At 39.3% G+C, this 129,104-nt stretch overlaps 1 protein-coding gene and 2 pseudogenes across 1 annotated transcript; all 3 read left to right on the plus strand.

The window, feature by feature from the left end:
• Positions 1-6,756: 6,756 nt before the first annotated feature.
• On the plus strand, positions 6,757-46,314 carry LOC128068014 (cytochrome P450 2C18-like; annotated as a pseudogene).
• Positions 46,315-61,674: 15,360 nt separating this feature from the next.
• LOC128067935 (cytochrome P450 2C19-like) lies at positions 61,675-97,511 on the plus strand. The gene is made up of 9 exons (XM_052661066.1): positions 61,675-61,842; positions 63,011-63,173; positions 63,344-63,493; positions 73,894-74,054; positions 75,389-75,565; positions 83,666-83,807; positions 87,987-88,174; positions 96,295-96,436; positions 97,330-97,511. The coding sequence occupies exons 1-9, from the start codon at positions 61,675-61,677 to the stop codon at positions 97,509-97,511; spliced, it is 1,473 nt and encodes a 490-aa protein (XP_052517026.1).
• A 6,024-nt stretch (positions 97,512-103,535) lies between these two features.
• On the plus strand, positions 103,536-119,861 carry LOC128068069 (cytochrome P450 2C9-like; annotated as a pseudogene).
• Positions 119,862-129,104: the final 9,243 nt, after the last annotated feature.

Here is a 129,104-nt window from a genome sequence, read left to right on the forward strand (position 1 = left end):
CAAGCCATGAAAAGAACCCTGAGCACATTACTAAGTGAAAGAAACCAATTTGAATGCTACATATTGTGTGATTCTAACTCTGTAACATTATAGAAATTATGGAGACAATACAAGATCAGTGGTTTCCAGGGGCTTGGGAAGGAGGGACAGAGAGATGGAGCACAGAGAACTTTCAGGTGAAATCATTTTGTATAATACTTTAGTGGTGGATACATGCTCATGCTACATTTGTCAAAATCCATAGAATGTACAAAATTAAGAGTGAATCCTAATATAATCTGTGAACTTTGATTTAACATGTGTTGGTGTTATATCATTAATAGTAATAAGTGTACCACACTGGTGTGGGTTGCTGGTGGTGGGATAGGCTGTGTGTGTGTGAGTATGTGTGACCACTGTGTACTTTCTGCATAGTTTTACTGTGAACCTAAAACTGCTGTTAAAAAATAAATTCTATTCTTTAAAAAGAAAACCCCTAACCCTCAACTTCAGCCAACCTGAAGTCTGCATTACTCTGTGACAGTGGAGGACTTAATATTTATGCTCTTCTAATCATTTGGACAACAGGAATGCTATTTGATGTGAGATGTCATTGAACTGGGAGTTGAAAAACAGAATCTAACCGAAGGCCTTGTAAGAATGTAGTGAGGACACTTTATCCACTGTCATTAATTGCTCATTAAAATAAAGGCTAGATTAACTGATCTCAGAGATACTTTCAGCCTTTAAGTTATCTTTGACTCTTTCACTCTATAAAAAGAAATGACTTTAACAGAAGGAATGTTAAGCAGAGCAAGCACACTGATTTCTCAAGGAATAAAATTTCTCTAAAGAAAGTGACTGAATTTATTTCATCCAAAATTAGGTAGAGTTTAAACCTCTGTAAGTTAGGCAGCAAGTTACTACTTCTCCTTCTTTTCTAGCTGAATGGTACACCGTGTCTTGTACTCATTCAAGTTTATAGGTTACAAAACTAAACTTTCCTGACCCCCACTTTAATCAGCTGGTGCAGTCTTTATTAACTCAATTAACATATTTGAAAATTCATTGACTAGGATGAGTCACAGAATATTGAATCATGGTACATATGCAGTAAGTGTGGTGACCCTGGTGAACTGAGTGTTTGCTTGGAGATGTGGGTCCCAGTCTCAACTCGACCACCTGTAGGTGCCGTGTCCTTAGCACAGGAACTGAATCTCCAAGGCCCATCCACGAATTGGAAATAATTTTACCTTTGGGAAAGGTAATTGAGATACTCATAAGAGATAGTATGGTGTGAAAATTCTCTATTTAATGTGAATAAGATATGAATGCATGTAAACATGAGGAATAACACATTTTGTAATTAGCTCTTGGTTTAGTTGCTAAGTCGTGTTTGACTCTTGAGACCTCATGGACTGCAGCCCACCAGGCTTCTCTGTCCATGGGACATCCCAGGCAAGCATACTGGAGTGAGTTGCCATTTCCTTCTCTAGGGGATCTTAGTGACCCAGGGATCAAACCTGGGTCTCCTGCATTGCAGGCAGATTCTTTATCGGCTGAGCTCCCAGGGAATTTCCAGGTATTAGCTCTTAACAAAAACTTGTTTTTCCTTACTAAAAGAGCTTAGGAATAACTTCACTAATCAATTTTGAACAAATATAATGGTATGTTGTAGAACACGTTTGTAAAGCATTGTCATTGTGATCTAGTGATGTTTACCTTTCCAGTGATATTTAGATCTTCATGACAACTGTTGTCTCCTGTTCTGGTCTGCATGTTATAGTGGTTCCATGCTGTAGGTCTGTTTAATGAAGTCCTTCCCTCCCATCCTCCACTGAATCCATATGTGTTGTTCTGTGTAAAATCTCCCTTCCTTGCTGTTGATGATAAATTGAAATTATAATGGAGTAATCACAGGATTCCCAGGTGACTTAGTGGTAAAGAATCCACCTGCCAATGCAGGAAATGCAGGAGACACAGGTTCAATCCCTGGATCAGGAAGACCCCCTGGAGGAGGAAATGGCAACCCATTCCAGTATTTTTGCCTGGGAAATCCCATGGACAGAGGAGCCTGGTGGGCTGCAGTCCATGGGGTCACAAAAGAGTTAGACATGACTGAGCGACTGAACATAATCACAGTTCAGGCATACAAAAATAGGAGGCAATTGAGGATTTGGTCTCCAACATGTCTCTGCACCTCTGAGAACTTGAAATCCCTTTGACCTGTACCAGACCCAAGGACAGGATCAGCCCTGTTCATAGCAACACCTGCCAGCTGCACCCTTATGTTCTAAAGGTCTTCCCTTGTAATTGTGCAACTGTTTCTGAGCCCAACCAAGGTTTATGTAACAGAAACTTTTACCCATTGCCATATCCAATTATGATTCTTGATAAGTAACTCATGTGTCTAACCATACTCTTGGAATCTTCCCCTTTATAAGTCTCCACCATTTCATAGTCCAGTGGAACACAATTCAAGTGCTTCTTGAGCCTGTGTCTTCTGGGCTACAGTCCTAGCAAACCCTCAGTGGACACCTTTTTATTTCAATTAGGTTTTTTCTAAAATTTTGGTTAGCGCTGTGCAAACTTCATTCTGTTGCTTCTCACAAAGACAGACTTCAAAAGGCAACAGAAGCAATTGTGTCTGAAAGCAGCTGGGAGGCTGGAGTCATAGTTTCTCAAGCTTTCCCTACTAAATTCTTGAGATTGGCTCTTCCCTCAGTTACTTGAGTAAGTTTTACCTCTGCAATGATGGAGAGGGGAGAATACCTATTTTTGATTCTTGTTTTGAGAATCTGTGACCCTTTTTTCCTTGGACTCAAGTAGGAGACATCTGTTTAATGTGAAGCCTGTTATTTTGTGGTCAGTGGGGTATATATTCAGAGTAATATATCTGGGGATAGTGGAAGAAACTTTCACATATTCAGGTATGGGGAAGTCATTCTGGCTTATACATGGTTTGACATGAACTTTATGATAACTAGAACAGCCTGTCTTATGGTCTGTTTTTATACCTTGTATATCTGCTTTAATTCTTAAAGAGTGCATTATCCAGAGGTAAAGAATGTCCACTTTGAAGATAGGGATACAATGCCTCCCTTCAAATGCCATCAAAGTTAAGGCTCTCTTCCCAGATGCCAAAGTCATACTAACTCTCTGGGCATGTGCTGACCTGTCTCTTTTGAAACTTTGAAAGAATGTTCCCATGTCATGTTTGATGTGTATTCTTTTTTCTGACAAGTTGTAAAACAGTGCTGAAAACCATGCTTCTTTAGAGCTATTTTTCAGAGCTACTGAGAGGCTCTCTCTGTGGTGTAGACCTCAGTTTTGCTTGAATAAAACTCCCTTCTGTTCCTTATTATAAACTGCTTATTGATTATTTGTGTCCACAGGGTTTTAGTTGTCCTGCTAAATTTGTTCTTGAAGCAACTATAGTGTGATGGACATCTGATGGACATCAGAAGATGTTAAAAAACTAAGATCTTAAATTAAATCTTAGTTTTATTAATTATGAGCCTCGTGACACAGGACACACAGGACAGGCTTCCTGTTCTCCCAGAATCTCTCTTTCCCCCATTTGAAAAAAATACAAAATAATAATCCCTATTTCCAGTATATTTCTTTTCTTTCTTCCTTTCTTTCTTTTTTTTTTTGTGGGCAGGGGAGGGAGGCTGAAGATATCAAGGTAAAAGACATGTAAATTTGCTTAGCTAATTACTTTATTTCTGTTTGACCATTCAAATTGTTTGAATTATGTTAATATTAACCAGAAATTCCAAGAATGGAGACCTGGTTGAAATAAACAGGTGTTTATTAAAGTTTATTAGAGTTTTCCCTGATTAGGACTGTAGCCTAGGAGATGCAAGTTGAAGAATACCTTGAATTGTGTCCCACTGGACTACGAGGTGGGGGAAGCTTAACAAGGTAAAAAGCACAGTTCAGTTCAGTTCAGTTCAGTCGCTCAGTCATGTCCGATTCTTTGCGACCCCATGAATTGCAGCACGCCAGGCCTCCCTGTCCATCATCAACTCCCGGAGTTCACTCAGACTCACGTTCATTCAGTCAGTGATGCCATCCAGCCATCTCATCCTCTGTCGTCCCCTTCTTCTCCTGCCCCCAATCCCTCCCAGCATCAGAATCTTTTCCAATGAGTCAACTCTTCGCATGAGGTGGCCAAAGTACTGGAGTTTAGGGTTACATAAATTATTTGTCAAGAACTGGGATTGGAGCTGTATGGATTAATGGTTAAGCAAGGGTTGGTTGAGGTTCAAAATGATTACAGAATGGAGTGTGTGGGTACTTGAAACTACAAGGTGGCAGCTAGCATATACTATTTTCTTTTTTTTTAAAGGTGACATTTTACCCATTTAAAAGAACACCATTTAGACAGTGTTAGTGTATTCACAACATTGTGCATTATCTAATTCCAAGATATTTTTATCACTCCAGAAAGAAATACTGCCCATTAAGCAGACAGTGCTCATATGTTGTTTTGAAAATGGCTAGTGGTATCCTTGAGTTTGATACAGTTCTGAAAATTCAGATTCTCAGATATGCAGAAATATGTCTGAAACTATATCCACTATGGCTACCCATTTCCATTCTGGTGGCCAGGACCATAGTTAACTTCATTTTGATTTTTAAATTATCTTAACTATGTCATCATTAGCAGTTTTATGTATAGGCAGCCGTAATGTTAGTATAGTACATTGCCGGGAGCCAGCGTGAGGATCTCTGCCCATGGCAAAGGTCATGAGGAAGGAGGCTTCGGCATACGCAAAGGCGGAATCGAGCCTCAGGAAACCCCCTGTTCCTGAGCATCTACCCCAAAACCAGAGTCTACCTACTTTATTGTTTCATGCTCTCACCTCCACCTCTGACTTTATGGGGTGCTGTTCCCCACTGGTTCTCTCGGAGAAGGAGTAAACTTGCAGCTCCAGTCAATAAAAATTCCTGGGCGTGACAAGAGTGTCTCAGGTCAAACCTCTCTGTTGGCAGACTAGCTTGTGTGACAGGATTATCCACACTCCTGCCACTACAGACATGATTGTTTACTACCTCTCAACCATAAACAGCACAGAGAGTTTGGAGCATTTTGAAAATCTTAATTAGCATAGGGCTTTTCTCATTGTTGAGTCAATGATTGCCGCCAGGCCTCCATATCCTTAGGCACCTGGGGATATATTAATGTATTTGGAATATATAAAAGGAAATATAGTAGTTTTTGATGTTAGCAGTACTAGACTTTTTGAGTTAATGAATTTTCTCCTTTGTTATAGGTCAATGTAATTTGTTATAAATCACTGTGTCCTTGCTGTGTAAAAATGTAACTTTATCACTATCTTAAGACTAAATAGATCTTAAGGGGAACATTGGTGAAGGGTTTTCATTTGTTGAGCCAATATTTGCTGCTAAATCTCCATATTCCGTGCCCTTATAATGAATATAACTAACATATAGGCGAAATAAGTATTAACCTTTAAGATTAATCATGTTAAACCTTAGGCTAAATAAATTCCTTTCTTAGTTGTAACCCACTACACCCTCACCCTATAGGAATGCAACTTTATCTGGTACCTTCAGAGGGTGGCACCTGGTTTAAGAAAAAACACCCTTGGAAAAAACAAGTTTTCTGTTTAACTGATCGTTATCAGAAAGAAAGGCTCGTAAAATGTCAGCAGGCCTCATGGCCAGGAGATGGTGTAAAACCCCTAAGACCTTTTTTTATACATTTATATAAAGCACCTGATTTTGATAAAGGTCAAGACTGCTGACCCCTGTGTGACTTTAAAATTTCCATTTGTCTCTATGTGTAACGAAAGGTATATAAGCAAACCTAAAAAATAAAGAGATCGGATCAGTTTCTGGAAAGACTGATTCCCCCATGTCGTTTCTTTCTTGCTCCCCGTTTTTCTGGCTGAATTCCCATCTGGAGCATGGCTGCCTGCCATGTCTACTTACTTGCCCTGGCTTTTAAATTCCACGCAAGAAGGAGCCCAAGGAGGGGCACCTTCCAATATTCAGGTGGCACTGGTGGCCCAACGCAGATGGTGCAAATTCCTTGTCTTGGAATTTTATTAGTATCCCACGTAAACCAAGTTATTCAGCCTCTTTTTCTCCACTAATATTTCCTACTACACTATCCATTTCTAATCTCTCTCTATATCTGTAATTAAATAAGTTTTTTCCTAGGACACCAATTCTGTCTCCCCTTCGAATTACCCTGGATCCACCAGGGCTGGACCCTGGCAGTACATTAAAATATTTTAAAATCTTTCATATTCAAGGACAAATTAGATTTTAGATACATGTGTATATTAGAAAGTGTTAGATATAACATTACAAGATACTCTTTTAAAATATAAAAGACATAGAATACACTGATATTCCTCAAAATCATAAATTCCCAATTGGTCATTGACTCCAGTCCAGAGTTTTGAGCCTTTTTGGCATCAAACTATTTATGTCAGTAATTCTCAATCTGGTTGTGTGTTAGAAGCACATAATTTTTTAATTAGCAATACCTGGACCCCAACCCAGTACAAATAAACCAGAATCTCTAGAGTCATCATTGGACACAGAGAAAACAAGACTAAAGAACAGTTTGTTTCTGTTTTTGTCAGAGTGGCAAAGTCCCACAGAAGAGAGTCCAAAGTGGGTTTAATTGATTGATCTCTTTACACCTAAGACAGGTGCAAATTGAATTAGCAGAAACTGTTATAAAAGCTTTAGATTTCAGGCTCACAATCTTGAGAGTGAGAAGAGAAGGTATCGATGGATCTGGCTGTGGTCCCGGTGCTCTGTCTCTCCTGTCTGCTTCTCCTGTTACTCTGGAAACAAAGCTCTGGGAAAGGGAAGCTCCTGCCCAGACCTACTCCTCTCCCAATTCTTGGAAATACGCTACAGTTAGATGTTAATGACATCAGCAAATCCTTAAGCAATGTAAGTAGGTTTTATGCTCCTCCAGTGGCTTGCAAACAGTAAGTAAATTAAGCCCAGTTATGACACTAATGGGCTGCCGTGGGGTTTCCCAGGTGGTGCTAGAGGTAAAGAACCTGCCTGTCAATGCAGGAGACTTAAAAGACTCAGGTTTGATCCCTGGGTCGGGAAGATCCCCTGGAGGAAGGCACCGCAACCCACTCCAGTGTTCTTTCCTGGAGAATCCCATGGACAGAGGAGCCTGGCAGGCTACAGTCAACAGGGTTACAAAGAGATGGACACGACTGAAGCAACTTAGCATGCACGCATGGTGGCTCAGAGAGTAAAGAATCTGCTTACAATGTGGGAGACCAGGGTTTGATCCCACCCCTGGGTCAGGAAGATCCCCTGAAGAAGGGAATGGCTACCCATTCCCGTATTCTTGTCAGGAGAATTCCATGGACCGAGGAGCTTGGCAGGCTATAGTCCATGGGGTCACAAAGGGTTGGTTATGACTGACTAATACACCAGTCAGTCCTAAAGGAAATCAGTTCTGAATATTCACTGGAAGCTGAAACTACAATACTTTGGCCACCTGATGTGAAAAACTGACTCATTGGAAAAGACCCTGATGCTGGGAAAGATTGAAGGCAGGAGAAGAGGATAACAGAGGATGAGATGGGTTGGATGGCATCACCAACTTGATGGATATGAGTCTGAGCATATTGGGATTTGCTGATGGACAGGGAAGCCTGGTGTGCTGCAGTGCTTGGGGTCGCAAAGAGTCGGATACGACTGAGAGACTAAACTGAACTGACTAACACACACACATGATACTAATACATATTTCTGGGGGTGCATTGTCTAAATAGGTCCTTGTGTAGCAAATTAATCCCTGCAAATACTGTTACTTCTCTTGCCTTTTCAGGTATGTCATTGTCATAAGTAGAGGAACAGAGTAGAGTTTTGTGAGTAGAGAAATGTTGAGCTCTTTGTATGGTTGAAATAAAAGTGTCAGAAGCTGGGAGTGTTGCTTCCCTTCTTTGTTTCATAGCCATTTACTATGATTTGGGACAGAAGGTAAATGGTAAGTGAAGTGTTTTGTGATTCAAGAGTTTCTTCCAGAAGTCATATACTATATAAGCTATGTGTTTCCTTCAGATGGCCAGGAAAATAGGACTTTTTTGAAAAAGGGCATTGTGCCTGAGGTTAGGGAATTAGCTTGGAATCAGAACCAGCATGAGTGAATGAAAGGAAAAGTCATCAGTCAGTGCCCAGTCGGCGGCAAGAGCGTTCATTTACATTCTGCAGGAAGCTGCTGTCTGTGTCCTGTGAATTCTGCAGTCTGGAAGGAGTTGCTCTTCCCTGAGAGGCTGCATGTCCTGGCACTGCCTCTGTGATACTTCTACTGTTTCTGTGTTACTAATACCAGTGGATCGCAAACTGTGCTGGGCATTAGAGTTATCTGCACTTATTTTTTAAAATACAGATGTCTAATATTCATCTTTGGGCTACAGAATCAGAATTCTGACTGCCCTGTGGTGATTCTGAAGCAGGCAGGTGGCTGTTGGTTTAAAGGTGGGCCTGGGGGCTTTGATACATTGCTCAAGGATCAGAGATTGAGTAAGAAGGGTTTCAAATTTGAATCTTCTCTATTTAGCCATGGAATGCTGGAAATGAATTGAAATCCTCAACCTCAGTTTCCTTATTTATAAGTTGGGGCGAATAAACCTGCTGAAGGTGCTGATATGTGGATTAATTACAATCTGTGTACCAGTTACTTGAATCCCGTCTATAAAGTGGAAACTGTAACAATTACTATAATACTTATGTATTCAGAAATATTTTAGGCTGTTTGTGGAAGAACAGAAATGTAAAAGTGTGATGATAATATATTCTGAGTCAGGTATTATATTTTATCAAGTTGTGACCTATTTTGCTATTACATGCATCTCCTTTCCCAGCTCTCAGAAGCCTATGGCCCTGTGTTCACTGTGTATTTTGGCATGAAGCCCACCGTGGTGTTGTATGGATATGAAGTAGTGAAGGAAACTCTGATTTGGGAGAAGAGTTTTCTGGAAGAGACAGTCTCCCATTGCCTGAAAGAATTAGCAAAGGCCATGGAAGGTGTGCTTGTGTGTGTGTTCAGCATTGGCATTGGGGATGGAGAGGGTAGATTAAAGGAATTTGGAGAACCTGGCAGCAGATGTTGGTCTACCTCAAAGGCTGCCAACTGTCAGCTCACTCCTCCTTGCCTAGGGCCTCCCTCCTAGTTTCTGTTTCTCCTCCCGGCAGGAATCCTCTTCAGCAACGAGAAGAGATGGAAGGAGACCCGGTGCTTCTCCCTCATGACGCTGCGGAATTTCGGGATGGGGAAGAGGAGCATCGAGGACCGCGTTCAAGAGGAAGCGCGCTGCCTGGTGGAGGAGTTGCAAAAAACCAACGGTGGGTGATTCTGTGCTCTGTAACTCTGGCCTTAACAGACTGCTGTCTTCTCTGTTGATATCCTTAGAAACATTTCAGGAGAGGCCACATCTTTCACATGGGCTGTGGTTGTCAGCCCTTCTATGGAGGCAGGGAGTGTGAAGAAGAGCGAGCCAAGGGAGCTTTTGTGTATCTGTGCTTGTCATATGTGTACTCCCACAACTGTGCGTGCAGTGTGGATATTGGTTATTTAATTGTAATCCCGAACTTCTTTTCAAGTCAGAAGTCACAAGGAATGGTTTTGAATTACTTCCTGAAAGCATTAGATAACATTGTTTTTCCATAGCATAAATGTGGTTGTCTATTTCAGAGCATTTCAGCAGGGAATATTTGTTAAGTGGACAGGGTTGGAATGACCTCATCATGCCCTTATGTAGCATGAAACGTGTGACTTGTATGTTATGTAACTGAACTTTATTTATATATTAAGCATCACAGACGCATCTGAGGGCCCAGGCCTGTAGTTCTGACCAAGAGTGATACTATCTATGATTTTATTTTCTTAGGCATATCTTAGTATAGTTCTTACCAATTTTGATTTCTCTGTGCAGACAGTACCATTTAAAAATACCAGCTTTCCTTATTTCTTGTTACTTAATACTTAGTGTATTCATTTATATATACAGTTATTTATAAATTTTGAATAAATACTTGCTGCATCATAATTCTGCAAAATACACAAATACCAAGTTCGAAAATGTTTGGTTTAACTTGACTTTAGGATTATCAGTAACTGCTACCCGGTCTTCTCTGAATGAAATTTGGCTTTGCTTTCAGTTTGCTAAACATTGCCCCCTCTTTACTGGATTTTGATAACAAATATATGGTAATTATTTACTTCCCATTCTAGCTGTACAATGGTTATTACAAGGACTCTGATTTTCAGCTCATATTTCAAATTACTCTGTTTTAAAATTCTTTCTTCTATATTAAATGAAAAACTTGAATCGGATTTACTGTGAATCACATATTGACAAAGAAATGCCCAAGGCTTTCAAAATTGCCCTTTATCTATCTAGCCAAAATAAAAGTTGTTTTAAACTTAGATCTCTGTAATTTAAAAGGAACCTGGCGTAGAAGCTCCTTAATGAAGCCTGGCATAGTTCCATACCTTGACCATTTGTTCCAACATTTTACAAAAATTTGTAGTAAAAAAACTATATAACATGAGATCTATGATCTTAACAAATTAAGTGTGCATTATAACTATGGATGGACATTATACATGTATACTGTAGATGACATTATACTTGTACATTATAACTATTGTATAAGAGACAGTGACCAAAATCATTCCAAAGGAAAAGAAATGCAAGAATACAAAGTGGTTGTTTGAGGAGGCTTTAAAAATAGCTGAGGAAAGAAAAGAAGCAAAAGGCAAGGGAGAAAGGGAAAGATATACCCAACTAAATGCAGAGATCCAGAGAATAGCAAGGGGAAATAAAAAGGCCTTTTTGAATGGACAATGCATAGAAAGAGAGGAAAATAATAGAACATCTCCTCAAGAAAATTGGAGATGACAAGGGAACATTTCATGCAAAGATGGGTACAATAAAGGACAGAAACGGTAAGGACCTAACAGAAGCAGAAGAGATTAAGAAGAGGTAGCAAGAATACACAGAAGAACTGTACAAAAAGGTCTTAATTACCTGAATAACCACAATGTGTGGTTAGAATAGGGAAAAGGTGTGGTCACTCACCTAGAGCCAGACATCCTGGAGTGTGAAGTCAAGTGGGCCTTAGGAAGCATTATTACAAAATTAATGGAGGTAATGGAATTCCAGCTAAGCTATTTAAAATCCTAAAAGATGATGCTGTTAAAGTGCTGCACTCAGTATATCAGTAAATTTGGAAATCTCAGCAGTGGCCACAGGATTGGAAAAAGTCAGTTTTCATTCTAATCCTAAAGAAAGGCAATGCCAAAGAATGTTCAGACTTCCATACAATTTCACATGCTACCAAGGTGATGCACAATATCCTTCAAGTTAGGCTTCAGCAGTATATGAGCAGAGAGCTTCCAGATGTACAAGTTGGGTTTTGAAGAGGCAGAGGAAGGCAATCTGAAACAGATCAGATTGCCAACATTTTTTGGATCATGGAGAAGGAAGGGAGTTCCAGAAAAACATCTGCTTCTTCTTTATTGACTACACTAGAGCCTTTGACTGTGTGGATCACAACAAACTATGGAAAATTCTTAAAGAAATGGTAATACCAGACCACCTTACTCATCTCCTGAGAGACCTGTATACAAGTCAAGAAGCAATGATTAGAAGTGGACATGTAACACGGACTGTTAAAAATTGGGAAAGGAGTACAACAAAGCTGTATCTTGTCACCCTGCTTATTTAACTTCTATGCAGAGGTCGGGATTCCCTGGTGTGAATTGCCAGGCTAGATGAATCACAATCTGGAATCAAGATTGCCAGGAGAAATAACAACAACCTCATATATGCAGATGATACCACACTAATGGCAGAAAGTGAATTTTTGTGTAGCTATTTGAATATTGAAGATGGAAGAAAATGCAACTTTTTTGCCATGTGATGCTTTATTATTTCAAGAAAGGTAAAAATGTAACTGAAGCACAAAAAGGATTTGTGTAGTGTTTGGAGAAGGTGCTATAGCAGATTGAACATGTGAAAAGTGGTTTGCAAAGTTTCCTGTTGGAGATTTCTTGCTGGACGATAATTCCTGATCAGGTAGATCGACTGAAGTTGATAGTGATCAATTATTGAGAACAATCCAGGTAGAAGATAGCCAACATACTCAAATTAAGCATACCAAATTAAGCATTGAAAATCAGTTGCACCAGCTTGGTTATGTTAATCATGTCATGCGAGTGTATGTTCCTTAGTTTTTGTCTCGTCACAACAAAGATTTGGAGTGACGGACATTAAAGCCCCCATGGCGTGTCACAGCTCTTGGGTTTTGGGTAGACTGTGTTATAGCTCCCAGGTCTTGAAAGGACTATGTTATAGCTCTTAGACAAATCAGTGTTACAGCTCAGTGTTACAGCTCTATTTTATTTAGAAGATAGCAGGAAAATCCATCTTAGAGGCATGAGGGCACGTTGATCCAAAGACGCGAAGAGAAGAGTGCCCCAGCATGCAGGAGAGAGAGAGAGAGAGCTAGCTTTGGCTCCTCTTTTTATACATTTATCTCTCCCTGGGCCTGTCCTATGTAAATTGGGCCAGCCAGGAGTGTTGTTTGTTTTACCTGAGGTCCTCACTGTGGTCCTCAGACCTTCCTTTGTTCTATTTTCGCAGGCTTTTCCCTTCCTTGTCTTTTAGCCACCGCCATTTTGGACTCCTTTTCCCTATTCTACCTACCTAACAATCACATAGATAATTTTATGGGAAAAAAACCTTGACTGTATTTCCACGTGCAACTCTCTACTTAAACGTAATTAAAACATTCATTTTTAACACAAATTATGATGAGTGATGAAAAGTGGATGCTGAAAAATAATGTGGAATGGAAGAGATCATGAAGCAAGCAAATGAGTCACCACCAACCACACCAGGCCATGAAGATGCAAAGAAGGTAATGTTATGTTTATGGTGAAACTCTATTATGAGCTCCTTCTGGAAAACCAAACAATTAATTCCCCTGCTTCCAGTTAGCACTTGATGAAAAATGTCTGGAATTAATCAACTGAAAATGCATAAATTTGCATGTGGATAATGCAAAACCACGTTTCTTTGATGACCAGGCAGAAACTTTACACCTTGGCTGGGAAGTTCTGATTCAGCTGCCATACTCACTGGACATTGGGCCTTCGGATATCAATTTGCTTTGGTTTTTACAAAATTCTCTTAATGGAAAAATTTTCAGTTCCCTGGAAGACAGTAAAAGACCCTTGGAACATTTCCTTGCTGAAACCAAAAAGGTTTAGGAAGATGGAAATATGAAGTTGCGTGAAAAATTGCAGAAGGTAGGGGAACAAATGGTGAATATGTTGTTTAATAAAGTTCTCGGTGAAAATGAAAGATGTCTTTTTTTTTTTTTTTACTTCAACAAAGGAAGTTTTTGGCCAGATGGATACTTCTGGTTTCTGTAAGTTTGCCTCATTTAGATATTTTGTATAAGGGGAATCATGAATCTTTTGTTCTACTGTGATTGGCTTTTTTCACTAAGTACAGTTTGCTCAAGGTTCATCTGTGTTGTATCATGTGGGAAGATTTGTTTCATTTTTGTGGCTGAATACTATTCCAGTATTTATATTTACATGTTTTCTTTATTCATTAATCATGGGGGGGTATTTAGATTGTTTTACCTCAACTTTTAAGGTTATGGAAGTACAAATATCTCTTTGAGAGTTTGAGTCAGTTCTTCTGAATAGAAACTCAGAAAGGGGATTGCTGGGTAATACGGTAATTCTAGTTTTAATTATTTGGAAACCATCCTAGTGTTTTCCACAGGAGCTTCTGGTAGTAGTATTCTACCTCCCCACCCTCACCAACAGTTGTTATTTTCTTCTCCACTCCCTCCCTCTCCTTCCTTCTATTCCTTCATCCTTCTTTTTTTTGGGTAGTGCCTATTTTAACAGATAGAATAGGTGATATCTCTTGCTTCTGATTTGCATTTTCTAATTTGGAGTATATATAAATCTTGACAATTTTCCCACTATTTTGTAATGCAAGTGTCTGATTTGATCCTTGATGGCTGAGGCATCCATTTCAAAGGGGCATCCAAAGCTGACTGTCTCAGATAAACAGCCACAGGATTAGATGAAGAGCTGGTTGCCTCCCCCAACTGAGTCTCCTTTGTTTTAGAGATCTTGCTTGATTTCAGTGACTGACTTTTTGAGCTACGTTTTTTCCTTTTCTCTTCCTGTGCTTTAAATTCCCACTCATATATATTAAGTTCACCAATAAAGAGTATTGAATCACATTTTCAGTTGTACACCTTAAACTAATATATTGTAACTCAGTATACTTCAGATTAAAAAAAATGCGAGCCCTTCATTGGACATATGATTAACTTGATTTAAATGATGGGGAAAAATGAGAATTTATTAAACTGTGAAATGAAATATTTCCTGCCATATTGGAGGGCAAGAAATATCACAGACTTCAGCGATTTTGGGCCTCCAAATGTGAGGGCTCTCAAAAGGGACCACAATGCCTGTGACCCAACAGATGCCACCCCCCGCCACGGTGATTGCTGAGGAGCTGGGGGTGTGGTGGGGGAGGGGTGGATGCAGGAAGCAGCCGTTTGCCACATCTGCCACCCCTGACTGTAAACCAGGAATTAAGGATGTAAACAATCAAGAAACAGGATTTGGCTCTGATAGCTAAAGGTGCATATGAAAGGAATGAATTCAATGAGCCCAGGGGCTTGAACCTTATGAACCACAACTCTCTCATGTTAGCGTCACCTCTTCTGATCCTACATGTGATTCTTTCAGCTGATCATTAAGCAAAAAATATTTTGAGGTCCCTAATTATTCTCCTTTGTATATCAGTGCTTAATTTCCTACAGGCTTTCCAGACAGATGATATTCAGCACTCATAACTTTAGTTATGTCACGCGAGTGTATGTTCCTCAATTCTTTGTCTCATCACAACAAAGATTTGGAGTGACGGACATTAAAGCCCCCTAGGCGAGTCACAGCTCTCAGGTCTCGGATAGACCGTGTTGTAGCTCTCAGGTCTCAAATGAACCGTGTTATAGCTCTTAGACAAATCAGTGTTACAGCTCAGTGTTACAGCTCTATTTTATTTAGAAGATAGCAGGAAAATCCATCTTTGAGGCATGAGGGCACGTCGATCTAAAGACACGAGGAGAAGAGTGACCCAGCGCGCGGGAGAGAGAGAGAGCTAGCTTTGGCTCTTTTATTTATATGTTTATCTCTCCCTGGGCTTGTCCTATGTAAATTGGGCCAGCCAGGAGTGTTGTCTGTTTTACCTGAGGTCCTCACTCAGGTCCTCGGACCTTCTTTTGTTTCATTTTCACGGGCTTTTCCCTTCCTTGTCTTTAGCCACCCCCATTTTGGACTCCTTTTCCCTGTTCTACCTACCTAACAGTTACTAAATGGTATTTTTAAATGACCTCTTTAATTTTCACCATTTTCTCTTCAAATTAACAGGCATCTTGGGTGAAAGGGTACAAGAAAAGGCAGCGGAAGTGAATTGAATAATAAAAAACAACCCATTATTTAATTACCTGTGCTGAAATCTACTCATTTTAAGTAAAAAGTGAAGTGTTGATTTTATGTTTGTTGAATATTTGCTAAGGGAATTGGTAGATACGATATTGTTTAAAGTTTCTAAAACAACTTTCACATGTTATCACAAACACCAAATGTTTCATCTGTATATTTCAATGGTGTCTTAAAATTGTTTCTGATTTTTTAGCCTCACCCTGCGATCCCACTTCGGAGAAGGCAATGGCACCCCACTCCAGTACTCTTGCCTGGAAAATCCCATGGGCGGAGGAACCTGGTGGGCTGCAGTCCATGGGGTTGCACAGAGTCGGACAGGACTGAAGTGACTTAGCAGCAGCAGTGATCCCACTTTCATCCTCTGCTGTGCTCCCTGCAATGTGATCAGCTCCATTATTTTCCAGAACCGTTTTGATTATAAAGATCAGACTTTTCTAAATCTAATGGAAAAACTGAACGAAAACTTCAGGATTCTGAGCTCTCCATAGGTTCAGGTGAGGCCAACGTCCTTTCTTCTTGAGGAATTGCTGCAGGAAGAGGGACCCCTTCCAATGCCTGAAACTGGGCTCTTGTCTAACACTCGGAAATGAATTGTCGGAGGAGACACATGTGCTGACAAAGCAAGAGATTTTACTGGGAAAGGGCACCCGGGTGGAGAGCAGTAGGGTAAGGGAACCCAGAACTGCTCTGTCAAATGGCTTGCAGTCTCGGGTTTTATGGTGATGGGATTAGTTTCTTGGTTGTACTTAGCCAATCATTCTGACTCAGAGTCCTTCCTGGTGGTGCATGCCTTGTTCAGCCAAGATGGATGCCAGAGAGAAGGATTCTGGGAGGTGGTTGGACAGGTGGTGTCTCCTTTTGACCTTTCCCAAACTCTTCTGGTTGGTGGAGGCTTACTAGTTCCCTGTTCCTTACCAGGAACCTCCTGTCATAAAACAGCTCACACAAATAGTTACTATGGTGCCTGGCCAGGGTGGGCTGTTTCAATCAGTGTGCTTCCCCTAACAAAATCATTCTGCTATTTTCTCCATGAGGTCCAGATTTCTATACACCAAACTGTGAGGTGAAAGTGTGAAGAGCACAGTCCTGCCTAGAGCTTAGCATCATGGAGTGTTCATCTGGGGCTGATGGTTGAACCCTTTGATGATAGACAAGAAAATGCATGCCCAGAAAACAGAACTGCAATTCAGTCCTGTTGACACTGTTCAGTGGTTTTCACACCAATTTCCAGAAACTACTTTGGTAACTTCTCCAAAGGGATGCCTGCAGGAATTGAAGGACTTCTAGGTCCTTCTGGAAAGGCTCCCATTACTCACAAGTCTTGTCATTCAATCTCCACTGTTGACTAAAAAAATATAGTCACATCCTGAAAGTAGAGTTATTTTATTTGGTGGGAATGGTTAGGACTCTGAGTGAGGGTGACCACATCTGAGAAAACTGCTCCAAGGAGGCAGGAGGAGAGTCAGGCTATATACAAGTTTGCAACAAAGGGAGCAAGCAGACTGAACATCAAAGATCAAATATCAAGTTAAGGAATCTAGCGTTCTGTGTATGAGAAGATGCAAGCCTCTTGGCTCACTGAATTCATTCCTTCCATATGCACCTCAGCTTTCTGGGGCCAAATCCAGTTTCCTTGTTCACCTAGAGGAATGCAGCCTCTTAAGTTTCTTCTTGACTTCCCCCAGCTCCTCAGCAGTCATCTTGAGGGGGTGGCAGCATCTGTCAGATCTCAGTTTTGGGAGCCCTCATTTACATCTGGAGGCCAGAAATCACTAATGGCTATGACATTTCTTGTTTATTGATATGGAAGGAGATACTTTGATTTCACACCACTTAGATGCTATTTAGGGCTTTCCCGGTGGCTCATGGGTAAAGAATCCATCTGCAATGCAGGAGATGTGAGAGATGCAGGTTCCATCCCTGGGTCAGGAAGGTGGGAATGGCAACCCACTCCAGTATTCTTGCCTGGAGAATCCCATGGACAGAGAAGCCTGGCAGGCTACAGTTCATGGGGTCACAAAGTGTCAGACACGACAGAAGTAACTTAGCGCACACACACACACACACACACACACACACACACACAGTTGCTACTTAAGCACATTAGTTGACAGAAATATCTGCATTTAGTAAGGAGGAGAATATCTCCTTCATAGTGGAGAGTGCTGCCAGAGGACAACTGGGATAGGAGGGAGATCTTGATGCTTCATTTGGCATCTTAACCTACAAGGTAACTGCTTTGGGAACAACAAAACGATTGTTTTTGTGTGTGTAAGAAACATAAACAAACATTACAGGTGTACCCTGTGCTAAGCTGTGTTCTACCCTCTGCCTAAGAGACATCACAGAAGTTACTTAATTCCTCTGGTGCCCAGTTACTTTGTCCATAAAATATTGGTTGTGTTTCCTGGTTCTTTAGGATCCTTTCAGCCCTAAAATATTGATTTTATGTTTGAGTGTATGAGACAGAAGTGGAAACATCAAGAACCAGCTCTGTGTTCTTTTCAGGTTGTTTAAATTCTCTTGTCATCTACAAATGTAAATCATAGTATTTCATGTCATCCTATATATCATGATGGCAAGGAAGAATTGAGGTAAAATATGAAAGAATTGAGATAAGAATGCATTTATGCTATAAACATGATATATGAATATAGGAAAAATAATCATATTTGATCCATGGTTATAATTTTCTCCCTCAAATGCTTCTGTCAACATATATGTGTGTGTTAGTTACTCAGTCATGCCCGACTCTATATGACCCCATGGACTGTAGCCCACCAGGCTTCTCTGTCCATGGGATTCTTCAGGCAAGAATACTGGAGTGGATTGCCATTTCCTCCTCCAGGGGATCTTCCCAACCCAGAGATTGAACCCAGGTTTCCTGCATTGCAAGCAGACTCCTTACCATCTGAGCCACAAGGGAAGCCTATACTCATATAAACATGATATATGAATATAGGAAAAAATTATCATATTTGGTCCAGGGTCATGATTTTCTCCCACAAATACATCTGTCAACATAGAAAATCATGTATTTGTGAAGTGAAAATTTCTCTCAATACAGAGACTATATTATATTAATATTTATACCACACTTGTTAACCAGGGCTTGACATATTGAATAACACTGAAATCAGATTGATTATATTTTTTGCAGCCAAAGATGGAGAAATTCTATACAGTCAGCAAAAGCAAGACCAGGAGCTGACTGTGGCTCAGATCATGAACTCCTTACTGCCAAATTCAGACTTAAATTGAAGAGAGTGGGGAAGACCACTAGACCATTCAGGTATGACCTAAATCAAATCCATTATGATTATACAGTGGAAGTGAGAAATAGATTTAAGGGACTAGATCTAATAGATATAGAGCCTGATGAACTATGGAATGAGGTTCGTGACATTGTACAGGAGACAGGGATCAAGACCATCCCCATGGAAAAGAAATGCAAAAAAGCAAAATGGCTGTCTGGGGAGGCCTTACAAATAGAAAGCAAAGGAGCAAAGGAAAAGATATAAGCATCTAAATGTAGAGTTCCAAAGAATAGCAAGAAGAGATAAGAAAACCTTCCTCAGCGATCAATGCAAAGAAATAGAGGAAAACAACAGAATGAGGAAGACTAGAGATCTCTTCAAGAAAATTAGAGATACCAAGGGAACATTTCATGCAAAGATGGGCTCGATAAAGGACAGAAATGGTCTGGACCTAACAGAAGCAGAAGATATTAAGAAGAGGTGGCAAGAATACACAGAAGAACTGTACAAAAAAGATCTTCACAACCCAGATAATCATGATGGTGTGATCACTAATCTAGAGCCAGACATCCTGGAATGTGAAGTCAAGTGGGCCTTAGAAAGCATCACTATGAAAAAAAACTAGTGGAGATGATGGAATTCCAGTTGAGCTGTTTCAGATCCTAAAAGATGATGCTGTGAAAGTGGTGCACTCAATATGCCAGCAAATTTGGAAAACTCAGCAGTGGCCACAGGACTGGAATAGGTCAGTTTTCATTCCAATTCCAAAGAAAGGCAATGCCAAAGAATGCTCAAACTACCGCACAATTGCACTCATCTCACACACTAGTAAAGTAATGCTCAAAATTCTCCAAGCCAGGCTTCAGCAACACGTGAACTGTGAACTTCCAGATGTTCAAGCTGGTTTCAAAAAGGCAGAGGAACCAGAGATCAAATTGCCAACATCTGCTGGATCATCAAAAAAGCGAGAGAGTTCCAGAAAAACATCTATTTCTGCTGTATTGACTATGCCAAAGCCTGACTGTGTGGATCACAATAAACTGGAAAATTCTGAAAGAGATGGGAATACCAGACCACCTGACCTGCCTCTTGAGAAACCTATATGCAGGTCAGGAAGCAACAGTTAGAACTGGACATGGAACAACAGACTGGTTCTAAATAGGAAAAGAAGTCCGCCAAGGCTGTGTATTGTCACCCTGCTTATTTAACTTCTATACAGAGTACACCATGAGAAACACTGGGCAGGAAGAAGCACAAGCTGGAATCAAGATTGCTGGGAGAAATATCAATAACCTCAGATATGCAGATGACACCACCCTTATGGCAGAAAGTGAAGAACTAAAGAGCCTTTTGATGAAAATGAAAGAGGAGAGTGAAAAAGTTGGCTTAAAGCTCAACATTCAGAAAACGAAGATCATGGCATCTGGTCCCATCACTTCATGGGAAATAGAAGGGGAAACAGTGGAAACAGTGTCAGACTTTATTTTTTTGGGCTCCAAAATCACTGCAGATGGTGATTGCAGCCATGAAATGAAAAGACATTTACTCTTTGTAAGGAAAGTTATGACCAACCTAGATAGTATATTGAAAAGCAGAGACATTACTTTGCCAACAAAGGTCCGTCTAGTCAAGGCTATGGTTTTTCCAGTAGTCATGCATGGATGAGAGAGTTGGACTGTGAAGAAAGCTGAGCACCAAAGAATTGATGCTTTTGAACTGTGGTGTTGGAGAAGACTCTTGAGAGTCCCTTGGACTGCAAGGAGATCCAACCAGTCCATTCTGAAGGAGATCAGTCCTGTGTGTTCATTGGAAGGACTGATGCTAAAGCTGAAACTCCAATACTTGGGCCACCTGATGCGAAGAGTTGACTCATTGGAAAAGACCCTCATGCTGGGAGGGATTGGGGGCAGGAGGAGAAGGGGAGAACAGAGGATGAGATTGCTTGATGGCATCACCGACTCGATGGACATGAGTTTGAGTAAACTCCGGAAGTTGGTAATGGACAGGGAGGCCTGGCGTGCGGTGATTCATGGGGTCGCAAAGAGTTGGACGTGACTGAACGACTGAACTGAACTGAACTGAGTATACCCAAGAAGAGTCAGAATGACTCCTCAGGTGAAAAATAAATAATTAGAAACAGGTATAAAATACAAATATCATAGTATAATATGAAGATGGGTATGATCTCTGCACACACTGTTTGAGGGAATGGAAGAGAATGGCTTAATCTAGCTGGACTTCTGCATGTCAGGTGGTTGAAAATAAATTTAATATATTTGCATGAAGGAGAAGGAAAGGAATTTCAGATGGATGAATAGTGTATGTAGAGATGCAAAGATGTATGATGGGAAAGAGTAGGTGAATGAAAGAGAGAAGCCTTAATTGAGTGTAAAGTAAAATGAATTGTCATAGATATGGAGTTCGAGGCTGGTATCCCAGACTGAACCCTGCACCATTAGTTGAAAAGACTGTTTTCCCCACACGAACCATTATGGCATTAAGTCAAAAATCAGTTGACTTAATCAGTGGAAGGGTTTATTTGTGTAATCTCAAATCTTTTCCAATAGTTTATATGAAAACCTTCTACCATAACACATTATCTGTTCTTCTTAATTACTAGCATTGTACTATAGTTAGTTTTGAAGTTGAGAAGTGTGAATCCTCTAACTTTGTTGTTAATTTTTAAGAGTATTTTGGCTATTCTCAGTGCCCTGAATTTTCAGACTAACTATAGGATAAGCTCATCAATTTTTGCCAGGAAGACAGTGATGATTTTGGTAGGGATTGTAGGAAATCTGTAGATCAGTTTGTGGAGTAATGTCATTTAAAAAAATGGGATGAAAGTCACATAGCATACAATTATCCATTTAAAGTGTACAATTCAGTGGTATTTATTGCACTCAAAATATTGTGTGATTACTTGCTCTCTCTAATTTCAAAACTTTTTCGTCACTCTGCAGAAACATACCCTCCCAGTAAATGATCACTAACACATCTTGTGTTAACCTGTTATCTGCTTTATATCTCTATGAATTTGCCTATTATGTATACATCATATGAAAGGTCTCACAGCATTGTCCCTTTTGTTTCTAGCTCTTTCACCTAGTATAGTATTTAGGAGGTTCATCTAAGTTGCATGTATCAGTACTTTGTTATTTTCTTTTATGGATGAATAATATTCCATTTTTGCACATATTATAATTTTTTTAACACATTCATCTATTGGTGGACATATGTGTTGTTTCTGTCTTTGAGTCTTATGAATAGAGTTACTGTAAACATTTGTGTACAAGTTTTTGATGGACATTTTTTCATTTTTGTGGGGTGTATTTATAGGAGTAGAGTTGAGATATGTGGCAATTTTATGTATAATTTTGAGGAACTGCCAACCTTTTCTACAGCGACGACAGCAGTCATGTTCCCACGAGCAATGTACAGGGGTCCTGTTTACCCACATAGTGGCCAATATTTATTTTATAATTTTTTGTAATTATTAGAGCTAGCCTAATTAATGTGAATACTGGCCAGAATACTGGAGTGTTCCCTTTTCCGGGGATCTTTCCAACCTAAGGATTGCACCTAGGTCTCCCTCATTACAGGCAAATTCTTTATCAGCTGAGCTATCAGAGAAGCCCAGTTGGTCGGATAGTTCTTCTATTTCAATTAAATAATTTTTTACCTGTCAATTATACCTCAGTAAAACTTGGAAATTTTTTATGTATTTAATGTGTTTGTGCATGCATGCTCAATCGCTTTAGTTGTGTACAGCTCTTTGGGACCCTATGGACTGTAGCCCACCAGGCTTCTCTCTCCATGGGATTCTCCAGGCAAGAATGCTGGAGTGGGTTGTCGTGCCCTCCTCAAGGCGATCTTCCAGACCCAGGGATCAAACCTGTGTCTCCTGCATTGCAGGCAGATTCTTTACCACTGAGCCACTGGAGAAGCCCATTTAATGCGTACAATATGCTGTTTTGATACACGTATGCTGGAGGCTATGCTTAGGAGTTGAATGGGATTTTGAACTTGTTCTCTTCCAGACTGGGCCTGAATGGGATTTTGAACTTGCTTCTCTGCCAGACTGGGTTATAAGATGTACTCTTTACTTCCTGAGTACTTGTGGCTAGGATTACTGGTAGGAAAAAATATTGTATTTTTGCTTGTTTTTCCTATGCTGTTGGTATCATATTGAACAAATCATTGCCCAGACCAATATAAAGAAGCTTTCCCTTTTTGCTTTCTTCTAGGTGTTTCATGGCTTTAGGTCTTATGTTTACAGCTTCAGTCCATTTTGAGGTGATGTTTTGTATGTTGTAAGATAATGATTCAAATTATTATTTTTTGTAGGTGGTGATCTAGTTTTCCCAGCGCTCTATTTTTGAGAAATTGTGCTTTCCACATTATGTATCTTGAGATCAGTTGATCATAAATTTGTCGATTTATTTTTGGGTTCTTTATTCTTTTACATAGGTCTGTGTAGCTGTTTTTATACTGTTTTGATTATTATAGCTTTGTAATATAGTTTGAAATCAGAAAGTGCAATTCCTCCACCCTTGTTCTTTTTTAGTATTACAGTGGTTATGCAGGGTCCTTTGTTGTTCCATATGAATTAAAAAAAATTAATTATTGACTTTTGACTGTACTGGGTCTCCATTCCTCTGCAGGCTCTCTCTAGCTGTGGCAAGTAGGAGCTATTCTCTAGTTGTGGTGCATGGACTTCTCACTGTGGTGGCTTCTTTTGTTGCAGAGCATAGGCTCTAGGGTGCCTGGGCTCAGTAGTTGTGGTGCATGGGCTTAGTTGCCTCATGGCACATGCGATCTTCCTGGAGCAGAGACTGAACTCATGTCCACTGCACTGGTAGGCAGATTCTTAACTACTGGACCACCAGAGAAAACCTTGCATGTGAATTTTAATTTTTTTCTATTTCTGTGAAAAGTTCTATTTTGATACATATTTCATTGAATCTGTAGGTTGCTTTTGATAATATAGACATTTTAACAATATTAATTCTTATTCATATACATGGGATATCTCTCATTAATTGATCCTCTTTGTTTTCTTTTTTATTGTTTCCAGTGTACAGATCTTTCGCCTCCTTGATTAAATTTATTTTAAGTCTTAGGAGATCCAACCAGTCCATCCTAAAGGAAATCAGTCCTGGGTGTTCATTGGAAGGACTGATGTTGAAGCTGAAACTCCAACACTTTGGCCACCTGATGCAAAGAGCTGACTCATTTGAAAAGACCCTGATGTTGGGAAAGATTGAAGGCAGGAGGAGAAGGGGACGACAGAGGATGAGATGGTTAGATGGCATCACAGACTCAATGGACATGAGTTAGGGTAAATTCTGGCAGTTGGTGATGGACAGGCAGGCCTGGCATGCTGCAGTTCATGGGGTCGCAAAGAGTCAGACACAACTGAGCAACTGAACTGAACTGATCTGAACTGAAGTAGTTTATTCATTTTGTTTCTATTTCTTGAAGGTCTGTCAGTTTTGCCTCACATGTTTAAATGCTCTGATGCATTTGCGAATAACACCACTCCACTTTACAGTTAATGTTTCTTATAATAACAAATAATTATACTTCTTCCTTCCATCCTTTGTATCATTGTTGTGGTTCATTCCACTTACATATAAGCATAAGGTAAGGGTAAGTAAAGTCGCGCAGTCATGTCTGACTCTTTGCGACTCCATGGACAGTAGCCTGCACCAGGCTCCTCTGTCCAAGGGATTTTCTTGGCAAGAGTACTGGAGCGGGTTGCCATTTCCTTCTCCAGGGAATCTTCCCGACCCAGGGATCGCACCCACATCTCCCGCATTGTTGACAGACGCTTTACCGTCTGAGCCACCAGGGAAGTCCATATATAAGCATATGTATATTTATACATATGTCCATAACCATTACATAATCAAATATACTGTTACTATTTTCTGCAAATTTTTATCTGTTAGAGCAATAAAGTAAATAAGCAAAACTTTTTATTTTACTGTCACTCATTCTTTCTTTATAACCCTTTCTTTATGTAGATGCGTTTCTGACCTATATGATTTTCCTTCTCTCTAAAGATTTTTAAAACATTCTTTGCAAGCCAGTTTAACTGGCAACAAATTCCCTCAATTTTTTTTGCTCATTTGCTCAGAAAGTCTTATTTCTCCTTCACTTTTTAAGGAAAATTTGAAGGATACAGAATTTAGATTGTTGGTTTGGCCATCGGTATGTATTCTTTGGAGAAATGTCTGGTGAGGTCTTCTGCCTGTTTTTCAATTGGGTTGTTTATATTTGTGTTGTTGAGTTGTATAAGTATATTTTGAAAATTAAACGCTGGTTGATCACATCATTTGCAAATACTTTTCTCCCATTCTGTAGGTTGTCTTTTCGTTTTGTTTATGGTTTCCTTTGCTGTGCAAAAGCTTACTAGTTTGATTAGGTCCTGTTTGTTTATTTTTGTTTTTCTTTGTATTGCCTGGGAGACTGACCTAAGAAAACATTGGTTCGATTTATGTACCAGACACATGTATCTAAGCATACTCCTGGATGCTGTAAGTGTTTAATTTCCAGGGTGCAAAAATAATTGCTCAGACCCTTTGTGCATGGCCAGTAGTTGTTCCAGTGGATGGACTGATTCCTAGAACTTCCTCTCCGCCTTTTGTGTGACATTTCTCTAGAAATGCTATCCTCACAATACCGAGTGTCCACATCTATGACAAGGTAAGTTATTTGTTTATTTAGGTTATCTTTAATTGTTCTGTGTAATAATGATAGGCTATGTACACATAACCGCTGTATCTGCAAATCAAATTCAAGCAATGGAAACACTAATATTGTTTTATGAGAGCACTGCTTTTCTTACTGACTTCAGTAATTTTGAACTGAGAAGCCAAAAGCTTGTGTGATGCCACTGTTACTGAGAGAAATTAACAAGAGCACACATTCAGTGAGTTTAGTCTGTCTTAGTTGTGTTTATTACATAATAATAGACATGGCACTGGGGCCCTGAAGATTATAAATGCATCATAAAATTAATGCTAGTCATGGCAGAAAGTGAAGAGGAACTGAAAAGCCTCTTGATGAAAGTGAAAGAGGAAACCGAAAAAGTTGGCTTAAAGCTCAACATTCAGAAAACGAAGATCATGGCATCCGGTCCCATCACTCCATGGGAAATAGATGGGGAAACAGTGGAAACAGTGTCAGAGTTTATTTTTTGGGGCTCCAAAATCACTGTAGATGGTGACTGCAGCCATGAAATTAAAAGACACTTACTCCTTGGAAGAAAAGTTATGACCAACCTAGACAGTGTATTAAAAAGCAGAGACATTACTTTGCTGACTAAGGTCCGTCTAGTCAAGGCTATGGTTTTTCCAGTGGTCATGTATGGGTGTGAGAGTTGGACTGTGAAGAAAGCTGAGCGCCAAAGAATTGATGCTTTTGAACTGTGGTGTTGGAGACGACTCTTGAGAGTCCCTTGAACTGCAAGGAGATCCAACCAGTCCATTCTGAAGGAGATCAGCCCTGGGTGTTCTTTGGAAGGAATGATGCTGAAGCTGAAACTCCAGTACTTTGGCCACCTCATGCGAAGAGTTGACTCATTGGAAAAGACTCTGATGCTGGGAAGGATTGGGGGCAGAAGGAGAAGGGGACTACAGAGGATGAGATGGCTGAACGGCATCACAGACTCGATGAAAGTGAGTCTGAGTGAACTCCAGGAGTTGGTGATGGACAGGGAGGCCTGGCGTGCTGCGATTCATGGGGTCGCAAAGAGTCAGACACGACTGAACGACTGAACTGAACTGAACTGAGAGACATGTTTATAAAATATGCTTAAATATGCTTTTTTTTTTTTTTTTTTTGCATGTTAACGATCCCTTCTGCTGCTGCTGCTGCTAAGTTGCTTCAGTTGTGTCCAACTCTGTGCAACCCCATAGACAGCCACCCACCAGGCTCCACCGTCCCTGGGATTCTCCAGGCAAGAACACTGGAGTGGGTTGCCATTTCCTTCTCCAATGCATGAAAGTGAAAAGGGAAAGTGAAGTCGCTCAGTCGTGTCCGTCTCTTGGTGACCGCATGGACTGCAGCCCACCAGGCTCCTCCGTCCGTGGGATTTTCCAGGCAAGAGTACTGGAGTGGGGTGCCATTGCCTTCTCCAATGAGCCCTTCTGCTCAGTATTTAAAACTGCCTGCTTGCTATGTATTCTGTGTCACATCATCGCATCAATCCTAAAACAGCATTACTTGTCCTTTTCGATTGCTGTCTGTCTCCTTATTTATGAGAGATATTCACTTAGTTTGTCAGCTTTGGCATTGCATTACTCCTTCCCATCCCTTTCTCCCCTTGGGCAGAGAAAGCCTCAACTTTCTGTTTTTATGATTGTAATGTAACTTCAAGCTGTATATTCTTTTTATTCCTACATTTGTTTCTTAGGTCAAGCTGCTAATTGTATTGCATGTGGAATACAACCATGATGGTCCTGTATTGTCTTTGTGAATCCATTCTCTTTATTATACTTTACATATAGTTCATTTTAGGTTGTGCTGCAGTATTAACTTTTATACAATTTCAGCTTCATCGTGAATATACAGACAGTATTGAGTTCATGTACATTTTTAACAAAGAAGAGAGTAATGAGATCTTGATTCAGGCTTATAACATCTTTCATGTTATGCCCCTAAAATATCTGTTTCTACTAATTCAGATTAGTTTTATTTTGTTCATCTATAAATAAGAGAAAACCTATTAATAAATGCTTTAACAAGTAGTGGCCATATCTATCTTAGGTATGAAGAATCTTCTGTCAGTGTAGGAATAGTACAGTAGTCCTGAAATATCAGGGATTCATATACCTTCCAGTTGTATTTACTTGTGCTGAGTGTATAGAGCTCATGTGCATGTAAGCTAAGTCGCCTCAGTTGTGTTTGACTCTTTGTGACTCTTTGGACTGTAGCCTGCCAGGCTCACTCATTAGTAAAACTTCCTGTCCCCAGATGATGTTGTTGTATTCTAATAACTCCTTCAAATACTTGTTTTGGGTAGGAAGGAGGGCATAGAGGAAACAATTCCAATAGCCTTCTGCTTGTATCTCACTGGCAAAAACGGTGTTGCTTGTTGTTGTTGTTTAGTTGTTAAGTTGTGTCTGACTCTTTTGTGACCCCATGGGCTATAGTCCATCAGGCTCCTCTGTCCATGAAATTTCCCAGGCAAGCATCCTGGAGCAGGTTGCCATTTCCTACTCCAGGGGATCTTCCCAACCCAGGAGTCGAACCCACGTCTCCTGTATTGGCAAGTGAATTCCTTACCACTGAGCCTCCAGGGAAGCCCACTGCTTGGCTCACCTAAATGCAAAAGAGGCTGATGAATGGAAGGAACTTTCAGGCAAGCGAGGAGTAAGTTATGAGAAACTGATGTTTGAGTCAGCTGATCTATAATCTCTTGCTATATTCTACAGTAGTTTTTTTCTAAAATTGTACCTTGTAGTGTGTGTGTGTGTGTGTGTGTGTGGCTTCCCGGGTGGCACTAGTGGTAAAGAACCCATCTGCCAATACAGGAGATGTAAGAAATGTAGGTTCAATCCCTGGGTTGGGAAGATCCCCTGAAGCAGGGCACAGCAATCCACTCCAGTATTCTTGCCTGGAAAATCCCATGGACAGAGGAGCCTGGTGGGCTACAGTCCCTAGGGTCACAAAGAGTCAGACACGACTGAAGCGACTTAGCGCGCGCGCACACACACACACACACACACATACATATAAAATAGTCTTAACTTTAAAATAATGTGAGTTATTTTGGATTACCTGTAATTCTGAAAAGTTAACCTGTCAAATAATTGTATCAAATCATTCCTAGGAAAAACACAATGAACAATTGGACTTTATATTTGGAAGCTTGATAGCTACTATATTTGATTTGTTTGGAGCTGTTACAGAGACAACAAGCACTACCCTGGGATATGGGCTCCTCCTCCTGGTGAAGCACCCAGAGGTCATAGGTATGATAACATGGTGGTCAAGATGATTTCAGAAGAGATACTGGAAAGAAACTGGGAGTGCTTTCCGTCTTGTTACTCTTAGAGAATTACTTAAATCTCTGTTTGAGCGGCTTAATGTTTTCAGATTTAATGAAGAGATCCTTCATTAAATAATAAAAGAACATCTTTGCATAACCTGAGAGGTTGAAGACACGGTGGACAGCAGAAAAATCAATACAGCAGCATCTGGATTTCATAAGAAGTCATTTCATTTCATAGCCTGGGACTGCATATTGGTTTTATTATGGAAGGGCCTCTTACACGTCTGCTTATTCTGAAAATGCCATGTTCTAAAGCCAGAGTAGGGAAAATGGAACTTCTCCTTGTTTAATGAGGCTGCTTGAGATAACCTCCACATTCTGGGAGTTATGAATGAGTGAAAGTCACTTAGTTGTGTCTGATACTTTGTGACCCTAGGTATTGTAGCCATCTAAGCTCTTCTGTCCATGGAATTCTCCAGGCAAGAATTCTGGAGTGGGTTGCCATTCCGTTCTCCAAGGGATCTTCCTGGCCCAGGAATTGAACCTGGGTCTCCTGCATGGCAGGTGAATTCTTTACTGTCTGACACCAGGGAGGCCCACATTCTCGGAAGTGCTCTAAGCATTTAGAGTCATAAGAAATTGTACCTTTTAGGCATAAGATGCCTATAAAGGTGTTTTTGTTTGTTTGTTTGTTTGTTTTAATCCAGAAGTCTGTTTCTATAAAAATGATGCTTGACAAAATAAGAATTTTGAGGGTCAACAATTTTATATTTTACAAAGTACTTTTTTTTTTTTTTAAATTTACCTTGTAAGAGTTTATGATTGTGCATGGTGGGTTAGAAAAGACATTATCTTGTCCTGTTTCACCATCCCATTAAAAACTTATTACAAACAAGACTAAGAGTTTTAAAGTTGAATGAGAGGAGGTCAGGAAATAGCTAGCAAATCTTCAGCACATTTCTGAAGCACAGAGAACATACTGAGGAGTAATAATGAACTCAGTAGGGAAGATGAAGCTGCATCCTAAATGTAGAAATGAAAAGGTAGCTAATCAAAGTTAATATATATCCCTATAACCCCGTAAAATTCAGTATTTAGAAGTACCAAATGTCAAAGAGGGTAGAAGGAAAAAGAGACTGAAAAAAGTAGCTGTCTCTGCCTTGTCCCCTTGACAAATCCTTTTATCATGTAACATTTTCTCCAGTGGGATGAGAGAGGCTTATTCTTCAGAGAAACTGAAACCAACAGGCTCTACACTCAGGGACACTGGGCAGAAAAAGAGGAAAAGAGTGAGGTGCACAGCTGAGAGGCAAGGTTAGGGAAGAATCAACTTCTTGTATTCAGAGACTTTTAGTTCCTTTCTCTACTGTAGTTCACCAAATGCAGGGAGTTTCTGTTTGTCTTATTAGGTATCCTAATAAAGAGGTATATATAGATGTATCTTAAGCCTAGTTCACAGGAGAGTTAAATGTACCTATATTATATCAGTTATCTCTTTATGTTTAGGTGAATTTCTGAACTATAACTGATGTTTATAATGTTGTTGGAGCACCTTCATAATGCCTCACGTGTCCTTCAATTTGTATGCAAATGTGGTGTGCACTTTTCTCTCTCTATCATTCTTACTTGTCTGTTACCAGCTAAGGTCCAGGAAGAGATTGACCACGTGCTTGGCAGACACCAGAGCCCCTGCATGGAGCACAGGAGCCACATGCCCTACATGGATGTTGTGGTCCATGGGATCCAGAGATATGTTGATCTGGTCCCCAGCAGTCTGCCCCATGTCATGACCCGTGACATTAAATTCAGAAATTACCTCATCCCCAAGGTAAGATTGCTTGAGTGCTAGGTTGCTTCAGTTGTGTCTGACTCTGTGTGACTCCATGGACTGTAGCTTGCCAGGCTCTTCTCTCCATGCGATTCTCCAGGCAAGAATGCTGGAATGGGTTGCCATTTCCTTCTCCAGGGAATCTTCCTGACCCAGGGATTGAACCCGCATCTCCTATGTCTCCTGCATTTGCAGCCGAGTTCTTTACATTAGTGCCACCTGGTAAGATTGTTTCCTCTTATACTGACCTCAGTAGTCTTGAAGTTCCCATTTACACAGTATGAGTGCAGACCTCTATGAACACAGAAATCCTGTGTGTGGTGGCTTGATGAACGGTGTACTGTTTCTAGTTTAGTCTGTAATGCTTTATAACAGGCTTTGGTAGCTGACAGTGCAAGTGTTCCAAGTTTGTTCTCTCTCTTTTGTATTGTTTGTCTGATCTTAAATGTTTATTTTTCCAAATGATATCAGTTTTTATTTGATATTTGTTAGTATGAGTGTCAGTCAATTTACCAAAACACTCTGCTGGGATTTTCATCTGGGTGACATTAGATCAATTTGAAAAGATTTAACATCATGACACATTAAATCTTTCAATTAATGGGCATGGTATATAGTCCTTGGTTTGGGCAGCTTTCTTTAATTTTCTCAATAGTGTCTTTTTCAGTAAGTTGGCTTGCAAAACTTTTTTGCAAGATGCTTTAATACTGTTATAAGTTTTAAATAATAACTATCATTTTATTATCTGGAATACAGAAGTAGAATTAATTTTATCATTTGGATGACCTTATATAAAGCAGCATTGCTAAATTTAAAAAATTACTAATAATTAATTGCAGTTTCTATATACATTGTCATACTATCTGGGTAAATATCTTTGTTTCATCCTTCATCATTTCTGATCTCTTGCAGGGTGAAGATTAACATAAACTATTAAGCATGATGTTTTATATACATTTTGTTAGATTTTTAAAGTCAGTTTCAATTCAGTTCAGTTCAGTCACTCAGTCGTGTCTGACTCTTTGCCACCCCAGGGACTGTAGCACACCAGGCCTCCCTGTCCCTCATCATCTCCCACAGTTTGTGCAAACTTATGTCTGTTGAGTTGGTGATGCCATCCAACCATCTCATCCTCTGTTGTTCCCTCTCCTCCTGCTCTCAATCTTTCCCAGCACAGGGTCTTTTCCAGTGAGTTGGCTCTTTGCATCAGGTGGCCAAAGTATTGGAGCTTCAGCTTCAGTATTAGTCCTTCAAATGAATATTCAGGATTGATTTCCTTTAGGATTGACTGGTTTGATCTCCTTGCATCTCAAGGGACCCTCAAGAGTCTTCTCCAACACCACAGTTCAAAAGCATCAATTCTTTGGCATTCAGCCTTCTTTCAGGTCCAGCTCTCACATCCATGTATGACTACTGGAAAAACCATAGCTTTAACTAGATGGATTTTTGTTGGCAAAGTAATGTCTCTGCTTTTTAATCTGCTGTCTAGGTTGGACATAGCTTTTCTTCCAAGAAGCAAGGGTCTTTTAATTTTGTGGCTGCAGTCACTATCTGTAGTGATTTTGAAGCCCAAGAAAATGCAGTCTCTCACTGTTTCCATTGTCTCCCCGTCTGTTTGCCATGAAGTAATGGGACAAGATGCCATTCATGATCTCCATGTTTTGAATGTTGAGTTTTAAACCAGCGTCTTCACTCTCCTCTTTCAAAGAGGCTTTTTAGTTCCTCTTTGCTTTCTGCCATAAGGGTGGTGTCATCTGCATATCTGAGGTTATTGATATTTCTCCCAGGAATCTTGATTCCAGCTTGTGCTTCCATCCAGCCCAGCATTTCACATGATGTACTCTGCAAATAAGTAGGGTGACAACATAAATATACAGCCTTGACATAATCCTTTCCCAATTTGGAACCAGTCCATTGTTCCATGTCCAGTTTTAAATGTTGCTTCTTGACCTGCATAAGAGTTCTCAGGAGGCAGGTGACGTGGTCTGATATTTCTGTCTCTTTAAGAATTTTCCACGGTTTGTTGTGATCCACACAGTCAAAGGCTTTTAGGGTAGTCAATGAAGCAGAAGTAGATGTTTTTCTGGAATTCTCTTGCTTTTTCTATGATCCAGTGGATGTTGGCAATTTGATCTCTGGTTCCTCTGCCTTTTCTTTCTTTCTTTCTTTTTTTTTATTTTACAGCCATATGTTTAATAAAGAGGCCATTGTTATTAGAAGGGACACTAATTAGCAATACTGTTCTGACTTTTTCCAGTCCTATGCCCACTGCTGAGTTTCCCAGGTTTGCTGGCATATTGAGTGCAGCACTTTCACAGCGTCATCTTTTACGATTTGAAATAGCTCAGCTAGAATTCCATCACCTCCACTAGCTTTGTTCACAGTGATGCTTCCTAAGGCCGACTTGACTTCACATTCCAGGATGTCTGGCTTTAGGTGAGTGATCACACCATTGTGATTATCTGAGTCATGAAGATCTTTTTTGTACAGTTCTTCTGTGTATTCTTGCCACCTCTTCTTAACATCTTTTGCTTCTGTTAGGTCCCTACAATTTCTGTCCTTTATTGAGCCCATCTTTACATGAAATGTTCCCTTGGTATCTCTAATTTTCTTGAAGGGATCTCTAGTCTTTCCCATTTATTGTTTCCTCTATTTCTTGCATTAATTGCTGAGAAAGGCATTCTTATCTCTCCTTGCTGTTCTTTGGAACTCTGCACTCAAATGGGTATATCTTTCCTTTCCTCCTCTGCTTTTTGCTTCTCTTCTTTTCACAGCTATTTGTAAGGCTGCCTCAGAGAGCCATTTTGCATTTCTTTTTCTTGGGGGTGGTCTTGATCCCTGTCTCCTGTACAATGTCACTAACCTCTGTCCATAGTTCATCTGGCACTCTATCTATCAGATCTAGTCTCTTAAATCTATTTCTCACTTCCACTGTATAAACATAACGGATTTGATTTAGGTCATACCTGAATGGTTGAGTGGTTTTCCCCACTTTCTTCAATTTAAGTCTGAATTTGGCAGTAAGATGTATATAATCTGAGCTACTGTCCACTCCCGGTCTTGTTTTTGCTGACTGTATAGAGCTTCTCCATCTTTGGCTGCAAAGAATATAATCAATCTGATTTTGGTGTTGGATATCTGGTGATGTCCATGTGTAGAGTGTTCTCTTGTGTTGTTGGAAGACGGTGTTTTCTAAGACCAGTGCATCCTCTTGGCAAAACTCTATTAGCCTTTGCCCTGCTTCATTCTGTACTCCAAGGCCAAATTTGCCTGTTCTGCTGTTGCTGCTTCTAAGTCGCTTCAGTCATGTCCGACTCTGTGCGACCCCATAGACGGCAGCCCACCAGGCTCTCCCGTCCCTGGGATTCTCCAGGCAAGAGTACTGGAGTGGGTTTCCTCTGCCTTTTATAAATCCAACTTGAGTATCTGGAAGTTCTTGGTTCACATACTGTTGAAGCCTGGCTTTGAGAATTTTGAGCATTACTTTGCTAGCATGTGAAATGAGTGTAATTGTGCCATAGTTTGAACATTGTTTGGCATTGCCCTTCTTTGGGACTGGAATGAAAACTGACCTTTTCCAGTCCTGTGGACAACAACCATCAACAGGAGAATGTTGGATTCCACCAAAAAAGATACCCCACATCCACGGGTAAAAAGGAGAAGCCTCAACAAGATGGTAGGAGGGGATCAATTGCATTTAAAATTAAATCTTAGACCCATCAGAGATGCTCAGAGGGCACAAACAAAACCTTGTGCACACAGGACTGAGGGCAAGGAGCAGTGATGACCCACGGGAGACTGAGCCACACCTGCCTTTGAGTGTTTGAGTGTCTCCTCCAGAGGCATGGGTCAGCAGTGACCTGCTGTGGGGACAAGGGCTCTGGTGGCAGCAGAGGCGTGGCTTGTGGCATTAGTCCTCTTGGAAGAGGTCGCCACTGGCCCACCATAGAGCCACTGAGCAGACGACACACAAACTGCAGAACAATTATAGCAAAGAAGTTCTTAAACTGTTGCAAAGGTTCCAGGGCCCACAACAGATTTCCTAACCTGGGCATCTGGCAGAAGGACTGAGAATCCCCAGGGAAACAACAAAACCTTCTTTGCACCAGGACCCAGGAGAAAGGAGAAATGACCCCGCAAGAGACTGAGACAGACTTGCCTGTGATTGTCCTGGAGTCTCTGGTGGAGGCTTGGGTTGACAGGGGCCTGCCATGGGGTCAGGGCCACTGACTACCACAGTCCTGGAAGCTGCAATATGTTGGCATAAATACTGTGATTGTCCTGGAGTCTCTGGTGGAGGCTTGGGTTGACAGGGGCCTGCCATGGGGTCAGGGCCACTGACTACAACAGTCCTGGAAGCTGCAATATGTTGGCATAAATAAGTCTTTTTGAAGGCCAAACTACAGGGAGGGAACACAGCCCTACCCATAAACAGAAAATTGGATTAAAAATTTACTGAGCATTTACTGAGATTTACTTGCCCACCAGAGCAAGACCCAATTTTACAAAGCCATCCTTTCCATTAGGAAACTTCCACAAGCCTCTTATCCTCATCCATCAGAGGGCAGACGGAACGAAACCACAATCACAGAAAAGTAGCTATACTGCCCACATGGATCATGACCTTGTCTGACTCAATGAAACCTTGAGCCATATTAGGAATAAAAGAGTTTTATTTGAGCCAAATTTAGGACTAAGCCTGTGAGACAGCCTCTCAGATCACTCTGAAGCGCTGCTGTGGAGAAGCATGGTTTTCAGCACAGTTGTATACTTTGTCAGAACAAAGTGCATCAAGCAAGTCAGGAAAACATTCCTTCAAGGTTTCTTTTTTTTTCCTCCAAAGATCAGCATGTTTACAAAGTCAGGATGGCCTTGAGACCTGGGAAGGGAGTCTTTTCAGCTTTGATGTCCCAAGAACATTTAATCTGTATTTTTAACATTTTTTTTTCTGGTCAGTCAACCCTTTTAAAAAATGATTAAACAGATGGATAATGTATGTCTGATAGGTCACAAAGAGGCTGCTTTACTTAATGTAAAATTCAAGTTAAATGAAGTATAAGCAAGAATGACTTCCCCATTCCTCAGTATGTAAAAATGTCTTCCATTAATATCAGTTTATCTATCCACCTATCTATCAACATCTCACTACTTTAGTGCGTATGTCTCATTAACAATGATTTTTATAAAGAGAACAATAATATTTACACTCAAGAGTTACCATGAGTACAATCATATTATCTTATGTACAGCTTATACTTAAAAATTCCTGATTTGCCTAGAATATACTTTATAGCTTTCTTTTTTCTTTGCAATTTAATATGTAGCCTAGGGATAAGCATATAATTTGGTTGCCCTTTCTCTTTAGTTTCCTGTTATCAGTTCCCTTTGCTCTGTATTTCTTTGAACATTTAACTTTGTGAGGAATTCAATTTAGTAGTCTTGTAAAATATTCTGCAGGCGATTGTCTTTTAGAGATTAGATTTCAGTTACTATTTGGTTAGACAGCTACGTAGGTGCATGTGTGTTCCACTGAAATTCATTTGGGAGGTGGGGACACATAATGTCACCCCATTATTGGTATGGGGTGTTCTTCGTATAATAAAGTAGTATCTGCCAGATTTCTCTATGGGAGAGTTTCATTTTTTTAACATTTAATTAATAAAAAACTATGGTGTAGTACTTCAGGGCTTTGTAAATATGAAACTTCTTAACCATTCACTCTACAGTTTTAGCGTTTATGGATGACACTCGCTTGAATTAATGATCCTATGCTGAATTGTTATAAAATGATTTTTCTAATTTTATCTTTGTTTCTGTTTCTATGCTGAGATTAATCTGTAATGAAATCTACCCTATACTTTCAAATAAGACAGTCTGCATGAAAATGATTAACACTAATACTCTAATACTTATTATTATCACAGAAGAGGTTATTTTTGACTAGATCAGATATCTGTTTACAAAAGTACTATGGGCAGATAACTCCAAACACTTGAAGTTCCAATAGTAATTTCCATTTCAAACCATTATCCACATATGAGAAGATTGGAAATTGAAGTGACAAAGCAGCAGTGATGGATGGACACCAGTGTCCAAATGTGGTTATAAGCAGAATGGATTCACCCTAGGACCCATATACTCACTATTTCAAATGCTTTTGAGATTTGATGCAACATCACTGCCACTCATCTTTAATTTATTTTTGTTTATTACTTGCTCTGTCTGCTGCTGTCTTGCTCAAAATGCCACAGCCCTTCTTTAGGCGTGCTGCTGCTGCTGCTGCTAAGTTGCTTCAGTCATGTCCAACTCTGTGTGACCCCATAGATGGCAGCCCACCAGGCTCCCCTGTCCTGGGGATTCTGCAGGCAAGAACACTGGAGTGGGTTGCCATTTGTTTCTCCAATGCATGAAAGTGAAAAGTGAAAGGGAAGTCGTTCAGTCGTGTCTGACTCTTCATGACCCCATGAACTGCAGCCTACCAGGCTCCTCCGTCCATGGGATTTTCCAGGCAAGAGCCTAGGATTCCTCATCTATAAATCATAAAATTGGACTAAATGGTTTGCAACATTTGTCCAGCTCCAGGACTTCTGTGTAGTTCAGTTTATCTTCATCTGTTCTTTCCAGGGCACAGATGTATTAACATTGCTGAAAAAACAAAAGCAGGATGGCAGAGGAATAGGATGAGGAGACCACTTTCTCCCCCACAAATTCGTCAAAAGAACATTTCAACACTGAGTAAATTCTACAAAACAACTTCTGAATGCTGGCAGAGGACATCAGGCACCCAGAAAAGCAGATCATTGTCTTCAAAAACAGGTAGGAAAAATATAAAAGACGAAAAAAGAGACAAAGGAAGTAGGGAGGGAGCTCCATCCTGGGAAGGGAGTCCCGTCCCGGGAAGGGAGTCTTAAAAAGAGAGAAGTTTCCAAACACCAGGAAACACTCTCACTGCCGAGTCTGTGGCGAGCCTTGGAAGCACAGAGGGCAACATAACAGGGAAGAAAAATAAATAAATAATTAAAACGAACAGATTACGAGCCCAGCGGTAACTCCCCCAGTGGAGAAGCAGCACAGATGCCTGCATCTGCCACTAGCAAGTGGGGGCTGGGCAGGGAGGCACGGGCTGCAGTGCTTTTTAAGAATTGGGCCAGAATGACCCGAATGTAACCAGAGCGAACTAACTTGGGCTAGCATAACAGACTGTAGGATAGCTACCACGTGAAAACCTCTAACATAAGACACCGCCAGGACTGCACACAGAACAAAGGATGGAACAGGAATAGCCGGCTGCAGACCATCCCCCACAGGTGACAGGAAGCCAGAGCCATAAGGGCTGGAAGGGGGCAATCGCAGCCCCGGAGAGACTTTACCTACCAAACTGCAAGCAGGCTTCTTTGCTAACTAAGACTTCTTGGGGTTCTGGACAGTCACCATCTGTCTGACAAGGGATGCCAGAGGTACACCCAGAAAACTGAGCAGCAGGGAAAGGCAATAAGTCGCAGCAACCGTGCTCGCCAAACACCTGAGCTACTCGGTCCTGGGAAGGGCACAAAATGCAGGCCCAACCGAATCTGCACCTCTGATGGCTACCTGAGAGCCGAGCCTGAGCGGCTTAGACCGGGAAGGTGCATGCAGCCTAGGGCCGGCCTCAGACGGTTCCCGGTGGAGCAATGTAAAGCCTGAGCAGTGTGTGCCATGTGCAGGGGCATGCCCAGTGTGGCTGAGACACTGTGAGCACACGCCAGTGTTATTTGTTTGCAGCATCCCTCCCTCCCCACAGCGCGACTGAACAAGTGAGCCTAAAAAAAAAAAGTGTCCACCACCACCCTCCTTGTGTTAGGGCGGAAATCAGACACTGAAGAGACCAGCAAACAGAAGAAGGTAAACAGTGGGAACCACTTTGGAAGTGACCCACACTGCCCACAACATCAGAGAAAGTCCCAGAAATAGCTTTACTATTTTTACGACCTCCTTTTTTTTTTTTTGGTTGATGTTGTTGTTTGATTGGTTTTCTTTTTCTTCTCCTTTTTTTTAACTTTTTAAAAATTTTAAGTCCTCTATTTCTCCTTTAATTTTAATTTTTATAACCTACTATCACTTTTCAAAAAAAAAGACCCTATTTTTGAAGCAAACACTGTGTGTGTGTGTGTATATATATATGTATATATATATATATATATATTTGTGGTTGTTGTTATTTTTTAATAATTCTCGTGATTTTTTTTTTTCTTCTTGTTCTTCTTCTTTTCTTTAATATTGTATTTTGGAAAATCCAACCTCTACTCTAGATTTTTAATCTTTGCTTTTTGGTATTTGTTGTCAATTTTGTACATTTAAAAACCCAATCTTCAGTACCCAATTTTACCTGAGAGCAAGATTACTGGCTTGATCACTCTCTCCTCCTTTGGACTCTCCTTTTTCTCCACCAGGTTGTCTCTGTCTCCTCTCTCCCCCTTCTGTTCTCTACCCACCTCTGTGAATCTCTGTGTGTTCCAGACAGTGGAGAACACTTAGGGAACTGGTTACTGGCTGGATCTGTCTCTCTCCTTTTCATTTCACTCTTTTATCCTCCTGGCCACCTCTGTCTACTTCCTCCCTCTCCTCTTCCCTGTATAACTCGGTGAACACCTCTGAGTGGTCCAGACTGAGGAGCACACATAAGGAAGTGACTACTGGCTAGCTCATTCTCTCCTCTTTTGATCCCACCTCATCTCATTCCAGTCACCTCTAACTACCCCCTCCCTCTTCTCTTCTCCATGTAACTCAGTGAACCTCTCTGGGTGTCCCTCAATGTGGAGAAAATTTTCATCTTTAACCTAGATGTTTTATCATCGGTGCTGTATAGATGGAGAAGTCTTGAGGCTACTGTAAAAATAAAACTGAAAACCAGAAGCAGGAGGCTTAAGTCCAAATCCTGAGAACATCAGACAACTCCTGAATCCAGGCAACATTAATCGATAGGAGCTCATCAAATGCCTCCATACCTACACTGAAACCAAGCACTACCCAAGGGCCAACAAGTTCCAGAGCAAGACATACCATGCAGATTCTCCAGCAACACAGGAACACACCACTGAGCTTCAATATACAGGCAGCTCAAAGTTACTCTAAAACCATAGACATCTCATAAGTCATTACTGGACACTTCATTGCACTCCAGAGAGAAGAAATCCAGCTCCACCCACCAGAACTCCAACACAAGCTTCCCTAACCAAGAAACCTTGACAGGCCACTGATACAACTCCACCCACAGTGAGGAAACTCCATGGTAAAGAGAACTCCACAAATTCCCAGAATACAGAAAGGCCACACCAAATGCAGCAATATAACCAAGATGAAGAGACAGAGGAATACCCAGCAGGTAAAGGAACAGGAGAAATGCCCACCAAACCAAACAAAAGAGGAAGAGATAGGGAATCTACCTGAGAAAGAATTCCGAATAATGATAGTGAAAATGATCTGAAATCTTGAAATCAAAATGGAATCACAGATAAATAGCCTGGATACAAGGATTGAGAAGATGCAAGAAAGGTTTAACAAGGACCTAGAAGAAATAAAAAAGTCAATATATAATGAATAATGCAATAAATGAGCTCAGAAACACTCTGGAGGCAACAAATGGTAGACTATTGGAGGCAGAAGATAGGATTAGTGAAATAAAAGACAGAATGGTAGAAATAAATGAATCAGAGAGGAAAAAAGAAAAATGAATTAAAAGAAATGAGGACAATCTCAGAGACCTCCAGGACAACATGAAACGCTCCAACATTCGAATTATAGGAGTCCCAGAAGAAGAAGACAAAAAGACCATGAGAAAATCCTTGAGGAGATAATAGTTGAAAACTTCCCTAAAATGGGGAAGGAAACATCACCCAAGTCCAAGAAACCCAGAGAGTTCCAAACAGGATAAAGCCACGGTGAAACACCGCAAGACACATATTAATCAAATTAACAAAGATCAAACATAAAGAACAAATATTAACAGCAGCAAGGGAAAAACAACAAATAACACACAAGGGGATTCCCGTAAGGATAACAGCTGATCTTTCAATAGAAACTCTTCAGGCCAGGAGGGAATGGCAAGACATACTTAAAGTGATGAAAGAAAATAACCTACAGCCCAGATTACTGTACCCAGCAAGGATCTCATTCAAATACGAAGGAGAAATCAAAAGCTTTCCAGACAAGGAAAAGCTGAGAGAATTCAGCACCACCAAAACAGCTCTCCAACAAATGCTAAAGGATATTCTTTAGACAGGAAACACAAAAAGGGCGTATAAACCCAAACCTAAAACAATAAAGTAAATGGCAACAGGATCATAATTATCAATAATTACCTTAAATGTAAATGAGTTGAATGCCCCAACCAAAAGGCAAAGACTGGCCGAATGGATACAAAAACAAGACCCCTATATATGCTGCCTATAAGAGACCCACCTCAAAACAAGGGACACATACAGACTGAAAGTGAAGGGCTGGAAAAAGATATTCCACGCAAACAGAGACCAAAAGAAAGCAGGAGTGGCAATACTCATCTCCGATAAAATAGACTTTAAAACAAAGGCTGTGAAAAGAGACAAAGAAGGCCACTACATAATGATTAAAGGATCAATCCAAGAAGAAGGTATAACAAGTATAAATATATATGCACCCAGATAGGAGCACCGAAATATGTAAGACAAATGCTAACAAGTATGAAAGGGGAAATTAACAATAACACAATAATAGTGGGAGACTTTAATACTCCACTCACACCTATGGACAGATCAATTAAACAGAAAATTAACAAAGAAATACAAACTTTAAATGATACAATAGACCAGTTAGACCTAATTGATATCTATAGGACATTTCACCCCAAAACAATGAATTTCACCTTTTTCTCAAGTGCGCACGGAACCTTCTCCAGGATAGATCACATCCTGGGCCATAAATCTAACCTTGATAAATGCAAAAAAATTGAAATCATTCCAAGCATCTTTTCTGACCATAATGCATTAAGATTAGCTCTCAATTACAGGAGAAAAACTATTAAAAATTCCAACATATGGAGGCTGAACAACACGCTTCTGAATAACCAACAAATCACAGAAGAAATAAAAAAAGAGATCAAAATAAGCATAGAAACGAATGAAAATGAAAACACATCAACCCAATACCAGTGGGACACTATAAAACAGTGCTAGGAGGAAAGTTTGTAGCAATACAGGCATACCTCAAGAAACAAGAAAAAAGTCAAATAAATAACCTAACTCTCCACCTAAAGCAACTAGAAAAGAAAGAAATGGAGTCTCCCAGAGTTAGTAGAAGGAAAGAAAGCTTAAAAATTAGGGCAGAAATAAATGTAAAAGAAACGAAAGAGACCATAGCAAAAATCAACAAAGCCAAAAGCTGGTTCTTTGAAAGGATAAATAAAATTGACAAACCATTAGCCAGACTCATCAAGAAACAAAGGGAGAAAAATCAAATCAATAAAATTAGCAATGAAAATGGAGAGATCACACAGACAACACAGAAATACAAAAGATCATAAGAGACTACTATCAGCAATTATATGCCAATAAAATGGACAACGTGGAAGAAATGGACAAATTCTTAGAAAAGAACAACTTTCCAAAACTGAACCAGGAAGAAATAGAAAATCTTAACAGACCCATAGCACAGAAATTGAAACAGTGATCAGAAATCTTCCAGCAAACAAAAGCCCAGGTCCAGACGGCTTCATAGCTGAATTCTACCAAAAATTTCAAGAAGAGCTAACACCTATCCTACTCAAACTCTTCCAGAAAATTGGAGAGGAAGGTAAACTTCCAAACTCATTCTATGAGGCCACCATCACCCTAATAGCGAAACCTGACAAAGATGCCACAAAAAAAGAAAACTACAGGCCAATATCACTGATGAACATAGATGCAAAAATCCTCAGCAGAATTCTAGCAATCAGAATCCAACAACACATTAAAAAGATCATACACCATGACCAAGTGGGCTTTATCCCAGGGATGCAAGGATTCTTCAATATCTGGAAATCAATCAATGTAATTCACCACATTTACAAATTGAAAAATAAAAGCCATATGATTATCTCAATAGATGCAGAGAAGGCCTTTGACAAAATTCAACATCCATTTATGATAAAAACTCTCTAGAAAGCAGGAATAGAAGGAACATACCTCAACATAATAAAAGCTATATATGACAAACCCACAGCAAACATTATCCTCAATGGTGGAAAATTGAAAGCATTTCCCCTAAAGTCAGGAACAAGACAAGGGTGCCCACTTTCACCGCTACTATTCAACATAGTTCTGGAAGTTTTGGCCACAGCAATCAGAGCAGAAAAAGAAATAAAAGGAATACAAATTGGAAAAGAAGTAAAACTCTCACTGTTTGCAGATGACATGATCCTCTACATAGAAAACCCTAAAGACTCCACCAGAAAATTACTAGAGCTAATCAATGAATACAGTAAAGTTGCAGGATATAAAATCAACACACAGAAATCCCTCGCATTCCTATACACTAATAATGAGAAAGTAGAAAAAGAAATTAAGGAAACAATTCCATTCACCATTGCAACGAAAAGAATAAAATACTTAGGAATATACCTACCTAAAGAAACTAAAGACCTATATATAGAAAACTATAAAACACTGATGTAAGAAATCAAAGAGGACACTAATAGATGGAGAAATATACTATGTTCATATAGCACTTCCCTGGTGGCTCAGAGGTTAAAGGGTCTGCCTGGAATGCAGGAGACCAGGGTTTGATCCCTGGGTTGGGAAGATCCCCTGGATACCTACCTAAATAAACTAAAGATCTATATATAGAAAATTATAAAATACTGATGAAAGAAATCAAAGAGGACACTAATAGATGGAGAAATATACCATGTTCATGGATTGGAAGAATCAATATAGTGAAAATGCATATACTACCCAAAGCAATCTACAGATTCAATGCAATCCCTATCAAGCTACCAGCGGTATTTTTCACAGAACTAGAACAAATAATTTCGAGATTTGTATGGAAATATAAAAAACCTCGAATAGCCAAAGCAATCTTGAGAAAGAAGAATGGAACTGGAGGAATCAACCTGCCTGACTTCAGGCTCTACTTCAAAGCCACAGTCATCAAGACAATATGGTACTGGCACAAAGACAGACATATAGATGAATGGAACAGAATAGAAAGCCCAGAGATAAATCCACACACCTATGGACACCTTATCTTTGACAAAGGAGGCAAGAATATACAATGGAGTAAAGACAATCGCTTTAAGAAGTGGTGCTGGGAAAACTGGTCAACCACTTGTAAAAGAATGAAACTAGATCACTTTCTAACACCATACACAAAAAGAAACTCAAAATGGATTAAAGATCTAAATGTAAGATCAGAAACTATAAAACTCCTAGAGGAGAACATAGGCAAAACACTCTCCGACATACATCACAGCAGGATCCTCTATGATCCACCTCCCAGAATTCTGGAAATAAAAGCAAAATTAAACAAATGGGATCTAATTAAAATTAAAAGCTTCTGCACAACAAAGGAAACTATAAGCAAGGTGAAAAGACAGCCTTCAGAATGGGAGAAAATAATAGCAAATGAAGCAACTGACAAACAACTAATCTGAAATATATACAAACAACCTATGCAGCTCAATTCCAGAAAAGTAAATGACCCAATCAAAAAATGGGCCAAAGAACTAAATAGACATTTCTCCAAAGAAGACATACGGATGACTAAGAAACACATGAAAAGTTGCTCAACATCACTCATTATCAGAGAAATGCAAATCAAAACCACATAAGGTACCATTTCACACCAGTCAGAATGGCTGCGATCCAAAAGTCTACAAGCAATAAATGCTGGAGAGGGTGTGGAGAAAAGGGAACCCTCTTACACTGTTGATGGGAATGCAAACTAGTACAGCCACTATGGAGAACAGTGTGGAGATTCCTTAAAAAATGGCAAATAGAACTCCCTTATGACCCAGCAATCCCACTGCTGGGCATACACACCGAGGAAACCAGAGTAGAAAGAGACACATGTACCCCAGTGTTCATCGCAGCACTGTTTATAATAGCCAGGACATGGAAACAACCTAGATGTCCATCAGCAGATGAATGGATAAGAAAGCTGTGGTACATATACACAATGGAGTATTACTCAGCCATTAAAAAGAATACATTTGAATCAGTTCTAATGAGGTGGATGAAACTGGAGCTGATTATACAGAGTGAAGTAAGCCAGAAAGAAAAACACCAATACAGTATACTAACACATATATATGGAATTTAGGAAGATGGTAATGATAATCCTGTGTGTGAGACAGCGAGGGAGACACAGATGTATGGAACAGACTTTTGGACTCTGAGGGAGAGGGAGATGGTGGGATGACTTGGGAGAATGGCATTGAAGCTTGTATACTATCAGGCAAGAAATGCATCGCCAGTCTATGTTCGATACAGGATACAGGATGCTTGGGGCTGGTGCACGGGGATGATCCAGAGAGATGATATGTGGTGGGAGGTGGGAGGGGGGTTCAGGATTGGGAACTCATGTACACCCGTGGTGGATTCATGTCAATGTATGGCAAAACCAATACAGTATTGTAAAGCAAAATAAAGTAAAACAACAACAACAACATTGCTGACTTCTGTGCTACATGATCACAAAGAATTCCTCAACCCAGAGGTATTTGACCCTGGCCACTTCCTGGATGAGAGTGGCAACTTTAAGAAGAGCGAGTACTTCATGGCTTTCTCAGTAGGTAGCACAAGTTTATTTTCTTCATCACTTCCAAGAGCAGGATACCTTTTGGGCATCAGCTGAAACTTTCATCCCCACACTAGGGATGGTAAAAATGCTTTTTTGTCCATGATGTGGGACAGCAATCACAGTACCCATATACTTTCCCTCCCCTCAGTACATCATCATTGTCGGGCTAGATTACTAAAGCTTGGATAGGTGATACAGTTCTTTCAAATTCAGAAAGAAAGTTTGAGCTACATTCTAAAAAAGTAAGAAAAGTGCATCTTAGACAAAAGAAGCTCTGTTATAAATCTTTGAAACTTCAAGTTTGATGGAGAGTAAATATACTTAGAGCAGAGAACAGAGGCTGTGGAGAATGGAAAGAAACATGTTGGACCATCAGATTGGGAACAGAAAATATAATGAATATATGTGTGTTTCTAGAAAAAGATTGAACTTGAAAATATCAAATTGCAACTATAGTATGAGAATACTTAATGAAGTATGTGGTACAGTGCTGATGCTCAATAAATGTTTGTTGAAAGAAGGATACGTGTTAAGATTTAAGTGGATAGCATGTGTGCCTACCCTTTGTCAATCTGTCTATCCAGCCATTCTGCTTTCCTTCCATTCATTGAAACATTCATCAAATGCACAGTCTCTTTCTAACAGCCAGAAACACAATGTTCTGTACATAAACAAGGAGTATATGTACTCTCTGCATTTCTTGTTTGTAGGGAAATGGATTTGTGTGGGAGAGGGCCTGGCATGCATGGAACTGTTTTTATTCCTGACCACAATTTTACAAAAGTTTGCCTTGAAATCTGTGGTTGATCCAAAGGACATTGACACCACCCCAGTTGCCAGTGGGTTACTTTCTGTGCTGCCTTCTTATGAGCTCTGCTTCATTCTTGTGTGAGGAATGTTAGATCATCTGGCTTCAACCGCCTCTCATCAGGGATCACTCACCTCTTTCCCTACAGTTTTCCTGAAAATTCCTTCTCTGACCTCTCATCTCATTGTGCTGTTTCACTGCAGAAAAGTATCTGCTATTCTCCATATACTGTAACATTTGTATTGGCCATCACATATGCTAATACTTGTCTAATATTGAGTATTATTATGTAATCAGTACAAAATATAACAAGATGGTTAGTGTATACCAATGGAGAGTCTTCTCCTGTGCATGTTCAAAATAAAAGGCATAATTTGATTAGTCAGTTCTCAGACTCTCCCTCTTTTGTGCATAGTGCATTTACAAATTGGAAGAAAAGGTGCAAAAAGGTCATGATGTTTCTCCTAATTATAAGCCTTTACATCTGGCTTCCACAGGACTGGAAAAGATCAGTTTTCACTCCAATCCCAAAGAAAGGCAATGCCAAAGAATGCTCAAATAATTGCACAATTGCAGTCATCTCACATGCTAGTAAAGTAATGCTCAAAATTCTGCAAGCCAGGCTTCCGCAATACGTGAACCGTGAACTTCCAGATGTTCAAGCTGGTTTTAGAAAAAGCAGAGGAACCAGACATCAAATTGCCAACATCCACTGGATCATGGAAGCAGAAATTTCAACAAAGGACAATTTAAAGGTACCAAACAGAAGTCAGATAATTAAAGAATATAGTAATTGAACCTAAGACATCATTAGAAGGTGCACAGCAGACTGGATCAAGGAGAAGTAATCAGTGAACTCAAACATATATAATTAGAGATTATTCAGTCAATCAGGGGAGTGAAAGAAAGAATAGGAAAAAGAAAAGAAAGCTTAAGAGATTTATGGAACACCATGAAATGGACCAATGTAACGATATAGGAGTCTAGAAGGAGAAGAGTGAAAGAGAAAGGAATAAAAAGCCTATTCAAAGTAACAATGTCAGAAAATCTTCCAAGTCTGGGGAAGAAGTGGACATAAAAATCTTGGGTGTATAAAGAACCTCAGATTTAAAAATTCAAAGAAATCCATGCTGAGACACACAATAATTAAGTTGTCAAAAATCAATGACCACGACGGTGGGAGCAGCCATAGATAATAGCTTGTCATATACAAGGGACCCCACAAAACTGTCAGTAAATTTTAGAGCAGAAACTGACAGGAGAGAAAATAGAACATATCCTCAGAGTTCTGAAAGAAAAAAATAAAATCTTAGATTTGAGGACACTCATAGGCTGAAAGTAAATGGATAGAAATGACTTTCCTGATGGTTCAGCCATAAAGAAACCACCTGCAGAGCAGGAGACTTGGGTTCAATCCCTGGATTGGGAAGATCCTTTGGAAGAAGAAATCGCAACCACTCCAATATTCTTGCCTGGAAAATCTGATGGACAGAGGAGCCTGGTGGACTGCAGTCCACAGGGTTGCAAAGGGTTGGACATGACTTAGAGACAACACCACCACAACCACATAGTTGAATTTGCAGCATTGTGTTACTTTCTGCTGTAAAGCAAAGTGATTCAGTTATGCATATGTATATGTTCTTTTTCATATTCTTTTCCATTATGGTTTATCACAGGATACTGCATATAGTCCCCTGTGCTATACAGTAAGACCTTGTTGTTTGTCCATCCTATGTTTAATAGTTTGCATCTGTTAGTCTTAAACTTTCAATCCATCCTTCTCCTACCTTTTTTCCCCTTGGCAACCACAAGTCTGTTTTCTATGTCTGTGAGTCTGCTTTGTAAATAAGTTCATTTGTGTAATATTTTAAATTCCACATATAAGTGATATCATGCAGTATTTGTCCTTCTCTTTCTGACTTACTTTGCTTAGTATGATCATTTCTAGGCCCATCTATGTAGCTGCAAATGTCAACTGTTGCTGAGAAGAAGCAAAGAGGGAAATAGATTGCATCAAATGCTTATATTAGAAAAGAAAAAAAATAATGGACGTATCTTTACCTAGACTAAGAAAAAAGTAAGACTCAAATAAATAAAATCATAAAGAGAAACCTGTACAACATTACTATGGAATAAAAGGATCATAAGAGACTATTACGACCAATTATATGCCATTGAAGAAAGTCAGAAAAGACATACAGTGAGTAAAGAGGTTGAATCAGTAATCAGTAGCCTCCCAACAAAGTAAAGCTTGGAACCGCTTAGTTTCATTGGTGAATTTTAGATACTTAAATGTAGAAGAATTACTGTTAATCCTTTCTAAACTTTTTCAAAATATGAGAGGAGGGAACACTTCAAAATTCATTTTTTTTTTTTTTTTGAGGCCAGAAATTTTGTGGTACCCAAGTCTGGCAAAGATGCTACCCGGAAAAGAAAACTACAGGTAAGTTAGTATTCCTTATGATGATGAATGTGAATATCTTCAATATAATTCTAGCAGAAAAAATTCAACTGCCCATTAGGAGCATCATTTCAATATAAAAACACTCAACAAACTGGGAATGACAAAGGCCATATGAAAAGTGATAGCTAAGATCTTAATGATGGAAAGCAGAAAGCTCTCTCTAGAAGAAGCTCTCTCTCTTGAAGATCTGGATGGAGTAAATATACTCACTTTCATTACTGATGTCCAAGGTACTACTTCAAGGGCTCACTAAAGAAATTAGGCCGGAGAAGGTGATGGCATCCCACTCCAGTACTCTTGCCTGGAAAATCCCATGGACGGAGGAGTCTGGTAGGCTGCAGTCCATGGGGTCATGAAGAGTCGGACATGACTGAGTGACTTCCCTTTCACTTTTCACTTTCATGCATTGGAGAAGGAAACGGCAACCCACTCCAGTGTTCTTGCCTGGAGAATCCCAGGGATGGGGGAGCCTGGTGGGCTGCCATCTATGGGGTCACACAGAGTTGGACACGACTGAAGCAACTTAGCAGCAGCAGCAACAGCAGAGAAATTAGGCAAGAAAAAGAAGTAAAAGTCATTCACATCAGATGGAGAAATAAAATGATATTTATTCACAGATCACATGATATGTGAAAAAATCATAAAGATTCCATGCAAAAAGCCCTGTTAGATCTAATAAATAAATTCAATTTCAATGCAGAAATCATTTCTATTTCTACCCATTAATAATAAGCTATAAATTAAAAAGTAATATCATTTATAGCAGCATTAAAAAATAAAAACTTATGAATAACTCAACTAAGGAAATGAAAAACTTGTACACTAAAAAATATAAAAATTGCTGAAAGAAATTTAAGAAGAGCAAATGAAAAGATATCTGTGTTCATAGATTGGAAGAATTAATGTTGGTAAAATGTCCATAGTACCAAAGCCAACTATGTTTTTAATGCAGTATCTATCAAAATTCTAACAATAATTTTTATAGAAACAGAAATAATCCTAAGATTCATATGAAACCACAACTCTTCAGATAACAATGCAATCTTGAAAAAGAACAACAATGGGACCTAGTCAAACTTGCAAGCTAATGCACAGCAAAGGAAACCATAAACATAACAAAAAGGCAAACTATAGATTAGGAGAAAATATTCGCAAACAATGCAACTGACAAGAGCTTACTTTTGAAAATATACAAGCTCATACAACTCAGCAATAAAAAGCAAATGACCCAATTGAAAAATGGACAAATGACCTAATGACCTAAATAGACACTTTTTCAAAGAAGACATACAAATGTCTTCTAGACAAGTGAAACATGTTCCATGTTGCTAATTATTTTAGTAATGCAAATTGAATAAGGTAGCATCTTACACAGGTCAGAATAGCTATCATTAGGAAGTCTACAAATAATAAATGCTGGAGAGGGTTGTGGAGAAAAGGGAACCATCTTACACTGGTGATGAAAATGTAAATTGGTACAGCCACTATGGAAAATAGTATGAAAGTTTCTTAAAAAACTAAAAATAGAATAACCATGTGATCCAGCAATTCCACTTATGGACATATATCCAGACAAAACTCTAATCTAAAAAGAAACATGCACCCCTATGTTCATAGCAGCACTAGTCACAATAGCTAAGACAGGGAAACAACAAAAATGTCCATCAACAGAGGAATGGATCAAGAAGATGAGGTACGTATATGCAATGGAATACTGCTCATTCATAAAAAAGGAACCAAATAAAATGCAATTTCCAGCAATATGGATTGCAACCAGAGATTATCATACTAAGTGAAGTCAGAAAGAGAAAGACAAATACCATACAATATGACTTACCTGTGGAATCTAAAATAAAACACAAATGAAGATATCTACAAAATAAACCTACAGATACAGAGAACAGACTTAAGGTTGCCAAGGGAGGGAGTGGGGAGGGGAGGGAAGGATTGGGAGTTTGGGATTAGCAGGTGCAAACTATTATGTTTAGGATGGATAAACAATAGGTTCCTACTGTATGGCCTATATTTAATAACCTGTGATAAGCCATAATAGAAAAGAATATATATTAATATATATGTATATAACTGAGTCACTTTGCTGTGCAGCAAAAATTAAACACAACATTATAAATCAACTATTATGCAATAAATTTTTTTTAAAAAAAACAGCTGGAGGCATCACACTTCTTAATTTCAAAATATTATTATATTGTATTATGGGGCTATAGCAATTAATCAGTATTGCACCGATGTAAAGATAGACATAAACAGTGCAATGACACTGTATAAAGTCCAGAAATAAATCTGAGCTAATAGAGTCACTTGAACCTTAATTAGTATGCTGAGGCTACACAAAAGAGCAGTCTTTTCTACAAATAATGCTGGGGAAATAGATATGCCTGTTGAAAAGAATGAAATTGGACCTTTATGTTACACTAGATATAAAAATCAACTAAGAATGGGTTAAAGATTAAGTGTAAGATCTGAACCTATAAAACTTTCAGAAGAAACCATAGGGTGTAAGCTTCATGATCTGGGTTTTGGCAATGATTTAATGGATAAGACACTAAAAACACAGGCAGACAAAGGAAAATTAGACTAGTGGAATATATAAAATATATAAAAATGAAAAGCTACAAAGCAAAGGGAATAATCAATAAGGTGAAAAGGCAATATATAGAATGGAGAAAATATCTGTAAGTCATATCTGATGAGAGGTTAATATCCAAAATATGTAGGAACTCTTACAACTCAATAGTAAAAGTCCATGAACCCAATTTCAAAATGGGCAAAGAGCTAGAAGATCCATCTCTCTTGAATAAACATAACATTGGCCAACAAGTATATAAAAAAGTGCTCAACATAGCTACATATCAGGGCAAGGTAAATCAAAACCACAGTGAGATATATCCTTACACCTGTTGGGCTGGATATTGTAAAAAAGAAAGAAAGGGGGTGTTGGCAGGACTGTGAAGAAATTGAAATCCTTGTGTACTAGAAATGCAAAATGATGCAGCTTCTATGGAAAACGGAATAGTGGTTGATCAGAAATTAAAAATAGAATTACCATATAACTAGCAATCCATTGCTATTTACTTAAAGAACTGAAATTAGGATATTGAAGAGACACTACACTTCCATGTTAGTTTTGGCATTATTCATAGCAGTCAATATGTGAAGAATCCTAAATGTCAATCAGTGGATGAATGGAAACAATGGGATATACATACAATGGAATGTTATTCAACCTTAAGAAATAGAATATGCTGCAGTACTTGATAACTTGAATGAACCTTGATCATTTAGGCTGAGTGAACTTAGACAACTACGGAGTACAATCACTGCGTGATTCCACTTAAATGAAGTATCTAAAATAATGAAATTCATAGAATCAAAGAACTGAATGATGTTTGCTAAATCCTAGAGAGTAAGACAAAGGGGCAGTTGTTAATCAACAGATATAAGATTTCAGTAACACAAGGTGAGGACTTCCTTGCTGGCTGAGCTGGTAAAGAATTGCCTGTCAATGCAAGAGATGCAAGAAGCACGGGTTTGATCCCCTGAAGAAGGAAATGGCAACCTTCTCCAGTACTCTTGCCCGGAAAATTCTATGGACAGAGAAGCCTGATGGGCTGTAGTCCATGAAGTCTCAAAGAGTTGGACACGACTGAGCACGCATGCACACAATGCAAGATGAGTATGTTCTAGATATCTACTGTACAGAAGTGTGTCTATAGTTACCAGTACTGCATTGTACCTTTAAAAATGAGCTGTAAGGTTATATCTCATGTTAAATGTTCATACCGCAATAAAACAATTTAAAAAGTGCACACAAGAAGAAATATAGTCCAAATAGGTATTTATCTATTAAATGAACTGAATCAATAATTATTATATTTCAGATGAGAAAATCTAAGACTTTGGTTCACAGGTGAATTCTATGACATATTCAAGGAAGAATTTATACCAATTGTCTATAATCTCTTCCAGAATATAGTACTAAAGGAAATTCTTTACTTAAATCATTTTATGAGGCTAGCATTACTCTAATTCCAAAATCAGACATTACAGACATTACATTCCAAAAGACATTACAGAAGAGGAAAAGTATGGACCAATATTCCTCATAAACTTAGATGCAAGAAGTCTCAGCATAATATTAGCAAATCAAATCCAACAGTGTAGAAAAGGAATTGTATGCTGGATCCAAGTAAGATATATTCGAGGTAAGGAAGATATGAAATCAATTAATGTATCTTATATAAAAATCAATGTACCCCATCGCATCAACAGTTTAAAGAGAAGTCCCATGATTGCATATTGATAGATGTATAAAAAATCATCTGAGAACATCTAAAACCCACTTGTGATTTAAAAACTCTAAGCAGTCCAAGAATGGAGGAGCAGCTTCCTCAACTTCATAAAGAAAATTTACAGAAATTCACAACTAACATCATTGTTAATGGTGAGAGATTGGAAGATTTCCTGCTAAGATAGGTATGAGGCATGATGACCCCTCTAATTATTCGCATTTAGTATTGAACTGCGGAGAAGGCAATGGCATCCCACTCCAGTACTCTTGCCTGGAAAATCCCATGGACGGAGGAGCCTGGTGGGCTGCAGACCATGGGGTCGCTAAGAGTCAGACATGACTGAGCGACTTTACTTTCCCTTTTCACTTTCATGCATTGGAGAAGGAAATGGCAACTCACTCCAGTGTTCTTGCCTGGAGAATCCCAGGGACGGGGGAGCCTGGTGGGCTGCCGTCTATGGGGTCGCACAGAGTCGGACACGACTGAAGCGACTTAGCAGCAGCAGCAGCAGCAGTATTGAACTGGAAGACCTAGCTAAATGCAATAAGAAAACAAGAAATAACATTTACACAGATTGGGAAGGAAGAAATGAAACTATCTTTGACAATAGTGTGATTATCTATGTAGAAAATCCCAAAGAATGAAAAAACAACTAAGAAGCAATTTTAGCATGTTCCCATGTATGATAGGGAACAAGCGATAGTCAGTTGCTTTCCTTTTTTAGTGAGTTAGTGAAGTTGCTCAGTGGTGCCCGACTCTTCGCGACCCCATGGATAGTAGCCTGCACCAAGCTCCTCTGTCCATGGGATTTTCAAGGCAAGAGTACTGGAGTGGGTTGCCATTTCCTTTTTCCTATATACTAGCAATGGACGTGAACTTGGGCAAACTCTGGGAGGTAGTGAGGAACATGGAGGCTTGGCATGCTGCAGTTCATTGGGTTGGGGAGTTAGACATGACTTAGTGACTGAACAACAACAATATTAGCAATGAACAATTGGAGTTTGACATTAAAAACACACTATTATCTACATTAAAACAAAACTTAAGTACTTAGATAGAAATCTGACAAAATTTGCAAAAGTTCTATTTGAGCAAAACTCTAAAACTCTGGTGAAGAAAACTAAAAAGATTTTTTTAAAATGGAAATTTCACATATATAAACAGGAAGTTTTGATAATGTTTAGATTTCAGTTCTCCCCAATTTGGTCTATAGATTTAATGTGATCCCAATCAAAATTTCAGCATGATTTTTTTTAAGATATTGACAGTAAGATTCTTAAGTGTATATGAAGAAGTTAAAGACCCAGAATAGTCAAAACGATATTGAAAAAGGAAAACAAAGTCAGAGCACTGGCTCTCTCTGATTTCAGGACTCATTGCAAAACTACCATGATCAAGACAGAGTGGTATTGATGAAAACAGAGACAAATGATTTAATGGAAAAAAGAGTCCAGGAATATTAATAGGTAGACGGATATAGTCAATTGATCTTTGACAAAGGAGCAAAGCAATTCAATGGAGAAGGCTAGTCTTTTCAATAAATGCTTCTGAAATTACTAAATGTTCTCTCACTCACACACGTGCATACACACAAGTTATCTTATAACCTTCACAAATGTTAATTCAAATGAATCACAGACCTATGTGTAAAATGCAAAACTATAAAACTTACAGAAGATAATATAAGAAGAAATACTAGATATTCTTGATTTTGACAATGATTTTTATGTGTATCACTACAGGTAGAATCCATGGAAAGACAAGAATAATTTGAATTGCATTAAAATTAGCCACTTCTGCTCTACTGAATGTTCTGTCAATAGAAACCATTGAGTGGGAAAATTATCTGCAAAAGATGTATCTGATGAAGGATCATAATCCAAAATGCACAAAGAACTCTTAAAACTCAACAATCAGAAATATAACAACTTGATTTTAAAATGGGCAAATCAGAAATAGACTCATAGAAAACAAACCAAATGGGAAAGGGTGTGGTGGAGGGATAAATCAGTAGTTTGAGATTAGCAGCTCCAAACTAATATATCTGTATAAAACAGATAAATAACGAGGTCCTACTGTATAGCACAGGGAATTATTTTCAATACCCTGTAACCATAATGGAAAAGTGTATGAAAAAGATATATGTCTCTCTCTGAAACATTTTGCTGTACACCAGAAACTAACACAACTTTGTTTATCAACTATAATTCAATAAAAATAAAATATTAGGACCCACCCTAAAAATGGCAAGAATATATAGACATGGCAAATAAGCATGTGAAAAACGCTCAACACCATATATCATTAGATACTTGTAGAGGAAAACAGCAATGAGATACCACTACAGAATGGCCAAAGTCCAGACCATCGACAAAGCCAAATATTGGCAAGGATGTGGAGCAACAGGGACTCTCAGTCATTGTTGGTGGGAGTGCAAAATGGTACAGCCACTTTGCAGGACAGTTGACAGATTTCTTAGAAAACTAAACACATGTTTACCATATGATTCAGCAATCACATTCCTTGGTATACCAATGAGTTGAAAACTTACGTTCACATAAAAACCTGCACATGAATGTTTATAGTTGTTTTATTTATAATTACCATAAAATAAATTCTATTACTTAAAAAGAAAGATGTGCATCCACAATTATAGCCAAAATCACGTTTGTATTGCTGAGCAGAGCAGGCACTTTGTTGTTCAGTCGCTGTGTCTGACTCTGTGACTCTGTGAACTTCAGTCACACACTCATTTCTCAAAAGATAAAAACAGCTGCTCTAAAACAAGTGATTGAGCTTATTTCATCCGATATAAGCTGGCTTGTCTTTTAGAACATAGGGCTGTGTGAGGTAGGTAACAAATTACTGCTTCTTTTTGTAGGAAATAAAGGTTACACTGAGTCTTGTTCAGTTGCTAAGTTGTGTCCAACTCTTTCTGACACCATGGACTGCAGCATGCCAGGCTTTCCTGTCCTCCATCTCCAGGAGTTTGCTCAAACTCATGTCCATTGAGTCAGTGATGCCATCCAATCATCCAATGACTTTCTCGAGTATGAAGGTTACAAAATTAAACTTGTATGACTCTGATTTTAATGAACTGGTGCAGTAATCATTAACTCACTTGATATATCTGGAAAGTCATTGACTAGGATGAGTCACAGAATATTGAATCATGGTACATATGCAGTAAGTGTGGTGACCCTGGTGAACTGAGTGTTTGCTTACAAGGAGGCACACCTGACTCAGGAGATGTGTATTCCAGGCTTAGCTCTACAACCTGCAGGTGCTGTTTTATCTTGGGGAAAGGTAATTGAGAGAATCATAAGAGATAAAATGGTGTTAAATTCTCTGTTACATGAACTGATGTAAACCTGAGGAATAAAGTATTTTGTAATTAGGTCTTGACAAACACTTATTTGTTTCTTACTAAAAGAGCTTAGGAATAACTTCACTAATCGGTTCTGAACAAATATGATGATATGTTGTAGAACTCCTGTTTGTGAAGCATTGTCATTACTGTTCTAGTGTTAACCTTTCCGGTGATATTTAGATCTTCATGACCACTAACTGCCATCTCCTGTTCGGGTCTACATGTACTGGTACTGTGGGTCTGTTTAATGAAGTCTCTGCCTCCCATTCCCCACCAAATCCATACCTGTTGTTCTGTGTACAATCTCCCTTCCCTGCTCTTGATGACAGATTGAAATTATAATGGAGTAATCAGAGTTCAGACATACAAAAATGGAGTCAGGCAGCCGTTGAGAATCTGGTCTCGGACGTGTCTTTACACCACTGAGAACTTGACATTTCTTTGACCTGTCCTAGATCCAAGGACAGGTCTAGCCCTATTCAGAGCAACACCTGCCAGCTGCATTCTTGTAGTCTTAAGGCCACCCCTTTCAACTGTGCTGCCATTTTGGACCCCAGTTTATCCATACTTAATAGGAACCCTTACTTGCCAAATCCAATTATACTTTTTTAAAACACTTATGAAATTTTGAAGGTTTTGCCCTTATAAGCCTCACCCATTTTGTAGTCCAGTGGGGCACCGTTCAACTGCTTCTTGAGTCTGTCTCATGCCACAGTCTTACCAAACCCCCAATAAACATCATTTTATTTCAGTCAGGTCTTTTCTAAAATTTTGGTTAACACTGTGCATACTCCATTTCATTTTTTTCTTATTCTGATAAAAACAGACTTCAAAAGGCAACAGAAGTAGTTGTATCTCAAGGCAACTGGGAGGCGTGAGCCATAATTTCTCAAGCCTTCCCCACTAAATTCTTAGAGATTGGATCTTCCCTCAGCTGCCTGAGTAAGTTTTACCTCTTTGTTGAGGGACAGGAAAGAACCTCTATTTTTGATTTCTTCTCTTGAGAATTTGTGACTCTTTTCCCTTGGAGTTCAGGGACATCTGTTTATTGTGAAGCCTGTTATTTTGTGAACAATCAAGTGTATATTCAGAGTAACATGTGGGGGGTTTGATTTTGTTTTTCTGAAATTATTCTTGAGGCAGCTGTGGTATATATGAGAGAGCATCACAGTGGGCATCAGGAGATCTCAGTTTAAATCCTAGTCTTATTAATTATTAAGTTGGTGCAAAAGTAACTTTGTCATTTGATACTGGAATAAATTCTTAAATGTGGGGAATCAAACCTGGGTCTCCTGCATTGCAGGCAGATTCTTTACATCTGAGCCACCAGGGAAGCCCCTGTTATGTTATACGTCATTTTAATGCACATTTCTTGCTTTGTGTTTTTGCCAATGACTTATCACTTGTGTTTATTTTTTTTTCATTTTAGACTAGGGAAATGATGTTAGAGAAAAAGCAAACTCGAATGATTTTCTCATTTGAGTTCAAAATGGGTGGCAAAGCAGCAGAGATGACTCACAACATCAACAACGCATTTGGCCTAGGACCTGCTAATGAACATGCAGTGCAGTGGTGGTTTGAGAAGTTTTGCAAAGGAGACAAGAGCCTTGAAGATGAAGAGCACAGTGGCCAGCCATCAGAAGTTGACAATGACCAACTAAGAGGATCATCAAAGCTGATCCTCTTAAAACTACACAAGAGGTTGCTGAAGAACTGAACATTGACCATACTATGGTCATTTGGCATTTGAAGCAAATTGGAAAGGTGAAAAAGCTTTATAATTGGGTGCCTCATGAGCTGACTGAAAAAAAATGTCATTTTGAAGTGTCTTCATCTCTTATTCTGTTCTGTTCCATTCTATTTATATTCACTCAGTCATGACCAACTCTTTGCAACCCCATGGACTGTATGTATCCCACCAGACTCATATGTCCATGGAATTCTCTAGGCAAGAATACTGGAGTGGGTTGCCATTTCCTTTTCTAGGGGATCTTCCTGACCTAGGGATCGAACCTGGCTCTCCTGCACTGTGGGTGAATTCTTTACCATTTTAGCCATCAGAACAACACAACAGTAGTGAAACATTCCTTGATCAGATTGTGACATGCAACGAGAAGTGGATTTTATATGAGAATTGGCAATGACCAGCTCAGTGGTTGGACCATGCAGAAGCTCCAAAACACTTCCTAAAGCCAAACTTACACCAAAAAAATGTCATGGTCACTGTTTGGTGGTCTGCTGATCCACTACAGCTTTCTGAATCCCAGCGAAACCATTGCATCTGAGAAGTATGCTAAGCAAATCAATGAGATGCACTCAAAACTGCAACTCCCTCGGCCGGCATTGGTCGACAGTAAGGGCCCAGTTCACCACGGCAATGCCTGACCACATGTTGCACAATGAACACTTCAAAAGTTAAACAAATTGGGTTGTGAAGTTTTACCTCATCCGCCATATTCACCTGACCTGTTGCCAACTGACTATTGCTTCTTCAAGTGTTTGGACAGCTTTTTTCAAGGAAAACACTTCCACAACCAGCAGGATGCAGAAAATGCTTTCCAAGAGTTCGGTGAACCTCAAAGCATGGATTTTTATGCTACAGGAATAAACAAACTTATTTCTCATTGGCAAAAAATGTGCTGATCGTAATGTTTTCTAAATAAAGATGTGTTTGAGGTTAGTTATAAGGATTTAAAATCCATGGTCCCAAACCACAATTATGTTTGCACCAACTCCTTGGAAGGAAAGTTATGAGCAACCTAGATAGCATATTCAAAAGCAGAGACATTACTTTGCCAACAAAGGTCCATCTAGTCAAGGCTATAGTTTTTCCAGTAGTCATGTATGGATGTGAGAGTTGGACTGTGAAGAAAGCTGAGTGCCAGAGAATTGATGCTTTTGAACTGTGGTGTTGGAGAAGACTCTTGAGAGTCCCTTGGACTGCAAGGAGATCCAACCAGTCCATTCTAAAGGAGATCAGTCCTGGGTGTTCTTTGGAAGGAATGATGCCAAAGCTGAAACTCCAGTACTTTGGCCACCTCATGCAAAGAGTTGACTCATTGGAAAAGGCCCTGATGCTGGGAGGGATTGGGGGCAGGAAGAAAAGGGGACGGCAGAGGATGAGATGGCTGGATGGCATCACCGACTCAATGGACGTGGGTTTGAGTGAACTCTGGGAGTTGGTGATGGACAGGGAGGCTTGGCGTGCTGCAATTCATGGGTTCGCAAAGAGTCGGACACGACTGAGAGACTGACTAAACTGAACTGAATATGACCTTTATGACACTGGCTGTTTCTAATCACCCAGAATCTTCCTTTCCCACACTGAGAATTATAAAATTACCATCTCTACCTTCCAATGTTTAATTTTTGGTGGAGTAGACTTGAGTTTTCAAGATAAAAGTCATGTACATTTATTTATATAATTACTTGATATATCTTTGGTCTTTTGAGATGTTTGAATTATCTTCGTATTAATGACAAATTCCAAGAATGGTGATCTGGTTGAAATCCAAGAGGTATTTGTTTGGGGTTTGTTATGACTGCAGCCCAGGAGACACACGTCCAAGAAGCATTTAAATTGTGCTCTACCAGACTACAACTTGGGGAAATTTATAAATGCAAAAAACTGCAAAGGTACATAAATTTCTTGTGAAGAATTAGAATTGTTTGTGTATTTATGGCTGATACATGTTGATGTATGACAGAAACCAACACAATATTGAAAAGCAGTTATCTTTCGATTAAGAATAAATTAAGAAAAGAATTAGAATTGTAGATGACAAGATGTAAGGATACTTGTCAGCAAGAATTTTGGGGGGGGGGGGGTTCAAAATGGTTACATAGTTGTGAAGGGGGTGGGGAACTTTGAAAATACAAAATTGTAGCAAGCACCTGGTAGCAGATGCTGTTTTGAAATGATTGGTGGAGTCCTTGAGTTTGACATAGTTGGCAATTCAAGTTCTCAGTAATGCAGAAACTTATCTAAACACACCCCTAATGACTGTGTGGCTTCATTATGGATGCCTGAACCACAGTTACTGCATTTTGATTTGTAAATGCTCTTAAATATGTCATCATTACCTATTTTATGTATAGGCAAATGCAATATCAGTAAGTACATTAAAATATTTTAAAATCTTTCAAATTCAAGGATAGAATATTCCAGTGTTGGAATAGTATTACAAAATAAACATTAAAAAATAAAATTAAAAATGCATAAGCAGAGACATTACTTTGCCAACAAAGGTCCATCTAGTCAAAGCTATGGTTTTTCCAGTAGTCGTGTATGGATGTGAGAGTTAGCCTATAAAGAAAGCTGAGTGCCAAAGAATTGATGCTTTTGAACTGTGGTACTGGAGAAGACTCTTGAGAGTTCCTTGGACTGCAAGGAGATCAACCCAGTCAATCCTAAAGGAAATCAGTCCTGAATATTCATTGGAAGGACTGATACTGAAGCTGAAACTCCAGTACTTTGGTCACTTGATGTGAAGAACTGACTCATTGGAAAAGACCCTGATTCTGGGAAAGACTGAAGGCAGGAGGAGAAGGGGAGGACAGAGGATGAGATCGTTGGGTGGCATCACTGACTTGATGGACTTGAGTTTGAGAAAGGTCCAGGAGCTGGGATGGACAGGGAAGTCTGGCGTGCTGTAGTCCATGCGGTCGGAGTCAGACAGGACTGGGAGACTGAACTGAACTGAACTGAAGATAAACTGATTGTCCTCAGTGTGAGATATCTCCAACTGGTCACTGATTTGAATTCACAGTTAGGAGCCCTTTTTTTTCTTTTTTTAAATTAGCCATACCTGGACCCAATCCCAGGGCATCCCAGGTGGTACTAGTGGTAAAGAACTGTTCTGCCCATGCAGGAGACATTAGAGATGTGGATTTGATCCCTGGGTTGGGAAGATCTCCTGGAGGAGGGCCTGGCAACCCACTCCAGTATTCTTGCCTGAAGAATTCCCTGAACAGAGGAGCCTGATGGGTTACAGTCCATAGGTCACAAAGAGTCAGATATGAGTGAACCGACTTGGCATGCACACACGGGCCCAATCCCAGTACAGCTAAACCAGCTAGACTGGAATTTCCAGAGTGATCACTGGACACAGAGAAAACAAGATTAAAGCACAATTTATTTTTATCATTGGGGCAAAGTCTACTCAGAATAGAGTGCAAAGAGGATGTAATTAATTGGTCTTTTTATATCAGGGAGGCCCAAGTTGAATTAGCAGGGACTGTCATAAAAGCTTTAGGTTTCAGGCTCACAGTCGTCTGAGTGAGAAGAGAAGGCGCCAATGGATCTGGCTGTGGTCCTGGTGCTCTGTCTCTCCTGCCTGCTTCTTCTCTCGCTCTGGAAACAGAGCTCTGGGAAGGGGAAGCTCCCCCCAGGCCCCACTCCTCTCCCGATTCTTGGAAATATCTTTCAGCTAGATGTTAAGAATATCAGCAAATCTTTAACCAGTGTAAGTAGATTTTATGCTTCTCCAGGGTCTTGCAAATGGTAAGTAAGTTAAGCCTAATTATGAATCTAATACATATATTTCTATGGGCACACTGTCAAAATATGTAAATGTGAAGCAAATTACTTCCTGTAAATTTTGACACTTTTCTTGCCTTTTCAGGTATATCATTGTCATAAATAGAAGAAAAAGGAATGTGTTTTGCGAGTAGAGAGACACTTAGCTCTTTGTATGGTAAAATGAAAATAATAAAGTATTAAAAGCTGGGAGTGTTGCCTCCCTCCTTTGTTTCACAGCCATTTGCTATGATTTGGGGCTGATTTTTGGCATTTTGTGATTCGAGATTTTCTTCCAGAAGTCATATACTACGTAAGCCGCGTGTTTTGTTCAGAGTCAGGAAAATATAACTTTTTTGCAAAAGGGCATTGTGCCTGATGTAGAGGGATTGACCTGGGATCAAGACAAGCATGAGTGATTGAAAGAAAGAAGTCATCACTCAGGATTCTGCAAGAAGCTGCCGTCTGTACCCTGTGAATGCTGCAGGGTGCAAGATGCTGTTCTTCCATGAGATGCAGTCTCTCCAAGCACTGCCTCTATGATGTTTCCTCTCTTTCTGTATTAGTCATACCAGTGGATCTCAAACGAGGCTGGGAATTACTGGAATTTATTTTTTGAAATGATAAATTTCTAGTATTCATCATAGGGCTATAGAATCAGAATGCTGTGTGAGTGATTCTGAAACAGTCAGTTGGCTGATGGTTTAAAGCTGGGCCTTGAGGACTGCTACATTCCTCTCAAGGATCAGAGGGTGATTATGAAGATCTTCAAACTCGAATCCTCTATATATTAGCCCTTGGATGCTGGAAATATACCAGAATTCCCCTACCTTAGTTTCCTTATTTATAGTGGGGCAAATAAACCTGCTGAAAGTGCTGATTTGAGGATTAATTATAATCTGTGTACCAGTTATTTGGACCATTATCCAGGATCTCAGGTCATCCCTAAGCGGAATCTGTAACATCACCATCATACTTATGAATTGAATTAAGAAATATTTTAAGCTATGTGGCAGAATAAAAACATAATAGTACAATGATAACACATTTTGTATTAGGCACAATATTTATCAAGTATTGACTTCTTTTGCTATTACATGCATTTCCATTCCCAGCTCTCAAAAGTCTACGGACCTGTGTTCACTGTGTATTTTGGAATGAAGCCCACGGTAGTTTTGCATGGATATGAAGCAGTGAAGGAGGCTCTGATTGATTTGGGAGAGGAGTTTTCTGGAAGAGGCAGTTTCCCAGTGATTCAAAGAACTGTTAAGGGATATGGTAGGTGTGTATTTGCACATGTTCAGCTTTAATAATGGGTAGGGGTGGTCAGGGTGAAAAACGGGAATTTCAGGAGCCCCCCAGCAGAGCTTGTTTGTCTCAAGTCCCAAGTGTCAGTTCACTCCTCCTTCCTTAGGACCTCCCTCCTATTCTGTTTCCCCTCCCATCAGGAATCGTATTCAGCAACGGGAAAACATGGAAGGAGACCCGGCGCTTCTCGCTCATGACGCTGCGGAATTTCGGGATGGGGAAGAGGAGCATCGAGGACCGTGTTCAAGAGGAAGCGCGCTGCCTAGTGGAGGAGCTGCGGAAAACCAACGGTGGGTGATTCTGTGCTCTGTAACTCTGACCTTAGCAGTCTTCTCTCTCTCTCCGGTGATGTCCTTGGCAACATTTCGGGGCAGCCACATCTTTCCTATGGGTGGTGGTTGTCAGTCTTCAGATGAAGAGGGGAGGGTGTGAAGCACAGACAGCCGGGGGGCTTATGTGTGTCTGTGATTGTCATGTGTGTCATAGGATTGTCCCATGATGGTACACACAGTGTGGGTATAAATGTGCTTTAATAATGCTCTATCCTGAGGTTTGTGTTCAGTTCAGAAACCACAAAGTATAGTTTTGAGTCTTTTCCTGAAAAAAAGAACAATGTCTTTCCTGTAGCATTAAAGTGGGTTTTCTATTCCAGAGCGTTTTACCAGGGAATACTTGTTAATTGGACAGGGTGAGAATAACACTTATGGGGGTGTCATACTTACGGTGAGAATGACACTCATGAAACAGTGACATTTATGTTCATTTAATTGGACAATTTTTATACGTACAGCCTCACAGACATGTCTGAGAGTCACTTCAGGGCCCAAGGCTACAATTCTAGCAAATAGTAATGACATTTAGGGATTTTAATCGTTTAGGTATGTCTTAATGCAGTTCTCAATTATGACTTCATTTAAATGTAACACTTAAAAAAAAATAACTTTACTGTGTATTTGCCTTTACCATGTATGTGAGCTTTCTCCATTGTAATATTCCCATTTCTAGTTGTGGCTTTTTCTTTTCTCTTAGAGAAGTCTCTTTACTATTTCCTGTAAAACTGATTTGGTGATGCTGAAGTCTTTTAGCTCTTGCTTGTCTGTAAAATTTGTTTCTTTATCGAATCTGATTGAGAAACTTGTGAGTAGAGCATTCTTTTTTTTTTTTTAATTTTAATTTTTTTTTTTTTTTTTTTTACTTTATTTTACTTTACAATACTGTATTGGTTTTGCCATACATTGACATGACTCCACCACGGGTGTACATGCGTTCCCAAACATGAACCCCCCTCCCACCTCCCTCCACATAACATCTCTCTGGGTCATCACCGGGCACCAGCCCCAAGCATGCTGTATCCTGCGTTGGACATAGACTGGCAATTCTATTGTTACATGATAGTATACATGTTTCAATGCCATTCTCCCAAATCATCCCACCCTCTCCCTCTCCCTCTGAGTCCAAAAGTCCGTTATACACATCTGTGTCTTTTTTGCTGTCTTCATACAGGGTCATCATTGCCATCTTTCTAAATTCCATATATGTGTTAGTATACTGTATTGGTATTTTTCTTTCTGGCTTACTTCACTCTGTATAATCAGCTCCAGTTTCATCCATCTCATCAGAACTGATTCAAATGTATTCTTTTTAACAGCTGAGTAATACTCCATTGTGTATATGTACCACTGCTTTCTTATCCATTCATCTGCTGATGGACATCTAGGTTGTTTCCATGTCCTGGCTATTATAAACAGTGCTGCGATGAACATTGGGGTACATGTGTCTCTTTCAATTCTGGTTTCCTCGGTGTGTATGCCCAGCAGTGGGATTGCTGGGTCATAAGGTAGTTCTATTTGCAATTTTTTAAGGAATCTCCACACTGTTCTCCAAAGTGGCTGTACTAGTTTGCATTCCCACCAACAGTGTAGGAGGGTTCCCTTTTCTCCACACCCTCTCCAGCATTTATTGCTTGCAGATTTTTGGATCGCAGCCATTCTGACTGGTGTGAAGTAGTACCTCATTGTGGTTTTGATTTGCATTTCTCTAATAATGAGTGATGTTGAGCATCTTTTCATGTGTTTGTTAGCCATCCGTATGTCTTCTTTGGAGAAATGTCTATTTAGTTCTTTGGCCCATTTTTTGATTGGGTCGTTTATTTTTCTGGAATTGAGCTGCATAAGTTGCTTGTATATTTTTGAGATTAGTTGTTTGTCAGTTGCTTCATTTGCTATTATTTTCTCCCATTCTGAAGGCTGTCTTTTCACCTTGCTTATAGTTTCCTTTGTTGTGCAGAAGCTTTTAATTTTAATTAGATCCCATTTGTTCTAGTTCTGTGAAAAATATGGCTGGTAGCTTGATAGGGATTGCATTGAATCTGTAGATTGCTTTGGTTAGTATACTCATTTTCACTATATTGATTCTTCCAATCCATGAACATGGTGTATTTCTCCATCTATCAGTGTCCTCTTTGATTTCTTTCATCAGTGTTTTATAGTTTTCTATATATAGGTCTTTAGTTTCTTTAGGTAGATATATTCCTAAGTATTTTATTCTTTTCGTTGCAATGGTGAATGGAATTGTTTCCTTAATTTCTTTTTCTACTTTCTCATTATTAGTGTATAGGAATGCGAGGGATTTCTGTGTGTTGATTTTATATCCTGCAACTTTACTATATTCATTGATTAGCTCTAGTAATTTTCTGGTGGAGTCTTTAGGGTTTTCTATGTAGAGGATCATGTCATCTGCAAACAGTGAAAGTTTTATTTCTTCTTTTCCAATTTGGATTCCTTTTATTTCTTTTTCTGCTCTGATTGCTGTGGCCAAAGCTTCCAGAACTATGTTGAATAGTAGCGGTGTGAGTAGAGCATTCTTGATTGTTGATTTTTTTCTTTCAATCCCTTAAATTTTTTTTTTTTTAAATTATGTCATGCCACTTTCTTCTGGCCTGCAGAATTTCTGTTGAAAAGTCAGCTGATTGTGTAATGGGAGCTTCCTTAATTTTAACTTGTTAAATTTCCTTTGCAGCTTTTAATCTCTCTTTAACTGTTTGACATTTTAATTACAATGCATCTCGGTTTGTTGCTTTTTGGGTAGACCTATTCAGGACTCTGTGTTTCCTGGACTTGACTGTCTGTTACTGATCCCAGGTTAGGGAAGTTTTTAGCTATTTTGTCTTCAGATGTGTTCTCTGACCCTTTATCTTTCTCTTCTTCTCCTGGAACCTCTATAATGTGAGTGTATGATTGCTGGTGTCAGAGTCTCTTAAACTGCCCTCATTTCTTTTCATCCTTTTTTCTGTTCCTTGTCAGTGATTTCTGCTACTCTTTCACCTCAGTGATCCATTCCTCCATTTCGTTTAGTCTATTCTTCATTCCTTCTAGTGTATTTTTCATGTCAGTTATTATATTCTTCATCTCTGTTTGGTTGTTCTTTATATTTTTCAATTCTTTCTTAAAACCTACTAACTTCTTGCTTAGTGTATCCATTCTTCTCCAAAGTTATTTGATCATCTTTTTTTTTTTTTTTTCCATTTGAGTCATGTGGCATGTGGGATCTTAGTTCCCTGACCAGGGATCAAACCTGTACCTTCTACAGTGGAAACACAGTTTCTTAACCACTGGATCACCAGAGAATCCCTGATCATCTTATTGATCATTACCCTGAACTCTTTCTTGAGTAGATTATATATCTCCACTTCACTTTGGAACATGTTCTTCTCTTGCCCCATTTTTTCTCCCTAACTTGCTATTTTTATTTCTGTATATCTGGTAGGTTGGTTATAATTCCTGACCTTGGAGAAATAATGTTTTTTAGGATACGTCCAATGTGTCCCAACAACACACTGCCCACTCATCATTAGAGCTATATTGATCAGGATTTCCCCCATGTGGACTGTGTTTGTCTTTCTGCTGTGGGCTGACTACTGTAGGCACCTTGGTAGTCTTGGTTGACCTCGGTCAGATTGGTTGACTGTTCCTGCCTTGTACAGAGGCTGCCAGTTGCTGGTTGGCTGTGCTGTCCCAAGAAGTGGCTGATTGTGGAACCCTGGGGCATTCCAGAGGTAGTGCTGGTTCACTAGTGGGTGAGTCAGGGTTCACGAGATCCAAGGATTGGTGCCTGACCACTGGAAGGTAAAGCCAGGTGCTGGGTCACATGCTGGCCCAGGCGAGCAGAGCCAGATTCTGGAAACTGCCTAAGGGGCCCAAGGATCCCAGAGTTGGTATGGGACCACTGGTTGATGCGACTGGTTCCTGACACAGCAGGCTGTGGGTTCTGGGGGAATTCAGAAGCTTGTGTTGGCCTGCTGGTTGTTGAGGCTGGGGCAACAGGAAAGGTGCTGGCCTTTTAGAATTGGGTGGGTTGGGTCCACAATCTACAGTGCTCTCGGGCTGGTGTCTGTCCACCAGTGGGTGAGGCTGGTGCTGAGCCTAGGCGGGTCTGAAGTCCAGCAGGTTGGCACTGGCCTGATGATAACTGGGCTGGTTCATAGACTGTAGGCCTGTGGGAGTCCTGTGACTGGTGTCCACTCACGTTGCAAAAGGCTGGTAACAAGGCTAGGGCAAGCCTACTGGTTGGCAGAGCCAGGGCCTAGCTGGTGCTATTGTATGTATGTGTAGTCAGTTGTGTCCAACTCTTTGCAATCCCATAGACTGTAGCCCACCAGGCTCCTCCATCCATGGAATTTTCTAGGCAAGAATACTGAAGTGGGTTGCCATTTCCTTCTGCAGGGAATCTTCCTGACCCAGGGATCAAACCTGTGTCTCTTGCATCACCTGCATTGGCGGGTTCCTTACCAGCTAAGCCACCATTAACCTACTGGTATGTGGACTGGGTCTGTATGCTGTGGGGCTGTCATTGTCCTGGGGCTCTTATCCACATGCTAATGATGAGGCTTGTCTGACAAGAGCAGGCTTGCTGGTGGGTAGGGCTGGGGATTCTGGCACTGGTGCCTGACCAGTGGTGTTTGAGCTGAGTCCTTTGCTCTCTGATTGTAGGGCCCTGGGATTCCTGGGTTTGGTGCTTGTGCAGTGCTGTTTAGAGCTGAGTCCTGGTCCTCTGGTGGACAGGGCTGTGTACAGGGGTGGTTGTGAGGTCAGAGAATCTTAAGGCAGCCACTCTGCTGGTGGGTAGCTGCTTAGCCTTGGGCAAGTCCTGGTGCCTACAGGCTCTTGGGAGGTAGGAGGGGGCTGGGTCATGATGCTAAGCCAGAGGGAAGATTCCAAAATGGCACTTGCCAGCACCAGTGTCCATGTGGCAGAACAAACTCCCCAAAATGGCTCCTGCCAGTATTTATGGTCCCAGGGTGAGCCCCAGGTGCCTCTGACCTCTCTGGGAGGCTCTTCGAGATCAGCAGGTAGGTCTGACCCAGGCTTCTTTCAAATGAATGCTTCTATGCTGGGTACAGAGCATGTGAGATTTTGTATGTCCTCTTCATGAGTGGAGTTTCTATTTCCTCAGCCCCCTGGGGCAGCTGAAAGTAAGCCCCGCTGACCTTCAAAGCCAAACATTCTGGGGATTCATCTTCCTGTTGCAGGACCATCAGGCTGGGGAGCCCAGTGTGGGGCTCAGAAAACTCACTCCTTGAGGCAGTCTCTGCAATTGTAATTTTTCTTGCCTTTGTGCTTTGCTTATGTGGGAGTGTGGTACTTCACTTCACCCCTCCTACTCATCTCCTTGTGGTTTCTTCTTTATATCTTTATTTGTTGAAGATCTTTTCTGGTGGGTTCTGGTTTTTTTCATCGATGAAACCAGAAAAAAACCTTTCTTCTGTATATTGTTATAGTTTGGGGATGCCCATGAGAGGAGGTGAGGATCTTCCTGCTCTGCCATCTTTGCCAATCTCCTCCCACATTACTTTATCTGTAATTGTTGATGGACCTTTAGAATGTTTCAGGGGAGTGCAGCTATCTCTTTAAGATCCTGATTCAGCTATTTTGTGTGAAAACTCAAAAGTGGGATTGCTGGGTAATATGGTAAATTTCTTTTTATTGTTTGAGGAATGGCCATACTGTTTTTCATAGTAAATCATGGATATTCTATCAAGTATACATAGGGTTCAATTTCTCAACTCCCTCATCAACACTTGTTATTTTCTTCCTCTCTCTCTCCTTCCCTCCCTCCTTCCTCCCTTTCTTTCTTTCTTTTTTGATAATGGCCAGATTGTGAGGTGCTACCTCTTGCTTTTGCTTTTCATTTTCTAATGTGTAGTTTAAACTCAGACAGTTCTGGGTTTTTTCTTTTTTGTAATGCAAATACCTGATGTCAGCTGTGATTGCCAAGGCATCTGTTTCCAAACAGCATCCGTTTCAAAGGTGGTTATCTGAAATAAACACAAGCTAGCCAGGAGACTAAGGAGCTCTTCCCACTGAGCCTCCTTTGTTCTTGGATGATTTCAATGACAAGCGTTTGGCTACTTGTTTTTCTCACTTTCAGTGCTTTGTATTTCCACTTTCTATGTTCTAAATTCACCCATAATGAGCCCTCGAAACCCTGTGCCCTGAACTTTACCCCAGTGAGAGCAGAACTCTGGGCCACTGTGTGAGCTGTCACTCTCTGTCACTCCACTCACAACCTCACAGTGTGTTCCCACGTGTGTTGGCAATATCCAGGTCTTGTTGGTAATAAAGTCCTATGTTTCAAAGTTTCCTGATGACTTTTGCTGAAGGACTTCTTGCAGTCATAAAAAGAATCACAAGGTCTAGTTCATCTATACCTTTGGTTATTGATAGGCTGAGACCAGCACAAAACATGATGATTAACTTAATATTTCCATGTGATTTTCTGTTGCTGCTCAGTGTTCTGTTGTTTTAACTTTATGAACCCTTTTTAGCATTTCTTCTAAGACATGTCTTTGTTGTTGTTGTTATTTAGTTGCTAAGTCATGTCCAGCTCTTTTGAGACCCCATGGACTATAGCCCACCAGGCTCCTCTTCCATGGGATTTCCCAGGCAAGAATACTGGAGTGGATGGCCATTTCCTTCTCCAGGGGATCTTCCCAAAGCAGGGATTGAACATGCATCTCATGCATTGGCAGGCGGGTTCTTTATCCCTGAGACACCAGGGAAACCCTGTCATGTCTAGTGTGGATTAACTCCCTCAGCTTTTGTTTATTTGAGAAAGTGATTATTTGTCTTTTATTTTTGAAAAATTGTCTTGTCAGATAGAGTATTTCGGTTGATAGCTTTTTTCTTTCCACGTTTTGAGTATATCATCCCATTGCTTTCTGGCCTGCAATGTTTTTGCTTAGAAATCGATTGTTAGTATTATGATGGTTCTACTGTATCTGACATATCACTTGTCTTGCTGCTATCAAAATTCTCTCCTTGTCTCTGATTTTGACAATTTGAGTATAATGTATCTCAGTGTGAATTACTTTTGTTCATCCTAGTTAAAATGTATTGGCCTTCTAGAATCTGTGTCAGTTTTTCACTCAGATGTAGGAAGTTTTTGCCATTATTTCTTCAAATAAGCTTTCTCTCTCTCTTTTCCAATAATGTGTATATGGATCCCCTTGTTGATGTCCCATAAGTCCCTTGTATTTTCTTTACTCTTTTAAATATTTTTTTTTCCTTTTGTTCTTCTGACTAATAGCAAATGACCCACCTTTGAGCAAAAATTTTATGTGACTTATTGTATTCTTCAACTTGACAGATTTCAGTTGTTTTTAAGAAATATATTCTGTTTCTTGATATTCTCATTTGTTCATGCATCATTTCCTTGAGTTTGTGGAACATCTGTGTCACTTTTTTTTTGGCCTCACTGTGAGGCATGTGAGATCTTAGTTCCCAGACCAGGGATCAAACCAGTGACCTTGCATTGGAAGCACAACATCTTAACTACTGGACCACTAGGAAAGTCCCTGCATCACTTTCTGATAAAAACTTTGTTTAGATAAATGATATTACTCCATTCCTTTAGGATCAGTTTCTGGGATTTATTTTGTACATTGTTTGAGCCATTTTTCCTGCTTCTTTGTGTGTTACATGACTTTATGTTTAGATGCATTAACTTGAAAAAATAGCTACCTCTTCCAGATTTTATGGACCAGCTTTATATAGAGCAAAAACACTTAGCAAGCATCTTGGCTGGAGATTCTGGGGCCTTCTGAAACCTGTTTCTTTTGGTGGCCGCAACTACTGTGGGCTTGTGTGTAGAATTTCATGACTAGGAAAGCTTGCCAAGCTCATTCTCAGGAGCTAGTCCTCTCTTGCCCTCTTTGTTATCTGTTTGCACACTGAAAGTTCTGTGGTTCAACAGAAGCAAGCTCTTCCACCCTCCCTTTCTCAGTGGCATCCAAAATCTGTAGGCTCCCCTTCAATGCCCTGAATCAGGTTAGACAGTTACCAGTCCTTTGAGTTGCCTTCCAAAAAAAACAGGACACTGGATGAAACTCCACTCCTCTCCCCCCATTAGAGGATGAGCCTCAAGTTGTGCACCTTCTTTAAACTGTGTCAGGCCATGCTGGTCACAGCAAATCACTTCTCTCACCCTCTATTCTCAGTGATTCCAGACATCCAGACTATGCCAGTTCTGTCAGCACTCCAAGTGAGGCAGGACAGAAGCCGCTTCTTCAAGCAGCCCACTGCAGCACTGAATGCATGCTTCATCCATCTCTTTCCTGGGTTAATCACAACCTGGGGCATTCTTTTGCCTCATTATTGAGGTTTGGGGGCGGGAGGTGTTGATGCAGGTGAAGTGATATTGCACTTCTTATCAGTTTTATTGTATCTGTTTTCAGCTTCGTAGTGGCCTATGGTATTGTGACTTCTTTAAAATTTCTGAAAGTCTCATAAAGAAATTTTAATCCACATATCATTGCTAAACCAGTGTTTCTATGGGGGAAGGAAGGCTGGGACTTCCTCTTACACCATCATTCTGATGTCACTCCTTACTGTATTTTGATTCAAGTAATCTTTAATCACATCTATTTATGTGAATATTGTATCTCTCTATTGTGAATTAAAAAAAAAAGTTGATTTATTTATTTGACTGCATCAGGCCTTAGTTGTGGCACGCAGAATCTTCACTGTGTCATGTGAAATCTCACTGGAGCACAAGGGCTGCCCCAGGGCCTTTGGAATCTTAGCTCCCCAACCAGGGATCGAACCTGGATTCCTTGCATTACAAAGCAGATTCTTAACCACTGGACCACAAGGGAAGTCCCGGAATTTTCTTTGATTGTTTGATTGCACCAATTTTATTTTATAGATCTCCTACCAAAAAAGAAAACTTTTCTTCTAGTATAATTTCATCATTGGAAATATAATAAACTTGATGTAAATGATGAAAAATTTAAATTTATCAAAATTTAATATTCTGTTGAGTAAACAGAAGACTAGCCCAGAGGTCTACATAATGCAGCCTTGCTTAAATTAATTAATTTTTATGGTTATTGGAAATGAAGGTCATTTATTTCTTAAGCAAGGAAATTTTTTTAACATTGAAATGACACATAAAGAAATTCCATTTACCAATTAACCTTTTCTGGTTTCACTTATCTGGGATTTATGTTTGATATAAAAATTATATTTTATATTTACTTTGGACAAAAAAATCCAGTTCATAATAATTGTTCACTCATATTAGTTTTTCTTTTGCTACAGCATGGATTCTTCCTGCTTTTACACATTTGCTTTTTCACGTACATGAAGTCTACAATCTCTCTCTCTTTGGCTTCCTCATTGCTGATTCTACACATGACTCTTTCAACTATTCATTATATAAAGAACATTTTGAGGTCCCTAACTGTTCTCATTTTCCTATGTCAGTGTTTATGATACTCAGCACTGATAATGTTAGTAATTAAATGATACAAAAATGGTCTTTTCGGTGTTCTCATCATTCACCCTTCAAATTAACAGATGCCTTAGGTAAAAAAACATAAGAAAAGGCAGTGAATATGAATTGACTTTATTTTAAATTTTTTGGCTGTGCCATATGGTGTGTGAGATCTTAGTTCCCTGACAAAGGATCCCACGTGCACCCCCTGAAGTGGAAGCATGGAGTCTTAACCACTGGACAGCCAGGAAAGTCCCTGGATTGATTAAAAAAAAATTATTTAAACACCATTTGCAGCAACATGGATGGACTTAGAGATTATCATACTAAATTAAGTCCGTCAGAACGACAAAGACAAATATCACATGATATCAGTTGTATGTGGAATCTGAAATGTGACACAAATGAGTATATCTGTGAAAAACACAGACTCACAGACATAAAGAATAGACTTGTAGTTTCCAGCAGTGGGAGAGGGAAGGATTGGAGGTTTAGATTAGCAGAGGTAAACTATTATAAATATAATGGATAAACAACAGGGTACTACTGTCTTGAACAGGGAACTATATTAAATATCCTGTGATAAACCATAATGGAAAAAAAATTGAAAAACATATATATATATGTATAACTGATACGCTTTTCTGTACAGTAGAAATTAGCAATGTAAATCAACTATATATACATCAATACAATTTAAAGATAAATAAATAGATAAACCTTCTTTAAATAGGTTAACATGGTCTTTCAGATTAAGGTAAAAGTGATGTGTCAATTTTGCATTTTGAATATTTTGCTGTTAAGGGATTTGTACAAGAAATATTGATTTAAAGTTTCTAACAGTTTACCTGTTGTTTCAGAGAAAAAGTGTTTCACGCGTATGTTTTGGTGATGTGTTTAAATGTTTGTTATTCTTCAGGGTTGCCCTGTGATCCCACTTTCATCCTGGGCTGTGCTCCCTGCAATGTGATCTGCTCCATTATTTTTCAGAACCGTTTTGATTATAAAGATCAGAGTTTTCTAAATCTAATGAAAACAGTAAATGAAAATATCAAGATTTTGGGCTCTCCGTGGATGCAGGTGAGGCCAAGGGTCTTTCTTCTGGAGGAATCATTTATTCTCTCTTTTCCATGAGGTCCAGATCTCTATACACCAAGCTGTGGGGTGAAAGTGTGAAGAGCACAGCCCTGTCCAGAGCTTAGCATCGTGGAGTGCTCCTCTAGGGCTGCTGGCTGAGCCCTTTAATGTTAGACAGGAAAAAACATACCCACAATTCAGTCCTGTTGACACTGTTCAGTGGTTTTTCTACCAATTTTCAAAGCCCAGTTTCTATAAACTACTTTGGTAACATCCCCAAAGCATGCCCACACCAGTAGAAGGACTTCCAGGCCCTTATGGAAAGGCTTCCATTACTCACAAGTCTTGTCATTCAGTCTCCACCTAGTTACTACTTCACCACCTTAGTTGGCAGAAATACCTGCATTTAGGAAGGAGGAGAATATCTCCTTTGAGTGAAAGAGTGCTGCCAGGAAACACTGACTAGGTTAGGACTGTTTGATGCTTCAGTTGGCATCCTAACTGACAAGGTAATTGCTTTGGGGATGACAAAAAAAATGGGATTTTTTTTTTTTTTTAAATTTTGGTGTAAGAAACACAAACCAACATTACAGGTGTATCCTATACTGAGCTGACATGTTCTGCCTTCTGCCTAAAGGACAGTGCTGTGACCTTACAGTGGTCACTTAAGTGCTCTGGTGCTTAGTTACTTTAGCCATAAAATGTTGAGTTTCATGGTGTCTTTAGGACCATTTCTGGAGAAGGAAATGGCAACCCACTCCAGTCCTCTTGCCTGGAAAATCCCATGGATGGAGGAGCCTGGTGGGCTACAGTCCATGGGGTCACAAAGAGTCGGACACGACTGAGCGACTTCACTTTCACTTTCTTCACTTAGGACCCTTTCAGTCCTATTAATAAAATACTTATTTTATGTTTGGGTCTATGAGACAGAGGTAGAAACATCAGGGACCAGCTCTGTGCTCTGTATCAGGCTGTGCAAACTCTCTTAACCTCTGTTGTTATCTACAAAATGTGAGTCATTGTCCTTTGTGCAAACCCTTATTTCATGGTTGTAGAGAAGAACTGATGTAAAAACCAGGGAGAATTGATGTAAAGATGTTTTCATACTGGAAACATGATATGTAGGTATAGAAATGATTATTATTTTTGATTTCTGACCAGAATTTTCTCCTTGAAATACTTCTATCAGCATAGAAAATTATGTTATTTGTATACTAAAAATACTCTTCAAAATTTAGAGACCATATTTATTTTAATATTTATACTACAGTTTCCAACCAGGACTTCGCATGTAAGTTTTAGCTATTTATTTAATAAAACGTAGTTTTCTCTTCTAGGTCCTCAATATTTTCCCTGTGCTCCTTGATTTTTTCCCATGGAGTTATAAAAAATTTTCTACAAATATTGCTTATGTAAAAAATTATGTTTTGGAGAAAACAAGGGAACACCAAGCATCCCTGGATATTAACAATCCTCGAGACTTTATTGATTGCTTCCTGATCAAGATGGAGCAGGTAATAGGTTAAAGACAGCTGAATTATTTGATTACTTGTGCATTTTATAGATCATTGAATCTTCTGTATTTACCAGGGATGTTTCAGTGGTCTGGCAAGCAATGCTGACGAGCATTTTTAGTACTTGATGCATGAATCTATGCTAACCATTAAGAAGATGTAATATTTAGTCATTAAATAAGTGAAATACCTTGATTTTGCTCTTTGGGTGCTAATTATCTACCCAAGGAAAAACAGAATGATGTCATAGGTGAATTGGACACTGATAACAACTAGTTAAAAGTAACAAAATATCATGGTATAATATGATGATGAACATGATCATAGCACACAGTGTAAAGGGAATAAAGAAGAATAACTAGATCTAACTGGGCTTCCTGCTTGGCTGGTAGTTGCAAATAGATCAACATATTTGCATCGAAGGACAAGGGGGGGGAATATGAGATGGATGGATGATGTATGTATGATGCTGTTTACATAGGCATGTGATGGCAAAGAGTAGGTGTGTGGACAGAAGAAGCCTTAATTGAGTGTAAAGTAAATGGATTAGCAAAGATATGGAGTTATATGATTGTGAGCATGAACCCTGCACCATGTGTTGGAAAGACCATTTTTCCCACGTGAATTATCTTGGCAACCTTGTCAGAAATCAACTGACTCATAATTTGAGCATTTGTGCAATCTGGCATCTGTTTCAGTTAATCTAAATGCCAGTTTCTACATCAGTGGCACATCATCTGGACATCTTAATTACTAGTTTTGTAATTAGTTTTGAAGTTGAGTAGTGTGAGACCTCTAATTTTTGTCATTTCATAAGATTGTTTTGGTTTTTCTGTGCCGCTTAAATTTAGGATAAATTTGTCAATTTATGCAAAGAAATCAGTGGTGATTTTTATAGAGATTGTGTGAAATCTGTAGATCAACTTATGGAGTAATGTTACTTGAAAAGTTAAGGTGAAATTCACATCAATTCAGTCCAGTCGCTTAGGCATGTCTGATTCTTTGTGTCCCCATGGACTGTAGCATGCCAGGCTTCCCTGTCCATCACCTACTCCCAGAGCCTACTCAAACTCATGTCCATTGAGTCAGTGATGCCATTCAACCATCTCATCCTCTGTCATCCCCTTCTCCTCCCGCCTTCATTTTTTCCCAGCATCAGGCTCTTTTCCAATGAGTCAGTTTTTCAAATCATGTGGCCAAAGTATTGGAGCTTCAGCTTCAGCATCAGTCTTTCCAATGAATATTCAGGACTGATTTCTTTAGGATGTACTGGTTGGATCTCTTTGCAGTCCAAGGGACTCTCAAGAGTCTTCTCCAACACACAGTTCAAAAGCATCAGTTCTTTAGCACTCAGTTTTCTTTATGGTCCAACTCTCACATCTGTTCATGACTACTGGAAAAACCATAGCTTTGACTAGATGGACATTTGCTGGCAAAGGAATGTCTCTGCTTTTTAATATGCTGTCTAGGTTGCTCATAGCTTTTCTTCCAAGGAGCAAGTGTCTTTTAATTTCATGGCTGTAGTCACCATCTGCTGTGATTTTGGAACCCAAGAAAATAAAGTTTCTCACTGTTTCCATTGTTTCCCCATCTATTTGCCAGGAAGTGATGGGACCGGATGCCATGATCTTCATTTTTTGAGTGTTTAGTTTTAAGCCAACTTTTTCACTCCCCTCTTTCACTTTCATCATGAGATTCTTTAGTTCCTCTTCTTTTCTGCCATAAGGATGGTGTCATCTCTGTATATGAGGTTATTGGTATTTCTGCTGGCAGTCTTGATTCCAGCTTGTGCTTCATCCAGTCTGGCATTACATGTGATGTACTCTGCATATAAGTTAAATAAGCAGGGCGACAATATACAGCATTGACTTACTCCTTTCCCAATTTGGAACCAGTCTGTTGTTCCATGTCTGGTTCTAACTGTTGCTTCTTGACCTGTATACTGATTTCTCAGGAGGCAGGTCAGGTGGTCTGGTATTCCCACCTCTTGAAGAATTTTCCACAGACTGTGTGATCCACACAGTCAAAGGATTTGGAGTAGTCAATAAAGCAGAAGTAGAGGTTTTTCTGGAACCCTCTTGCTTTTTTGTGATCCAACAGATTTTGGCAATTTGCTCTCTAGTTCCTCTGCCTTTTCTAAATCCACTTGAACATCTGGAAGATCTTGCTTCAGGTACTGTTGAAGCCTAGCTTGGAGAATTTTGATCATTACTTTGCTAATGTGTAAGATGAGTGCAAATGTGTGGTAGTTTGAACATTCTTTGGCATTGCCTTTCTTTGGGATTGGAATGAAAACTAACCTTTTCTAGTCCTGTGGCCACTGCTGAGTTTCCCAAATTTGCTGGCACATTGAGTGCAGCACTGTAAAAGCATCATCTTTTAAAACATGAAATAGATCAGCTGGAATTCCATCACCTCTGCTAGCTCTGTTCATAGTGATGCTTCCTAAGGCTTGCCTCACTTTGGACTCCATCATGTCTGGCTCGAGGTGAGTGATCACACCATCATGGTTGTCTGGGTCATTAAGATCTTTTCTGTATAATTCTGTGTATTCTTGCCACCCTTTCTTAATATCTTCTGCATGCCATACAATTAATAGTGTACATTTTGGTCGTATTTAGTGCATTTACAATGTTGTGTGATCACTAGTTCTTGTTTCGAAACTTTCTCATTACTGTACAGAAGTATATGATGTCTATTAAATGATTGCTGTTCATTCTCTCCACCCCATCATGTGTCAACTTAATCTGCTTTATGTCTCTATGATTTGCCTTTCGTGGATTCATTGTATAAAAGGACTCATAAATTGCCCCTTTTGTTTCTGGCTTCTTTTCACTCCAAAAATAAAGTTTTGGAGTATTTTCTAAGTTATAATATGTATGAGCACTTTGTTTTTTTTCATTTATGGCTGAATAATATTCAATTGTATGTATGTACTATAATTTTTTATGCATCCACATAATGGTCAACATTTGTGTTGTTTTTCTTTGGGTGTTCTGAAAGATACTGCTACTAATATTTGTGCACAAATTTCTTCATGGGCACATTTACCTTTTTGTTTGATATTTTCCTTGGAGTGGAATTGAGAAGACATATGATGTTAGTAATTTTATGTCTAACATTTGAGCAATAGCCAGACTTTCCAACAGTGGCTGCAGCATTTATATTCCCGCCAGCAATGTATAGAGTTCCTATTTTCCCACATAATTGCCAGTACTTACTTTCTAATTTTTAACACTATTAAAGCTTGCTTAGGTAATGTGAAATTGTATCCGGTTGTGACTATATTTTGTGTTTCCTTAATGAACAGTGACATTGAATATCTTTTCTTGTTTGGAGAAATATCATCTAAGTCCTTTGCCTTTTTAAAACTGGGTTCCTTGTCATTGTTGTTGAGCTGTTTTTCCAACATATTGGTTGTCATTTCACATCTTTCATTATGCTTTTGATACATAAACATTTTAATTTTATTGAAATATGATATATATTAGACAGATACATATGTATACACATATGTATATTTGTTACTTTGGTGTCAAATTTAAGGATCAGTTGCCATTTCTGAGTTTTTAAAGCTATACTACAATGTTTTCTTTTAAGTGTTTTATAGATTTAACTCTTGTAAAATATATATATATATTTTTAGAATTTATTTTTAATTGGAGGATAATTGCTTTACAATATTGTGCTAGATTCTGCCATACATAAACATAAACCAGCCATAGATATATATATGTCTCTGCCCTCTTGAACTTCCCACCTCCTACCCCATCCCATCCCTCCAGGTTGTCAGAAAGCACTGGCCAGTGTGTTAATTTGATACATGTACATATTATAGAGTGATTACCACACTAAGTGAAGTTGCTCAGTCGTATCCGACTCTTTGCGACCCGTGGACTGTAGCCCACCACATTCCTCCATCCATGGGATTTTCCAGGCAAGAACACTGGATTGGGTTGCCATTTCCTTCTCCAGGGGATTTTCCCAACCCAGGAATTGAACCTGGGTCTCCCGCATTGTAGGCAGACGCTTTACCATCTGAGCCATCAAGGTTACCACACTAGCATTGGGTTAAGTCCTCTATCTACTCACATAATTACTATTTCCTTTTTTTTATGGTGAGGACATTTAACACTTTACTCTGCTAGTAACTTTCAAGTGTATAATACAGTATTATTAGCTATAATCACCATAATGTACATTAGATCACCTCAAACGTATTCATCTCACACCTGGAGATTTTTATCCTTTGACCAACTATCTCTCTATTTCTCCTGGCACCCCCACACCAACTCCTGATAGTTGCTATTCTGCTCTCTTTTTCTGAGAGTTTCTTTGAGTTAGACATTAAATATATGATGTGTGTATATCATATTTAAATTTTTCATCTATTTTGAGTTAAATTTTTTATATGGAGTGAGACAGGGTCCATTCAACGTCACTGTTCATTAAGGAAACAAACACAAACACAGGGTCATGTCCTGTGTTTTTCCTGTACCTAGTTATTCCTGCACCATTTCACTGTCAGTGTAACTATCTCATAGGAACAAAATAATTCTAATTCTCCCCTTCCATCCCTTAATACCATTCTGTCATTCCTTCCACCTGTATATAAGCATATATATATTTATATATGATGTTTTCATAAGCATTACTCCATCGAATACATTGTTGTTATTTTGAACTTTTAGCTGTTAAATCAGTTATGAATGAGGAAAAGAAAACTTTTTTATGTTTATGCATTCTTTTCTTTGTAATTCTTTATTTCTTTATGTAGATGTGGTTTTGATTGATATGATTTTCCTTCTCTCAAAAGAATTTCTTTTAACACGTCTAGCAAGATAGTCATGCTGGTAACAGATTACTTCTTTTTTTTTTTGGTCTGAGCAGTTCTTCATTTATTTTTCTGTGGAAACATCATTTTGCAGGATACACAGTCTTGGTTTGTGGTTTCTTTTTCTCAACACTTCAAATATTTCACTCCACTCTCTTCTTACTTATAAGGTATGTGAGGTAAAGTCAGAATACTTCTCATCCTTTTTCCTCGTAAGCAAGCACTTTTTACTTTTGGCTTTTTAAGAATTTTAAACTTACCTTTGGCTTTTTGTAGTTTGAAAATGTATGTCTAGAGTAGGATTTGTTTTTGTTTTTTGGCAATATTTTAATCAGTGTTCTTTGAGTTTCTTAGATCTGTAGTTTGGTGTATGATACTAATTTGGGGGAAATTCTGATTCATTATTGTCTCAAATATTTTTTCTACTTCTTTTTCTCTTACTTTTCCTTCTGGCTTTCCCAATATGAGTATGTTACACATTTTGAACTTGTCTCATAGCCCTTAGATTTGCTTTTTCCTTTTTCTGTCTCTCTTTTTAAAGTCTCTTTCTCTGTGTCTTAGAGGTTTCTACTGTGGTATCCTCAAGTTCATAGATTATTTATTCACTGTGTCTAGTGTAATACTAAGCCTGTCTCCTACTAGTATTATAGAACTCTTCATTTATCCTTTCAATTATTTCAGTGTTTGCTTCGTTTATTTTGTGGCTCTGTTGTTTGGTGCACATAGGTGATGCTGTTATTGTTGTTGCTTAGTAGCTACATCCTGTCCAACTCTTTTGTGACCCTATGGGCTGTAGCTTGTTATGCTTCTTTGTCCATGGGATGTCCCAAGTGAGAATACTGGAGTGGGTTGCCATTTTCTTCTACATGGGATCTTCCCAACCCAGGGATTGAACTTGCAGGCAGGTTCTTTACTGCTGAGCCACTGGAGAAGCACACATATAGAAGTGTAATTTATAGCTTCTTGAAGAATTCACCTTTGTTGATCCAGTGAAAAAACACTCCACTCTCATTTGTTCCATTTAATTTCTTTTTGATTAAAATCTAACCTTTTTCTAACATTCCTGCTGTATTTGGTGACTCACTGCTTGCAAAATCTTTTTCTCTCTTTTTCATTCAACATATTTGTATCTTTCAGTCTTAAGTGGGTTTCTTATAGACAATATGCAGTTTTTAATTGAAAAGAATTGACATAAAATATATTAATTATAGATGTACAACATAGTGATTCAATATATGTATATATTGCAAGATGATTAGCATAATAAATGTAGTTACCATTCATTCACACATGGTTATAGGTTTTCTTTCTTGTAATGAGAACTTTTAGGATTTACTTTCTTAGAAACTTTCAGAGATACAATACAGTATAAACTATAGTCATCATGCTGTGTAGTAGTTACCCGTGACTTATTTATTTTATAACTGGAATTTTGTACCTTTTGAGTTCTTTTATTCATCTTGACCACTCCCCATCTCTGGCAGCCAATGTGTTCTCTGTATTTATGAGATCAGATTTTTAAAATATTTCACATGTAAGTTTGATCATATGGTAGTTATCTTTGTATCTGATATGTTTCATTTACTGTGATAACTTCAAGGGCCATCCTTCATGATATTACAAGTGTTAGGATTTTCTTCTTTTGCATGCCTGAATTATATTCTATACATGTATGGATATATTATGGATATATAATAGCTTATATATATATATATATACAGTTTAAAATTTTGTTCTTTAAATATATGTCTTAAATTGTGAGTTTTAGTCAAAGTGACTAATCACTTTAATTAATTTTGAAGGATTAGTTTAATATTAATGGTTTTATTTCTGTTCTGCTGTTTTTTGCTTTAATGCATTTTATGATTGCTGTTTCTCAATTTTTCCATTATAGTCATATTTTTTGTTTGATCACTTTTGCAGGCACTTTTTTAATGCCCTCTTCAAACTTTTTCTGTTATTTTTCAATTGATTTCTTAGTACTTATAATGGGGATTACTGTTAACATCCTAAATATATAGCAGTCCAATATAAATTGCTTCCACAGTAGCTTCAAATTGCATATGTTAACTCTGCTCCCAACCAATGTCATCTCCCTTTATTTTGTTGATGTTATAAATTTCATCTTTATATCTTTTCTACCTAGAACAGGTATTTCTAATGATTTTTATTCAATTTTCTATTAAATAATATAGAAGAGTTTTTATACTAGGATACAATAATATTAGCTTTAGTATTTACCTACGTTATTATTTTTAACAAAAATATTTATTTGTCATTCTGGGTTTGAATTATCATGTAATACATTTTTGTTTTAAACTGAAAGGTGATTCCCTTTAGCATTTCTTGTAGACCTAGTCTTTTAAAAAGGAACCCCTTAAGTTTTATTTTGGAGATGTCTTCTATCACCTATTTTGTGGACAGATAGTTGTGCCAGATATAAAGTTTTTGGTTGACATTTTTACACTGAGGACTTATTATCTTTCCATTGATTTATGGTTCCCACAGTTTCTGGAGAAAAATGATATATTATGCTATTGTGGGTCCTTTGTACATGATGAGTCACTTCTCCCTTGATGCTTCAAACATTCTCTAGTTTTGGCTTTTGACAGTTTGATTAAAATACGTCTTGCTCTGGGTCTTTTTGGCTTCAATATTCTTGGAGTTTGTTTAGCTTCTTTTATTCATACATTCATGTATTTCACCAAATTTTGGAAGTTTTCAGCCATTCTTTTTTCAAATATTTATCTTTTGTTTCTTCTCTCTTTCCTGGGGCTCCCATTAAGTGGATGTTGGTATACTTGTTTGAGTTCCAGTTGTGTCTCAGGCTCTGTTCATTTTTCTTTCTTCCTTTTTCTTCCTGATATTCACAGGAAATTTCTGTTCTGGCTTCATGTTTGATGTTTTATTTTTGGGCTTCCTCCAGTCTGCTGTTGAAAAAATCTGGTAATTTTTTGTTGTTGTTAATTTCAGGTATTGTACTTTTCAGCTCTAAAGTTTCTCTTTGGTTCCTTTGTATAATACTTTTCTCATTATTCCCCACTTGTTTATATATTTTCCTGAGTTGCTTTAGTTCTTGTATGTGGTATTCTTCAGCTCTTTGAGCTGGTTTAAGACATGAATTTTAAAGTTTTTATTGAGTAAATCCAATATGTCTGGGGTTCATCAGGAATGATTTGTGTCAATTTGTTTTTTACCTGTTAATGGGTCATGTTTACCTGCTTTTGGTATGCTTTCTAATTTTTTAAAAATCAAATCATTCCTAGGAAAAACACAATCATCAGTCAGAATATACATTTGAAAACCTGACAATCACTGTATCTGATTTGTTTGGAGCTGGGACAGAGACAACGAGCACCACGCTGAGATATGGACTCCTCCTCCTGCTGAAGCACCCAGAGGTCACAGGTATGATAACATGGTGGGCAGGGTGATTTCAGGAAAGATATTGGAAAGAGACTAGGAGTGCTTTCCACCTTGTTTCTCTTATGGTGGTCATTTAGTCTCTAAGTCGTGTCCAACTCTTGAGACCCTATGGACTATAGCCTGCTGGGCTCCTCTGTCCATGGGATTTCCCAGACTAGAATACTGGAGTGGTTTGCCACTTCCTTCTCCAGGGAATCTTCCTGACCCAGGGATCAAGCCCAGTCTCCTGCATTGCAGGCAATCCTTTGGATTGCAGGATGATTCTTTCGAGCCACCAGGGAAGCCCTTTAATCTCTGTTTGAGCACCTCAATGTTTTTCAGATTTAGTGACGGGAAAGTAATGGGACATTTTTACATAATATAGCAGGATGACAGCAGTGAAGACACTGTGAAAGGTAGGGAAATCAACACAGCAGCATCTGGATTTCATGGGAGGTCATGTGTAGCAGGCATACCCAGCATGAGTTGGCTTGCAGTTGCATAATGGCTTTCTTATGGAAAGATCACTCTGGAGTTTCCTTATTCTGAAAATGCAGTGTTCTAAAGCCAGGGCACAGAAAATGGAAATTCTGCTTATTGAAACATAAATGGAAATCCTGGAAATTTTGTGAGATTGCCTGATAATATTTTCAGTGTTATGAGTGCTAAAAAAGTTATATTGACAAGGAATTGGTTTAAGATGTGCATATAAAGGAATTTTATTAGTAAGGAAGTTTATTTCCAGGAAAATATTTCTTACCAAAATAATAATTTGGTAGTGGTGGGGGTTGGGGTCAATAATTTTATCCTTTGCAAATAACTTTTTGTTAGAAATTAACCTTTAAAGAGTTAACAGTTGTGAACAGCAGTTTAGAAATACATGTGATCTTCTGTCGTGTTAGGATTTCAGTAAAATGACCATAGCCTGTTAACAGGCCAGAGTTAGCTTTTCGAAACTGGAGAGGCAGCTAACACATCTTCAACAAATTTTTGAAACACAGAGTATATTGAGAGGTGACAGTGAAGTCAGACAGAGAATGAAGTTATGGCCTACATGTCAGAAGAGAAAGTTGTATAATGAGAGTCATTTGTGTCCTTACCATCCTGTAAGTTTCAGTATTTAGAAGTACCAAGAATCAAAGAGGAGAGAGGGAGAAATAGGCTGATAAATGTAGCTGTCCTAGTCACGACCCTTTCAGTTCAGTTCAGTTCAGTTGCTCAATCGTGTCTGACTTTTTGCGACCCCATGAACTGCAGCACGCCAGGCCTCCCTATCCATCACCAGCTCCTGGAGTCTACCCAAACCCATGTCCATTGAGTCGGTGATGCCATCCAACCATCTCATCCTCTGTCGTCCCCTTCTCCTCTTGCTCTCAATCTTTCACAGCATCACTGTCTTTTCAAATGAGTCAGCTCTTTGCATCAGGTGGCCAAATTATTGGAGTTTCAGCTTTAGCATCAGTCCTTCCAATGAACATCCAGGACTGATCTCCTTTAGGATGGACTGGTTGGATCTCCTTACAGTCCAAGGACTCTCAAGAGTCTTCTCCAACACCACAGTTCAAAGGCATCAATTCTTCAGTGCTCAGCTTTCTTCATAGTCCAACTCTCACATCCATACATGACCACAGGAAAAACCATAGCCTTGTCTAGACAGACCTTTGTTGACAAAGTAATGTCTCTGCTTTTTAATATGCTGTCTAGGTTGGTTATAATGTTCCTTCCAAGGAGCAAGCATCTTTTATTTCATAGCTGCAGTCCCCATCTGCAGTGATTTTGGAGCCCAGAAAAATAAAGTCAGGCACTGTTTCCGCTGTTTCCCCATCTATTTGCCAGGAAGTGATGGGACCAGATGCCATGATCTTAGTTTCCTGGATGTTGAGCTTTAAGCCAACTTTTTCACTCTCCTCTTTCACTTTCATCAAGAGGCTCCTTAGTTCTTCACTTTCTGCCATAAGGGTGGTGTCATCTGCATATCTGAGGTTACTGATATTTCTCCCAGCAATTTTGATTCCAACTTGAGCTTCTTCCAGCCCAGTGTTTCTCATGATGTACTCTGCATATAAGTTAAATAAGCAGGGTGACAATATACAGCCTTGACATACTCCTTTTCCTATTTGGAACCAGTCTGTTGTTCCATGTCCAGTTCTAACTGTTGCTTCCTGACCTACATACAGGTTTCTCAAGAGGCAGGTCAGGTGGTCTGGTATTCCCATCTCTTTCAGAATTTTCCACAGTTGATTGTGATCCACACAGTCAAAGGCTTTGGCATAATCAATAAAGCAGAAATAGATGTTTTTCTGGAACTCTCTTGCTTTTTCCATGATCCAGCGGATGTTGGCAATTTGATCTCTGGTTCCTGTGCCTTTTCTAAAACCAGCTTGAACATCAGGAAGTTCACAGTTCACGTATTGCTGTAGCCTGGCTTGGAGAATTTTGAGCATTACTTCAGTAGCGTGTGAGATGAGTGCAATTGTGTGGTAGTTTGAGCATTCTTTGGCATTGCCTTTCTTTGGGATTGGAATGAAAACTGACTTTTCCAGTCCTGTGACCACTGCTGAGTTTTCCAAATTTGCTGGCATATTGAGTGCAGCACTTTCACAGCATCATTTTTCAAGATTTGAGATAGCATGACCCTTTGACAGCTCCTTTTATCAGGTCATTCTTTCCCCAATAGGATGACAGAAGCTTTTTGCCTAGAGAAACTGAAACTAAGAGGCTTTACACTTAGGATACTGGGCAGAGACAGGGGCCAAGAGTGAGGTCACAACTTGGAGGAAAGTTTAGGGAAAAATCCTCTTTTCTTGAATTCAGGGACTTTTACCTCCTTTCTCCATCCTGCTTTCTGAATTTGAGCAGCCAGAGAAAAACTCCCGAGAGTGAGCACTGTGGAGAAAAGACCTCCAAATTTTACCATGCAGATAGAAAATTCTCTCGACATGTCTAGCAGAGTGAATGAAATAAAAATTTCCACCCATGACACAGGTCATGAAATTTCAGAACACCAGAATAAAAGAGAAAATCACAAAAACTTTCAGAGAGATGTAGCATGTCATAGATAAAGGATTAGAGTTCACTAAGGCATCAGAATTCAAGTCAACTATCAGACTTTCATATTCAAATACCTGAAGTCATGTCAGAGGAAGTCATGGGCTTCAGGAATCTTGAGAACTCTTGAAGCAGAAAAAGTGTCAGGGCTGTTGCTAGATAGCAGGCCTGGTAAATGTCCACTTCTAAGTGGATCAGGTGGATAAAGCAGGTATGAAGGGAGATGCCAAGAACAAAAGACAAAAGGTGATGGATTGTTTGTGGCTTCTGAATAGTAGGGAAATTATTATTAGGAGTTTGAAACATCTACCTCAGTATTTGGAAAGAATCCTCAATCAGGGTACAGAGTTTTATGAATTGAACTAAAGAAACATAGTAAGGTCCAAGAAAGTACCAAAAGGAAGCATAATCATAGTTTTCTTAAGAGTGAGCAATGTTTATTTAGTCAGAATGATGTTAAAATGAATGTTTTAAGAGCTAAAAATTATGGTGTAAATATATTGAAAGTGGAGTAAGGGGATTTGTGTGTGTGTTTTATATGAGGTGACTGTAGAGATGTAAATTCTCAACTCTCATACCAGGAAATCAGATATTGTTTAAAAATCTGTACGTAAAAAATAGAAGCAGAGTCATTGATTAGAAACAGGACAAAAATTTCAGAAGAAACCACTAGAATGTTGAAAGTGACAGCATTTGGCAATTGGAGGAAGAGAGCAGCACTGCATATTGCACACGTATAATAACCAAATGTACTCAAACACATATAACTTACCTTTTCAGTCCACATATTATTTTGATATTAAGTTAATAGATTCCTGTTTTTTTCCCTCAATGACTTTAGTTTCTTGACCTTGTGTTGTGTTTTTATTTTCAAACATTTTATCATTTCTGCTTCTATTATTGTGTATGCTAACATAGAAGTCTGTTTAGCTGTATCTTAAGTCTAGCTTGTCAGAGACTTATATGTATTTGTATTATGGCAATTCTGTCTCCATGTCGAGGTGCATTTCTGAGCATATAACTTAACTGTATAATGCTGTTGGGATGCCTTCATGAAGCATCGTATATCCCTGAATTGCTGTGCAAATGTGGTGTGCATTTTTTTCTTCTTCAGTCTTGCTTATCTCTTATCAGCTAAGATCCAGGAAGAGATTGACCGTGTGATTGGCAGACACCGGAGCCCCTGCATGCAGGACAGGACCTGCATGCCCTACATGGATGCTGTGGTGCATGAGATCCAGAGATACATTGACCTGGCTCCCACGAGTGTACCTCATGCTGTGAATTGTGACGTAAAATTCAGAAACTACCTCATCCCCAAGGTAACATTGGTTTCTCTTATATTGACCTCGGTGGTGCTGAAGTTCCCATTTTAGAGAGTTTGTGTGCCATCCTCTATGAAAGCAAGACAAAAGAAGTATAAGTAATCATTTGTGTGCAGGCTTGATGAATTGTGTGTTTTTTCCAGTTTAGTCTGTAAGCTTTATAACAGATTTGACAGCTAGCAGTGCAAGACTTCCACATTTTCTGTTTCTTTTATTTGGTTTGATGAAAGTTAACTGTTTACATTTCCAGATGAATCCTTTTTTTCCCCTTAGGTGCTTATTGTTTTAAATGTTTTAAAATGCCTTTTCCATTCTACTATCTGGATTGAAAATGAAACTGATTTTATCATTTTAGTAACTTTATATGAAGCAATCTTGCCAAATTTAAAATCAGTGTTTAAAATTTCCCTGTAGATTAATTGCAGTTTCTCTATACATTGTTATGCTGTCTGGGCTAATAACTTTCTTTCAGCCTTGTTTTCATTTCTGATCTCAGTAGAATGGCAGTTAACATTTCACTATTGATAATGATATTTTCATGCAAAGATGGGCTCGATAAAGGACAGAAATGGTATGGACCTAACAGAAGCAGAAGATATTAAGAAGAGGTAGCAAGAATACACAGAAGAACTGTACAAGAAAGATCTTCATGACCCAGATAATCACGATGGTGTGATCACTCATCTAGAGCCAGACATCCTGGAATGTGAAGTCAAGTGGGCCTTAGAAAACATCACTATGAACAAAGCTGGTGGAGGTGATGGAATTCCAGTTGAGCTATTTCAAATACTGGAAGATGATGCTGTGAAACTGCTGCACTCAATATGCCAGCAAATTTGGAAAACTCAGCAGTGCCCACAGGACTGGAGAAGGTCAGTTTTCATTCCAATCCCAAAGAAAGGCAATGCCAAAGAATGCTCAAACTACCACACAATTGCATTCATCTCACATGCTAGTAAAGTAATGCTCAAAATTCTCCAAGTCAGGCTTGAGCAGTACGTGAACCGTGAACTCCCAGATGTTCAAGCTGGTTTTAGAAAAGGCAGAGGAAAGCGAAGTTGCTCAGTCATGTCCAACTCTTTGCAACCCCATGGACTGTAGCCTACCAGGCTCCTCTGCCTGTGGGATTCTCCAGGCAAGAATACTGGAGTGGGTTGCCGTTTCCTTTACCAGACATCAAATTGCCAACATCAGCTGGATCGTGGAAAAAGCAAGACAATTCCAGAAAAAATCTATTTCTGCTTTTTTGACTATGCCAAAGCCTTTGACTGTGTGTATCACAATCAACTGTGGAAAATTCTGAAAGAGATGGGAATACCAGACCACCTGACCTGCCTCCTGAGAAACCTATATGCAGGTCAGGAAGGTACAGTTAGAACTGGACATGGAACAACAGACTGGTTCCAAATAGGAAAAGGAGTACGTCAAGGCTATATATATTGTCACCCAGCTTATTTAACTTATATGCAGAGTACATCATGAGAAATGCTGGGTTGGAAGAAGCACAAGCTGGAATCAAGATTGCCGGGAGAAATATCAATAACCTCAGATATGCAGATGACACCACCCTTATGGCAGAAAGTGAAGAGGAACTAAAAAGGCTCTTGATGAAAGTGAAAGAGGAGAGTGAAAAAGTTGGCTTAAAGCTCAACATTCAGAAAACGAAGATCATGGCATCCGGTCCCATCATTTCATGGGAAATAGATGCAGAAACAGTGGAAACAGTATCAGACTTTATTTTTTTGGGCTCCAAAATCACTGCAGATGGTGATTGCAGCTCTAAAATTAAAAGATGCTTACTCCTTGGAAGGAAAGTTATGACCAATCTAGATAGCATATTCAAAAGCAGAGACATTACTTTGCCAACAAAGGTCCGTCTAGTCAAGGCTATGGTTTTTCCAGTGGTCATGTATGGATGTGAGAGTTGGACTGTGAAGAAAGCTGAGCACCGAAGAATCAATGCTTTTGAGCTGTGGTGTTTGAGAAGACTCTTGAGGGTCCCTTGGACTGCAAGCAGATCCAACCAGTCCATCCTAAAGGAGATCAGTCCTGGGTGTTCTTTGGAGGGACTGATGCTAAAGCTGAAACTCCAATACTTGGGCCACCTGATGCGAAGAGTTGACTCATTGGAAAAGACTCTGATGCTGGGAGGGATTGGGGGCAGGAGGAGAAGGGGACGACAGAGGATGAGATGGCTGTATGGCATCACGGACTCGAGTATGGGTGAACTCGAGGTTGGTGATGGACAGGGAGGCCTGGTGTGCTGCAATTCATGGGGTCGCAAAGAGTGGCACACGACTGAGCGACTGAACTGAATGGTATTTTATGTACATTTTGCTACATACTTTTTAAAGAATCAGAGTAGAAAATATGTTCTCATTTAATGCTATTTTTAGTTGTGAACATGTATATACATTTTTTTCAAATTGATATCTGTACTTATTGGTATGGTTGTATACATTGGCCTCACTTTTCCCACTGAATATACCTATTATAAATATATATATATATATATATATATATATATATATATATATATATGCAGTTGGATTTCTTTTGCTACATTCTGTTCAGGACTTTACTGATTATGGTATAAGAGATTTTTGATTTACAATGTTTCTTCCTCAACATTTTTTCATTGGATTTCTGTTTTAAAGGTCATGCTGGCATGATAAAATTAGGTGAGAAATATTTCTTAGTGTGGGTGTATATTTATTGTTTTCCTCACTTCTACCTTTGGCCACTTAGTTGTGTCTCTGAAATGCCTAGTTACTTTTGGTTAAATACCAATTTTTATAAATGAAAAAATGCAGAGTTCAGATGTTATTTCTTTTCTTCCAGAAAGGGTCCATCCCTCTCCTTGGCAGATGGAATGATGTAACCTCTCCCATTTTGAGTATTTTGAGTAAAATTTGAACATTGACAGAGATTAATATTAACTTTAGGTGTCAGCTTTCCTCTTTGAGGTTCTCCAAACTTTGGAATATTGAGACAGATTTTTGTCTTAGCAGAGTTCTCATGCTCTGTAACACAGAATATCTGTATCTATTCAGACTTTCTAGATGGTGTGCTAAAAACTTCTCTTATCTACTTGAAGCCAAGACATAGAATTATTAAAATTACAAAATAAATAACTAAAATTTATATTTTGTTGGGGAAAGAAAGCAATGAGATTCTTAAGATACAAGTACTAGTGCCAATCCTTGGAGAAGACAGAATTGATGATTTTACTAGATTGTAGACTTGTCTCAGTGATTGCAGTTTTGATACAAGGGTTAGAACTTCAAGTCTACTATTTTTTTTAACCAAAGGACATACTGAGAGAAGACATTTTTGTGTGTGTGACATTGGGGTCTAAGGTAATAATTGATCAAGCTTGTTTCTCTTCTTATTTCCAAGTATGTGGGAAACACTGTACTAGAATGGAGAGGCCCATCTCTCACATCCACTGTATTAGGAAATGACCATTATTTTTTCATACGTCTATTACCAAATAATGGGGATGACCATCCCCTTCTGCATATTCCTCCCAGTGTAGAAACATAAATAGTGAGTTTCATTCTTGTTTAGTCACTAAGTCACGTCCAACTCTTTGTGACCCCAAGGACTGTAGCACAGCAAGCTCTGCCGTCCCTCATTGCCTTCGAGTTTCCTTAATTTCATGTCCATTAAGTCGGTGATGCTGTCTAACCATCTCACCCTCTGCTACCCTCTTCTGCTTTTGCCTTCAATCTTTCCCAGCATCAGGGTCTTTTCCAATAAGATTATTGGGAGGCTGATTCTGTTAGACCTTTTTACCAATAATGTAAGTGATTAGTTTTATCCAAGGCTGTGCCACTGGGCTAACGGGGAGAATGCTCTAAGACAGGAGTGTTACAGTATTTATGTAATACTTCAAAGTGTAAGTATTTCAGAATTTGAAGCTTTGAAGTGTCTGATGCCTTTTGTAGCCTTTTGTACACTTCTGCTGTTGTAGCATGGAAGCAGTCAAGGACATATTAAACAAACAAGAATGGCTATATCCCTGTCTTTTGGAAGCAGAAATTTAGATTGCATATAATTCCTATGTGTCACAAAGTGTCTTCCTTGATTATTTTCCATTTAAAATACTTAGGTCATTGTTTGTACTAAGGCCATATTTGCACATAGTTTGATATTTGTTAGTATGTTCAGTTTAGTTCAGTTCAGTCGCTCAGTCGTGTTTGACTCTTTGTGATCCCATGAATCGCAGCACGCCAGGCCTCCCTGTCCATCACCATCTCCCGGAGTTCACTCAGACTCACGTCCATCGAGTCCGTGATGCCATCCAGCCATCTCATCCTCGGTCGTCCCCTTCTCCTCCTGCCCCCAATCCCTCCCAGCATCAGTGTCTTTTCCAATGAGTCAACTCTTCTCATGAGGTGGCCAAAGTAATGGAGCTTCAGCTTTAGCATCATTCCTTCCAAAGAAATCCCAGGGCTGATCTCCTTCAGAATGGACTGGTTGGATCTCCTTGCAGTCCAAGGGACTCTCAAGAGTCTTCTCCAGCACCACAGTTCAAAAGCATCAATTCTTCGGTGCTCAGCCTTCTTCACAGTCCAACTCTCACATCCATACATGACTACTGGAAAAACCATAGCCTTGACTAGATGGACCTTAGTTGGCAAAGTAATGTCTCTGCTATTTAATATGCTATCTAGGTTGGTCATAACTTTTCTTCCAAGGAGTAAGTGTCTTTTAATTTCATGGCTGCAATCACCATCTGCAGTTATTTTGGAGCCCCCCAAAATAAAGTCTGACACTGTTTCCACTGTTTCCCCATCTATTTGCCATGAAGTGATGGGACCAGATGCCATGATCTTTCTTTTCTGAATGTTGAGCTTTAAGCCAACTCTTTTGCTCTCCTCTTTCACTTTCATCAAGAGGCTTTTTAGCTCCTCTTCACTTTCTGCCATAAGGGTGGTGTCATCTGCATATCTGAGGTTATTGATATTTCTCCCGGCAATCTTGATTCCAGCTTGTGTTTCTTCCAGTCCAGCGTTTCTCATGATGTACTCTGCATATAAGTTAAATAAGCAGGGTGACAATATACAATCTTGATGTACTCCTTTTCCTATTTGGAATCAGTCTGCTGTTCCATGTCCAGTTCTAACTGTTGCTTCCTGACCTGCATACAGGTTTCTCGAGAGGCAGGTTAGGTGGTCTGGTATTCCCATCTCTTTCAGAATCTTCCACAGTTTATTGTGATCCACACAGTCAAAGGCTTTGGCATAGTCAATAAAGCAGAAATAGATGTTTTTCTGGAACTCTCTTGCTTTTTCCATGATCCAGTGGATGTTGGCAATTTGATCTCTGGTTCCTCTGCCTTTTCTAAAGCCAGCTTGAACATCAGGGAGTTCACGGTTCACATATTGCTGAAGCCTGGCTTGGAGAATTTTGAGCATTACTTTACTAGCATGTGAGATGAGTGCAATTGTGTGGTAGTTTGAGCATTCTTTGGCATTGCCTTTCTTTGGAATTGGAATGAAAACTGACCTTTTCCAGTCCTGTGGGCACTGCTGAGTTTTCCAAATTTGCTGGCATATTCAGTGCAATTACATATTGTTAGTGTGTAAGACTATCTAAAAGAATATTTTGCAATGCTGTAAGATTGATGTATGGGATTGTTTTGTTTGTTTTTTTTATCTAAAGAATGTTTTCCAGCACAGGGTCTGAAAGATTTACCCTTCTAAATTTCATAATTTTAGTGCTTACATTTAGATGATGATTCATGCCGGTAATTTTTACTTATGACGAAGAATAATGATTATGCTTCTTTTTTTTCTATGAAATATGCATTTGTTTGAGCAGCATTTGCTGAAAGTGTTGCCTTTTGTACCTTTTTTATTATCTTAAATGTTTTATTTCTTATATAAACACAAACAAGGGAATAATGAAGAGTTGTATACCTTTTATATGATAAACTTAGGGGATGGAAGATTTCCCCAATTTTACATTAATTATTTTTTAAACATAGAACATTAAAAACATGTTCATATGTATGTTATACATGAATTTGTATATTTACCTGCTTTTGCAGTGTTGTGGAAAAGGCAGTGGCACCCCACTCCAGTACTCTTGCCTGGAGAATCCCATGGATGGAGGAGCCTGGTGGGCTGCAGCCCATGGGGTCACTAAGAGTCGGACATGACTGCGCAACTTCACCTTCACTTTTCCCTTTCATGCATTGGAGAAGGAAATGGCAACCCACTCCAGTGTTCTTGCCTGGAGAATCCCAGGGATGGGGGAGCCTGGTGGGCTGCCGTCTCTGGGATCGCACAGAGTCGGACACGACTGAGGCGACTTAGCAGCAGCAGCAGTTGCAGGGTTGAGAGATAATCAATAAACAATCTGTAATAGGAATAGAAAAGACTTTTATCTGAGCCAAAGGGAGGACTATAGCCCAAAAGACAACCTCTCAGATAACTCTGAGGAACTGCTCTGGAGAGGTATGGTTTATCCACACAGTTGTATACCTTGCCAGAGCAAAGAACATCAGGAAGCCAGAGATACATTCTTACAAGGTTTCAAAAAAACATTATCAACATATGCACAGCGAGTTGGTATGGCCTTAGCACCTGAGAGAGGAGTCTTCTTGTCCCAAGTGTTTCAACATTGGTGTCCCAGAAAGGAGGCATTTAATCTTTTTTTAACATGGACATTCTTTATTTCTGTTCAATATACATTTTCTTAATAATTAGTGTGTGTGTTTGATAGGCCACAAACAGGATGTTCTAGTTAGCATAAAATTTAAGTTAAATTCAAGTTTATAAGCTAGAACGACTTCTCCATACCTCAATATGTAAAAATTTCTTCCACAAATATTCATTTATCAATCTATCCATCTACTTTTCTACACTTCTTTATTTCAGTATGTGTAGCTCAAAATAGCGATTTTTGTATACAGAGCAATAATTGCAATTATACTCAAGAGTTATCATTGATAGAATAATATTATCTAGTGTACAGCCTATATTGAAAATTTCCTAATTTTTCTGGAATAAACTTTATGGCTTTTTTTCTTTGAAAATCAGTGTCCAGCCTGGAAAGAAGATTATAATTTGGATATCTTTTCCTTGTTCTCTCCTGTTACTAGTTTTGTTTGCCCTCTTTGTTTTCTTTTAGTACAGTTTAACTCTGTGAAGAGTACAATTTAGTAGTCATGTGAAATATTCCTCAGGCTGGTTTTGTATGATTGTTTTCTGGACATAGATTCCAGTTATGATTTCAACTATATGGGTGCTTTGTGTTTCCCACTGAAATTCACTGGGGAGGTGAAGGCACATATGTGAGTTATCCCATTATTGGTTATGCAGTATTGTTCACATGAAAAGTGCCATCTGCCGGAATACTCCATGACACAGGTCCTTTTTTTCACATTTAATTAATAAAAGATTACCTGGTACTTTTTAGATTTGTATCTTTCTTCTCAATCATTTACCCAACAGTTTTAGTGTTAATAGATAAAACTTGCTTAAACTAATGATCGTAAGCTGAATTGCTGTGAAATGATTTTGTGAATTTTACAGTCCTTTCTGTGTTTCAAATCTAGGATTAATTTGTGATGAAGTCTGCCCTATATTTTAAAATAAAGACAAACAATATGCATGTCAATGGTAACCAATAATATTTGTTACTGTACTTACATTGTTATTATAGAAGAGGTTATTTTGTATTAAATCAAATGTCTGTTTGCAAAAGCCATACAAACAGATAATTTGAGACATTTCAAGCACAATAGAGACTTCCATATTAAACCATAATCCACATATGAGATGAGTAAAAATTGAAATGATAAAGCAGCTGGTGGGGGCAGATACCATGTCCTAATGTGGTGATTAGCAGAATGGATTCATAAGTTCTAGGACCCATGTACTGAGTATTTCAGATGCTGCCAGTGTTCATTTTGGCAGCATCACCACCACTAGTCTTAAACTTATCCTTATTACTTGTTCTGTCTGACTCAAAATGCCACTGACCTTCTTTTGAACCAAAATTAATCATCTATTGATCCTAAGATTGGACTGAATGATTTTCAGCAGTTCTTCTAGTTCTGTGACTTCTTCATAGTTCAGTTTATCTTCATCTGTTCTTTCCAGGGCACAGATATATTAACATCACTGACTTCTGTGCTACATGATGACAAAGAATTCCCCAACCCAGAGGTATTTGACCCTGGCCACTTCCTGGATGAGAATGGCAACTTTAGGAAGAGTGACTATTTCATGGCTTTCTCAGCAGGTAACACACATTTATTTTTTTCATTGCTTCAGTGGACAAGTTTCCCTTGTGGCTCAGTGGGTAAATAATCCACCTACAATGAGGGAGACCAGGGTTAAATCCCTGGTTTGGGAAGATCCCCTGGAGAAGGGAAAGACTACCTACTCCAGTATTCTGGCCTAGAGAATTCCATGGACAGCATATGGGTTGCGAAGAGTCAGACACTACTGAGTGACTTTCACTTTCAGTGGACAAGGTGCCTTTGGGCATCCTTTGGAACTTCCATAGTGCCCACTCTGGGCTTGGTTGAAATGCTCTTTTTCCATAATGAGACACTTTCCCTCCCTATGAGACATCCTCATTTTTGGAGTAGATTATTGGAGCTTTGGAGAGGTGACCCAGTTCTTTCTAATTTAGAAACAAAATTTAAACTACATTCTGAAAATACAAGAGAAGTGCATCTTAGACAGAAGTAACTCTGTGTTATAAAGCTTTAAAACTTCAAGGTAGATGTAGATTTGATATACTTCCAGCAGAGAATAGAGGTTGTGTAGAATGGAAAGAAAGACATTGGACCATCACCAGAAACAAAATACAACCAATATATGAGTATTTCTGGAAAAAAAAAATTGATGGAACCTTTAAAATGTCAAAATGGAGTTATAATACACTTAATGAAGTATGTGGTATAGTGCTGATAACTCAATAACTATCTGCTGAGAGAAGAATACCTGTTAAGATTAGATGTTAGATGGATAGCATGAGTGTCTACCCTTTGTCCATCTGTCTATCTAACCATTTGCCTTCCATCCATCCATTCAAACATTCATCAAAAAGTTACTGCATAGTCTGTTTCTGGCAGCCAGAAACACAGTGTTCAAGGAGTATATACTCTCTATGTTTGTTATTTTCAGGAAAACGGGTTTGTGTGGGAGAGGGCCTGGCCCGCATGGAGCTGTTTTTATTCCTGACCACGATTTTACAAAAATTTACCTTGAAATCTCTGGTTGACCCAAAGGACATCGACACCACCCCAGCTGTTACTGGAATAGCTACTGTGCCACCTCCTTACCAGCTCCGCTTCATTCCTGTATGAAGAATGCTAGATTATACGGCTTTCTCAGTGGCATCGCCTTTAACTCCCTTTCATGGGGAGCATTGTTCACCAGTGTCATGTTAATCTTTCCTGAGAACACATCTCTGACCTCTTCTCATTCCCTGTGCAATTTCACTACAGAAATATATCTGCGATTCTCCCTATCCTGTAACATTTGTATTGCCCATCACATATGCTAATACATATCTAATATCAAGTAGTAGTGTGTACTTAGTTCCATGTACTCAGTACAAAGTAATGCACGATGATTAGTGTGTGCCAATGAGACCTATTTCTCCAGTGCATGTTTCTAATAAAAAGCAGAATCTGATGAGCCACTTCTCAGTCTTTCCTTCTTTTGTGCATATTGCAAGTAAGAAAGGAAAAAAAGCAAAGATGTCATGCTGGGCATTATAGTGATATACACAGAGGAGGACAGAGGGAATGAGAGCAGAAAATCTCCCTTGAATGCTTGTAATGTACTTAATTGAGATTTGGTTTAAAAAGTGAGAGAAATTGTTTTCAAGAGCAACTTCATCCTGTAGGGAATATTGAGATCAGTGATAGTGAACATTAAAAGTCAGACACAGAAAACTACAATTAAAAATCAGAACAGAAATCAATGAGATTGTGTATAAGAAATCACCTATAGCCAATCTCTCTCCAAAACGAGAGAGAACACAAATTTCACAAGTTATAATTAAAAGAGGGGCCATCTCTTTGATGCCATGGGTTTTGAAGGCATAATGGAGTATTATGAACAGCAGAAATAGAGAATGCTAAAATTTGTATGTAACCAAAAAGACCCTGAAGAGCCAAAACAATCCTGAGAAAGAAGAACAAAGCCAGAGGCATTATACTTTCTGATCTCAAACTATACAATGAAGCTACTGGACTGGCAAAAAATGTTGTGAAAATATTTATACTACCCAAAGCAATCTATGTATTTAATGTAATCCCTATCAAAATACGCTTGAAATTTTCCACAGCACTGTAACAAACAATTTTAAGCTTCATGTAGAACTACAAAAGACCATGAATTGCCAAAGCACTCTTGAGAAAAAAGAATGAAGCTCCCAGACTTCAAACTATACTACAAGGCTACAGTAATCAAAATAGCATGGTATGGCATAACCACAGACAGAGCAATGGAAAAGAACAGAGAGCTCAGAAATAAACTCAGGCACATGTGGTCAATTAACCTATGACAAAGGAGGCAAGTATATACAATAGTGAAAAGATAGTATCTTCCATAAGTGGTACTGGGAAAACGTGGCACTATGTGTAAAATAATGAAATTAGAACATTTACTTACACCATACACAAAAGAAACTTTAAAATTGATGAGAGACCTAAACGTAAGACCAGAAACCATGAAACTCAAAGAAGAAAACATAGAACACTCTTTGACATAAATTATAGCAATTTTTTTTTTTTTGGATTGGTCTCATAAGGCAAAAGAAATAAAAGCAAAAATAAACAAATGAACTTAATTAAACATAAAAACTTCATATAACAAAGGATGTCATCAGCAAAAAGACAACCTTCAGAGTTAGAGAAAATATTTACAAATAATATGACCAATAGGGGTTAATATCCAAAATACATAAACAACTCATACAACTCAATATCAAACAAGCAATTCTATTAAAAATGGTAGAAGATATGAATAGACTTTTTAAAGAAATGTCTTTCTTCAATACTGATGGCTACCAGGCACATGAAAAGATATTCAACATTGCTAATCATCAGTTCAGTTCAGTTCAGTGCAGTCACTCAGTCGTGTCTGACCCTTTGCGACCTCATGAATCGCGCATGCCAGGCCTCCCTGTCCATCACCAGCTCTCGGAGTCTACCCAAACCCATGTCCATTGAGTCGGTGATGCCATCCAGCCATCTCATCCTCTGTTGTCCCCTTCTCCTCTTGCCCCCAATCCCTCCCAGCATCAGGGTCTTTTCCAATGAGTCAACTCTTCACATGAGGTGACCAAAATATTGGAGTTTCAGCTTCAGCATCAGTCCTTACAATGAATACACAGGACTGATCTCTTTTAGGATGGACTGGTTGGATCTTCTAGCAGTCCAAGGGACTCTGAAGCGTCTTCTCCAACACCACAGTTCAAAAGCATCAATTCTTCGGCACTCAGCTTTCTTCACAGTCCAACTCTCAAATCCATACAAGACCACTGGAAAAACCATAGCCTTGACTAGATGGACCTTTGTTGACAAAGTAACGTCTCTGCTTTTGAATATGCTGTCTAGGTTGGTCCTAACTTTCCTTCCAAGGAGTAAGCGTCTTTTAATTTCATGGCTGCCATCACTATCTGCAGTTATTTTGGAGCCCCCCCCCCCCCAAATAGTCTGACACTGTTTCCCCTGTTTCCCAATCTATTTGCCATGAAGTGATGGGACCAGATGCTGTGATCTTCGTTTTCTGAATGTTGAGCTTTAAGCTAACTTTTTCACTCTCCTCCTTCACTTTCATCAAGAGGCTTTTTAGTTCCTCTTCACTTTCTGCCATAAGGGTGGTGTCATCTGCATATCTGAGGTTATTGATATTTCTCCCAGCAATCTTGATTCTAGCTTGTGCTTCTTCCAACCCAGAGTTTCTCATGATGTACTCTGCATAGAAGTTAAATAAGCAGGGTGACAGTATACAGTCTTGACGTACTCCTTTTCCCATTTGGAACCAGTCTGTTGTTCCATGTCCAGTTCTAACTGTTTCTTCCTGACCTGCTAATCATCAGAAAAATGCAAATCAGAATGACAATGAGCAATCACCTCACATCTGTCAAAATGGCTATCATCAAGAAGACTACAAATAACAAATGTTGGAGAGGGGAAGAGAAAAGAGAACTCTTGTACACTATTTGTGGGAACACAAAGTGGTGCAGGCACTATGGAAAACAGCAAGGAGTGTGCTTAAAAACTAATAATAGAACTACCATACGATCCAGCAATTCCACCCCTGGGTATATAGTCAAGGAAAATGAAAACAGTAATTCAAAGAGATACATGCAGCCCAGTGTTCACAGAAGTGCTACTTATAAGTCAAGTCATAGAAGCAACCCAGGATCCATTAACAGACAGAAAAAGAAGATGTAGTATAAACATACAATGGAATATTACTCAGGCATAAAAAGAATGAAATTCTGCCAATTGTAGGAAGGTGAATGTTCCTAAAGAATAGTATGCTTACTGAAATAAGTTAGAGAAAGAAAAATGCTATATGATAGCACTTATATGTGAAATTGAAAAGAATCATACAAATTTAGATTTGAGATTTCAAGGTAAAAGTTATGTACTTTTACTTATATAGTTGCTTTATATGTCTTTGGTTGTTTGAGAGGTTTAAATTTTATTATTGTTAACTATGAATTCCCAGAATGGAAATCTGGTTGAAATCATGAAGTGTTTATTTGGGATTTGTTTGGACTGCTGCTCAGGACACACAGATCCAAAAAACGCTTAAACTGTATTCTTTCAGACTACAAAATGTGAAACTTTATAAAGGCAAAAAATGGAAAATTGTTTCAAGAATTAGGATTGGATATTTTGTAATAATTGTTAAGGGAAAGTAACCTTTAAAAATTGTACAAAAAATTAAGAATTTTAAAAAGTAAGTATTTTGAGGCTAGAAAAATAGTCTTGGATTACCTGGCACACCCAGTGGAATCACAAGAGTCCCTGAAGTAGGAGGTCAAGGGGATCAAAGAGCTTTGAAGATGCTGTGCTGCTGACCTTGACAAAGGAGGAGGTGGTCATGAGCCAAGGAATGCAGGTAGCCTCTAGAAACTGGAAAAGATAAGGAAATAGATTCTCCTGAGAGCCTCCAAGAGGAATGCAGTGCTGTCAACACCTTAATTTTCAGACTTGTAACCTCTAGAATTGTAATATAATAAATTAGTGTTATTTTGAGCCAGGGAAAAATATGAGGATTGGAGATGGCAAGATGTAAAGATTCTTGTTAAGTGAGGATTGGTTGTGTTTGAAATGATTGAATAGTTGTGAAGCAGGCAGTTTTGAAACTACAAACTTGCAGTTAACAGCTACTAGTCCATATCATTTTGAAAATGGCTAGTGGAGTACTTGAGTTTGACACAGTTCAGAATTGAAATAGTCAGTGATGCAGGAACATGTCTGAAATCACATCCACAATGACTTCCCACGGTTACTCCATTTTGATTTCCTTAAATATGTCATCATTTTGAAGGCAAAAGAAGAGGGCAGAAGAGGGTGAGATGTTTAGATAGCATTACTGACTTAATGGACATGAACTTGAGCAAACTCCTAGAGATAATGGAGGACAGGGAGTCCTGGTATGCTATAGTCCATGGAGTTGAAAAGAGTCAGACATGACTTAGTGACTGAACAATCACATCTGTAACGTTGGGTTTCTGTGGTAGCTCAGTGGTAAAGAATCCACCTGCCAATGCAGGAGAGGCAGGTTCGATCCCTGGGTCAGGAAGGTCCCTTGGAGGAGGAAATGGCAACCCACTTTAGTATTCTTGCCTGGAGAATCCCATGGACACAGGCTACAGTCCATGGGGTTCCAAGAGTTGGACACGACTTAGTGACTACACCACCACCACCAGTGGCTTGCAAACAGTAAGTAAGTTGAGCTCAACTAAAAAATAATAAATATTTCTATGGGCAAACTGTTAACATAAGTCACATTACTTCTATAAACTTTGATATTTCTCTTGCTTTTTAACTGTCACTATCATAAATAGAGAAGCAATGTGCTTTTTGAGTAGAGGAACACAGCTTTTTGTATGACAGAATCAAAATAATAAAGTGTCTAAAGTGTAACTGTTGCTTCCCTTCTTTGTTTCACAGCAATTTGCTATGATTTGGGGCTGAAGGTAATTGGTAAATGAAATGGTTGGTGATAAAAAATTTCCTTGCGAAAGATGTGCACTATATAAGCTGTGTGTTTTGTTCAGACAGCCGTGAAAATAGAACTTTTCTGAAGAATCACATTGTGCTTGGCATTAAGGAAATAGCTCTGCATGCATCAGTGAAAGAAGTCATTAGTTAGAGTCCAGCTGGCAGCAGCAGCATTCACTGGGATTCTGGAGGAAGCTGCCATCTGTACCTTGTGGATGGTGCAGGGTGCAAAATGTTGCTCTTCTGTGGGATGCAGCGTTCCTGGCACTGCCTCCATGATGCTTCCTTTCTTTCTGTGTTAGTGACACCAGTGGATCTCAAACTAGGCTGGGCATTAGAATTATTTGAACTTATTTTTTAAAATACAGAATTGTAGTATATTCAGTATTTTGTAATGGCCTATAACGAAACAGAATTTGAAAAAATAATATATGTCATATATATATAATTGAATCAATTTGCAGTACTCTTGAGACTAGTTGTTGTAGTTTTACAACACAGTATTATAAATCAACCATACTTCAAAATATAATCATAGTATTCATGACCAATATAATCATGACCATGCATGCTAGGTCAGTTCAGGCATGTCTAACTCTTTGCAACCCTGTGGACTAGGGAATCAGAATTCTCATGGAAAGAATTCTATATGTAACTCTGAAACAGTCAGCCGGTTATTGGTTTAACGGTGGGCTTTGATGATTGATATATTGCTCAAGAATCAAAAGTTGAACAAGAAGAGTTTCAAATATGAATCCTCTGTCTAGTCGCCATTGGGATTGGAAGTTAATTGCTATTCCTTGACCTCAGTTTCCTTATTTATAAGTGGGGCAAATAAATTTGCTGAAGGTGCTGATATGAGGATTAATTGCAATCTCTGTACCAGTTACTTGGGTCTTTGCCTGGCATTGCAGTTCATTCATTAGTGGAAGCTGTAGCAATCACCATCATATTTATGTATTAAATTCAGGAACATTTTATGCTGTATGTAGCAGAATCAAAGCATAATTGTAGGATGATAATACATTTTGCATCAGGCACAATATAAAATCACATATAGACTTTTGCTATTACAAGCATCTCCATTCCCAGCTCTCAAAAATCTGTGGCCCTGTGTTCACTGTGTATTTTAGCATGAAGCCCACGGTGGTCTTGCATGGATACGAAGCCCTGCAGGAAGCACTGATTGATCTGGGAGAGGAGTTTTCTGGAAGATACATTTCCCCAGTGAATGACAAAACTAGAAAAGGACATGGTAGGTGTGCATGTGCGCGTGCTCTGCATTGGGAATAGAGGTGAAACTGAAAGTTGCTCGGTCGTGTCCAACTCTTTGTGACCCCATGGACTGCAGAGTTCATGGAATTCTTCAGGCCAGAATATCGGAGTGGGTAGCCTTTCCCTTCTCCAGGGGGTCTTCCCAACCCAGGGATCGAACCCAGGTCTTCTGCATTGCAGGTGGATACTTTACCAGCTGAGCCACAAGGGAAGCCCAAGAATACTGGAGTGGGTAACCTATCACTTCTCCAGTGGATCTTCCCAACGCAGGGATTGAACCCTGGTCTCCCGCATTGCAAGTGGATTCTTTACCAACTGAGCTATCAGGGAAGCTCCAGGCAATAGGGGTTGGGAGGATGGAAAAGAGGAATTTGAGGAGCATTCCATCAGAGTTTGATCCACCAGAAAGGCTGCCCACTGTCAGGTCACTCCTCTTTCCCTGCTAGTTTCTGTTTCTTCTCCTGGTGTAGGAATCATTTTCAGCAATGAGAAGAACTGGAAAGAGACCCAGTACTTCTCCCTCATGATCCTGTAGAATTTTGGGATGGGGAAGAGGAACATTGAGAACCGTGTTCAAGAGGAAGCGTGCTGCCTTGTGGAGGAGTTGAGAAAAACCAATGGTGGGTGATGCTGTATTCTGTAACTATGACCTTAACACACTGCTCTCTTCTCCAGTGACACCCTTGGAAACATTTCAGGAATGGCCACATCTTTCCTATGGATCATGATTGCAGCCCTTCTTTGGAAGGGAGGGGTGTGAAGAAGAGGAAGCCAAGGGAGCTTTTGTGTAGCCATGCTGATTGTCGTATGTACACCCATGGTTGTGCACACAGTGTGGGTTTAAAGGTAATTTACTTATACTTTCTCCTGAACTTTGTTTTCACCATCAGAAATCACAAAGAATAGTTTTAAATCATTTCCTGGAAAACTCAGAGAACAATATTTTTCATTGCATAAATATGGGTTGTCTATTTCAGAGCCTTTCAACAGGGAATACTTGTTAACTTGACAGGGTTGGAATGACCTTCACATACTCTTGTGGAGCATGAACAAATGTCATGTCATATATTTATATGTTCAGCCTCACAGAAATGGCTGAGAGTATGTGCAGGGCCCAAAGCTACACTTCTGACTGATAGAATTGTTCTAGCCACACTTGCTAGAAAATATCAGCATTTCTTATTGAAAGGTTGCTACTGCAAACTGTGTGTTAGGCCAGGATTCATGACCTCCAGAGGAGAACTTTGACCCGGGGTCAGACAAGGCTTGACTACTTGGAGCTTTTGAAGAGCAGAGTTTTAGAGATAGGGAAAGTATAATAGAGATAGGGAAATCTTCTGACATAGACATCAGAAAGGGACAGAAAGAGTGCCCCCTTGCAAGTTTTTAGAAAGGTGTTTTATGCGGGAGGAGAAGGAGATGACAGAGGATGAGATGGTTGGATGGCATCACTGACTCAATGGACATGAGTTTTAGTAAACTGCAGGAGTTGGTGCTGGACAGGGAGGCCTTGAGTGCTGCAGTCCATGGGGTGACAAAGGGATGGACATGATTGAGCAACTGAACTGAACTGAACTGACTTTATGACTGTTAGAAAGCTATTAATCAGATAAGAGAGACACCTCAAGGCTGAGGGAGTTTCACCAGGCCCCTCTTCCACAGTATGCATTTTTGACATAGGATGGCATGATGTGTGTCATCCCTCAGCCATAAAACAATTGACAGGAATACTAGCTTGTTAAGCCATTATCACCCCAAGGTTTGAGAAAAGAAAAAAATTAGTCTTAGGCAGAACCATTTTGAAGAAAGGCAGATTCCAAAACATAGTTTCTCTAACATAGCTTAAGAAAATCATTTCCATAAGAAAAAAGCATCAGTTAGCTTAAGGCAGAACCAGGTGTGCCAACACAGAATCAGAAGAAGCCTCTTAATTTTGTGTCAGTCAGTCAGTCAGTTCAGTCGCTCTGTCGTGTCCGACTCTGCAACCCCATGAACCGCAGCACGCCAGGCCTCCCTGTCCAACTCCCGGAGTTTACTCAGACTCACGTCCATTGGGTTGGTGATGTCATCCAACCATCTCATCTTCCACTGTCCCCTTCTATTCCTGCCTTCAATCTTTCCCAGCATCAGGATCTTTTCAAATGACTCAGTTCTTCGCATCAGGCAGCCAAAGTATTGGAGTTTCAGCTTCAGCATCAGTCCTTTCAATGAACATTCAGGACTGATTTCCTTTAGGATGGACTGGTTGGATCTGCTTGCAGTCCAAGGGACTCTCAAGAGTCTTCTCCAACACCACAGTTCAAAAGCATCAATTCTTCGGTGCTCAGCTTTCTTTATAGTCCAACTCTCACATCTATATATGACTATTGGAAAAACCATAACTTTGACTAGGTGGACTTTTGTTGGCAAAGCAATGTCTCTGCTTTTTAATATGCTGTCTAGGTTGGTCATAAGTTTTCTTCCAAGGAAAAAGCATCTTTTAATTTCATGGCTGCAATCACCATCTGCAGTGATTTTGAAGCCCATGCCCCCTCCCCCCCCACCAACAGTCTGTCACTGTTTCCACATCTATTTGCCATGAAGTGATGGGACCGGATGCCATGATCTTAGTTTTCTGGATGTTGTGTAGAGAGGGAAAAAACGTTCGCCATTTGTAGTTTATTTCTTCCTGCCGCTTGGGGTCCTCTGGTCTTCCTACTTGTTGTGAAAGTGAAAGTCACTCAGTCGTGTCCAGCTCTTGGCTATCCCATGGACTATGCAGTCCATGGCATTCTCCAGCCCAGAATACTGAAGTGGGTAGCCTTTCCCTTCTCCAGGGGATCTTCTCAACCTAGGGATTGAACCCAGGTCTCCCACATTACAGGTGGATTCTTTACCAACTGAGCCACAAGGGAAGCCCAAGAATACTGGAGTGGGTAGCCTGTCCCTTCTCCAGAGGATCTTCCCAACCCAGGAATTGAACTGGGGTCTCCTGCATTGCAAATGGATTCTTTACCAACTGAGCTATGAGGGAAGTTACCCTCTCATTTCCTGTTTTCAGTACTCACTGCATTGATTTATATGTTTTGAATAAATATTTGCTATGTCATAATTCTCCAAAAATACCATTATAAAATGTTTTATTTAACTAGATTTCAACATTACCAGTACCTGCTTACCTGTCTTCTCTAAATCCAATTTGATTCTCTTTTCAGCTTGCAAACATTGCCCCATCTTTATTGAATTTTGGTAACAAATATGTGGTAATTATTTACTTCCCACACCAGATGTAATAACCTGTAGTGTGTTTGTCACATTGAGTCTAATTTTAAGCTTATATTACGAATTCCACTATTTGAAAATTCTTTATTCTGTATTAAGTGAAACAAAAGACACCAGATCAGATTTTACCTGTGACTCACATATAGATAAAGAAATATCCGTGGCTTTTCCAAGTTACCTCTGCCAGTCTAGCTAAAATAAATGTTGTTTTAAGACTTAGAGCCCTGGGATGTCTAAAGGAGCCTGGCATAGAAGCTACAAGCTACATGTTTCTTTAATCTATGTCCTACCATTTCTTCCCAACACCTTTCAAAAATTTATAGTAAAAAACACCTGAGTTCTGCCATCTTAACAAGTTATTAAGTGAATACTACAGTACTGAGTATTGCTAACTATAATCATACTGTTATACAGCTGGTCCCTAGAACTTTTCATCTTTTCATGCAATAAGAAAAGAAAAAGAAATAATAGTTATACAGATTAGGAAGGAAGAAATAAAGCTATTTTTGTTTGACAATAATGTGATTATGTAAGTAGAAAATCTCGAAGAATTAAAAAACATCTAAGAAGCAATTTTAGCATGGTTTCAGTATTTGGTAGAGAACAGGCAATAATCAATTGCTTTCCTATTATGCTAGCAATGGACATGGACTTGGGAAAACTCTGGGAGATGGTGAGGGACAGGGAGCCCTGGCGTGCTGCAGTCCATGGGGTCACAAAGAGTTGGACATGACTGAGCAACTGAACAACAGCAATCACATTTCAGGTGTACAAAAATGGGAGTCAGGGGGCCATTGAGAATCTGGCCAAAGAACTGTCTCTGCACCATTTAGAACTTGAAGTTTCTTTTACCTGTATCAGACCCAGGGAGAGGATCAGCCCTATTCAGAGACCCAGGGAGAGGATCAGCCCTATTCAGAGCAACACCTGCCAGTTGCACTCAGTCTCAAGGTCTCCACTTTCAACTCTGCAACCATTTTGGACCCCAGTTGATCCATGCTTAATGGGAACCCTTACTTGCCAGGTCCAATTATACTTCTTAACAGACAACTTATGGAGTTTTATAGGTTTTGCCCTCATAAGCCTCCCTCATTTTGAGGTCTGATGGAAGCACCATTCAACTGCTTCTTGAATCTATGTCTCTCAGGCTGCAGTTCTAAGAAACCCCTCAGAAACATGTTTAATTTCAGTCAGGTCTTTTCTCAAATTTTGATTAACACTGTGCATACTTCATTCCATTATATCTGACAGAAGCAGAAGATATTAAGAAGAGGTGGCAAGAATACATGGAAGAACTGTACAAAAAAGATCTTCACGACCCAGATAATCATGATGGTGTGATCACTAATCTAGAGCCAGACATCTTGGAATGTGAAGTCAAGTGGGCCTTAGAAAGCATCACTACGAACAAAGCTAGTGGAGGTGATGGAATTCCAGTTGAGCTATTTCAAATCCTGAAAGATGATGCTGTGAAAGTGCTGCACTCAATATGCCAGCAAGTTTGGAAAACTCAGCAGTGGCCACAGGACTGGGAAAGGTCAGTTTTCATCCCAGTTCCAAAGAAAGGCAATGCCAAAGAATGCTCAAATTGCCACACAATTGCACTCATCTCACATGCTAGTAAAATAATGCTCAAAATTCTCCAAGCCAGGCTTCAGCAATACGTGAACTGTGAACTCCCTGATGTTCAAGCTGGTTTTAGAAAAGGTGGAGGAACCAGAGATCAAATTGCCAACATCCGCTGGATCGTGGAAAAAGCAAGAGAGTTCCAGAAAAACATTTATTTCTGCTTTATTGACTATGCCAAAGCCTTTGACTGTGTGGATCACAATCAACTGTGGAATATTCTGAAAGAGATGGAAATACCAGACCACCTAACCTGCCTCTTGAGAAATCTGTATGCAGGTCAGGAAGCAACAGTTAGAACTGGACATGGAACAACAAACTGGTTCCAAATAGGAAAAGGAGTATGTCAAGGCTGTATATTGTCACCCTGCTTATTTAACTTCTATGCAGAGTACATCATGAGAAACGCTGGACTGGAAGAAGCACAAGCTGGAATCAAGATTGCTGGGAGAAATATTAATAACCTCAGATATGCAGATGACACCACCCTTATGGAAGAAAGTGAAGAGGAGCTAAAAAGCCTCTTGATGAAAGTGAAAGAGGAGAGTGAAAAAGTTGGCTTAAAGCTCAACATTCAGAAAACGAAGATCATAGCATCCGGTCCCATCACTTCATGGCAAATAGATGGGAAACAGTGGAAAAAGTGTCAGACTTTATTTTTCTTGGCTCCAAAATCACTGCAGATGGTGATTGCAGCCATGAAATTAAAAGACGCTTACTCCTTGGAAGAAAAGTTATGACCAACCTAGATAGTATATTCAAAAGCAGAGATATTCCTTTGCTGACTAAGGTCCGCCTAGTCAAGGCTATGGTTTTTCTTGTGGTCATGTATGGACGTGAGAGTTGGACTGTGAAGAAGGCTGAGTGCCGAAGAATTGATGCTTTTGAACTGTGGTGTTGGAGAAGACTCTTGAGGGTCCCTTGGACTGCAAGGAGATCCAACTAGTCCATTCTGAAGATCAGTCCTGGGATTTCTTTGGAAGGAAGGATGCTAAAGCTGAAGCTCCAGTACTTTGGACACCTCATGTGAAGAGTTGACTCATTGGAAAGGACTCTGATGCTGGGAGGGGTTGGGGGCAGGAGGAGAAGGGGACGATCCAGGATGAGATGGCTGGATGGCATCACGGACTCGATGGACGTGAGTCTGAGGGAACTCCGGGAGATGGTGATGGATAGGGAGGCCTGGCGTGCTGTGATTCATGGGGTCACAAAGAGTCGGACACAACTGAGCGACTGAACTGAACTGAACTGAAAGACAGACTTCAAAAGGCAACAGAAAGGTTGTGTCTCATGGCAACTGGGAGGTTTAAGCCATAATTTCTCAAGCCTTCCAGCTAAATTCTTGAGATTGGCTCTTCCCTCAGTTACTTGAGCAAGTTTTACCTGTTTGGTGATGGAGAGGGGGAGAATCCCTAATTTTGGTTTATTTCCTTGAGAATCTGTGACCTTTTTCTCCTTGGAGTCCAGGGACATCTATTTTTTGTGAAGCCTGTTACTTTGTGAACCATTAGTTGGGTGCATATTCAGAGTAATATTTTAGGGGTTTTGTTTTGTTTTTCTGAAATTATTCTTGAGGCAGCTGTGGTATATATGAGAGAGCATCACAGTGGGCATCAGAAGATCTCAGTTTGAATCCTAGTCTTATTAATTATGAGCTATATGACATTGGACATTTCTGTTCACCCAGAATCTTCCTTTCTCTCATTTGAAAGATACAAAATTACAATCTCTACCTTCCAATGTTTATTTTGGTTGGCTAGACATGGGATTTCAAGGTAAAAGTCATATACATTTAATTATATACTTATATCTTTGGTCATTCAAGATGTTTGAATTAGGTTAGTGTTAACCAAGAATTCCAAGAATGTAGATCTGGTTGAAATCAAGAGGTATTTGTCTGGGGTTTGTTAGGACTGTTGCTAGGAGACAGAGATCCAAGAAGCACTTAAATTGTGTTGCTTCAGACTACAAAATGGGGAAATTTATAAAGGCAAAAAACCACAGGGATAGATAAATGTTTTGATAGGAATTAGAACTGTAGATGACAAGATGCAAGAATGCTTGTAAGCAAGAATTGGATGGGTTCAAAACAGTTATATTGTTGTGAAGGGGGTGGAAAACTTTGAAAATACAAAATTGCAGCAAGCACCTGCTAGCAGATATTGTTTTGAAATGGTTGATGGAGTCCTTGGTTTGCCACAGTTGGGAATTCAAGTTCTCAGTAATGCAAGAACATGTCCGAACACACCCGTGATGACTGTGCGGCTTCATTTTGGAGGCCTTGTTATAGCCACGTGTTCCGGGAAACAAACTCACTCAGAAGGACAATGCAGATAGTGGAGTGCAGTTGATTACACCAGCGGGCCCAAGGCAGAGTCTCCTCTTAGCCAAGGACCCCGACCAGCATTTGTGAAAATCTTTTATACCCATGTGTACGCACCTGAACCCACCACCCCAATTTCCTTGAAATTTACATAAAACAAAGGAAGGGAAAATACAATCACAATAACCCCATCATTCATGTGTTAGGTGTTCAAACAGTTAATAATCAATAAGCCTGCAGTTACATCATGATAGATAGGGGAAGAATTTATGACCTGTCCGGAGGCAGGGGTGATTAGAGTATGTTTTCTCTTAGGCGATGAGTAACCTGGATGTGATCTTCAAAATTCCCCTGTCCAGAGGGGGCCTTATCCTTCTATTGCAGTTTCCATAGGCACTAAGCACAGAGTTCAGAGTCCATTGGAGAGGTGGCAGAGCATTATCAGCATGAACAGGCCTAAGATGGAGTGCAGCTCTGTCTGTTTCCTCCTTGAGCCTGAACCATAGTTACTGTGTTTTGATTTTTAAATGATCTTAAATATATCACCATTAAGTATTTTATACATAGGCAAAAGTAATATGAGTATAGTACATTGAAATATTTTAAAATCTTTCATTTTCAAGGACAGAGTATCCTAGTGTTGGGTATAGTATTACAAGATAAGCATTCAAAAGCCAAAAAGGCATATTGGTTGTCCTCAGAGTCAAATATTCCCAACTGGTCACTGATTTGAATTCAGAGTTATGAGCCCTTTTTAGCATAAAATTATTTCTTCCCATAGTTCTCAATCCCAGCTGCACAGTGGGACTTCTCCCACCCACTAGACCCAATCCCAGCACAGGTAAACCAGCCTAACTGCAATTTCCAGACTGATCATTGGACAGAGAGAAAACAAAGCTAAAGCACAGTTTATTTCTATCATTGGAGCAGTCTGCTCAGAATAGAGAGCAAAGTGAATATAAGTGCATGGTCTGCTTATATCAGACAGGCACAGGTTGAATTAGCAGGGACTGTTATAAAAGCTTTAGGTTTCAGGCTCACAGTCATCTGAGTGAGAAGAGAAGGCGCCAGTGGATCTGGCTGTGGTCCTGGTGCTCTGCCTCTCCTGCCTGCTTCTCCTCTCACTCTGGAGACAGAGCTCTGGGAAAGGGAAGCTCCTGCCGGGCCTCACTCCTCTCCTGATTCTTGGAAACATCCTACAATTAGATGTTAAAAACATCAGCAAATCCTTAAACAGTGTAAGTAGGTTTCTGCTTCTCCAGTGTCTTGCACACAGTAAATTAAGCCTGATTATACAACTAATGGGGGCTCCCTGGTGGCTCCGTGATAAAGAATCTGCCTGCCAAGTAGGAGATCCAGGTTTGATCCTGGGTTGGGAAGATCCCCTGGAGAAAGAAACAACAACCCATTCCAATATTCTTGCTGGGAAATCCTACATTTCACTAGAGGCACACTGTCAAAATAGGTCAGTGTGAAGCAAATTACTTCCTGTGAATTTGATACTTTTCTTGCCTTTCAGCTATGTCATTATTGTAAGTAGAGGAAAACAATAATATGTTTTGTGTGTGTTTAGCTCTTTGTATGGTAGAATCAAAGTAATAAAGTATTAAAAGTTGAGAATGTTGCTCCCTTCTTTGTTACACAGGCATTTGCTGTGCTTTGGGGCTGGAGATAAAAAGTGAAATGTTTTGTGATTTGAGATTTTCTTCCAGAAGTCATATTCTATATAAGCCAGGTGTTTTGTTCAGATGATCAGGAAAACAGAACTTTTCTGAAAAAGGCCATTGTGCCTGATATAAGGAGTTGACTTGGGATCAGGACGAGCATGAGTGACTGAAGGAAAGAAGTCAGCAGTCAGGATTTTGCAGCCAGATGCCATCTATACCCTGTGAATGCTGCAAGATGAAAGCTGTGTTCTTCCATGAGATGCTATATGGCCAGGCACTGCCTCTATGATGCAGTCTCTCTGTGTTAGTAATACCAGTGGATCTCAAACTGGGCTGGAAATTATCTGAATTTATTTTTTAAAATTACAGATTTCTAGTATTCATCACAGGGCTACAGAATCAGAATTCTAATGACTGCTGTCATTAGCTGATTCTGAAGCAGTCAGTTGGGTTTTGGTCCAAAGGTGGGCCTTAATTATTGCTATGTTTCTCATCAAGGATCAGAATGTGAATAAGAAGAGTTTCAGATTTGAATCCTGTGTATATAGTAGCCCTGGGACACTGGACATGAAATAAAATTCCCTGACCTCAGTTTCCTTGTTTATAAGCGGGGCAAATAAACCTGTTGAAAGTGCTGATATGAGGATTAATCATAATCTGTGTACCAGTTACTTGAGCTGTGGCCCAGCATCTCCATCCATCAGTGGGAAGTATAACAATCTCTATCATACGTATCTATTAAATTCAGAAATATTTTAGGCTATATGGCAGAATAAAAACATAATAGTCGGATAATAATACATTCTACATCGGGCACAATGTATTATCAAATATTGAGTTCTTCGCTATTACATGCATTTCCATTCCCAGCTCTCACAGGTCTACAGCCCTGTGTTCACTGTGTACTTTGGCATGAAGCCCATGGTGGTCTTACATGGATATGAAGCAGTGAAAGAGGCTCTGATTGATGTGGGAAAGGAATTTTCTGGAAGAGGCAGTTTCCGAGTGCTTAAAGAACTACTAAGGTTGATGGTAGGTGTGTATTTGCACATGGTCAGCATTGGTAATGGGTAGGGGTGGTCCATCTGTGAGCCTCCCAAGTGTCGGCTCACTCCTCCTTCCCTAGAACTTCCCTCCTAGTTTCTGCTTCCCCTCCTGGTAGGAATCGTTTTCAGCACTGGAAGGAGATAGAAGGAGACCCAGCGCCTCACCCTCACAACCCTGCAGAATTTTGGGATGGGGAAGAGGAGCCCTGAGGACCATGTTCAAAAGGAAGCCCACTGCCTGGTGGAGGAGTTGAGAAGACCCAACGGTGGGTGATTCTGTGCTCTGTAACTCTGACCTTAGCAGTCTTCTCTCTCTCTCCGGTGATGTCCTTGGCAACATTTCGGGGCAGCCACATCTTTCCTATGGGTGGTGGTTGTCAGTCTTCAGATGAAGGGGCGGGGAGGGTGTGAAGCACAGACAGCCGGGGGGCTTATGTGTGTCTGTGATTGTCATGTGTGTCATAGGATTGTCCCATGATGGTACACACAGTGTGGGTATAAATGTGCTTTAATAATGCTCTATCCTGAGGTTTGTGTTCAGTTCAGAAACCACAAAGGATAATTTTGAGTCATTTCCTAAAAGAGTTAGAGAACAATATCTTTTCTATAGCAAGTGGACATGATGGGAATGATCCTTATGGGTCATGAAACAGTGATATTTGTTATCACTTAATTGGACAGTTTTTATATATACAGCCTCAAAGACATGTCTGAGAGTCACTTCAGGGCCCAGGCCTATCATTCTGGCAAATAGTAATGACATCTAGGGGTTTATTTTTTGGGGCTCCAAAATCACTGCAGATGGTGACTGCAGCCATGAAATTAAAAGACGCTTACTCCTTGGAAGAAAAGTCATGACCAACCTAGATAGCATATTTAAAAACAGAGATATTACTTTGCCGACTAAGGTCCATCTAGTCAAGGCTATGGTTTTTCTTGTGGTCATGTATGGATGTGAGAGTTGGACTGTGAAGAAGGCTGAGCACCGAAGAATTGATGTTTTTGAGCTGTGGTGTTGGAGAAGACTCTTGAGAGTCCCTTGGACTGCAAGGAGATCCAACCAGTCCATTCTGAAGGAGATCAGCCCTGGGATTTCTTTGGAAGGAATGATGCTAAAGCTGAAACTCCAGTACTTTGGCCACCTCATGTGAAGAGTTGACTCATTGGAAAGGACTCTGATGCTGGGAGGGATTGGGGGCAGGAGGAGAAGGGGACGACAGAGGATGGGATGGCTGGGTGGCATCACTGACTCGATGGACGTGTCTGAGTGAACTCCGGGAGCTGGTGATGGACAGGGAGGCCTGGCGTGCTGCGATTCATGGGGTTGCAAAGAGTCGGACATGACTGAGTGACTGAATTAACTAACTAACTAGGGGTTTTAATCATTTACGTATATCTTATTGCAGTTCTCAATTATGACTTCTCTGTAAATGCAGCACTTTAAAAAATAACTTTACTGTATGTTTGCCTTTGGCAGTGAGCTTTTTCCATTGTAATTTTCCTGTTTCTAGTTGTGGCCTTTCCCTTTTCCTTAGAAAAATCTCTACTATTTCTTGTAAAGTTGGTTTGGTGGTGCTGAAATTGTATAGCCTTTGCTTATCTGTGAAATTTTTGAGTCTTTATAAATCTGGTAGAGTATTTTTGGATGTGGGTTCTTTCTTTTCATTACATTAAAAAAATTTGAGTATATCATGCCACTTTCTTCTAGCCTGAAGAATTTCTGTTGAAAAGTCAGCTGATAGTGTAATGAGATTGGTGTAAGGTACAAGTACTAATACCAATCTTTGGAGAAGACAGAATTGATGATATTATGAAGAGATTATGGGATTTGTCTCAGTAATCACAAATTTGATACAAGAGTTAGTACTTCAAGTCCACTTTTTTTTTTAACCAAAGGACGTGCTGAGAGAAGACTTTTCTTTTGTAACATTGGACTCTAAGGTAGTCATTAATCAAACTGGTTTCTCCTCTTATTTCTAAGTATATGAGAAACAATGTACTAGAAATCAAAATGGAATGGCCCATCTCACACATCCACTATATTTGGAAATAACCATTATATTGTCATACAGCTATTCCCAAGTATATACTGGGGATGACCATTCCCTTCTGCATGACCCTTCCAGTGTAGAAACATAAATATTGGGCTTTGTTGTTCAATTGCTAAGACATTCCTGACTCTGCAATCCCATGGACTATAGCATGCCAAGCTCCTGTGTCTTCCACTCTCTTCCAATTTTCTTGAATTCGTGTCCATTAAGTTGGTGTTGCTATCTAACCATCTCATCCTCTGCCACCCATTCTCTTTTGCCTTCAGTCTTTTCCATCATCAGGGTCCTTTCCAATGAGAATATTGGGAGGCTGATTCTGTTACATGTTTTTATGAATTAGATGAGTGATTAGTTTTATCCAAGGCTGGAGCTACTGAACTAACTGGAGAGAATGGTCTAAGACAGGAGTTGGTAAACTTTTTCTGTATTATTCCAGAGTGTAAGTATTTCAGAATTTGAAGCCTTGAAGTGTCTGATGCTTTTTGTATGCTTTCGTACACTTCTGCTATTATAGCTTGGAAGCAGTCAAGGACATATTAAACAAACAAAAAGGGCTATATTACAAGTCTTTATGGAAGCAGAAACTTAGATTGCATAGAATTCCCATGTGTCACAAAATATTATTCTTCCTTGATTACTTTCCATTTAAAATGCTTAGTCATTGTCTGTACAAAGGCTATATTTGTATATGGGTTGATGTTTGTTAGTATGTAAGACTGTCTAAAAGAATGTTTTGCAATGCTGTGAGATTGATTTGTCCAAATTTTTTTCTTTTTAGTTTATATAAAGAACATTTTCCAGCACAGAGACTGAAAGATTTACCCTTATCTATTTCTAAAACTTCAAAATTTAGTGCTTACATTTAGACAATGATCCATGCAGGTAATTTTTACTTAAGATGCTGAGTAATGTTTATGCTCCCTTGTTTCTCTATGAAATATGTAATTATTTGAGCAACATTTGTTGAAAATACTGGATTTTGTATCTTTTGTTGGTATCTTAAAGAAAAATTTTATGTATTTCTTATATAAATATATACAAGATAATAATAAAGGGTTGTAGACATTTCATATGATAACATTAGGGGATAGAAGATTTCCCCAAGTTTGCATTAATTATTTTTTAAACATAAAACATTAAAAACATGTTCATATGTATGTTATATGTGAATTTGTATATTTACTTGCTTTTGCAGTGTTGAGAAATAATCAATAAACAATCTGTAAGAGGAACAGAAAAGAGTTTTATTTGAGCCAAACTGAGGACTATAGCCCAGAAGACAACCTCTCAGATAACTCTGAGGAACTGCTCTGGTTAGGTATGGTTTATCCACACAGTTGTATACCTTGTCAGAACAAAGAACATCAGGAAGCCAGAGATACATTCTTATAAGGTTTCAAAAAAACATTATCAACATACGCACAGCGAGTTGGTATGGCCTTGGCACCTAAGAGAGGAGTCTTCTTGTTGCAAGAGTTTCAACATTGGCATCCCAGAAAGGAGGCATTTAATCTTTATTTTTAAGATGGACATTCTTTATTTCTGTTCGATTCACATTTTCTTTAATAATTAATTAGTGTGTATGTTTAATAGGCCACAGACAGTTTTATTTAACATAAAATTCAAGTTAAATCATGTGTAAGCTAAAATGACTTCCCCATACCTTAATGTGTAAAAATTTTCCACAAATATTCATTTATCAGTTTACCCATCTACTCATTCACACTTCCCTACTTCAGTATGTATAGTTCAAAACAGTGATGTTTGTATACAGAGGAATAATAGCAATTATAGTTAAGAGTTATCATTGATAGAATAGTATTATCTAATGGACAGCCTATATTGAAAATTTCCCAGTTTTCACGGAATAAACTTTATACTTTTTTTTTTTGGTAAATCAATGTCCAGCTCAGAAACAAACCTATAGTTTGGTTATATTTTCCCTGTTCTCCATTTCTCTCCTGTTATCAGTTCTCTTTGTACTATTTGTTTTCTTTTAGTACCTTTAACTTTGTAGAGTTCAGTTTAGTAATCACATAAGATATTCCTCAGGCTGGTTTTATGTGATTGTTTTCTGGACATAGATTCCAATTACAACTTTAAGTATATGGGTGCTTTGTGTTTCCCACCGAAATTCATTGGGGAGGTGCAGGCACATATGTGAGTTATCCCATTATTGGTTATGCAGTGTTGTTCACATGATGAAGTAGTATCTGCCAGATTACTCCATGACACAGGTCCTTTTTTGCACATTTAATAAAAAATTGCATGGTACTGTACGGTTTTAAATCATGCTTCACAGTTTAACCAATAGTTATAGCATTAATAGATAAAACTTGCTTAAAGTAATGATCCTATGTTGAATTGCTGTGACATGATTATTCTAATTTTACCATCATTCCTGTGTTTCAAATCTGGGATTAATCTGTAATAAAGTCTGACATTGTATTTTTAAATAAAGACAAACAATCTGCTTGGCAATGGTAAACAATAATAATTGTTATTGTATTTACTTTATTATCATTGAATAGGTTATTTTATATTAGATCAAATGCCTATTTACAAAAGCCATACAAATAGATAATTTGAGACATTTCAAACATAGTAGAGACATAATCCACATGTGAAATGAGTGAAAATTGAAATGATAAAAAAAATAAGCTAGTGGGGTCAGACACCAGTGTCCAAATGTAATAAGCAGATTGGATTCATAAGTTCTCAGACCCATGTACTGAGTATTTCAGATGCCTTTGAAGTCCACTTTAGCAGCATCGCTGCCATTAGTCTTAAACTTATCCTGGTTTATTACTTGTTCTGTCTGATTGAAAATGCCACTGCCCTTCTTTCAACCCAAGATTAGTTATCTATTGATTCTAAGATTGGACTAAATGATTTTCAGCAGTTCTTCTAGCTCTGTGACTTCTTCATAGGTTAGTTTATCTTCATCTGTTCTTTCCAGGGCACAGATACATTAATATCACTGACCTCTGTGCTGCATGATGGCAAAGAATTCCCCAACCCAGAGGTATTTGACCCTGGCCACTTCCTGGATGGGAATGGCAACTTCAGGAAGAGCAACTATTTCATGGCTTTCTCAGCAGGTAACACAAATTCATTTTCTTCATTACTTTAGGGATTCTTTGGTGGCTCAGAGGATAAAGTGTCTACCTGCAATTTGGGAGACCCGGCTTTGATCCCTGGGTCAGGAAGATCCCCTGGAGAAGAAAATGGCAACCCACTCCAGTACTCTTGCCTAGAAAATTCCGTGGATTGAGGACCCTGGTGGGCTATAGTCCATGGGGTCACCAAGAGTCGGACACGAATGAGCAACTTTACTTCACTTCACTTCAGGTGCCTTTGGGCATCCTTTGGAACTTCCATAGTACCCACTCTGGGCCTGGTCAAAATGCTTTTTGTCCATGTTGAGGTACAGCAATCCCAGTGCCCCTACACCTTCCCTTCCCATGATACATCCTCATCATTGGGCTAGATTACTGGAGCTTTGGAGCAGTGACCCAGTTCTTTCAAATTCAGAAATAAAGTTTAAACTACATTCTGAAAATATTAGAGAAGTGCATCTTAGAATAAAGAAACTCTGTGTTATAAAACTTTAAATCTTACAAGGTTAACGTAGATTCAGTATACTTACAGCAGAGAAGAGAGGCTTTGAAGAATGAAAAAAAAGATATTGGACCATCACACTAGGAACAAAAATACAACCAATGTATGAATATTTCTAGAAAAAGTTGATGGAAACTTGAAAATGTCAAATTGGAGTTACAATATACTTAATGAGGTATGTGATATAGTGCTGATACTCAGTAAATATCTGCTGAAAGAAGGATACCTGTAAGATTAGGTGTTAGATGGATAGCATGCATATCTACCCTTTGTCCACCTATCTCTCTAGCGATCACCCTTCTATCCATCCATTCGAACATTCATCAAAAAGTTATTGCATGGTCTCTTTCTGACAGCCAGAAACAGGGTGTTCAAGGAATATGTACTCTCTATGTTTCTTATTTTCAGGAAAACGGATTTGTGTGGGAGAAGGGCTGGCCTGCATGGAGCTGTTTTTATTCCTGACCACAATTTTGCAAAAATTTACCTTGAAATCTGTGGTTGACCCAAAGGACATTGACGCCACACCAGCTGTTACTGGGATAGCTACTATGCCACCTCCTTATCAGCTTTGCTTCATTCCTGTGTGAAGAAGGTTAGATCATCCAGCTTCCTCAGTGATGTTGTCTTCAACTTCCTCTCCTCCGGGGCATCATTCACCAGTGTCCTGTTAATATTTCCCAAGAATACATTCTCTGATCTCTTCTCATTTGCTGCACAGTTTCACCACAGAAACATACCTGCTATTCTTCATATCCTGTAACATCTGTATTGGTCATCACATATCCTAATGTGTCTCTAATATTAACTAGTACTATGTACATAGTATCATGTAGTCAGTGCAAAGTAGAGCAAGATGATTAGTGTATGCCAATGAGACCTATTTCTCCAGTGTATATTTCTAATAAAGAATTTGATGAGCCACTCCTCAGGTTTTCCTTCTTTTGTGCATATTGCAAGTAAGAAAGGAAAAAAAGGCAAAGATGTCATGCTGCTCCTTATAATGATATGCACAGAGAAGGACAGAAGGAATGAGACCAGAAAATCTCCCTTGGATGCATGTTGTCTACAGTTATTTGAGGTTTGGTTTTAAAAGTGAGAGATATTGTTTTCAAGAGCAGCTTCATATGTAGGGAATATTAAGATCAACGATAGTGAGAATTCAGTTTAAAATAAGACATAGTGAACCACAATTGACAATCAAAACAGAAATCATTGAGATTGTGTACAAGAAAGTACCTTAACCAGTCTCCTTCCAAAAAGAGAAAGGACACAAATATCACAAGTTGTTATTTAAAGAAGGGCCATCTCTTTGATGTCATGGATATTGAAAGCATAATAAAGGAAGTATTATGTCCACAGACTTGATAAATTAATTGAAAATGGTCAATTCTTTAAGTATGCAATCTGCTGAAACTCACCCAAGAGGGTATATCATTAGTAACCTGCCGTAATAGGAAACTTGGAACTTTCCTTCCCTCAATGGCCACATTGATTCAGAGCAGCACATGGATCAATTCTCTTTGTAAAAAAATCCAGAACCTAGTTGAAAGATTTCTCTACCTTAGTAGATGTGAATCTAGTTACACCAAAGCCAGAAAGAACAGCAGAAATACACTCTCATCATAACTATCACCTCTTCAGTTCAGTTCAGTTGCTTAGTGGTGTCCAACTCTTTGCAACCCCATGAACCACAGCATGCCAGGCCTCCCTGTCCATCACCAACTCCCAGAGTTTACCCAAACTCATGTCCATTGAGTCGGTGATGTCATCCAACCATCTCATCCTCTATCATCCCCTTCTCCTCTTGCCCTCAATCTTTCCCAGCATCAGGGTCTTTCTTATGTACCTCTGCAAAGTGCCATATAATTGAGCATGAACCCCCACCCCCATCCCCAGCTCCCAGATTCTCTCTGAGGAGCAAGGGAGTTGGCATTCACATCTAGCCTTCCATTCACAATTTTGGGAGCAGTTTCATGAGGAACTAGCTTCTGTGTTAGAACACTGACAGGACTCAGCATACTCTTGATAATGGGCAATGAACAGAACAGAAGAAGTAGGCTGGACTAGCCAGCAAATTTTAGAGACCTTCACAATCTTTGAGTGAACTGATTGGTAAGTTTCTCCTGCATAAGACTAGTCAATGAAGACAATGAGTGTGACTGTTTGTCTAAAGTCAGAAAGCAATGCAGAGTCAAGGAAAATGAAATAACAGGAATTACATGATTTAAGTGAAAAATAATTCAAAGCAATAGTCATAAATATCATTACTGGGTTCATGAGAACAATAAAGAAATGAAGCAGAAATTTCAAGAAAAAAATAGACAATGTAAAGGCATCAAACAGGACATCATTAGAGGGTTCAGAACAGACTAGATCAGGCAGAAGAAATGGTCAGTTAACTCAAATATATGTCACTGGAAATTATTAAATCAGGAGAATGAGAAGAAAGAAGAGGAAAAAGAAAAGAAAGCCTAAAAGATGTATGGAACATTGTGAAATGACCAATATATTAAGAGTAGAAGTCCTAGAAAGGGAAAAGAGAAAGGGAAAGGACTAGAAAGCTTATTCAAAGTAACAGTGGCAGAAAACTTCCTACATCTGAAAAGGAAGTGGATGGAAGTATACTGGACTTATAAAAGAACCTAAAATAAAAAGGAATCTACACTGAGACACAATATAATCAAATTGTCAAAAGTAAATTATGAAAGAATTTTGAAAGCAGCAAGAGAAAGCTGTTTGTCACAGACAAGGGCGCCCTTTCAGTACTACCAGAAGATTGCAGAACCCTTCCAGAAGAGAATGAGAAAATAGATTCCAAGAAATGAAAGAAAAAAACCCCCACCAACCAAGAACCTATACTCATCAATACTGTCTTTAAAAAAATAAGAGCTAAAACATTCCCCCAAAAACAAAGCTGAGAACATTCCTTACCACTCAAACTGCTTTACAGGAAATGCTAGGGGGCGTTATTTAATCTGCAATGAAAGCACCATAAACAACAACATGACAGTATAAGGAGGAAAAGGACATTTTGTAAAGGCCAAATATATAGAAAAATACAGAACAGTGTATTGCTGTGAGGTGGTGGTGTTATTTGCAAGTGATATCATTTTACATATAGAAACTCCCAGACTCAAAATACTCTCAGAGCTAATCAATGAATTCAGTAAAGTTGCAGGATATAAAATCAACAAAAGAAATAGTTGCATCTCTTTACACTAACAGTGAAGCGTCTGACAAAGAAATAGGGAAAATTATGTCATTCACAATAGCATAAAAGACAATAACATACATAGGAATAAATTTAATGGTGGAAGTGAAAGATCTGTACAATCAGAAGTAAAAGACTTGGTTAGGAGAAAGTGAAGAAGACACAAACAGATATCTTGTGTTCATAGATCAGAAACATTAAAATTGTTAAAATATCCATAACTATCTGAAGCTGTCTCATTGCAGTCCCTATCAAAATTCCAATTACATTTTCTACAGAAATAGGGAAGCCATGCTAAAATTTGTATGCAAGCAAAAACAGCCTACATGAAGTATGGGTTTGAGCAAGCCCTGGGAGTTGGTGGTGGATGAGGAAGCCCAGAGTGCTGCAGTCCATGCGATCACAAAAGAGTCAGACATGACTGAGTGACTAAAAAGAGCCTGAATAGCCAAAGCAATCCTGAGAAAGAAGAACAAAGCCAGAGGCATTCTACTTCCTGATCTCAAACTATACTATGAAGCTATTGGACCAGCAGAAAATGTTGTTAAAATGTTCATACCACCCAAAGCAATCTCTGGATTTAATTCAATCCATATCAAAATACCAGGCCTCCCTGGTGGCTCAGACAGTAAAGTGTCTGCCTGCAATGCAGGACACACGGTAGGTTCGATCCCTGGGTTGGGAAGATCCTCTGGAGAAGGAAATGGCAACCCATTCCTGTACTCTTGCCAGAAAATTCCATGGACGGAGGAGCCTGGTAGGCTATAGTCCATGGGGTCGCAAAGAGTTGGACACAACTGAGTGACTTCACTTATCAAAATACCCTTGACATTTTTCACAAACCTGTAACAATCCTAAGCTTCATGTAGAACTATGAAAGACCATGGATTGCCAAAGCAGTCTTGAGAATAAAGAATAAAGCCAGAGGTATCACTCTCCCAGACTTCAAACCGTACTACAAGGCTACACTAATCAAAATAGCGTGGTACTGGTGTAAGCACAGACAGAGCAATGGAACAGAATAGAGAGCTCAGAAATAAACTCAAGCACATGTGGTCAGTTAATCTATGACAAAGGAGGCAAGAGTTTACAAAAGTGAAAAGAAGGTCTTTTCAATAAGTGGTGCTGGGAAAACATAGTGCTATATGTAAAAAATGAAATTAGAACATTTACTCACACCATAAACAAAAGAAACCTCAAATGGATGAAAGACCTAAATGTAAGATCAGAAACCATGAAACTCCTAGAAGAAGGCATAGAACACTCTTTGACATAAATTGTAGCAATAATTTCTTTTGGATTGGTCTCTTCAGGCAAAAGAAATAAAAGCAAAAATAAATGGAGCTTAATTAAAATTAAAAACCGTACAGCAGAGGAAGTCAACAAAAAGACAACCTTTAGAATAAGAGAAAATATTTACAAATAATACATTTAATGGGGTTAATGTCCAAAATACATAAACAACTCATGCAACTCAATGTCAAGCAAGCAACTCTATTAAAAATGGCAGAAGATCTGAATAGACTTTTTTAAGAAAGACATATTGATGACTACTAGGCACATGAAAAAATGTTCAACATTGCTATTCATGAGAAAAAATGCAAATCAAAACCACAGAAATCACTTCACACCTCAGAATGGCTGTCATCAAAAAGGCCACAAATAACAAATGTTCGAGAGGATGAGGAGAAAAGAGAACACTTGAACACTGTTGGTGGGAATGTAAATTGGTGCAGCCACTGTAGAAAACAATAAGGAGTTGTCTCAAAAAACTAAAAATAGAACTACCATATGATCCAGCAATTCCACCCCTGGGTGTATAGCTAAGGAAAATGAAAACACTAATTCAAAGAGATACCTCCACTTCAATGTTCATAGCAGCATTACTTACAAGTCAAGGTATTGAGTCAATTCTTAGGCAGGTTGATAACATGTCCAGGGGTCCCCAAGGAGAGAGTGATCTGGAATTCTCAAGGAGGAGGAAAGGACAAACTTTTTTCCTCTACATTCCTTAGGATTATATAACAATAATGTATCCTGCTTGAGGATAGTTTCTGGAAAAAAAAAAACCTTCTGGCTAATCCTGTTATCTTAAAATATAAATTATGGGAGTGGGTCCGGACATTCTTTTGATTCTCTGTAATAACTAATTAAAAGTATATAACTCCATTGCTAACACTAGTGAGGGGGCAGTCTTTCTGCCCCCTTCTGATGTCTATGGCAGAAGCTTTCTCTACCTCTTTTATACTTTAATAAAACTTTATTATACGAAAGCTCTGAGTGATCAAGCCTTGTCTCTGGCCCTGGATTGAATTCTTTTCCTCCAGAGGCCAAGAATCCCGGTGTCTTTTGTGGTTCAGCACCAGCCTTTCAGTATGGAAGCAAGCCAAGTGTCCATCAACAGACAAATGGATAAAGAAGATGTGGTGCAAACACAGTGGACTATTACTCAGCCGTGAAAAGAATGCAATTCTGCCAATTGAAGCAAAGTGAATGTTCCTAGGGAATATTATGCTTACTGAAATAAGAGAAAAATACTGTATAATATCACTTATATGTGAAATCTAAAAAATTATACAAATGAGTATATATACAAAGCAGAAACAGACTCAGAGATATAGAAAACAAACTACTGGTTACCAAAGAGGAGAAGGAAGAGGAGTGGCAAGTTAGGGATATGATATTGCTGCTGCTGTTGCTGCTAAGTCGTTTCAGTCGTGTCCAACTCTGTGCGACCCCAGAGATGGCAGCCCACCAGGCTCCCCTGTCCCTGAGATTCTCCAGGCAAGAACACTGGAGTGGGTTGCCATTTCCTTCTCCAGTGCATGAAAGTGAAAAGTGAAAGTGAAGTCGCTCAGTCGTGTCCGACTCCTAGCGACCCCGTGGACTGCAGCCTACCAGGTTCCTCCGTCCATGGGATTTGCCAGGCAAGAGTACTGGAGTGGGTGCCATTGCCTTCTCCAGGATATGATATTAAGTGATACTAACTACTCTGTATAAAATAGATAAGCAATAAGACTATATTGTAAAGCACAGGCAGTTATGGCAATGATCTTTTAATAACATTCAATGGAACATAATTTGTAAAAATACTGAATCACTATGTTGTACACCTGAAATATATAATATTGAAATTAACTATATGCTTCAATTAAAAATAAATTGTATTAGTTAAAAAGAATAATCCAAATCCACAATTCTAGTCAGCCTGAAGTTTGTATTGCTTTATGATAGTGGAGAGCTTAATGCTGATGTGCTCCTGATCATTTGGACAGCAACAACAATGCTACTGATGTGTGATGTCACTGAACTGGGAGTTGGAAAACTAGGATTCTAACCCAAGGCCTTGTACTAATCCAGTGAGAACTCCTTATCCACTGTCACTAAATTGCTGATCGGAAGAAAGAAAGATTGGACTAACTGATCTCAGAGATTGCTTCAATCTTTAAATTATCTTTGACTCTTTCACTCTATAAAAAGCAGTGAGCTTTAACAGAAGGAAAATGGATCAAAGCAGACACACTAATCTCTCACGGAATAAAAGGGCAGCTCTAAAGGAAGTGACCAAATTGATTTCATCCACAATAATCTATTCAGTTTTTTTTAGAATTTTAGAATTTAGAGCTACGTAAGTTTTTCCAGTAGTCATGTATGGATGTAAAAGTGGGACTGTGAAGAAGGCTGAGCACCAAAGAATTGATGCTTTTGAACTGTGGTGTTGGAGAAGACTCTTGAGAGTCCCTTGGACTGCAAGGAGATCCAACTAGTCTATTCTGAAGGAGATCAGCCCTGGGATTTCTTGGGAGGAATGATGCTAAAGCTGAAACTCCAGTACTTTGGCCACCTCATGTGAAGAGTTGACTCATTGGAAAAGACTTGGATGCTGGGAGGGACTGGGGGCAGGAGGAGAAGGGGACGACAGAGGATGAGATGGCTGGATGGCATCACGGACTCGATGGACATGAGTCTGAGTGAACTCCAGGAGTTGGTGATGGACAGGGAGGCCTGGTGTGCTGCGATTCATGGGGTTGCAAAGAGTCGGACACGACTGAGCGACTGAACTGAACTGAAGTTAGACAGTGAATTACTGCTTCTCTTTGTTGTAAATAAGAGCTACTCAGAGTGTTAGACTCAATCAAGTTTACAGGTTACAAAACTAAACTTTCCTGACACCCATTTTAGTCAATCAGTTTAGTAATTATTAACCAAATAAATATATTTGGAAATTTATTGACTGGGATGAGTCACAAAATATTGAATCAAGGTTCATACAGAGTATGTGGTGACCCTGGTGAACTGAATGGTTGCTTGTGGGGAAACAGTGGCTGACTTATTTTTCTGGGCTCCAAAATCACTGCAGATACTGATTGCAGCCATGAAATTAAAAGATGCTTGCTCCTTGGAAGGAAAGTTATGACCAACCTAGCAGCATATTAAAAAGCAGAGACATTACTTTGTCAACACAGGTCGGTCTAGTCAAGGCTATGGTTTTTCTGTCCATGTCAGGCAAAGGTAATTGAAAGAGTAAAGAGATATCATAGGTGTGAAAATCTTCTCTTACATGGTAAATAAAACATGAATCTATACAAACATGAGGGATAAAACATTTTCTAATTAGTTCTTGACAAAAATTTACTTCTCCCTACTAAAAGATCTTAGACATAACTGCACTAATCCATTTAAACATATATGATATCTTTGTAGAACATGTGATTGTAAAACACTGCCATTAGTGATCTAGTGATGTTTATCCTTCCAGTGATTTTTAGATCTTCATGACCCTAACTCTCATCTCCTGTTTGGGTCTGTGTGTACTGGTGGTTCTGTGCTGTGGGTCTGTTTAATGAAGTCCATGCCTCTGATCCTCCAATGAATGCACACTGTTGTTCTGTGTAAAATCTATCTTTCTTGCTCTTGATGACAAACTGAAATTATAATGGAGTAATCACAGTTCAGACATACAAAAATGAAGCTGGAGGCTACTGAGGATCTAATCTCAAGCTTATCTTTGCACCTCTGAGAATTTGATGTTTCTTTGACCTGTACAAGACCCAAGGACAGGATAAGCCCTACTCAGAGCAACACCTGACAATTGTAGTGTTATGTTCTCAAGGTCTCCCCTTTTAACAGTGCAACAATTTAGAACCCCGACCATTGCTTACTTAACAGGAACTCTTACTTGCCATCTCCAACTATGATTCTTGACAATTCACGGAATGTTGTGAGTTTTGCCTTTATAAGCCTCTACCGTTTTGTAGTCTGGTGAAAGTTGATTCAGTTGCTTAATGAATCTATGTCTCTTGGTCTGCAGTCCTAACAACTGCCATGTCTTAATTGCAATGTCATGATTCTTATATCAATCAGGTCTTCATTTTCTAAAGTTTTGGTTTGCTACTGTACAAACTTTATTGCATTGTTGTTGTTTAGTTGCTCAGTTCAGTTCAGTCACTCAGTCATGTCTAACTCTTTGTGACCCCATAAATCGCAGCACGCCAGGCCTCCCTATCGATCACCAACTCCCAGAGTTCACTCAAACTCATGTCCATTGAGTCGGTGATGCCATCCAGCCATCTCATCCTCTGTCGTCCCCTTCTCCTCCTGCCCCCAATCCTCCCAGCATCAGAGTCTTTTCCAATGAGTCAACTCTTCGGATGAGGTGGCCAAAGTATTGGAGTTTTAGCTTCAGCATCATTCCTTCCAAAGAACACCCAGGACTGATCTTCTTTAGAATGGACTAGTTGGATCTCCTTGCAGTCCAAGGGACTCTCAAGAGTCTTCTTCAACACCAGAGTTCAAAAGCATCAATTCTTCGGCACTCAGCTTTCTTCACAGTCCAACTCTTACAACCATACATGACCACTGGAAAAACCATAGCCTTGACTAGATGGACCTTTGTTGGCAAGGTAATGTCTCTGCTTTTGAATATGCTATCTAGGTTGGTCATAACTTTCCTTCCAAGGAGTAAGCGTCTTTTAATTTCATGGCTGCAATCACCATCTGTAGTGATTTTGGAGCCCAGAAAAATAAAGTCAGCCACTGTTTCCACTGTTTCCCCATCTATTTCCCATGAAGTGATGGGACCAGATGCCATGATCTTTGTTTTCTGAATGTTGAGCCTTAAGCCAACTTTTTCACTCTCCTCTTTCACTTTCATCTAGAGGCTTTTTAGCTCCTCTTCACTTTCTGCCATAAGGGTGGTGTCATCTGCATAACTGAGGTTATTGAGATTTCTCCCAGCAATCTTGATTCCAGCTTGTGCTTCTTCCAACCCAGAGTTTCTCATGATGTACTCTGCATAGAAGTTAAATAAGCAGGGTGACAATATACAGCCTTGACGTACTCCTTTTCCTATTTGGAACCAGTCTGTTGTTCCATGTCCAGTTCTAAGTGTTGCTTCCTGACCTGCATATAGGTTTCTCAAGAGGCAGGTCAGGTGGTCCCATCTCTTTCAGAATTTTCCACATTTTATTGTGATCCATACAGTCGAAGGCATTGGTATAGTCAATAAAGCAGAAATAGATGTTTTTCTGGAACTCTCTTGAATAGGTAACTGTAATGTTGGGTTTCTGTGCTAGCTCCATGGCAAAGAATCCACTTGCCAATGTAGGAGAGGCAGGTT

The sequence above is a fragment of the Budorcas taxicolor genome, chromosome 23, assembly GCF_023091745.1.
Source record: "Budorcas taxicolor isolate Tak-1 chromosome 23, Takin1.1, whole genome shotgun sequence".
NCBI classification, from domain to species: Eukaryota; Metazoa; Chordata; class Mammalia; order Artiodactyla; family Bovidae; genus Budorcas; species Budorcas taxicolor.

Coding starts and splice junctions, on each gene's coding strand:
- LOC128067935 (XM_052661066.1), top strand. CDS start 61,675: ATGGATCTGGCTGTGGTCCTGGTGCTCTGTCTCTCCTGCCTGCTTCTT. Junction 63,174..63,343: donor AAGAACTGTTAAGGGATATG/GTAGGTGTGTAT, acceptor CCCTCCCATCAG/GAATCGTATTCAGCAACGGG. Junction 74,055..75,388: donor TGGGCTCTCCGTGGATGCAG/GTGAGGCCAAGG, acceptor TTTCTCTTCTAG/GTCCTCAATATTTTCCCTGT.